Below are 144,179 nucleotides of genomic sequence, written 5' to 3'. Positions count from 1 at the left end.
AATAAAATAATATATATAATTATTATATATATAATATATAAAATTATTTTATATTATTTAGCTATATAATTATCAACATACATGTATTATCATTCTCACTTTGCCTAATTTCATATAATAATCCATGTAATTTACATTTAGCTGAATTTTGCAGTAATGGCTTCCATATGGAATCTTTCATGGGTATAATATTTGCAGCAACTGAAAATATTTCAATGTGCAAGAGAGATTAAAACATATTTATATAAAATATTATATATACATTATATAAATGTTTTATATCTAAAATATTACCTAAATCTCCCATAAATGGAAGTAGTAAAACATCCAAACCATTTAACTCAACATAATTTAACGATCCACCAGTATAATACCAGTTATAAGTCTAAAATAATATTTTATTAATAATAATGTTAATAAATTTAAGTTTTATTAAATATTATTTCAAGTTCATCTCTTATTTAATAATTCAATCGTTATTTATCGAACAACAAATTATTTTCCTAGGCGTTACACTCATTTCGTCAAATAAAGATTTTTAAAAGATATAATTTGTTAAATATACCCCTTCAAAATAAGGATCAGGATCCATGTCAAGCAATTCTGCTACATCTGCAACATATCTGGGTATTTGTGCATTATACCCATTACTTCCTCTGTTCCATTTTATTTTCTTTTTATGTACTATATCAAACTCTATTAAAAACAAATTTTATTTATTTTAAATTAATATCGCAAATATACAAATTATTATCAAAATTTTTTTGTATATGTACCTTTCTTATGCCTTTCATGGTAATTCATTATTCTGTTCATATCATCTTTTAAGTGATTTTTTAGAGTAAGTAATTGTAAAGCTGGATCTTCCTCACTAAGCACTGTAAAAATTTAAAAAGATAAAATACATTTATATATTATACCTAAAACACATATTTAATAAAATTAAAAAAAAATAAATTAAAGTATCATAAAGAATAAAGAGAAGGATATATTACACAAAGGCAATAAATAATTATAAAGTAAAAATAATAATTTTGAAAAAATATTTATAAAATATCTCTGAAAAAAATAGACTAAAATTACAAAAAGATTATATTTCAAGAATATTTTACAAATTGAAAATTCATACATGTCAGTATTATTATTACCTGTTCTTGATAATCTCGCTGGTGGTAATAACGGCTTTGGTAAATCACAATTATATGGAAATTCTTGAAAGAGCCCCATTGCACTTTCCTCATCCCATTCCTCGATACATGATGACTTATTTAAGTTATAACCGGGCATTACATGATGTGGATAATTCTTCAAAAATGTAGTACTGAATTTATTCAGCAAATTGCTTTCAGCGCGCTTAAATCCTTTTGCTTTTAATTCTCGTTTACTCATAATTTAATCAAATCTATTTATCTATTTATATCAGAAATTTTATTTAGATGAGAATTACTAATAGAATGCTACAAAAGGAATTCCTCTTTTTAGAAGAGGAGAATAGAATTCAAAAATAAGGTCCAAAGGATACACGAGTTACATGAACTCTGTACGTCCGCGTACTCGACCAAGACCGCAATGAAAGTGACTTAAAGGCCGTATTACACTATGGCTGCGGTCGCGAAGACGCTAGAAATGCTTCGAAGCGTTTGATTGACCAATCAGGATACAAAGAGTAAAGATTTCTTTATTCTGATTGGTTAATGCAGAAATGCTTCGAAGCATCTCTAGCGTCTTTTCGACCGCAGCCTAGGCTACAGTCTGCTAGATGCTAGATAGAGGAACAAGATTTAGGACAAATTTTTGATTCTTAGTTGTCACTATTATGCGCAACCCTTGTATGTGTTTTAATATAAATTGCTGTTATTTAATTTATTAAATAAAACAGACAATAAAGAAAATATCATTCGCTCTTAGATAATTAAATTCGATACATGTTGCTTAATCTTTTCAATCATCACGAACAGTCATTAGGATTTCTCATTTATCGATTTAACCTCAAATTAGGGAACGTGAGATATTGCCTCCTAATATAGACATATTTGTGCAAGAGAAAACAAGAGTAATCTTACTCTTTGTTTAAAAAAATGATGATTGCAATGACGCTATTTAGAACTACGCGAAACAGTGAATTCGCGACAGCATTTTGCACGTGTTACAGAAAATACTGCACTGTGGAAGATGTATATACACAAAAGAAAAAGGTGGTCCATCCGTATGGCCAAATCCATCCATGGAAGTCGGAGAATGAATTTGCAAATAGCTTGTTGAAAAATATTATTTACAATACAGGTAGATTATCATTCTATGTTTAGAGCTGATTAAATATAATATTTCTCAATAAGATATGTAACTAGAAATTTTTCATCTTTTAGGATTAAATTTTGTCATTTTTGTTTCTCTGTGATATCCTATTTTTTTATTTATATATAGTTTCAAATGCGCTAGTTTTTAAATTTTTTGTAAAAAAATAAACTCAATTTGTTAATATATAATACATAACAATCCAATTTTATTTAATATTATGAAAAATTACAACAAACAATGGTATTTAATGCTGTATTAATTTTTACATGTGATAAATATTTGTTTTATAAATTAGTGGTTTTTATTACAGTAAAAATGATATGTTAATATATTACATCGTATATTTTTGTATTAATCTACATTTTTTTTAGATGGCATAGTTGCAATAAACAAACCATATGGCATATCTATACATAATAAGAACAAAAATGGCAACTTATCTATAAAAAACTGTCACAAAATTGTGGATGCAGTTAATTATTCTGTACATGATGTTTTGCCATATCTTGCAAGGGAATTAGATGTACCAACTTTGATACCATGCATGGGATCGGAAAAGTGCACAAATACTTAGTTTTTCTTTTTTTTTTTTTAAGAATATATTTATAACTTTTATTACAAATTGTTGTTTATTTATAGATATATGACTGGTCTCTACGTTTTTGGAATAAATGACGATGCATGCCAGCATATAGAGAAGGCAAGAAGACGATTTCAAATGGGCAAATATAAAAAATATTGGGCAATCACAACCAGAGTACCAAACGATATCAAAGGAAAATATCATTTGGGAATGATCTTACAAAAATCTTCATTAGGAGCCAAAAAGGTATACTTATCTCTGTGCACACATTCTAATTATATATAAATTAATTAATGCCTATTAAATTAATAATTATTCGTGAATTTCAGCCTGTTATCTTAACAAACTGGTCTAATAATGCAGTAAAAAGGAATGAAGTCAAATTATTAAATATAAATTATAAAATTATATCCAATTCGACACACGATTTGAGTTCCCTAATAGAAATGGAAGCATCTGTAAAAAGATGGCATTCTCTTAGATTATTTGCTTCTACTATGCTATATAGTCCGATTCTTGGAGATAATTATCATGGATCGCGAGTTCAAGAAATCATGGGTACATGGGTAAAAGTCAATCCATTTGCTGAATCTTGTTGGAATATGCCAAAAATAAATCAACAACTGCTGCAGATGCTGGATATAAAGCAAAGTCAGCAAGAAATTATTCCAACTCATATCCATTTGAGAAATATATATTTGACCTCTTTTGGCAAACAGAAAAAGGATATAGTACTAGAAGCACCTTTGATACATCCTTTTGATTGGACTTGCAAACGACTTATGTTCAAGCACATACCCGAATTAAACAACGACGATATAGAAGATGAGGTAAAAATAGCTTCTGCGTAATATATGAAACTGATATATAATGTTAATGAATTTCGTCAAGTATCATAATAAAAAGAATTATAATTTGAATTGATAAGAAGGTATTTATTTCTTTATGTATATTCTCATACATTCAGATAATTGGATGACTATAACGATTAATGACTTAAAACATGTCTGCCTTTTAAAATTCTTCTTTGAAGAATTTTTCTACCAGATGGTGTCGCCATTCTTGCAAACCAGCCATGTTTTTTTATGCGCATACGTTCATTGGGATGGGGAAAGTGATATCTTATTTTGTTTCTAACAAATGTTAAACTCCATGAATTCCATAGCACAGGTGTCACACTCACTGCTGAAGAAAGCTGACTTGAAGCTCCCACGTGTCTGAAAATATGTTAATAACATTTATCGTTAATGTATTATTTTATTATATTTTGTTACTCGAGAATCTACCATTATATCTATGCTATATTAATATATATGAGATTAAATGATATAACCTATATTATAACATAACTAGAAATAAAATGTTACATACGGCAAAGATCGATATATGCCGGAGATTAATTTGCCGATCATGTTTTTGTATCGTAAACGTTCAAAGAATCACAATTTATTGTGAAAATCGTTACTCGATGTATCTCGAACAATTTCAAATGTGAAATTCGAGGTTAATTCTACACATTCTATATGTATATATCACATATAAATATAAGCGCAATTACGCAATGATCACGTGATCAAATGCGTCTGTCGAAAATTGCCGAACATTTCCGAAGATTGAAAAACCCGTTGTTACGTAGTTACTATAGCAACAGGATGTAAATGCGCGGTTCAAATTATCAGTCGAGATATTTCAATTAACCGTTTAATAAACTGAAACATTTTGCAGCATAAAAGTATGTATTAAATTATAACGTTCGTTTCATTACTTTCTCAAAACTGAATATATAGAAATTTGTATTAGAGTTTAATAATAATTATATTGTAATAAGACAACCTAGAATATAAAATTAGAGCTACTTTAAAAGGCAAACTTTAGAACGCTAAAGTAAAGTAAAATATCTCAATGGCGGTCGTACCTTTTTTTAATCATAAGTGTAAAGAAATTATTAGATATCTTTCGAATAAATCATTATATTTGAATTTATATATTGGCATTGTCGTTTCAGATACATCAAATATTTATGGATCATCAAAAGAATTTGTGGTTGCCTGTCCGGCTGGCTTCAATCGGTTTATCAGTGAAGACCGTGTTCACTGATTAACCTATTCTTGGGTTTACAATACTCTAGAGGCTGCCAAAGGCAGTATTTAAGAATACAACCCTTGAGAATGCGACACGGCAACGATGACCTCGGCCAATCGACAACAGAGCATATAATTCTAAAAGGTATGCATTCGACAAATTTCCGAGCAGAAAAGCAAACGAGAAACATTGCTGCATGATAAATAGGTATGTAATACAATACATATTTAGAAAATTGTGTGTCATGTTAAAACTAGAAACATAAAACACCGATGGCTTAAACAAATTCGAAAAGGTAAATCTATTTAAAATTTTGTTTAAAATTTTATTAAATCACGAAGAAATAAATTGATAATTTTATAATACAATATATATAATTGAAGTATACATTTCCGATTATCTTTTTATCAATTGATTAAGTAATCGGTTCACTGAGAAAGAATTCCTCAGAGCTAAGGATATGGAGAAACTGGGAGAGTGGTTTTAATTATTGGTTGAAATTTATTATTGATTTAATTATGGCATCTCTACGTGAGCATTAGACAGCATTTTTAAAATATCTCAAATATAAAAATTGAAAATAACAGCTAAAAGAGATTTAAAGAATCTCTTTTAAATATTTTTTGCTTGTTTTTTTGCTTTTTTTTTTCCTTGAGATTAATAAAGATTCATTAACCTTAAGTCAGTTGAGTAAATCTTTATGACTATCTTGTTTAGAACAACAATGTTTTGGAATATATATTTGTGAAAAAGTAATTTCTTCTATGTAATTAAATTTTTATTTCATTATAAATTTTTATCAAAGTATTGTATGTAACTAAGAAAAATTTATTTTTGAGATTAGTTTTATATATACAAATTACATTCTAGAAATTAAAGTTGATTTTTATCATTTAAAATATTCGAGTTTTTAATTAAAACATACACACATAGCAGCATATAAAATTTCTTCTATCGCTCATATGCATTAATATCTTGTATGCAATATTATGTAATAATATCAAATAACAAGTAAAAAGCATTCATAAAAAAATATTAAAAATTTCTTTATGTCTTTTCATCTTCATGTTTCATCAGTTCATTTGTTTTTTCATCTTTTATATTAGGATATTTTGAAAATACTTTTAGCGCACAAGTAAAAATGCGCGACTAAACTAACAACAATGAGTCTCAATCATGTATAAAGTGTCTCTTTCAATTTCTTTTTGTCGTGTGTATCCTCTGCTTGGGGAGATTTTTTCTTTCATCTAATGCATCCTATGGTGCCAATCTATTCTATGGATCTTGCCTCTATGTCAATAGTAATCGAACTGCTGTGACCCCTTTAACATGTCGCGTGGAACAGACAAACGCATACACATTCGTCAAATGTACGAACATTCATGACATCACCATCCTGTAATGGTTGTCTGATCTTGAGACCACATGGGTCCTTTGTTCCGACGTGATTTTAATGCATTTGATGCACAAATAATGCTAAGGAGAATAATAATATAGAAAAATTATATTGATACTAGCATAAATTAACAGGTATTTTTTTATATATTTTTTAAGTTTATCTAAAATGTCTTTAAAAAACTTACAAAGAACAAATATCACACATACAATTCTAATTTTTATATAAATACTTTAGAATATTGATAATTTTTCATCTTGTAACTTATTATCTAGTATAATTTTTCATCTATTTAACGACAAATATCCCTTTTACTTAAATATATATTGTTTTTAATCTCGATATCATTATGTTAGTACGAAAATACGTCGTATGATTATATCGAGGATAATGTAATGATACTATCTCTCTTATTTATAATCAATTTAATAAGCAAGTTAATGCGATACCATTGAGATTTGGTTACACAGGATAATAGTGTATGTGCTTGCCATTCAAAGGGCGCACTTAGATATTGTTAGAATGAACTTATATCCCGTGAGTGGATAAATTTTTTAATTAAACATCCGTGATAGGGCTGTGACCTATTTGCTATATCACGTGGAACGTGCACTCGGTCGTTCTTCGAACGCGCACATGTATCACCGAATATATATTATCGCATACATCTTATTATCACATCGATTAAGTACGGTGAATCGTGGAATCGATGTCATTTAAAATGAAATTAGCAAACTTGCAGATCTTTTTAATTTAATACATAACAGTACTAGAGCAGATTGGCTTTAAATTATACGCAATTTTTAAATCCGCGTATATAAGATTTTTATATAATCCCTATTTTTCTATTTAAATAGATTCACTAATAATTTCGTAATCTACACAATTGAAATTTTAATATATTGTTAATGATATTTTATATATATTATAGATATATAAAATTTTGACCCTATTAATTATTAAAATTGTGATTAACAGAAAAATTGAAATATGTATCATGAAACATATATTATAATATCATTTTTTATCTTATAATATTGCATTGCGAAATATTGAATTATCACTAACAATGACTCGATTAATATCCGCTTTTATTAGAACGTTGAGAACATCTTCAACAATCTGTGAAAGTGCTGTACAAAAGGTACTAAAGCAAAAGGATTTTTCTTCTTTTTTAATTATTTCTCTCATTAATTATACGAACGTAGATGGAAAAATTGAAGAAAAAGGCGGCTATTATTAATATGGAACAAAAAACATGGCTATGTCTTGTTAATTTTTTATTGGAATAAAAAATAGGCGAATATTTTAATTTTTTACAAAATTAAAAGACGAAACATTTCTATACATATTGTGCGCAGTTATAAATGTTTAATTTAATTATTAGTTACAGATGAAATATAATTTTCCTCTATATAGAACATTCGCTAAGTTGATTATTAATTATCAATAATTAAAGAAATATTTTTGAAGTATTATAACATAAAATTAATTAATTAATTCCATCTGCGTATAATAATTGTTAAATATAATAATTTTCATAACTTTTTCGTGTGCGCACCAATTCATAATTCAAACTATACTTTCTTGTTGTTCTCCAAGAAATGATATCAAAATATCAGAGAAATTACATGCAGAACAAATACCGAAAACAAAAAATAGGGGGCACGTATTTTGTAATGTAATGTTACAAGATAAAAATAATATTATCCCTTGATATTTTCATTTTTCTATTATTAGATATAATAATTATGATAATTTACAGAGTATTAAAACTATAATATAAATATTATATTAAATATTACAATTTTAATTCTTTTGTTTTTTAAATTATTAATATAGAGATTAAATGGGAAAATAAAAATTTTATGTAGAGACCTTATACGCTGATGTAAAAAAATGTACAATTTAAAATCAAAGTATTCTACTATCACTGTATATGTATTAAATTGAATAAAATTCGCGAGTTTGTTAATTTTATTTTAAATGGCGAGGAAAAAGAGAGGGAGAGAGAAAACGTATCAGGTACCCGGTATATTGTCAACTGACAGTTGATGCGCCTTTTCCGTTGTAAAAGTTCCGAAACGGCGCTCCCATCCCATAGAATCGCACTCAATCGTTCATCGATTTAACACGAGCGTGAGCGCCAGCAGACTTATTATTATATATATTATTAAAAATATATTTTTTTATACTGCTGTTATTCCAAATTTTTTAATACAATTTAGCATAATTTGTACAATTTAATATAATTTTAAAAATTTAATAGGAAAATAATTTTTTACGTTTTATTTAGACTGATCGTGAATATAAAACATTACCTTTTTCTCGTCGGCCGAATCTCAAAATAGCCATGATGCGGCTCTCGACCGTGACACGCGCATCTCTCAGCGACAATTTACTTGTCAAATAATTCTTCCTACGACCGCAGGGCTCGCGATTACCGCCAAAGCATACGCAGTAACTTATGTGCATGCTTATGTTACGTCGTCGATATTTCATTGTGCTCGCAGCCGAGCGATAAAAACGTGCGGTACTGAAAAATATTGCTACGACTATAGTTGCTTATGGTCCGACTAAATCTGGAAGATCTTAAAGCGCCAAATAACGTACTAATATTTATGTAATATTAGATTCTTCTTTATATATATATTTTAAAAAATCCGTGAAAAAAACTCATTAAACGTAAAATTTTTTAATGCAAATAGAATATGATAAAAATCTGAGAATTATTCTGAATTTTCTGTGTGTGTGTGTGTGTGTGTGTGTATGTATGTTTAGAGTATGAGTATGAGTACATGTGTGTGCGCGCTTGATGTATGTTTCGTTGCTTTTTATATATTTTTTCTAAAAAATTATGGATAACACAAAATTACGATAATATCGGAATATTGAATGTCATACATACAGCTAAAAAATATGGTTGGGGGATTGTTTATTGTTTGTGACTAGAATATAAAAGATATTTATACAGTTTTCTTTGACTCAGTTTCGTTTCATAAAAGATACATCGACAGATCGATGTATATCTTTCTGAGTCGATTCGGATTGTAAATCATCTCGCATCATCAAGAGCTTTCCATAAAGTAAGATTAAAGTAGGGTTGAATTAAAAAAGAGAAATAATGTTACACGTCTCTTGAATTATCTTATAATTAAATTATGTTACGTAAGTCTTTTTTAAAGATTTCTTTCCACAGTCATTAGCGTTTCGAATAGCGTACACTAACGATGGAATAATATCCTTTTTAATAATAATACCCTTTTTTGAAAAATTTCAGATAACTTAAGACAGATTTTTTTACATATAAATTTATTCTGTAAAAACGTAAATCATTCTTTCTCGTTTATTTTAATATTTTTATTAATAATGAGTTTTTATTAATTTCGTTAAAATAAAAAAGTAACTTTATATTATTTTATTATTTATAAAGGAAGCTTTATATTATTTTATTATTTATAAAGAAATTTAACGGCTACATATACAACTTCTACCTATATCATACAATTTAACCGTGCCGTGAATCGACCAACCTTTCGCACCTCGTTCCATTTTTTCACGAAGCCCTACAAACATTTTAATGCCACGACTTATATATGATGCAACATCCGTCCCCTTGGCGTTTTAAACACAATGTATCGATCTCATTGTGTCGACAGTGTCGCATTGTCAACGTGAAAAGCTCTTTATGCGGAAGTATACCATACATTTCGAAAAGTTTCACGTATACTTCAGCCGAGCACGTTTCTTCAAGTTAGACCATGCAAATGCAAAGAACTTGCTATGGGCTTGTTCTTTGTCGCAGCGAATCATCGAGTTCCTTAGAGATGTGTTGGAAAAATTTGGCCGCGGAAATCTGACTCTAAACCGGCAGCTCACGTTGTAGGAATTGTTGTCAATAGAAAAGCTCTCAAATATGTTACGTTCGCGTTTTGTGACACGCTGAGCCCTATTTCAAGAAAATTGATGAGTTGACAGGTGACGAGTGGAAATTAGATCTCTACGCTTTAGAGACAGTTTTTAACTTTCGCTTTGCTTTTCTTCTTTTCAATGGACGTTTAGAGAAGGTAAAATATATATATGTACGAGCGTGTGTGTTTTCAATCTCAAATATTTCTTCAGATATACATATACATATATATATATATATATATATATATATATATATATATATATATATATATATATATATATAATTAAAGACTGACTTATATAGTTTGTTTTGAACATCAAGATTAATATAAAATTTCGAGACTATCTCTTCTTATATGTATAAAATTTAACAGAACACTTACTTTGCAACTTTTAAATTTTAAACACTGTATTTTTTAATTATGTTTTAAATTATTAATTTTAGTTTATTAAAGAATAATGCCGTATATATTTCCGTTTATATAATAGCCATAACTTGCAGAAATTTATAGCTTTGTTATTATATCGTAAGTATGCGATATATGCAGTCTAGGAAATACCGTATACTTGCAAGGATTGCTCTGCCGATTCGTTGAAGTTAACCGCATCGTCTTATTATAGATGCGCGGGATGTACCACAGTTCCGTGCGTTTCAATCAGCGCACTTTGATGTAGTCATCGGGTAGTTTCATGCTGCCAGAAGCAGGAAGGTAGCAAGTCTTTTAGTAATCATTCGTTGCAACCTGCATAAGCGTGCGCATTCGATGCGGCAATTACGACGCTTTTGAGAGAACCGAAGAGCGCATTCGGCGTGTCTAATTATGTAAATCGCGATCGAGGCAATTAATTAGTTTGGCTGACTAATTGAAGGCACCCATTGCTTGATCGATCCATCGTGGAGTCGGCGAGTTCAGAGATGCATCGATAATAAAAAGTGATCCAGAGCCATTTTTCATCGCGTCGCGATTCATCACTTTCTCGATTTCGATCTTGCGGTACATCGTAGATAGTGGGAGCGCAATTTATTATGTTAATTTATTGTACAAAGATGATTTCATGACTGGTACCATAGGAAAATTATTGCGACAGATTATAAAATCATCGATCACATTCGGATTCGAGTGACAAGCTAAGCGTAATTGTCATATGACGATTAAATTACGCGAAATTAAATTATTACAAAAATTTCATCGTATATAATATATATAGAAGTATTATTGTATTATAAAAGTTTCTAAATTGTGTATTTGTGTATGCACTAGCAAGGCTATAAAAAAAAAAATTGGAAAGAAAAAGATTTTTAACAGAAATATAATTACATACAGTTTTTGAACTTCAATAAATTATATATTATCTTTTTTATTTTAAATTTTTTTATTTGCACACCCTTTTTTTTTCGACACGTGGTAAATGATGAAGGAGAAGACGCGCAGGCGAAAATCGGAGTAATTTTGACCCTCGGTAAAACGATTCCTTGAATCTCCCTTAAATCTACCGACGTAATTGCATGCACGTAGCCGCTTCGTGTAACCCGATGCACCGCGTGGGCGATACAGCCCGATGTACCGGAACATCGGCTGGATCCGTTACTAGGTAGGAGATGCATGGGGGGGGGGGGAGGCGGGAAAACGTATTTCCGATTTTCCAATAAATCTCAATTTGAGTGTATATGCGCGCATAACCACGCATTTCATTTACCAAAGCAATTTCATAATGACGCTTGAAAACAATGATTGCCCGAGGACCGGCTCTCTCTCTCTCTCTCTCTCTCTCTCTCTCTCTCTCTTATTCTCGCTCTCTGTGTATTACTCTTACCAAGAGATAATGCGTATAAGTAGAGCGGCTTTAAGCCGGAGCATTACTGTTCACGATGAAATAACAGTGATTACGTTGCCCGCGGTATAAACTCGCGACGCTTATCACGATCGAATAGCGAGAAGTAAAAAGACACAGTCGAATATGCGAATATCATACATATTTTCAAATATATTCGATTGCAATTATTGCAAAGATATAAAAATCAATGTAAGGTAAATACTTCTCAGAGCTTGTCAATAATTCAGATCCGTCATTTATACACACACATTTCTTAATTATATAGATATATATATATTTAAAAATTAATTCTTTAATACAGTCCAATAAGTATAATTTTATTTTGATTTTTAATTTTTAATTGAATAATCGAGTTGCGTCCATCGCATCTTGGTCGCATTTACGTATAAGTGAATAGCAACCGACATCTACTAAAGGATATTGATTCCTGTACTTTAATACGCATGCATAAAGTAAGAGGAAGCCGTCTGGCACGCAAATCTTAAATGAGCGTAATAAACGTAATGTATCCTGTATGTGTAAACTAATGCAATACAATTTATCAAAATAGTTTCCCCTACAGGAAACATAATACGTCTAATAAATGAATTACAGGTAGAAATTATTCGCTGTTACTAACTCCTCATGTTTTATTTGCTGCATGAATTACAATAAATGCTTGTTCATTTAAAATAAATCATATTTTGTGTGTGCCATTGTAGCTTATATAATATATTTTATGAGACACGCGTACACATTTTTGTTTAATATCTCAATTACATCACAATTATAATTAGAATGAATTGGAATAGCTTTAAAAGATGTCAAAATAGCTGAAATTGTAGTCACATTCTTGCTTTAACAACTTATAAACATATTGATTTATTTTTACAATCTTGATTTATAATTTCTATATTTAACAAACATCTCATGCTGTTAAAGAAATACATTCTTAACCTTCTTTAAATATTTTCGTAAACATATTTTGTAAACAATAAATTTTCAATTGTTCTGATGTTATATAATTATTTTTAAAAGATTCGGTATAGTATTTCATGGCCAAACAAATGCAGATAAGACACGAGTCGTAACGATACTTTTATCTATATAGCGTGTCGGGCTAATTTGTTAATGGGACATCCTGGCTAGCACATACCGAGTGATTTTTTTAATCAATGTTGAGCGCGCTGATATGCGCTATTATTAGAAAAACCTTCAGAGGAAACCGCGTTGCTTGGGTCAGTGTACGATATTATCGAGACGTGCTAAAAAAATTGTTACCAAGAGTGAATGGCTCGTATTTCAAAAAAACACATGTGATCATGGCCGATTGATAAATCCACTTAAGTACATATTCAGTGATAATATAAATATGTATTTAACGTGTAACAAATCCGTATTCGTCAGACGTATTACGGATGTCAATCGTATGCGATTTAATTCTTAAATGCATCATTTTATTTTGACACTGATTATCTATATAATACAGCTTGCAAAGAGTAATATGTCTAATAAAAATGCAAGTGATATTGACAATATAATCAAAGAATAAAAACTAAAAATAGTGATTTGTTTTATGATTTTCTTTCAAAATAAAATTGATTATTATAATTTTTTTTACATTAATATTGTCCAGTATGTTCACGAAGCAATGTATATTGACAATGCGACGCAAACAATTCTATGAAAATGTCTTTATATTAATATTGTAGAAAAGCTTTTTCGAGCTCATTACAACTAGATATAATAAACTTCGTGTACTTAACAAACTAATTAATTCTCTTTTCATGTATACATATATAATCAAGATATTAAAAAGTATAAAATATTTTTAATCTAAAATAATTTAAATTGGTTACTTTTATATAGATAGCTATTTATATAAAATATGTATCTTTTTAAAAATATCTCACTGTTGATGCTCAACAAATTTGGGGTATTAGCTTATTTCATATTATCATGTATCGTTGAAAAGCGTATCTGCAAAACGAGAGAAATGCAGTGATGTAAACATCTCAAATGATAATCTGCAGATGCGAGCGGTCCGATTCAACTGATCATTTACATAAAACAGACACAGTCGAATCTTTCTCATTTAAGGTTCTAACTAAACTTATAGCTAATCTTGACATTGCCAGTGCATGAGCATACTCGTCTCTGCGTCATCGACGTTGAATCCGCCCTATAGGATGCTGCAAATTTTAAATCTTTTTATGCACTATCTGATTTATTCTCATTATCATAAAGATAAAAGAACAGCAACAGTTAAGAAACTTTTACAATTTCGTGTATGTTAACATTTTAGATTTATATTTTTCATATTAATTTTTTTGTTGTTTATTACTGTTTATGATTAAAGAAATGCATAATTTATACCTACATCGTAATATATCGTAATATTTATATATTGTAATACTTATAGATTTCAATAAGAATTTAAATTTGATATAGAATAGTGAAATGATGAAAGTTTTATTTAAATTATGAATTGTTAGATGCTAGACGACCATACTGGATTAAGTAGATCGGATATTTATCGATTAGAAGGGTCGTGCTTTAATTTCTGCACGGTTTTACAACATCCGATACAACATGCAGTAGTACAATATAACTCTTAACGCGAGGAGAGTGCAACGTTTTGCCACAAGGTTTTGATCGGACCGATCGCGTACAACAAGTACCCATCTCAATTGGCTGATTACGGGTCCATAAATTCATTTCAAGACCAAGTTGAATGAACATCGCTGCAAGTTTCCCTCCCGCTTTTTGATCGGCTGCATTATGCCTTAATCCGCGTCCTAACGGCTGCGCGTGCATTTTGCAAGCCATGCGCGACAATATGTGTGTATATACGTTTAATATACATACATATATATATATATATATATATATATATATATATCCGGCTAATGTCGAAATTTCAATATCGATTTATCGTCGCATCTCGGCGCACCTTGTAGGCTCGCGATACAATTAACAAGCGACAATTCGTCGCGCGTCGAATTTCCGGTTGCCCCTTTTACGTGCCTTTTTTTACTTCCTGGTTGATCGATCAGGCAGGATTTGATTTAACAATACGAGGAAGTATTTAACACGAGACACGTGTAAAAATTGTCGTTGTACTAATTGAGTCTATGGTATTTTTACATGAAAGCGACAAGTATCTCTTTTGTATCGTATTGTAAAGATAAAAATAATATAAACAGTATAAAAATCTTTTAAAATATATTTTATATTTTATGAAAAATATAAATATATACATATACAAGGTGTTTAAAAAAATTATTTAGTATTTATATGGTAGATGAGACACACTATACTGAGTAAAAAAACCTTAGTAAACATAGGTCGAAAGCTCAATCGTTTTTGAGATATAAACATTCTTGTATGCTAGCATCATGATTGACTTACTGGCTTCTTCGAAATGTTCTCATTCGATTTCCATACATACTTCATAACAGAAGATTTCACCGGCAATTCGTCAGTTCTCATCAATCGGCGATTGCGGATCTTTGTAATTTGGTGATTACACAGTTACAAAGTATCGTGTTGAAAATGTCATACCTACCATATAAATATTGAATGTTTTTTTTTTTTTTTAATATCCAGTATTAAATAAAAGCAGAGTTTTGTCTATTTAAGACAATATTACAAATTTTCATATTTGTATCATAAGTTGCTTTCGGGATATTTTTGAATATGAATTTGATTATCCTTTTTTTTATGATAAAGCGCGATGCGCGCACTTTTGTCGGCGAGATCCAAGAAACTTGACAAACGCGTTTTACCTTCGACATGTGAGGTCTAATTCTGTCTTGCTCCTTTTTGGAAAGACTTCCTCTTTCCGTGAGCCAATCTGAACGATCAGTACGTTAATCGATGCTTTTCAAATAATCGTTTGCGCAGAAAATTGCCGGTTAATGAAGATTCACGATTTTTTCTTTTGGACTTATGATCTCGATTTGCAGAAGTTGTTGCGAATCGAACTTAATGGTACGTCTTTGTCACAAAAAGATTAAGAATATGCTCAGAATTAATTGAAAAGTATTATGTAGCTAAATAGTCTTTATTTTCGATTAAAACAAAGTACATATTTCGGAAATATTGTATTATATGTTATACATCATAATTCGGAAATATTATATATTTTCTAAAATTTAGAATTTATGATGTCATATTATTAAATTTTAAACTGCAATCTGATTATTGCAGTTTTAATAGACGTAAAGATATCAATATATAAAATCTCTGTTTCTTTAAATATTAACAATGAATGTATATAACCGGAGAAAATATGCTGAAAATTGTTTAGAAGGACAAAATGTAATTAAATGCATATGTTCAATCTTTGTTCCGATTGATTTGCCATTCGAGTGGCCGGATATTTGTTCCTCGAACACATACGACGTACTCTAGAGATTCGTTTCCTCTCGAATAAATCAAATCTCTTGGATGTTATTGCGTTTCTTCCGGTCTCCCGCATTCGAGATCTCACATTTCCTGGACTGTCTCATCCTCCTTCCGAGAATTTACTCAATGACGAATAGACATCTATGTAAGGATATTGAATATATGAATCCACACACACATACAAAAGTGTACAAATACGATTTATATTCTTAAGTATTTCATCACTTTACAATGACATAGAAAATTAAATAATTCCTTATACATACACACTTGAGTGTGTATATGTGTATATATATTCTTCTTTATAATATAATATTTTAAATAAATTGAATCGCGTATAAAATTTTTTTATAAATTCAAATTTTTTGACATGTTAGAGAAAGAGAAAGACAGATTAAACTTAAAAAAAAAAAAAAAAAAGTTGCGATGATCTTTGCACAATCTATGTAAGAATTTCTCAATAATAAAATCAAGAAAGTTTTATAATACCGTCGAATCGAAAGGACGAAAGTATTAAACGTTTAGTATGGTGTATCGATGCATCATAATGCCGTGATCTTCGATCGGATCATATGTGCAGCGTGTATTATAATCTCAAGGAAGGGCTGTTAGCCGATAAATTCTTCATCTAGGTGGAACCACTTACAAAAAGAAACACCTTTTCGTGATTGCATGCTTACGGCATGTGAAATAGTGTTCAAATTACAGGTCATGGTGTATAATTCGACGAAGCGTTGAGCAGAATCGTGCATCGCCGAAAAAAAAAAAAAAAGGAAGAATTGGGCGCTATCCAGGGAGCAAGCGTACCCATTTTTCTTCGTAGATTCGCGAAATCACGGCTTTTTACCGGCTTAAATCTTTCCGGGGATCGCGCCGCTAACAAGATTAAAAAACGGCTATTAATCAATTAATCGCACAATGTTTCTTTTCGGAGTTGTAAACGACGCGCGATAAATAATATGAAAAGTTCACATGTAAAATAACGGAAGTTAGATATTTTAATAAAGAAGGAATCAAATATATATATATCTATATATATATATTCTACCGATTAATATCAATAATTAACACTACAATGCAATAATTCATAATCAAATAGTAATAAGTTTAAATAATTGGAAATACATTGCAGTTCAAAGCAATAATAATGAAATCATATGTGTTTAATATATCGTTCAAAATTTCTATTTAAATTTAATAAATGGTCTTTTAATTTAACAAATTAATTAAATTGTTATTAAATTACTGTTGTTCCGAGTGATTAATTTAATTCTTTCAGTCGATCACGATTTAATCATGTAGATTGACTCGTGTGTAAATTATCATACTGAATTAAAACGCGATAATCAATTAAGGATTAATCAGTGATTGCGTTTTAATCTCATGCGGTATTTTGTCATTACACGGCAACCTAGACGTATGTATCGCTTTCGAAAAATTACAATAACAAACTCGTTTGAAATATTACCGGCATAGCAAATTATCGCGTGGATTTCTCTCAAGAAGGTTAATGAAAGTCATAAGAAGTCAGTTTTTCTCTACGTTCCACTATATTTGCTCGTTTGAACGAGGTGGTTTTATGATGTTGCGGTTTCAATTTTCCGCGTGGCGAAAGGTCTGACACCAGTCGTCGATATGAAAATCGAGAGTTGGTCTTGTCGACGATTTAATGATGAAAGTAAAAGTTTCCTTGCAAATATAGATGTCAATAAATTATTTCACAGACTGCAATAAATACCATCCTATATAATGGACGATTCAAAATCTATAATATCTCTAAATTGCATTTAAATTAAATTATACATCGCTTAGCAAGCGCTTGTTAAAACAAAGATTGAATGAGATAGAAAAAAGTTTTCATTATTTTTAGACTAATTGAATATGTAATAAATTAATCAATCAAAGTTTATAAAATATAAATTATATATATTATAATGCTATAATATAACTAAGAAGAATAATATCGTTTTAATTCAAACTGTATCAAAAATTGATACAGTTTAACTACCTATACTGTCTGTTTTATATAGAGTTATCATGTTATATCATAAGTTATTGTTCGTACAGGCGTTTAGTATGTAAATGTTGACGGAGGTTGGGATGAGAAATGGCCCAAAAGACTATGATATAACCAGTTAAGGGGCTATTAGGCCAAACATACGGGCCGCAATCTGGGCCCAGGAATGAAGCATCGTGGGACGTTTCTTGCTTATTCTGTCACCTAAGATCTTTTGTAGTCTTTTAATGTCATTTTAATTTCAAATCTGATTGTTATCTAGTTTATATTTTCTTCAATTAAGTGTACAATTTGTAGCCCTATAACGAGAACAAAATGTTTCATTCTTTTCTCTTATTCTATTTTATCTAATTATTCTTATGTTTATTTATCGTTATGCAACGATAAATTATATTCACTTATTATTTCAAGTTCATATCTTTCTACTTTGTTAAAGTTTTTATATATAAAAGACTTGGTATTTTTTTATTATATTTTAAATTTTATTATTACATAAAGATATATATTTGCCCCTTTATTTTGCCTTTATTCTATTTCTATCTTGATCCTATTCTATTTTTTTCAATAACTGTTTTAATCTGATATTTGGATTTGAGATTTAAAATTGGAATTTTAATTGACGATATGTGAGTGTGTGTGTGTGTGTGTGGGAGGGAGGAGGGTGATAAAAGAAAGTGTGTTTCGTATTAATCCATCAATTGAAAACCGTTGTGTTAAATAAATCGCGAAGGCGTTTATCGCCGATCAAACGGCAGTCTATTTTCGAGGTAGAAATCTTTAGCGCCGCGTATTGCTTTATCACCGTGAAACCGCAACTATGCGACTTCGCGCGGATCACAATGCTTTATAATTAATAAATCACAGCGTGACTGAACTTTTATCGAAGACCCCCTACCACCTCGAAGGACGGTTATGGATGTCGCATTTTACAATGGCATTCGACGGGTAATCGTGACTAGTTCTTTGTTAGCACAGAGACAGTCGATGGATTGACAAGACGCGTCCACAAATTCGACGATATCTAGTAAAATCGAAAAATAGAAATTTATGATCTTTTTGGAATTGTAGATATGTTAGATCTATTCACATATATATGTATTTTGCTGTAATTTTTAATATAAACATTCATATAAATTTGCACAAAAAATATTTAAATTCAAAGAGATTATACATAATTTTTTTATTTTATACTCTTTATATATATTTTACAGTTTATTTCTTACACATTCAGGAATTTTGTTAAAGATTCCGCATTAATAAGTTGTATTGTTTTATGATCTGTGACTCTAAGAATGCAATAACTGCAGCCCGTTGTGTGGTCAATAAAAAAGCTCAATGCTTCGAGGGTGCAGGCAGACTACTGCCATATCACTGGCTGGATTGTTATGTCCGACAGAAAATAAATAAATGCTGGAAGTGTTCCTCGAATGATCATATATCGCATATTTATTTAACGATGTTGCTCTTAAGTTGGTCAGTGCAACCTGAATTCGATCATTAATGTTAATTGCAGAATCATAATTAAAAATTTCCATTTTTTTTTTTTTTTTTTTTTTTTATTGTGTTCACTTATTTTTGATTGAGACACAATTTTTTTATTCTATCTCAAATTTTAACATTTATATTATTTATATTTGTTATTTATTATTTCGATCATTTTCTCTTTTTTATATCTTAAAAATTTATTGCGTTATTTCTTCACATTGGTGTTGATAGGTTTGTCATTTTTTCAGATTTTAATTTATTAAAGAGAAGAAATTTTCTCTCTTTTATAAACTATTGAAAGACTTTAGGACTGCATTTGAATATCGCAAGTGAAAAAAGACTATGCCTGACATTCACAAAGGACGTTGATTGCTAGAGGGTTAATTACCGGACTTAATTGCTCAACGTAATTGGTTCTGCATTACAACGTATCGCACGTTATAAGACACTTCCAGTTCTCTCGGCTCCATCGCAATTCGTCACAGTATTTTATGCGCGATCCATCGTGCTAGTAAAAAAAAAAAAAAAAAAAAAAAAAATGCAAACGATTAGCGACGCGCAACTGGAAGGAGAAAGCGAAAAAGGGCGAATGAAAAAAAAAAAAAGAAAAAGAAAAAGAGAACGCTGCTCTCAAGCAGTACTCGTTCTTTTGCAACGTTGTACCGGGATGATAAAGGAAAAGCCACAAGTCTAATCTCATAGGTAGAGTTTTACGGTCCCATCCGTACCACAATTACAGTTCGTTGAACTGGGAGCGAAGGGCGCGCGAGAAAGGAAAAGGGGCACGTCGGGATTTCCGTCAGTCTATTTAACGCGCGGATAACGCCATTTTAAACAATGCTCCCGATTATCTAGATGAGATTCACCGGTAAAATGAGCGCGATAATGACTGATAACATAGTCAACGCGCGCCTCTGCTTTGTGTAGAAATCGTTTGCATACACCGTCCTGGTTGCTCGTGAAAAGTTTCATTTTGAATAGTCATCTCTGCTATCTCCTAAGAAAGAGATACGAGAAGTTGTAATATATCTGCAGAATAAAACAATATTACTATTCAATGCTTTTAAGATAATCAAAATATGAGATACGTCCATGAAAAAAAAAAATTTATCTCATTATTTATATTGCATTAATTTCAAACTGAAATTAAAATATTCCATTGCAAGTGAATATTTAAAAACGATGATAATAAGGCATATTTATAGTTATTATTTGATTCAAAAATTTTATTAAAATTTGCTTTTTATAAAGAATGCAAAAAGAAAAGCTTTTTGCAGATTTATTTTAAAAATAAAAAATATTCGAAAATTTTACTCATAAAATGTCATCCTTTTCACAGCAAAGTACAATACATGAATATTCAAAAAATTTTATTTCTGTCTTTAAAATACTTCTCGATAAATCAGAGAAAGGCATCTCTTGTGTCTGTGTGTATTGTGTACGCTTATAAATAATTCAAACATCTAGTAACTATTACATAAACTTGTCTTATCATTTTTAAATGAGACGCGTGCTCGGTAACGCGAATAATTACGGGTTAATCGCCGAATTATTGCTATAAATCCCGCAGGATGTTACGCAGCACACGATGCGCAACCGATGCGCGCACGAAGGGATGCGATGCGTGCGCTTCTCCTCCTCCTCCTCCTCGTCCTCCTCCTCCTTCTTCTTCGCTCACTCGTGTGGTCCACCACCACACCATCCCGCGGACTTATATATTTCACGGAGAGTCTCCCACTTTTGCCACTATCATTTCTGTCGCGGCGGCGTTCGTACGCGCCACACACGCTCAGCAAAGTCCGTCATCCTCATCCTGCCGAGTTCACGTGGAGACCGGAAGCTGCGATCCGTCTACGCGTACACGCGTCCTCGTGTGTCCTTTACGCGTGTCCAACCCTCTACCCCTCCGTACCGTGCTCTCTTATTGAAACCGTACACAGTAATGCGGTTTTTTTTTTTTTTTGACGCTATAAAGGGAGGATAATCGTGCACTTTTGGAATTTCAAATCGAGATCGGCGACGTGTAGATCTTTTCGCACGCGGGGGTGCGCGAGGGTTTTATATGGGACATGTATGCCACGTGGATCGGGCCGGAAGATTCACCTGCTGCTGCCGCTATCGAGTGGGATTAGGCGAGCAGGTACGACGGTGAGTGACGAGCAATAATACAAAGCATTGCTCCGAAATTAAGGAGCACTATTTAGCTTAATCGGGGGATTTATATATGTCTATTTACATTTTGTAAAAAATATTTAATGATATATTTAATTAATTTTTCAAAAATGCATTTCATATAAGAATTGTGAGATTGTAAAATATACGAAAAATTGAAAAGAGTGTACAATTGATTGGAAGGCGTGAAAAAATATCGGTCCTTTATGAGTATACGCCAATCGGGAATAATATTAAAAACACTAAATGTCATTTGTTGGAAAAAATATTTTCCGCATAATTATCTAATATCGAAAAATATAAGCGTCACATTAAAATATAACTCTGTAAATATAACATTTTTATTTTCGCTTTTCTTTCCCGAGCGAGCAATTTTATAATATTCTTTATCAATTATTTTACATATGTCATCATATTATTTTGCTTCTTGATACGGTCCGTATAATGCTCACGCTAATCTTACGTATGTGATCTTCGAACGTGTTCGCGCGTTCAAAGATCGTCCGGCGAACAAAGAGTCGGAGACGCCAAGCATGTCGACGGAAAGGCTCCGAGGACACGAGACATAGGAGGAATACTGGGACGAATTTACCGTGAATTTTTCGTAACGTAATTTATCATAGGGCCGTGTTTCTCTCTCCCTCTCTACGTTCTCGTATATTCTTCGCAGCTGTTCACACAAACGGATCGCACACGCTGTCTCGCGATCAGAAAACCGCCACATAGACACCTCTTTATACCCGCTGGATAGCGACTTAATATATCAGTGCTGTAAATTTGTAAATTATGCCTTTATGACTCCTATCTGTCTGATTTTTCCGTAAGTATTCTCGCGCGTATCGCGAATATAATCGCGTTATTCCCGATAAAAATAGAATCGAGATTACGTATTGGAAAACATTCGAGAGTTATGAAAGTTGTACTTGCATATTTTCGTATATAAAGAAAGTAAACGTGGCGATAATTATATATTCCAAGACTTTGCTGTATTAAGGATTAAGATCAAAGGAACGAATACGAACGAATACAAGTGAATATTAATGAAAACAAAAAACAAAAAAAAACGTTATATAATTAATAATTTTGTAAAAAATTATTTTATAAAAAGATAAAAGAGAAATTAATAATTAATACCTTTTTTTCGCTTGTTTGCTGATATTAGTTTATGATCATTCGTTCGTGATCACATCTTGTCTATTCGATCTGGATAGTTAACAAAAAAAAAAAAATCTCTGATATATTTAATATAAATATTAATGTGTGTTGTACTATATCAATGAATATGTACGAAAGAGAGAGACAGAGAGAGAGAGAAAAGACGCTAAATTCTGTAGCGCGCTGATTCTTTTTTTTACATCGCTTTGTTGTCATTCGCGAAGGTGAGACTCGAGAGGCAGGTAGGCAGCCCGAGACACTCTGTATTGTCACAGTACTTTACGGAACGCGGTCGCGAGAAGTACGTACATCAAGAGACGTGAAAGACAATTTTCTTGACAATTGAAAATTATTAGTTCGTGCAATTAATTAATTTTCACGATTGACAGCTCAAGAGCGTACCGAGGCGACGGCTATCTATCAAAGTATGTAAATACTTGGCGCGATTACATTTCAAGTATAAATTGAAGCGACAAAAGGCATAAAAATTAAAAATTGTTTTATTCGGATCTTTATTTCTATTTCGTATCCTTTTTCCGCGCATTTGATTACCTCTCGTGACAAGCAAAATTATCACGCTTATTTGATTTAAGTAATGAAAAGATATTATATATATATCGATCGTTTATTGATAATATGTGTATATTTTGCGGCATTTTACATTGTAATCTACTATGCTTGGAATGTTAAATCTCAAATTTTCATTTTCCAATAGTCGTTTAATTTATATACCTACTTGATGCTCGGAAGCATGTATTAAGTTATCGGAGTTATTCGAAATATGAAGAGTTGCATTCGTTTGTCTGTTGCAATCTTGAAAGTGATGCAATTTTTATATCAATAAATGTTATCTATTTTTCTAACATTTTTTAATTATAAATAATTATCATGCTTAATTAGCTGCAAAGTTATTGATTTTAATTATCAAATAACTTTGCTAATTAACTTTTAATAAAATAAATAATCGTATTGCATAAAGATAAGAAAATAAATAATAATAAGTAAAAAATAAAAAAAACGCATTGAATATATTTAATATTTTTATTCGTTAACGCATATCTACGTACATTTCCGACATGTGTTGAAATAATTATTGGATCATTCACGTTCTAAGCCATTAATGTTTTCAAGCAAGTCGTAAAGCTTTAAATGGAACTCGAAGCGAATCTAATAAGCGCCAGCTCGGCGACGGATGGCGCATTAAAACTTGGTCACGACGAGAAAAAAAGAAACGGGAAGCTTAATCTTCTGAAAGTTAAGGCGATCGGTCTGCCCAAACGACGCCTCCTCTCTTTCGCGCATTGCCCTTCGCCGCCGTTACAAAACATCGCGATCTGTTGCGTGACGCCCTTCGTACGCTCTCTATATCATTCGTCCGATAATGACCCTTGCCCTTCTTCTTTAATGCAGGATGGCCTCGGAGCAAATCTTCCATGGACCGTCCACGAAAATCTGAGGATGACTCGCTGCTGCCGCGCATTTTTCCAGGGTTCCCGCGTCGACGATGCCACCGGCGATCAGCTGTGATCAGGATGGATCTGGGGTAAGTAGCGTTATTATTCTAGTGTTAGAACACATACATGCATGTTGTAGTAATAGAATGTAACTTTACAAATGTGCGAATAAAAGTCCTATAAGATACATATGTTAAACTTAACGAAAAACAGCAAAGAAAATAGCAAACATATGGAAAATAGAACGATACAATATATGTGTAACGTATTCAACTATCCGAATGTATAATTTGAAGCAGGCATGATTCATGTATGGATTTGAACTTTAAATGGCATGAACTTAGCATGTCAGAATTTATTGTTTTTTAATTCGATTATGTCAGAATTAATAAAAAATACAAGGCAAAATATCAAAAATACGAAAAATATCTTGAACATGTAGTAAGAAATATGTAAGAATTTAAGATTTCGTTTTCCGTTTTAAAATGTCGTTTTATAGTTTTAAACTTTTTGAAAACAAAACTGGATATTTAAATTATTCAAGATATTTGCGTTGAACATATGTTTAAGCCAGACATCTTGTGTGGCATCGAGCTTCACCTTCGAATAACACGCAGGCTTGAAATATAGCTCGAAAACGCGCTTTCTACGTGCAAAATATACGAAGCGCATTCGTGGTAGATACATTGAGAGTAACTCGTTGCACGCGAGTGAGTTACGATATAATTAGGCGTCGGTATGCAAAACGGGAGATACTCGATAAAACACTGATGAATTTATAAGCGCCGTTGAAGGTAGCGATTAAAAGCGAGATATTTATAGCATCTCTCATTTCTTAATCTTTAAATATTTGACAGAATTTCTATGCATACATTGTTAAAATAAATTTATATAACCAACATAAAACAGTAAGATCCTGAAGAAATAATATGAAAAAGGTATGATTTCAAAAATTATAAAAAATAAAAAAAGTGGTATAAAAATTTTTTTTAAATTTATTTTTCGAGAATTTGGAAACAAGCCGTTTATTCTTATATTATAAAAATAATTTTGTAATAATTTTATTTTCCTTGAATTGACAAGTTCTTATGAAATCGTAGAGTTAGAATCACATCTGAAAATATATCGCGTAATATACTTGTAATGATGGCATACAATTCGAGCCGCGGTACATTTTGATCAATATTATACGGGGAGGGAGATAAAACATCGAACAAGCAAGAGAGCATCTATTTCTGCGAAAAATACAATCTTTCGATAACTCGTCATTTTAACGAGAGGAATATCTCTCTTTTCCCTCGTTGCTTTGCGCCGCAGGTGTATAACTGGTGGTTTATTTTAATACGCGGATATCTTATAATAATTCTCTTGATATGTATACATTGCGCGCGCAAGACCGCAAAACGGGACATCAATCGTCGTCCTCGTTACTTTCGATGCTTCGGGCAGACGGTTCCTTGTTATTCGCGGCCGTCTCCCTTTATATCGTGTATATGCCAATGTCGATGAATAATTACCGGTTTTCGATCAGGCAAGTGCATCATCGTGTTTCCGCGTCTCTCGAAAAAACGCACAGCTCTGTTTCTCCCAATCGCGTTTTGTCTCTCGTTCGATTTTTTTCACGAGACGTGCCTCCGCATGAAATCCATTTCTTATAGTCCAATTTTTATTCCGACGTTATCTACGTGAATAGAAAATTTGGCATAAGAGAAATGTCAAATTGTAGAAAATAAAAATTCCAAGTAAAGCTTTGCATTTCTTTTAGAATAATATTGATTTATTTGAAAAAATTACATAATACTTATCACAATTGTTTTTTTTTTTTTTTTTGCATTGCATTCCGTAACTTGGCTTATGTCAAATTTTCACTGTCTATATTAAAGGTAATTTATGTTAAATCTGCAGTTATAGATAAATATGATTAAAACACATGTACACTATATAATTGTAGTCAAAACATGTGATATACAATTTAAAAGTTGATATTTCAATCCTCATTTGAGGAGAAACGTTGTTTAGCACTTTTTCTACCTTTTTTTTTTTTTTTTTTTTTTAAATCAAATCACGGAATTATTTTTTAATTTAGTTTTGTTCTGGAGACGGATTAAACATTTTAGAATTGTTAAAGTTTACTATTTTTTAGCACACGCTATTTTCGTGCATCAGAAACGAAAGAATGCGAATTTCTGAGAAATTCTCGGCTTTTTTATATAGAATTTTTCTGCGATACAAAATGCTAATTATCCTTGTTTTAATTATAGCGGAATAGCTATAGCGCACAAAAATTTCCGCGGCGAGGTTATTAAATTTCAGCTTTAACAGTGAAAACGGACATAAAGCGTAGAAATGCGAAAAATTAACCATGCCATATTGCGGTTATCTGCTATCTCGTGCAAGTATTTCGTTATACTGAGATAAAAGCACTTGCTCTTTCCAGCAACTTGATTTTTCAGAGAATATGTACATAATATTTTATAATACAATTGCACGAATTTAATCGTAAAAATAATATAATTCTCGTTTTCAATTTTTCAAATATTAAATAATAATTTTCACACAATTTTTAGAATTTAACACATCATATAGTTTATGAACATATCCTTATTTTACGAAACATTTCAAATCGATAATTATAATTGAAAATTATATTCTTCGAACTTTTACAAATCACTAAAGTGTACGTGAGTCCGTTATTACGTAACGTCGACAACATTAAAATAAAAAAAAAAGAGAAATGTTTTACATATGGACCCATTTTTCGAGATGATCCGGAATCGCAGGGGGTTAAATCACTCGGCTACCTCGTGAAAGTGCTTTTATAGCGCTACAACGAATAAAATCATTCGGCGCGATTCAAGAGCTCGTACGTCGCTCGTCGACGTTGACGGCCGTGAAAATACAATAACTCGCGCATCACCTTACATTAATTCCGTGGCGATCAGGGGGATGAATCCTCTCGACAAAAAAGAATTGATATGAACAATAAGCAATCTGTAGCAAACCCGTATGGTAATTATGTTAAAATCTGAACGCGCACGCGTATACGATTACTACTATAGTTCTCCTTCCGTGGATTAAATGATATATACATTACATATGTAATCCGGAACGAATATACAGAGCATTTCGAAATCTGCATATTTTCCTCATTTATTTATTTTCGAAAGAAAACTAAAAGATCCATTTTTTATACAGCCAATTGAACAGTATACAGTTTAGCGAATTATATCTTTAACGATATAAATAATTAATAAAAATGTGTTCCTCGGCTGATATCAAATAAATATTAATTTAATAAATTTTTAATTTGAGATTTGATCGTCAAGATATTTAAATTAGGAATGGAGATACCTCTCTCTCTCTCTCTCTCTCTCTCTCTCTCTCTCTCTCTCTCTCTTGGCACTTTGATTGAAAAGAAAAAAAATTAAACCATACACACAAGTTTTTAACAGGTACTATATGATTACATGTATGTGACATAATGTACAATTTATTTGTCATATTATATTTGTATAAAAAAAATTTATAAATAATTTATTTTTATAAATAATTTATTTATTATATAAAAATTTATAAATAAAATTTTTGAATATTTACAAATAAATTTTATTATTTAATCTGTGTGTATATGTTGTGACTCTAAAACAAAATTGTATATTTCAATAAATTGAACCGTGATTTTTTTTCAATATTTTTCCGAATAGTTTGCAAATCGCAACGTGTTTAATTCGTTCGCATAGGTAAATATGAACGTGTGTACAAAAGCGCATGTACAACAATTCCCCGTACATGCGCTTCTGTTTGTATCGCGTATCGGGTCAGACGAGCGATAACCTGAAACGAACGAGGGCGAACGGCTAAGTTGCAAGGTGCGAATTCAAAACCAAGGTGGAGAGAACGCGATGCGATTAATATTGATTATTTACGATGCATTGCGCTCGTATGTAGAAGCGAGAAGGGGCTTAATCGCGCGGCGACGACGACCGGACGAACGGATACGTAAACGTCACGTGTACGCGTTTTACGTCCATTAGCCGCGCCTCGAAAACGAACGTGTCAGAAATCCGAAGGGCAGCCGCCACGCCACGCTGCGACGTGCAAACGTCTTTTGATCTTTGCCGCCGTACGCGCGAAATACGCGTAGACATCCGCATTTCCATGTCGCGTATCCCGCCGAGATGCGCTCATACGCGATCGGATCGCGTTAGCGTTTTGCGCCGTGCATTTCTTAATCCAGTCAGTATCTCTAATCGCAAAAGATTATCATGTCGAGAATCCACGAAGCTGCCACTTTTAATAAATAAACGATCATACGAAATATCATATGCTATAAATGCAAATAAGTTTAAAAAAAATCGATATTAATATGTAAAATGTAAATTGGAGTAGGCGTCCTTGTGCATTTTTGTAAAAGAATTGCAAATACTTATATTTATTTATCTGCAAATACATATTTCATGACTCTCGGAATATAGAAAATATTCTGATAATTTTATAAAACGATAAATTACATAAAACTAAAAAATGTATGAGCATTTTTGCAATATTAAATATTTTTTTTCTTTGAGAATAAAATAATTATATGTAATATATATTAAATTTAATCGTAAAGTAAAAAAGACTTATTTGTTTTTATTAAATTTATTTAATACATAACAAAATATATAAGTGCCATTAGTCAGTTTATCCTGTTTTATCATAATAGCTTTATTCCAATTAATATAGACATGTTGTTTTACAGCGAAAAGAATTAATTAATTTTTTATAATAATAATAGAAACGAATCGCATGAACGCATAACTTGTTCGATCGTCTATCATTAGACTGATTAAACGATGAAGTTGTCGTCATTAAAGTTTTTGTCACAGGCATATGCATACATTTATCAGTGATGGCGTAGATTTGAAACAAAATTACGTGTTTTCAGAGTCGTCCACGCGTGCAATTAATAACTTGCGATGGCGGCCGATTAATATCATTAGACAGCGTAATAGAGCGTTGTATCTTCGCGACTCTTAAAGGATTTAATGATGCTCGAAGCAGACTCGTTGCAAATTGTAAATTGAGCGTTTCTATTTCGCGCGAACGCGTGTCTCGATCAATTTATTTCGAGGCAATATTGAAAAACTCTTGCAAAAGAGGAAGAGAGAATATCCCATGAGAACTAAAAATAGAAACGCCGCAATGAACTCGTCTCACGAGTATATATTAATATAAGAAATATTATTCATAAATCGAACGGGGACCTAAAGACAGTTCATGGTACTTCTCAGCGTGTAATTATGTTGTAATTTTCATCGGAGGTTTCTTTTTTCGCGGCTGTGTATGTACGAACATCGACATTGCACGTACAACGTGCGAGTTCGACGTTTTATCAAGGCTGGGATACACGAAATGAAATTGCGAGTCGAGTTGACGAAAATTATTTATTGTAATCTTCGAAGCAATAAACTGTATACAGTTGGTCCTTTTTAACAATTGTTTCGGAAATTATACGGTTGCAATCTGCATTTAAAAGTGTAATATAAATAAAAAAAATATTCTTTTAAAATAAGAACATGTGTTCTTATTTTATAATTGTATTTTATAAATATTATATTTTATATTTTAAATATGTATTTATGAGAAATGTATTTTTTTTTTTTTTTTTTTTTTTTTTTTTTTTGAAATAATTATCGGATAATAAATTCTCACGCGATTGCATTTTAGCTTTCCTTCGTATAATAAAATGATTATCTTTCTTCGCTCGCGAATAATATTAATCTCCCAAGATTGAAATTCGCGTTGAAGTCATGGGCGGGTTGCAGCTATTGTCAAGTGCATATTTCTCCGTCAGGAGATCGCGCACGCATGCATGAATCGCGGTACGCTTTGTCGGTTCGAGGATGTCGAGACGCCGACTCGGCCCTTTCACGAATTCGTTATCGAGGTCTCGGTAAGTTGATTTTCATGTCGTTATCTGGGTCTATTAAAGACAGTCGTGATTACGTGACACCGACCGTTAATATGCTGCATAATTTTTCTCAATCTCGATGTCCCACATTCACGTTTTTCAAGAAAAAAAAAAAGAAAAAAAAAGCTTTACATATTCTTATTTTCAACTGTAATATTCATGACTTACGCAAACAAAGTGATAGAATTAAAAAAAAAAAAAAAACTACATTTTAATATTAAAGTGAAAGATATGCTTTTTATATTTTAATGTGAAATACATGTTGATTATACAATATATTAGATATATACACTGATGATGAAATACTAATCCAAATATATACTAATAATTCCATACGTTAATCGATGAAAGATTGGTGATAATAACATTATTAAATATCAAATAGCAGAACGTAGAGTTAGATGAAATTTATATATCGTTTTGCTTCTGTTATTACATTCTCACGTTGCGCTCCCGGAAAGGAGTGCAGCGAGTAATGCACATCGTGCGCCGGACCAGGCATCCGTAAACGGGATGCACTCGCGTTGCACTCGTGCTCCTTGTTTCTCGCGACCGACGTGCCGAACAGGTGGTTGCGATGCAAATCGAGAGAATTTGAAATACGGTCGACCCTGTAGCGGCTAGGAAATTGCGCGAGTGCGACTCCCATTCGATTCCATTTCGCCATTACAAGTATTCGTTGCAATTCGTCGTAGAATTCGAGTGAAATGATTCTTGCCGCGAATAAATCATTTGCGAACTGCGGATGCTATGTTAAAGCGCATTTAAATTTCGTTACATTATACATATAATATTTCACTTGTAAGAGATTTAGCACCCGTCAGCTTTATTGATTTCATCTTATTTGCGAATGTTATGGTACTAAAATTACACTATATTATTATTAATCGATCTCTCGCAATATTGACGATTTTTTACACATACTCTCCCTCTCCCTCTCCCTCTCTCTCTCTCTCTTTCTTTCTCTCTCTTTCATCTGAGATTTTATAAAATTTTTCATAAATTGAGTCTAAGATAATAAGATATTATTAGACTTCTTTTTTGTGGATAAAATAAAATTATCAAATAAAATTAAGACAGAATAGGAAAGATGAAAGGACGCTATATATAGAAGATAGAAAAGGATAATAAATGTATAATAGGATTCTACTGAAGACCTGTATTTATTCTGGAAGCGTAAAGCGAACAGATTTATCCGTGTACGGTCGCTTCCGGTGATCGATAATTTTCTAAGCTCCTCTTAAATAATCCGCGCCTACTCGGCTATTTCTCCCGGCTATTTGTGGCTAGAGCGATGCAACGCGTGTTGCCACAAGCGAGTCATTGACTCTCGTTTTACGTCAAGCAGCCCCGCTGACAGAAGCTTTGACAGTTCGCGCGAAGTGCTGATTTCTTTCGAGTAATTGTGCGCAATTTAGGCATTGCTCGTTTAACATTAGTGCACGCGTCAAACTTTTGTGTCTCGAGAATACCCACACCCTATTATCAGCATTGTGCCTGCACATCGGCCAGTCATCATTCAACTGCACTAAATGCAATATCGAGTTGCAACGCTAGCAACGACTCTCGATGACGCTCATTCACGCCATGCATTGCACGCATCTTGACAGAGACGCGTGTATTGTCTACAATTGCATTTGTTATAGAGTGCGTCGAACTCTTGATGCGATCGATTATGTCGAGTCTCCTTTTAGAATTGAAATTATAATTCATGGTCATTATATTTTCAAGGTCTAAATAAAATTCTTTCGAATGATGTTAAAAATATTTATTTTAATCAAGGATAAGGTGATTTTATCAATTATCTCTGCTTTTCAATTTTTTTTAGTATGAATATATTTTAGAAAAAAGAAATATACACGTTTGTGTATGCGTGTGTATATATGTATGTATTATCCTTAATAATGTAAAATATTTTTCAGTTCTAAATATAAAATTATATTTTTGCGCGCATTGTTAATATTGACAAATATAGAATGGACTCTCAAAGAAACATAAACTTTATCGCGTGACACGAAACGGGAACATGTGTATAAATTTCATTAGAGGATACAAACAATGCTTCCAGTGTCAATCGAAAAGCATCGGACGTATAAAGCTCGCTATGAGGTGAATCAATCGAAATGAAACTAAATTCGTTGGAGGAACTTGAAATCGCGAGTTTCCCGTCACGAAATTTCTAGCGGCGCGCGTCGAACGAATCTCAAGGGAATTGCGGTGGCCACTCGGAAATTCCATCTAACGCGGGCAACGAATCGCGGCGTTGGTCGGATTGCATCGCGCCAACCGACTGCATGTTTAATGCCGCGATGCATCTGTGGTGCTCTTCTAGTTCGGTATCAATTCAGATCCCGAACGATCCTCTCGTTGTTTCGCTCTATACGCTTTGTCGGCGTCGATTGCGGTCCTTCTCGTCACATAGGAACGCGCGCTCATTCGGAATACGACTATCAAGATTTGTATTTTACACACGAACGCTGATAGAATACGCATCGCGCGCGTTCTCTCTGTCGAGGTTTCTCAAGAGAAAAGAGTGGAAATCCTCGTTTTCTATGTATTTTATAATTTCGGCAATGATAAGGAGAAGAAAGAATTATCAAAGACAGAGATATGCGAGATTTGGTATTTCTTTTTTAAGATACTAATAAAAATTTTGTAAATCACGGAGAATCTCTTTCTCTTTTTAAACATTTCGCTAAAATGCATATACATTTCTTTACCTGTAATTTTTTTTATTCCACGCATTAATCAAATTACAATTAAAGTAGAGATAAATATAGGATACGTAGAATTTCGAGTATCGAAACATTAGGATTGCCGGCGTAGAAGCGAATAAAAAGCAAGGTTTAAATTTTATGAAAAACAAGAAACAAATTACACCGACGAGAAGTTGCAATGCATGTATCTCGAAATAAACAGAAACTCGCGTCTCTCCGAGAAACGGGAGCTCTAAATTACTCAGTACCGGGCTCGCGGCGCGCGGCGCGCGTGAAAACGAGTTTAGAGACCTCCGTGCATTATCAAACGGGTCAAGAGCATCAATTTACCACTTTGAGCGATGCGTTTACACTGCGTTAACACAACCCGCCCGCCCGCCCGCCCGTCCGTCCGTCCGTCGCGTTAGAGGAGGCGTTAACGGCTTTACTTAAGCGCGGAATCACGAGTAGCAGGCGCAAGTTGCCAGGATACTCCGACTTTCTTTCGACGCTCCATCGGCTGAAACAGATTTGAACGGATCTGCTCGCGTCAGGCTAATCGCATCGGCGACGACAAGACTCCCATCAACCGCCGGATATTGACGGGGAGGCTGCCGTCGCGCCGGTTCTCGCTTTTTGCCATCGTTATTTATAGCGGATTTACATAGCCTCTCCTCAAACTCGTCACGAACTTTTATCGCGTAGCCTGTAATTTACAGCGCGCGCGATCGACGAGCTGGCCCGTTTTAGCTTTAATACCTTCGCGTCCGATATCTTCGATGGGATCCCGATTGAACTCGAGACGATCGGTAGCAGCATGGGAGATCAATTTTAATTTAATTTAAAAATTATTATTAATAGCCTCGTGAACGAGGTGCCGCTTTTCATGGCAAATTTTTGCATTTTGTGAACGACTTTATTATATTTCTAATTTATGGCGATTTTATTAAATTAAGTTAATAACAAGTTAAAAAGAAGAATATTAAGAAGTCAATTGAGAATTGAGTTCAGTTTAAGAATTAGCTTTATTAACTGATCCAGTTAATGTTGCAATTAGACAATAATTTACATGTAGAGAGTAGTGTAAGTTTAAAATATTGTAAATGATTAATGTATTTTTATAATATAAAATATTTATATATTTATTATAGATATTTATAATTTAATTAAATATATACGAAATTATTTATTTAATATATACAATATTTATTTTTTTTTTTTTACAGTAACAAATTTTTAACATGCAAAAGTGTCCAAAAATTTTTCAGTCTAAAGTCTTAAGATGGGCATTTAATTATTCTTATTTAGAGGCTATTTACCAATTTACCAAATATAACACAAGTCTCACATTGGATTTCTTAAAATTTTTCTTATATTCTGCGGACATAACCAGCCAAACATCGACGATATAATTAACATAAAATATCGTATAACAGTATAATCGTGATGAGCAATCACATCGTGTCGCGCACGTGTACTGACGACGTTGCACTCGAACGTGCAGCGATAACGCCGTTCCCTCATCTATTCCGATGTGGCGGCGACAAGTGTAAATCGTGTAAACCTCGCGTAACATTTATAAACTTCTCCCTCGGCTGTACAGGCAACGCATACAACGCGGCTATTGTGCTGCATCGGGCGAGCGGCTCGGGGACGCCGGCGTCGTAAGATAATTTCGAAAAAAATGGGTTACACGGCTCTTATCTGCCCCGACGGGTTTTATGACGGCCCGACGAACTCGACAAACGGCGTCGCCGATTTTCTTGTCACGCCAGAGTGGAATCTAACACGCAAAGTTGTCAGAAAACTTTTGATCCTGACAAACGTTCCTTTAAAGTTAAGTTAAAAAATAAAAGCGTAACACATATTCAACATTTTTATATATTGTAATTTGTTGCAGATGTATCGTTATTAAAAACATATTTGTTTTCTTATAAATTGGGATTTGGAGTTGAAATAGCAGCAACAACCGCATCGATTCAGAATACGAATGCGAATAAGTTATAAATAAAAAAATTAATTTAATATAAAAATACATTATATAAACTATAATCGTAAGATAAATTAAAAATAAATTAAAAAAATTCTTGAATCTTGACTTTAACTATGATAAATATTTTACATCGGAGTCAATCACGCAATGCGCGCACAAAAATAAATATTAATAATAATAAAAAATACACGACGAAGAAAAATGAAATAATTTATAAATATATAAGATATGAGATATCGCATAAAACTCGATGGGAAAACTCGGGGTGCGCGAATAATAGATAACGTTCGGAGAAATCTTGAAATGTCATTCATGATTGGTTACAATAGGGTCACCGTGTCGCTTAATCTCGATAGAAATTGCAAAATGATTTCTCGGATTCGCCAATGCATTAATCGTACTTGACGTCACAATTCGACACGCGATAACTTAGGAATTTTATAATGTTTAAGAATCAATTTCCAAGAATTGTTTCAATTGTTTAAATATGCATTGAAACATGTGAAAGATTACGTATCTTTTATTTTACAATTCTAATCTATTGTACAACTTTTTTATCCATAACAAAGAATAATATAGTGTCAATGAATCTATATATTATATGAATTAATTGAATAATTTGCAAATATATATTATATTTGATATATTTAATTTGCATTTCATTAGCGATAAAAAAGATCATGTAATGATTTCACAAACATTATCTGTTGTTTTACATTTCTTAATTACCAACACGTCAGTGCTATAACGGGGATCATTAAAAGGATATAGGATATCAAACGTGTTTCTATTTCTGTTTCCGATCCTTCATAGCGCATCAGAATAAATGTGGATTTGTTGTTTGACATCTTTTTATTTTTTGTACATAAAAATATGTATTAGCTTTCGTATTTTTTTTTTAAATAATGAATTTTCAAATATCGAAATATAAATTTTTTAAATATATATTTTGCTTATATCATATCATCCGATAACATAATTATCAATTATTTAACAGTTGACTCATTTTATAGATAAAAATAGACATTGATAATAATTTTAAATTAAGAAAGATATATTTATATTGTATTTGCAAAAATACATATATATTCAATATCGATGAGTATAAAAATAAACAATAATATATATTAATTTATATTTTTGTGTCTTATATATATATATATATACTTATGAATTATTTTATTCGTTATAGATTTTTCCTTTTGTATCGATATTAATTTTTTTACGCGATTTGCAAGATTGAATCGAAATTGACTCCAACGTAGAATATCCATCATCCACTAAGACAAATTAAATTTTTTAAACGTTTACTGCGTCCCATCAATTTCATTTATGAATTCACGATTTCAGTATTCATCCGGTTAAAGATATCTTTGCATGCGTGTCCTGAACGGATGTGGTTGTTACCAGTGTTTCAGCAGTTGCAAAATCGCAACGCATTACTATGTTCACCGTGGAATCACACATTACGACGTGACTATAAACCGTCCTGTGCGTGACATACCGCAACTTGACTAGGAAAACCAGCGATTTCCGGCGTAGCGTTATATGCGCGCGTCTATTTTGAGACGTTTGTAATAACAACACGGGAACGACGCGTTAAAATGATCTTCCTGCGATAATATTCGAAGGGAAATCGCGCGAAATTTCGTGCATTTTTGCATCGCACTGTAACTAATTATACAATTTCAAAAAAAAAAAAAATATATATATATATATATATATACTTTAGTCATTTTGCAATTTATTGGAAATATATTGTACATAGGTATGTGTATGTAAAAGTTTTTTTTCAAATTTCATACATCCATATTATCACATATCACGGTATACATATACGCGTGTGTTTGACAAATATGGAAAAAAATATAGAAATAAAAAAATATTAAGAAATTTACTATTTTTTAAACTCGTTATGGCAGAAATAAAATACTGATGCGTGCATTGAAAGCATATGCGGATCGTGGTGTCACGCGGACGAACTTTTCATATATTTACGCTCGTTTACAGCCGTTATTGTCGGTTCACGTGTTAAATTAATCACGGCGGCGAACATTCTTCAGCTTTTCTCGCTAAAGGAAGCTTTAATCCATTCCGCGAATTGGCAGGAATTAATTTGCGCTGCCGCGCGACTCGCCGCCGCATGCGGAAACGGTTTCGTCTCGCTTCAAACGCCTAATTGATGGTTCTGTTTCGACGCTACGCCGTATAATAACCGGCGCCGGGTTACATGTGTGCAACATATCGCTGCAATCTCTGCGACGACGTCGCTCGTGGGAACACAGTGCTTGATACCTTGTCGATAACATACGTCATCATGGGGTGTACGGAGGAAATATTTCCGCTGTACGAAACTGACAAAAGCAGCCCTTGAACACACAAGAGAGAGAGAGAGAGAGAGAGAGAGAGAGAGAGAGAGAGAGTGTGTGTGTGTGTATCACTTCTAATACCAATATATATCGAGAAATTTAGTCGATTCGATAAATTGTGCAGTTATTGAATTTTTTTTCTCAAATATTTCTCTCGATAAAAATTAAATATAAAATTTAATTGTCATTATTCATAAAAAAGTCACGTATTAATAAATTATTGTAACTAATGCAATTGCAATACCTATAACAATAATGTAAATAATGTTTTTTTTTTTCTTTCTTTTTATATTGCACTGCATATATACATATAACAATTTTAAATCACTTACTGCCAGCAAATTGAGTTAAGTGCCCAAGACAAGTGCTGCGTTACTCGAAATGAAATATTGATCGGTTCAACGTAATTTTTCCCAACGCGTTCTAGCGACCATTCTCATACTTGCGGCTTTATTAAATTGTACGATGATCGCCGTAAATCTCGAAAAGCAACGGGATTCATCGCATCAGAAGCTCGGGACGCCCAATCTCTCGGATAGTCTTTGTAATTAGCTGGACTTAACGTTTGTCAACGAATATTATTAAGCACTCGTTTGCGATGTACTTTACGACGCAAGGCGTAGCCTCGTTATTAATCACATTGTTTCGGTCGGTCGTTAAATGGACAGCTTAATGGCTCGGTCCTGGTCATCGGTCAACGGTGCGTGTGACGAAAGTGCAAACGCAATAACCCACGAATGCTTGCTGCCATTGAATGCCGCGCTCGGATTAAAAATAATTCCATTGGATAATTGTAAATATGCGTTCCAAATTTTATCCAATAATTTCAATTTAAACTACGCTTCGATATCAATATTTCTAATTTTATCTTATTTTTTATTCTTTTATTGTATAATATATTATTTAATTAAAATCTTATTTGCATCTTCTTATACCATAGTGATAAAAACTTTAGCTTGTGTGTTACTTTTTCATTTTCACCTTATTGCTGATCCTTATACATACATATATATATATATATATATATATATATATATATATATATCCAGCTTTCGCAAAAAGGTAACGTTACTCGAGTCTCGTTCCCCATATTACAGACGCGATTAAGACTGCGATTAAGACACGGACCTTATGGATCGTTGGTCGTTGCCCGAAATGCCGTAGGTTTATCAGCCATGTAATTGCCGCAAAAGAGAATCGCATACTGCGGCAATGCGCGAAAGAGAGAGAAGGAGAAAGGACAGAGAGTAGCCGCGTCTCGGGGATGGACGCGGACGGATGTATTCGGATAAGGAGATGCACGCGCGTCTTCTCCCGTCGTCGATGCACCGTAAGGTGCACGAAAACGGACGCGGTATTCCATTTTTTTTTCGGTGAGCTCTGTCGGGAGATACGTTGGTTGCCGCTACCGCCGCCGGTGTCATCTCGTCATTTCATCTCTTATCGTGCCTCTCTCTTTCTCTTCCCTTCCCTCTTTCTGCCCCTTTTTTTCTCCCGAAACCTATAATTATTTTTGCGAATTGCAACGTGATCGAAGACGCGAAACTGATGATCCGTCGCGCGGGGATCTTGAGATCGTTAGCGTTTCGAGACCCTCTTCTGGGATGATCTTGACCCGCTGGAGCGCGCGCGTTGCCCTTCGTAATTTATCGCGCTGTAACGTGCGTTACAACGCCACGGCGCACATTTAGCGTTAAATGGGTCTATCTGATTCTGGTGGAATTTACGTTGACGTTGAACGCGATCTTTGTATTAGACGAATAACACTTGGCATCAGACGACCGCACTTAGCGTTAAATGTGCGGTTTCGATACGATCTTATCAATATCATCACGCGCCAATTACATATTGATATTTGTATCATAGATATGTTAAAGCTCTTTCAAGAAGTTTCCAAATTTTTAAACTCGATTTCGCTAATGAGCTTAAAGCAATGTGAAACATAATATTTTCTTATTTTTAAATGAACATCCATATGCTCATTAGAAAATATTTGCGAGGAGAAAATTAATTTTATTACAATATTAAATTATATAATATTGTACAATATTAATATTGTATATAATATTTATTATATTATATTTGTAAACTCTGATGAAGAGAAATTGTACGACTGCGCGATGATGCATCGGTTTGGGAGCGCGCGCAGCTTGAGCGAGACGTGTTATTATTATTTATTTACACATAGCGAGCATGTTTGCGCGGTTTTACGTCGATCGGATGACGATTTTAATAGAGCCGTGCATAATGAGCAAAATACGCGAAGAATGGCCATTAAAAAAAACTTACGCGCGAGAGCGCCTCATAAAAATTACGCAGAGCGCGTATCGCGTTGCTGCTTGCCGTTTATGCCAGCCGTCTATATATTGTACTTGCCGCTTTTTGAAATTTACGATGACCGTGCGGCTGTTTCTCTCTCTTCTGTTTAATAAAACCTCCTTGTGCTAGAATGGAGCGCGTGTTACGCACGATGCGATGAGAAAAAGAGAGAGAGAGAGAGAGAGAGAGAGAAAGAGAGAGAAACAGACAAAGAGAAGAAGCCGCATGGCCTCGCTGCAAATTATATAAGGTCAAAGAGCAGACTCCGAAAGCGCTCTGTTTCCATGTGAAAAATCGCACAAAAACTTTTTAGGTCGAAGAGATTGAACGCTTTACGCGAGATTCATCGCGATATCTCGTAGATTTCGCGTTATTATCACGATTATTATTTTATACATTTATCCGAGCAGAATTGCGCAAGATGATTAATACATTCATCTAAATTCTTGTTGGACAAATATGGGAAGTTGTATCGATGCGTTTGCGATTATAAATAATCCCACGAAATTAAAAAAATAAATATACGATACACATCCTGTATCGTAATTTATTTTAAACATGCGACATTATCTTTCTCCAACTGAAATCTTGAAAGATAAATAAAATTTCCAATTTATTATAGTTATAATTATAATTCTATAGTTATAATCTTATATTTATATATTATATTTTTAGTATATTATTTTGGTATATTTTTTATATATATATTTCTGTTAATTTATATATACATAAATATATTTCCCAACAAATTGCCTCATTTAAGATTCCGATCTTTCGGAAGATGATCCATAGATTCAGGCTGTTCGAAAATGAATTCATACTAATGGTCCTTTCTCCACGCGACATAATAACCGAAATGAAATCCCTCGAAGATTTATCGGCAATCCGATACGTATAGCCAATCGTCTGTATCTTCTTACCACCCGGCAAGATCGCGCCGACTACTTAGCAGTAAATATCGCCGCGCGCCCACGCGCTGCATCATACGGTGCGATAAAATATACCGTACGGCAGAGAATTTGCGAAAGCGTATCGTGCTTGCCATGAACATCCCAATCGAATTAATAGACGATACGAGAAGCCGCTAAATTCACCATTGTTCTTCGAATTATTAAAAAATTCTTCTCTAAAATAGATTTAAACGACGTTAAGAGAAAGATTTTTATAAGCGAAAAAATTATGCATTTAGAATATTATTATCATTATAAAGAGTAGCGAGATCGTTTCACGTACAATTTCATTAACTAGTGAAGTTATTTTTATATATTCTATAAAAACAGGTAAAAGTTTTAAATATGTATTTTTTTAGTGCAATAATGTTTATTTTTTATATCTCTTTTGCCGAGCGAATGCAGCGAAGCCAGTCGCGGCAAATCGTCGCGTTAGTCAGACTCTAACTTGGGCGTCTTTTAGTACGTTACGCGATTCTAGCGATCGTTTTCGTGCATTAGCGTTACATGGAGAACATCACGCGCCTCCTGCCACCATTTACGCATGTGCGTGTACACGCGCAATTGCACAAATAAGCCGAGCGCCGCTCGCGGCTTGTACTTGCGTAGTACATAGTCGTACATTCCCGGTCGTTGTACCGGGATCGCGAGATATCGAGCGAGCGAGCGCACCAGCTATCGTTTAAGATTTGTGCATCTTTGTCTTTTTAAGGTCTTCTCACACAATCGGCAATGTAATAGCTATAATATTATAATTGGGTTTTTTTATTATTTATTATTGATCACACACAAGTAGAATAATAGAGGTAGAGAAATATAATTAGCAGTTATTATCAGTATTTTGAATTAGCATTTATATTATCTGTATTGACTAATCCGTTATATCGCCTGTGATTATGCGAACGCTCCTTTACACCGAGATTTACATCGTACGTTGCACTGAGTTAGTGTAGAGCCGATGTTGCATCGATGCAAGCGATCGTGATGACTAGCAATTTCGCACCTTTCAGGAAAGACAATCGCGATTGCTGCGGAATAAGAATTGAATGTTTAATTTGGACAATCTATGGAAAAAGTTTTTATTAACGCAGAATGTTTACATTACATTTGTGTAAAAAATTCTACGAAATAGATACACAAACCTCAAAATCGGGCACATTTAACGCTAAACGGAATATGAATACGGATTTCTAAATTTTTATGATTCTTCAAACTTTCAACTCGCCAAGTATACGTTAATAATCCTCTTTCCCTGTTGTTAAATTCGCAAATTCTTAAATAATCGAATAATTAGATACTTCGAACATTTATCTTTGAATTTTCAGACTTTCTTGTAACAATAATGTCTCGAGAATCTTTGAACATTTTGACAATTTTGTTGATATCTTGATACTCCCGATTATCACGATTTAGCGCATTTAATTTTATTGACAAATTAATTACGCGCGCGGACACGCGTGCAATCACGAACCGCGTATAATTTTCACGCTGCTCGCGCTTTCCGACGTATTATCTCGCACATCGGCATCTTCATACGTGACATCGCACTCGACGGCGCGTGTAGATCCGGAGTTCATAAAGACGTGAGATGCGGAAATTTACGGCCGTTAAACGCTATGTCCACCACGCGAGCCGAGCTTGTCCATCTTTCTCGATAAAATATTTATTATATTTGAATTGCTATTTATGCGCGAGCGGACGCGTTTGACTTTTCAATCAGACATTCAATCGCGCAATTATATCGAATCTTGCGGCTAAATCCTTTTGAAGTAGCAGAGATATCTTGTGTCGAGAAATTTTCTCAAGGGCCAATGCCCTTCCGATATCTCAAACATCTCACAGTCTCTGGTTTCAAACTACTATTAGTTAAAAATTCAAAAATTTCTCCTATATTTATTATATGCTGTGCCAATTTCGTATTAAATATAGTTCTCTTATATACATTTATAGATATGAAATAATCTGATGTTCACACACACACACACACACACACACACACACACACACACACACACACACACACACACACACACAGAAAGAAAATTTAATTTTTTTGAAAAAAATTTATCTCAAATTTCTGCTTTCTGCTTTATTACGCGCACATTGACGGTGAAAAAATATGTAGCTAACAAATATTTACTTTTTCTGGTTTCAACATAACTGTAAAACGTAACCATAAAAACCGTACCACCGAATAATATCCCATTCTAAATTTATCCTAGACTGAAAAAAAAATATACTAAATACAAAAAATTTTTTTTTTTATTAAAAAAATTGTCTATTTAAATAGTTGCAAAGGAATTAGTTATTTCAATCAAACAGCAAATATATTTGAATTAGTAAAATATAAAATGAAAGCGAAGTAAGCTTTTGTTTGAAATAAAAAAAATTTGTTCTTTCATCTCTATTATACTAAATTACTTCCTTTAAAAAAACGTTTTTTAATTTTTGGCTATTTGTTTTAAAAACACAGGTTTTCTTTATGTTAATGAATAATTTTTTATCTTCAAATATATAAATATTTTTTTTTTTATTTTAAATAATGTTTGGTATGTAATAAAAATTATAATTTTTATTACATACAAAACACTATTTAAAATTTTAATATAAAAAATATTATGTATATTATTTATTTATTTATTTACATATATTATTATAATTTTTATTACATACAAATAATAATTTATTTAATATAACAAAACATTTTTGGAAACAAAGTGTATATTTGTTTAAGTAAAAAAATCAAAATTAACAAAATGTATTTATTTTATTGAAAAAAAGAAAAAAAAAATTATTTTTAGTGTACAATAAGAAATCGCGCGCGTATTTTTCCAATATTGACATTATGGAAGGATCGTGCGTTTATATTAAGGACGATCGACTCGCGAACAGATTTAATTATTATGCAGAAAACAATTAATCGCGGCCGGAAATTATTATAGGTACGCACCAATGCTTACGACGCAAAACGATGGCGATATCTCGGCCCGTCCGTATGCTTGCTATGCCGCTCTCGTATGGAATCCCCCTGTGGTCGGATCGAACACACGACACACGTATCCCTCCATTGTACAAGGCATTGTTTCCGTCGGTGGCAGTCGCGTTTAACGAACCGCGAGGCACGTATATATCGGTAAGCTCACGTGTACCGTTTGTTCCTGTCCGCCGCAACGACGGAAGCGCGGTTCTTATCGCGACACCCTACGATTTCGATCTCGCGACATTTACCGAGAAACTACGCATGCCAGCCTTATTCTCGAATCTATCGTATTTTCAATCACACACGCGATTTTATTATTGTTTATTCTATTTAATAATCTATTACGTTGCCGCATTGTTATCGGATTTGAAAGATCTCAATTGTGCAGAATTTCTCTAAATCAGTTCTTTTATTAGAAAACTTTGCTTCTATTCCCTGGAAATGTTTCCAAAAATTCTTGAAATTACAGAAAATTTGACAAACTGTAAATAACTAAAAAATTTGAATAATATGATCTTGAAGATTTTCTTTTTTTTTTTTATTCTTTCTCTGTTTCTGCTTAGCTTTACGAGCTGGGTAAAATACGAATATAATTGCCGTCTGTTTGTTAAGAAAAAAATTAAATTCCCGATTTATTCTAAAAGGAACAATGAACGGATATTCGAAAAACATGCGCACCAATAAACTGCACATTCAGTACCAACTTTTCTATCTCGTAAATCGTGTTTTTTCTCTTTCGACCAGCATGTCTATTTCACTCGAAGAAAGAGAAGGATATTGTAGATAAAACTCGATTTTTCTTCGAAAAGAATTTTCACGAATTTAACTCGGAGACTTATATCAGTTGGAGTATTTTTCTGAAGAGCATGCGACTTCTATTCCTATCGCTTCCAGGGATCTATGCTTGCTCTCGTTATCTGAAGAACTTACCAACTAATTAGCTATTAGCGAAGTGCCAGCGTAATCTGACTGTGACCACTGTCATCGGCAATTAACTTCTGACTAAACTTGTACGACTATTAATACAGAGTTACGCAACTTCTTCAAGTTTTGTGCTCATAAACCTTGAATTTTATTTTAGATTCATGCAGACTTACTGTATTGATCCATAAAACCCTGTTGATAGGAGATTATAATGCCACAACTTTTTAATCTTGATTATTAATTTTTCGAATTTAATTTTACATTGAATCTAACATTTTCCACATTTAAAAAAAAAAGTTATAAACACAAAATATTATATATCAATATTATTTTATACATATTTAATACGTACCTTATATATTAAATACGTACCTCTCCTCCACCCTCCCATTTTCTCACAAAGCTGATACTGCGAATGAAAAAATACTGCATAGCCATTTTCGTAAATTATTTATATAAGTTAACAATATAAGAAGCATATTGACAAAATTTTTATCCATTAGAATTAGATTTTTTCAAATTCAAATACTTCAATTCTGTTAAACATCGTAAACATCTTTAATATTCATTATGGCATATATAAATCGTCAAAAAATAATTTCTCTCTATCTCTCTCTGATTTTTTTATGCAGATTCATTCTGCATTGTATGCTATTCAAAAGCAGATTTTTTTCCCATCTTGATTTTGTAATGCAGATGTTTCTAAGCCGCATACAGCAGCATTGTAACAGCGTGCTATTGTTAAACTTAGATTCAACGCGAGACGTTGGTTTCTTTGCGAACGCTTGCGGCGGCCGCGTTTCCATTTTCCTCGCGATATTACTCGCGACGAGCTATCGAGCGCGCGTCGAAACGATTTTCCGGCTCGAAACGGCGCCGCGAGCTTAAGGCTTTTGTTCCCGTAAAGAGCGCAAAGAGATCGGCGCCGTAAATCGCGCGGCGGTCCTTCGCTTTAAAACGGCGCGCGTTTGCCGACCAAACGCGCGCGTTTTCTTCTCTCGTCGGCCGTTATTGACACGATGGACAACACCGGCTTTGTACACACTAGGCCGTCCGTGTACCCTGCGGATTTGTTTGCTCGGGGCACATAACCGCGGCCTAATGCAATCTCTTTCGCCTCTTCGACGAGGTGGCTCATCTGCACTCTCGATTCGGGACGTCGACGATTCGCATAGACGAAAAGAGTGCAACGGTCGTCCTGGCGCTTCCTGACCTTTTCTCTTTGATTTTGCATATGCCAGAATAACTTTCGTATATAACAAAATTAATACTTCGGAACAATTAATTTTTCTATATTTTTGTAAAACATTATTTTCCTTTCCTTAATAGATACTGCGAATATGGCGTAGCTGCATGAAATGATAAATCAATACTTTTTTATATAAACATTTAATTATTTTTAGCATCTATAATTTTGATTAACCAACATTTATTAATTTTTGTTCATTCGTATCTATCAAAAAATATGAAAGCATTGAAAGAGAGAGAAAGAGAGAGAGAGAGAGAGAGAAAATTTAAAAGCTTTGGAAAACAGAAAATTGACAAATTTTTGCAATTATTGAGAGATTTTTGTAATCGCCGATCTCTTGATCTGACTCGAAACCGTTATTCTGAAAAAAAAAAAAATCGTTGAATTACACAAATTCGACATCATCGTTTATGAAACTAAATGCAACTGTGCGCCACCCCGATGCACAAGGATGCACATGAGTCGTGCATCATAAGTCGCGCACGCATATATGCACGTTTCACCAACGGAACGGGGAACCTTGAAGGTTACTGCGAGGACATGAACCGGTTCTTAGTAATTAACATATGCAACGTTAATTTTACGGAATTATAATTTCACGTCACTCGGTGCGGATCCGAGCGCAATACGTGGAACGAGTGCAAAGGAGGCAAAGAAGCAAGAGAGGAGAAAAGTTGGGAAGGTCGGTCTCTTTCTCGGCTACTGCGAATCCGCGGAAGGTTGATTTCTCGATCACGGATCATGCTGCGCCTTTCTCGTATCTGCTCTAGGGGAGATTAATCACAATGATTACGCCGATTATCGCAGACTTTAATTGTCATCGTGCAGTGAGTTATAATAACGTAATATTGATCTCCACAAATGTTGAGAAATTTCCGACTAATTTTGAAAATTATTTTATCATTATTTATAGAGACTTTAATGTGTATTAATTTAAAGCTAAAGTTAAATTATAGTGTGTTTTTCAAATAGTAACGGACTGAAAACCTTAAATCATTGGGGCGGATCTCGAAATTTTATAATTTAAAACTTTGAAATTTTATATATTTTTCTCTCCTTTTTTCGTGCTTTAGAAACATGAAAAACTTCCTACTTTTAAAAATCGCAAATATCCAACTGTGCTTAAAAACTTTAAAATTTAATATATAATTATAACAACTTTTTAGGAATTATCATAAATTATGAATTTAATTAAAACTTCAAATTAAAGAATAAATTTCGTAAGTAAATAGCGTAAATATGAAATAATATAAGTAATATTGTACCATATGTCAGAATTGCCAGTAAATGTAGACAGCATGTACTGAACGCTGATATGGCAATAATTCGAAACATGAAAGATTCGTGGGATGAAGCCTCAAATCTTTGTCGACACGACATATGTATGGCGGCATGGATTTAATTATCTTTGGAGAAGCATATATAGTATATCGGCTGTTTTTTTATGACGAAATATCGCGTCGCATATTTCTGAAATTGAAAACAGCGTCACGAGTTTTCCCTTGGGAAATGCCGACCATTTTTTTCATGGCTTTGCCTCTGAAGTATTAACTGGTAGACCAGAGATCCACGCTTTATTACAAGCCGTGTAATAAAAAAGATTCCTGTCACGCATTTCTCTGGAATTTGCATTGGGACAATTTATTATTAGTAATTAATATATATACTAATTAAAATATATTTTATTGCAATTTTAGCTATATATATTACTATATAATAAATTGCATTTTGATATTAAAACTATGATGAATTAAATTGGGAATGGACTGCTCTCATATAAACATTATTTTATACTTTATATAAAACAGACATGTTATATATATATATAGTATATATATATATATATATATACATGCTATTTTATTTTATTTTATTTTGGATGAAAATGCAATGCAAACATTTACCTGTATATTTTTTTTTATTAATAGTTTATAATAATTTATTTATTAATAGTAAAACTTTATTATTTTACAATTTTTTGTAGTAGAACCGTACAATTTATATAGACATTTTAAATATTATTATTCGCGTGTAACGTGAGAATCGCGGATTTGCCAATGAATTGTTTTTCCTGTGTAGTTTTTAATTTTGCCGAAGTAATGAATTTTACGCTCTTTTGTTCGAGAAGATGTGCTAATATTTAATTTATTATATTTTTAATTCAAATTTCCGTTATCTTGCACTAATAATTCATCACGGAAATATAATCGGCGTCGTACGGCAAGTCATTAAATGGAACCCTGCTGCCGTCGATCATTATCGATTCACAACAGTCCCTTTCTTGCTCGCTAATCAGCCACGAGTCTCGTGTCGAGGAATAATAGAATGTAAGACTTGGTCCGTCTCGCTGTTGTCGTGCGCAATCGGATGATCTATGCGTGACTGCCTCCAGCACGGAGGAATCTTAATTTGATGGATCCTAATATTAATAAATCGCCGGAATGACTCCAACGATCCCAAGAGTTCGCGGTGACGATGTCCGTGAATTGCGCGTGAATAGTGCACGATGATGCAATGTATACGGCAATGACCTGTACGACGAGAACGATTTTTAATAATTCAATTCTAGAAGAATAAATAATTCAAGAGCTAGAAAAGAAACACTTTAATATTGTTAATCATTAATGGTCTTAACCATTTTCATAGGACGATATATTGATTACTGATGATGCGCTATGCGATATAATTGTAGTAATATTTTTTTAAATATTTATTGGAGGATGTAATTCTTCTATCAATTTTTATATTTCGTGAGAAAATAATATTTACAAAATATTCCCGATGATAAATTTATTTATACGAAATTTATTTATACGAATTTGATATTAATAATCAAACAATGTAAAAAATATTCAGCACGACTTTCCTATAATGCTAGTACTTTGTATTTAAAAACTAAAAGTTTTATCAAGAGTTTTGTTTGCACCCCAAATAGTTCTATAATTCTTGATAGGTTTTAGAAATATTTCCGATAAAAGATCTAAAAAAATTGCATCTTGAAAATATGAGATGCCAACTTCCGTTACACCGCAAAATGCGAAAAATACCATTTAAACCATTGTATATTATAGTTCTCGAAGAATTTTATAGTTCCTTATACATATTAACGGTAATTCTGACCGCTAATTATTTCTAAAAAATTTTTTGATCTGGAAGCTGGCACCTCATCTTCCGCTAAAAGTGACCAAAACTTTTTTAGTTTTGATTTTACAGTTTCGGGCCTTAATAATATTCGATAAAACTCTTCGAGATGCAAATATAATTTTCCATAGAACTCCACAGAAATTAATTTTAACTACTCTGGAAATTTGAAGAGCGTATATAACTAATAGTGGCCAGAACTTTTTCGTTTTTGATTTTACAGCTTCGAGTTTTAATACATATTTGCTATATATATTACATGATTATAAAAATACGAAAGAGATTCTGGGAAAAAAAATCATTTCATAAATTTATATCATATTATCAGGGTAAAACATAATGTAATGAAATGTATTCGCTTATTAAATACACTTTGATGGACATTTCGAAATGGCCAGCATAACATGTTTCGAGACTCACAATTAATTCCACGCGTAATTGATGTACGAATCCGAAACTTCTCTCACGCAAGGGTATTTTACTTTATTCCTTTACTTCCCGGAAACAGTACATGTGCAACATGTTCGTCGCGCACGGCAAAGCCATTGCCGTGCAAATTTTTATCATATTAATTAATTAATTTATAATAAAATATTTAATATTATAACACGCAACATTTTTGTTATTATAAATTACATAATTACATAATATGGAATAGTATATTGTAATATAACGCAATTTATTTTCTATATTATAAAATTTGTTGGCCAACGTCTTGTTTTGAGGTACGCAATTAATTTTGTACAAATTGTTGTACGAATATATAATTCCCACGCTTTCTTTTATTTTTGTTTAAAATATATACAATATTTCGCATATATGTTTTAAGGGAATTCATTGTGTTTATGGTATCCATAAACGGCAGATATACATGGCGTTCGTGTATACACGTGCGTGGATATTAATAGAAGCGTGGGAGGATGCGAGAAAGCTACACGCGCCGAATAACGAATGATTCGCAACACCTCTTTCTTTTATGCGACAATATACATATACATGAATACATATCGAGTACGGTGACATGTGCAAACTCATTTTATCTATTAAGCTTTACAATTGTTATGTTTACAAACTTTTCAAGAGTGTATCAAAATGTTCGGAATTCGATATTGAAATTAAATGATTCTAAAATACGGAAGAAAAATCACAATTAAAATTACTATTTAATTAGGTTAAATGTAATATAAATGAAATAATGATGATGAATATATTATGAGCGAAATCTTTGCGTGTCGCAATGATTTTAATGTAATCTCATAAAAATTTCTTATTGACGTTTAAATTAATTATCACAAGGCGAATATGTATAAAATAATTATAAAGTATATAACTATAATAGAAAGAAAATATATTAATATGTTCTATGTGGAGCTTTAGGTTCTTTGGATCCTGTTTGTAGATTCTAAGTTCTTGCTAAATCCTGACTGTACAAGAAATCATGAGTCACTCGAATGACTAGGAAGGATCTGTGCTGACTATTTCGCGATCCTTTCGATCCTTTCAATCCTTTCGACCTCTTGACATCCGCGCGCGCGTTCCGCAGCGAGCAGCTTAACATTTTTTTTATTTTATCAACAAGCATCTTGGCCTTCTCTGACATTTGCGATCGAACCTTCGATAGGATCATATAACCTCTTGGCGTGTAAAAATCGAATATTGCGTTTGTGTGAAACGATTGACTTCTGTAGATCGTAATAACTTCACATGTCAATATTATTTTGAATAAATAAATTATTTGCTGCAAACACATCGATGTGTTAGACGGTTTTGGAATTTTATTATATATTTATGTTTTATATTTTGTTATTTTTTTTTTAATATGTATATTTATTTATAATTATTTCGTTCGTACAAGGAAAAATAATTATTGCAACATATAGATTTGTATTAACTATTTTATTTGCAAATGTATCTAATAATTATATACAATTTTTTGTTAATTTTTTTCTCATAAATATACATAGATTGCCTAATGTTTTTTTTTTTATAAATTAATATTCTTTTTCTTGTTTTTCAATGATTATGGCTTTTATAATTTCTTAATACTCTACGGTCCTACAAAAAAACATGTATTAAGCTTAAATTTTTCATCTATTATTTTATTAAATTTGATGATTAAGTGGCAATTAATTGATGATCGCGGCTATACTCTGTTCATGTGGTAATCGAGTAATTTACGGAGAAATTTTAATCGGATCAGTCCGCGACGACATGGGACGTTTTTCTCTATTATCACTGATTCTGTCCACGCTTGCGCATATCCGGCCCCAAAAAACTGACCCAGATCACGCGTGTGGTCACACGTCGATCCTAAGTAAGCTTGGGTATATCCTTTCCGTCCCCCTCGCTCCGACCGTCGTCAGATGGACATCCCACCTCCCATTTCCACCTTGATCTCCCCGTCCATCTCCTGATCCACCTAACCGTCCGTCCCGACTTGACTTCGATGTATTGAGTTTCATGCGGAGATACACGTAGGCGCAGTCGTGCGTGCAGCTAACAAGATCCTCTTCGATGGACCGTCTTCGTGTAGGGAGGTATACCGCCCGCGGGTGATTCGCGCTAATTTTACTTCCCGCCAAGCCCCGTCACCGCAACCGGCCGGCCGGTTTTCCGCATGTTTCTGCCACCATGTACACACTACACTGGTCTCCTTATCTATTTTCGCGAACTATATGTACGTTCGTGCTCATAACTAGAAAGTCGTACGATTCCCCGCGAAAGTAGTAGATAGATCCACGGGGATGTTCGCTCACGACGAGGAAACCGATTCAACGAATCGCTTCATCTTTGATAAGCGAAGTTGGAATGTCAAATTTTGTTATAAATTTGATCGACGTTTTTACAAACAAATATGTCTGATTTTAATTCTTTCTATTTCTCTCTAATATTTTTCGAAATCTAAATTTATCAGGATTATGGAATCGTTTATACGCAATTTTTTGCACAATATTCTTTTAATTAATCTTTACCTAATTACTAATAAACTTTATCGTCATGCTGCAAGCTTAATCGACAATTATCCTTTTATCTCAGTATATCCGCCTTCTCCGAATATCTGAATAATAGCGGACCTACTCAATGATGTCGGTCGATTGTTGGTCGAACGAGGCCGTTACATCATTTAAGTGGCTGCCGTTGTTAGTGTAACACTTCGCGTGGTGAATTGATCTGAAAAGAACAATGTGCTCGCCTAGATAAATGATTGCCTTGAAACGGTTAACGCAGATAACAAATGTTAAAACGGGGTCACTAAACACCTTTGGCAGACGCCACGAATTGCGTCGATCGGCGCATTCGATAATGAATAAAGTAACGACCGGTTAGCGACTGTGTTACACTGATTGCGATATCACATTACAGCGTGGCGGCGTAAATTTAAACAGATGTGCCGCAATAAATGTAGAACTAGCGATAGTATCTTTTATTGTGCGATTGAAAGTCTTTGAATGGTTTATATTAACGCTCCATCACGATTGCTTCTAACAGAGTGCTCTCTTTGCATATCTGACCACTCCAAAGTTATAATATCTCATTAATTCTCAATAATAAAGGATTCATTTTACAGCGAATGCACGCAAATTCGTAAGCCATTTTCAGTTTAATTATCGCATCAGCTATTTATTTTTCTATTTCGTTGAGAATATGCAGGTAGGAAAAAAACGACACAAGATATTGTATGTAAACATAAAACTTTATAATAAATTATTTAATATAATATATTATTATCTGTATGTATTTCTTAAATATATATATATAGATATTAATACAATAATAATATAATATCATATAACAAAAAAACTTTATAATAAATATTTTCTCGGTAATGAAAGCGGGTAGTATCAATATTTTGATCGTATCGAGATATATATAAGCATTTCGCATAGGCGCCGTCCGCATGCGGAAGGCACCTTCGGGCGAGGTTCTCGAACGGTATAACGAGGTTCCAGAGGCCGACGATCGGTGGCCCTTCGAAAATAAAAGATAAATACCGAAGTAAAGGAAGATTACTGCAACGACGACAATAACAACAGCAGCGGCAATACGGAGCCGTTTCGGTTATCGGAAATTGGCGCTGACCGCCTCTTGGCAACTGCACCGGTAAAGCACGTATCTCGCATCAAATGCACCTGCGCGAAATACCTGTAATGCATGTACGCACGCGTAAAGTTTGATTTATAGTTTGACGATATTTCATGATTTCACTGACTTTAGAGAAATATCCCATGTTAGGCTGATGGCTCTCTAATCTCTTATGTTTTTTTTTGGAAATTTGTCACAAACGCTGACAACGTTTGTTAGAATTTTATTAACATTAGTGCAATTTTTTCATAATTTTTTGCAAATTACATATATTACAAAACTAAATTGATATATATATATATATATATATATTGGAATTTTTCATATTGTATATTGTAGTTTCGCAATTTGGACTTTTGCAGGATATAAATAAACAATTTCTCTGTTAATAGTTGAAAAAAAACTTTCTCCGATCAATTCATAAATTCACATAAGAAATATCAACGAAAAATGTTGAATTAAACAATTATTTAGTCGCTTATTTTGTCCGAATCGGAATGTATTTCCTCGAAGAAGCTTTTCGAGAGGAACTAATTGCTTCTACTCTCTGGTGGCTGTTTATTTTTCATTAGATTACAGTAAAATATAGCGACATTTAACGACAGGTAGCTCCGTTTAAACGGGAGCTTTAACGGATCTGGAGGAGGATTAAGCGCGGGGGTTTGGGATAGGGCCCGAACTGTCGTCGTAGGCCAGTAGTAGAAATCCTCTTTAAGCCGATCCAAGTGCTCCGGTATCATTAGAGAGACTATTCGAGACTCGTACATCTCTTCCCTCCTCTCTGTCCGATCCCTTGGCGACTTCTCTTCGAGAAAGGATACGGTGGTCCTCGCGCCGAAGACAATGCCGTGCCGCGTATCGTGCATCATATTTCACGGTCATTTCTTTTTGTGCATCGCTCCAATCCGGGCCCCGATGGCGACGAAAATTCTTCTCGAAGGACCACCGTGATACCGAATTTGCGGGCCTCCCGTGCCGTCGTCGGTCGGATGCCAACGATGCATCCCTTCCTTTTATTTTCGCGTCTTCTCATTTTGCCGCGTCAGAGACTTTAAAGACTTTGAAGAACATAAATACTTGAAATTTGCTACATATAAATTTTGAGACAGAGACAGACAGAAAGAGAGAGAGAGAGAGAGAGAGAGAGAAGAAAAAACGATGATTTTTCTATTCTAGATTTGGTAAAAGTACGCTTGCGCCAATTAAAAATTGAGAAGAGAGAATTAATTTATCATATAATATACCGAAATGTTTTGAAATTAAATATGAGGGATTTATATGAGGGAATATTTTTGAAAAAATTCTCTGTTTGAAAGAATATAAAACGGCAAGGCTAGAAATAGCATATTAAACATGGTCGTTCGATTTTATTTTGATTTAACGTTGTGTTGCCTTATAATGATTTCAAATTGTGAGCCGTAACTCTAACTTTGAAAGATTCTACACAGTGTTAAGACGGTGTATATAATTTTTATTCGACGGACGCGCAGAATCCCGGCGCATAATTTTTACGAACCGTCGCAATTGCGGGGCAAGTGCCGTTTATTTATAATACCGTCGTAAAAGTTACAATGTGCAGCCGTACTCGGAGACACTGCGAAAACTTGTATTAATATATGACGCCATTAAACTCGTCGCGCGACCGGCAATTGTTCCCCGTCTGAGCACATATCATTAGAAGAGAATATTTTTTCATTGGCCACGTAATACAGTAATTTAATGATGCTATTTCTATAACAGCGTTGAATAATAATTCTCGGAGAATGACTCGCGCTGATTTTATCGGATTGCAGCGCGTGCAGTAGCGGAAAAAATTTTTTTGTTGAATATAAAAGTAAATATATTATTCAGTATCGTTTCGATACATTTTTATAGACGAATCGTTTACAGATTATTAAATATTTCATTGAACTTCTTCTTAATTTAATAATATATATATATATATATGTTTCCACATTTTATATACAGGGTATTCCCAATTTAAATATCAAAACTTCAAGAGCGTGTAGGGGGCCGAAAAACTAAGACAAGAAGTCCTCTAGAGGTTTACACGTTTTTGCTTCATTTTCGAGAAAATCGCAAAAATTCAATCTCTCATTGTCAGTTGCTCTCTTGAGTTGATTGGCACCGAATAAACTTCCTCCTTCAAGGTTCCTTACGTATGTAAACACTTGATGTTATCCTTTAGGGTGCCAATCAATTCAAGAAAGCAATTAAGAGACCGAATCGTAGATGCAGTGCACCAAATATGACTAGAACAATGTCTAGCTGCGATTAATGAGGTCAGTTCTAGATGTAATGCTTGCATTGCTGCAAGAGGGCAACATTTTGAACAATATCTGTATTAAATAGATGATAACATAAATAAAATGTAAATAAATAAATAAAAAAACGAAAACTCGTTTTGCTTCTTTTTTTGTGATTTTCTCCAAAATGGAGCAAAACCGAGCAAACCTCTAAAGAACTTTCTGTCTTAGCTTTTCGGTCCCCTACACGCTCCTGAAGTTTTACCATTTAAATTTGGGACACCCTGTATATTCTATTTAATTATATTTTAGTATGCTTACATAAAAAGAAATGTTAAAAATAGACTTACGGAAGTGGCGAATTGCATCGAATACAGCGTTAGTAATTTCCCTCTAACGGCAAAAAGCGAGCTCGGTATTCTTCTTAATGGGATCCATTGAGACCCCCTTGACTTTATGGTGGCGTATCTGGTTGCCATTGACGCGCTGTTCTCGCTTTCAATAGAAAGATTCTAGCCGGAATTTATAAAGCCAGCCGAGGCATGCTGCTGTTTCTTACTGATCGATTTTTCGCATTCCTATGCTATTGAGTACAAGACTGGCATTGTTTGTTGTAAGTGCGAGATGCGCCGCGACGGACGAGCCGTGATACGGGAAGTCGTAACGGGTCGCGGATATACGGTTCATAGCTATCCGTAGCTTCGTAAGCTCTTGTTGCTGAGATCGATCGGCGCTACTTTGGTAAGAACGTATTTGCATTATGACTTGTACCGCGAAGCGCGATTCGCGATCGTATTGTCGCTGATAAGCGCGGAATCTCTATTGAAGTACTTTGAACAGTGCGGAGTGAAGAAGGATACGCGGAAGTAAATGCGATACGAAAGGTTCAGGATTCAATGTCAAGTAAATCGAAAGGAATTATATAATATTGTTATTTTGCAGCTCTGTGTAAAAGAATGTATATGAATACAAATGTCATTTATCGGTATCCTTTGGATTGAAATATACTCTTATAAAAAATTTTATATCTACAGAATTAAATTATAATTATATAAACTAGTATATATATATATATATTTATTAGCTATTTTTGTATTTGATTTAATTTTTATTTTATGTTAGTCAAAAAGAGCCTGAAGATTTTTATTTATAACAGACGACGTAATGCATATTTTTTATTTATATTTAATATCTTTTCCACAACTATCGATTTTATCAAGATATTTTATATTTTATATTTCGATAAAGATGAGATTTTTTCAAAGAGATCAAGAACTTTGTTGTATTCGCTACGAGAGGATTCTTTGGATTCGCACAAAAAGTTAAGATCCACTTACAAAGAATAACTAAAAATTGTTACAAGCTTCCTGTCTTATTTTTCGAATAAACTCGGAATCTCTTGACATATACAATATTAATCTCGAAAACAATTCAATTGATTGTTAATTTTTCGGACTTTTTATATAATCGCATGTTGAAATCGCAGTACCAGAGGTCTGATATTTTTTGATTTTTTATTCAAAATATTAGATGAGTATTTCAGCGTATACATAATATAAGAGCGCGTGCAAGTTACGACAACTTTCTAATTCGAATTCCCCCTCTTTGATGAGCGCATGTTACAGCGATTTTAGGATCAACGTGCGGCAAATCGCGCTGCGATGGATAGGCGAATGAACGACGACGCGATTCTCTCGCACGATCGGATCGTAGATAAAAAGAGAGAATTTCTCGTTTCCGATCTCGCGAAATCTTGTTGCAGCCTCGCGAGACCTCTCGGCATTGCCGAGAAGAGTCCCGCGCGCGTTGCTGGCCGTTGCCAACTAACGCGCTGCATCGCAATGCGAGATCCGTGCCGCCCTTCGGATGCACCACTTACGAGCACGTCGCGTGGAAAGTCGAGATATCGCGTTTTTCTGCGATTACACACGCACGCATTCGCGTACGCAATGACGCTGCGGTAACGACGGGCGGTCTGCGTATCTCGCCCTTCCCATCCCGCGGCACGGCTGCACCGCGGCTCGTTCGCGGCGAGTTCCGCTTCCCCTTTCCCCGTCCCGTGTGCGGCATGGCCTAATGATTAATTAAGCTTTCCGAGAAAACGCAACAAGTGAAACGTTATTAGCGCTTAGTGGCACAGTTTATTCGGATCAGCGGCAGTCGGGGTCTCTCCCCTTCGCCCTCTTGTGTGTAATCTATCGGTTCGTACGCGCTTCCTGCTCGCCCGAGTACCTTGTCGGCTTTTAATAACTCCATTGATCGACATAAATCAAAATTTATGTGTAGTAAGAATAATTTCCACTTGTAGACTATTTCTATTTAGTTAATAAAGGATACGCGTTTACACATCAAATTTTATTCCTTATCAAAGTGTTAAATATAATCAAACATCATATGACACATATTAAATTTTTTTTTTTTTTTAATTGTCTATTTAAAATAATTAAAGTATGAAGCTTATGTTATGAAGATAGTATAGCATTACAGTTTGATCGACGAAAAATTCTAATTATTATCTACGCTCCCCTATCAAACAAGATTTACGTTATTATTCATTTTCCTTTCCTCTTTTATGTATAATATTTTTTACTTCGCTATTAAATCCTAGATTATATCAATTTATATTCTACAAGTTTTAAAGAAAAATCGAGAAATCGAAGAATTTATTCAGAGATACTTTTTGATATTGAATACAATATTATTGAATAGTTATACATATGTCTGCAATTAATTGTTTATTAATATTAATTTAATTTAATTTTAATTTTAATATTTCTTTGTGTAATCTGACGTAAGCGTACGTGGGTGCAAAATTTCGCTCTAATCTCAATTTTTGATCGCAAAAGATGAGCGCGTAAATAATACGAACGCATTGCCAAAACGTGTCAAAATCTATCACCATTTGCATTTTGCATCGCTTTATTTCCAATTCGTATCAGTATGTTTGAAGCTTGCACGCTTTTGAGTAATTCCCGCGGATAAATGATACGGCGCATCAGCAACCTATCATCGCCCTATGCGTTTTCTATTTGTTCGTAGACGTTTCCCAACTCGCAGACGGTATTTAAACTAACGCTCATGAATAATTATTGTGGAGAAGCGACAAGACAATTGCGCTTCTTGCGTGCATGAAGGCGCATCGCTTATGCTCGCACTTCTGACTTTACTTCTCCTTTTTCTTAATCTAAGAGGAAGGAATTCGGAACACTGAGAAAACATTTTAAAAGTTAAATAATGTTTTTTTTTTTTGTCCGGGAATCTAAGGTTTTAATGTAAAAATTTCTGATACTAGAAATCTACAATATATAAAAATCTTACCATAAAATTCTTATAATATGTGTGATTATAGAAATTTCTTTTTCTATAAAAAATATTATTTATTAATTTTATCAATTGTTTAAATGGAATTACTATGATCAAATTTTGAGTTTATTTAAAAAATATCTGGAGTATCCCTATTTTTATTAAAGACATTATCATAACGCCTTATCTAGCGCCTTAAATTAGCGTGACGAATTGAGCTGACGTTGGTCTGTAGTTTACGCAGCCACCTAAGCGGTAAAAGTAAAGATCGTATGGCGCACCATTATCGTTATCCCGTGGAGCAACGGATGCTGAGATTGCGTGTCGACCTCGATCTCGGGATGCACGTGGAAAGATAGAGAGGGAAGAAAGAGCGACTATATACGGCGAGAAAAATTGGGACGTACATGTGGTGTTGTTCGATCGAGCCGGGATAAGGCAACGCGAATCGATTATATCGATCGCAAAGATCTATGTATGTGTGTGTCTAGTCAATATACTGATGATTACGCCAACGGAAGCAGCATGTGTTCGAGGCTTGTCAAATATATTTTCTAGCCGCATGATACTCTGAAATAGCGTAACAATATATTATAGGAATCATGTTTTTAACCTAAATATAGTGCTCTGTATTTAAAATTATAGATATTTTGATATTTTATTTTCATAATCGTTGGCTTTTAATAGAAAAATAAGCTAACTACATATTTATTTAATTATGTTATATAATATAAATATCTATATATATATATATATTTTTTTTTTCCTATTATACGTTTTTGTTATAAATTGCTTGTATTAATTGAAAAATATATTACAGCACTAAGGGGTAAACAAGTTTATCTCGGGCATTACCGACTTTAATTCGCCAGTGTTATTGCACATTCGCGGATGTGCGCGTTAGTCATTCAATAAAGATTAAGATCGCATTCTTGAAATTTCTAACTCAATGAAAGCGGACGAAAGAGGATAGGATGAAAGAATAATTGTTTCGTTTCGACGCAAATAGTTATTGTTCGTAAAAGTGTAAATTGCGTTCATCGATCTTCATACAATGGGTCGATTTATATATATATCTCCTTTTATCTCTGTTGCAGATCGATTCTAGCTCTGATGATGCTGAGCGCAGCCGGTGTCTCGTCCTCCCACATGCCCGATAAGTATCCCATAGAAGTAAGTCTCCATAAAAAGACTATGTTCTCCATTTTACGAATTAGCAGTTAGCAAATGTTTCTAAACGATAGAAAAATATTTTCGTGTTAAATTAAACTATAAAAATATTATCCATGACAATTTTTCTCTTCTAAATTCTTTGAAAATTGAATAATTTATGCTTATGTGAATTTCAAATTTAAACTCTTTTTCGAAACATTATTATAATATACTTATATTAATATATACATTTAAATATGGTGTTTTAATTTAAAACGAAATCTGACAGACCTGGATATTTTCATTAATAAATAATAAGTCACGGAAGAAATATTAATTATATCGATCTATCGCAATTCTATGACAAACTAGTTTTCATTGAGAACCAATGTTAATGATGAAAAAACACCAAGTAATAATAATGTTCATGATTTGTTTTCGCGATCGGTTATCACGGCGATCGCGCGCCTGCTTCGTCAACGAAAACCTTCACCGTACGCGCATATTAATTCAATTCACTTGCGATAATTAATGCTCAATTACGTGGCCGCTATACGGGATGGCATTACGCCGAGAGGCGAATTAATTGACGCCGAGAAGGGGTCCCTAAATTACACTAGCGCGGACCACAAGGCCACGGCAGCGTACGAGAACGAATGCAAATACGATCCGCTGCTCTGCGTACTGCCGATGCCGGCGTCGTTTCCTCGGTATCATGTTATAATTACGCTTAAAGAGTCTGTTTATTCTGGAAAACGTTGTGGCATTACGAGCGACACGAAAATAGACGGCGCGCGGCCTAGAAAACGCGGCGCATTCTTGCCACTTGAAGTCACACCTGTGTGACCCTTATCGCGAGAGCTTACGTCAAGGTCGCTTCTCCGAAGTATTTGATATGCATACACGTGTTTCAGAATGGCAATAAATAGAATTTGATAAAATATGAGAAATAATTATTATAATGTACTTCGTACATTACGAATTCCTTGATAAATTTGAATATCTGACAAATTTTTTTAACAAATGTTTTTTCCATCGTTAATCAATTTTTTTGAAACTTTTTTTCTTTTTTTTTCTTTCTTAAATATTTATAATTATAATTATAATCTATTATTTTTTAAATGCACATATTACTTTCCCATAATTTCCATCGATTTTATATTACAGTTGAAACTAACAATAAGCAAGATATTGAATAGATTCTGATTAAACTCCATTAAATCGTATAATTAGTTTTATTATTGTTTAATACGAAAAGTATTATATTTGCATACGAATTTATTCTCGATCAACTTCTATTACTCTATACTACGCTATAAAAATTTATTTCTTTATATATATCCAACGTGAAGTAGACATTTCCCTCTTTATGCACGGCTGTGTTGTATAAGTGCTGTGATTAACGTTCCGGAGTTAATGCCGGGGCATTAAGGAAGTATTAGTCTGTTGCTCTCGGGGTTAACGACTTACAAAAAAAGCGACTAAAAGTTCTCGTTCGAATCCCAAATTCGCCGTTAACAGAGACGCACGAAGGACGAAAAATTTAATGGCGCGTGATATATTTTCTCTCCTATGAAATCTGAATCATTATCGGCCCGTTAAAAATAGAAGTGATCTAGCAACGGTCGACGAACGTGGGTGGAACAAAAGTCGCCGTTTAAGAAGCCGTTTAAGATTTAACGGTTGTTATTCGTCTCGCGCTAGGTTCGGCGAAAACAGAGACAATTTGTATTCTAAACTCGAAATATTACGCGTATAGTTGGCGTGCGAGCGTGAAATATGCGACTCGTCCGTTTGATTAATTAGACGAGCGTGATTGGAGGGAGGATCGGATATGAAGCATGAAGCGCGGGAAATCTTGGCGATGAGAATCGAGCCTTTCTTATACCGTAGAGCGATGCTACATTAGCGAACTTCCGGCAGAAGTTAATACAACCGACAGCCCGTGATGCGCACAGATAGATCGAAACAGCGTAAATTCAGCTCCGTGTGTGTGCAATACGGTAATCGATCCTTCGTTTAATTAATCACGACAAGAGTCCGCGATACCGAAGCGCGCATGGTCTAATTGGAATCTCGTTCGCGGTAGCGATATTAATTATCGAACAAACAGTTTGCGCTCTATGATGCCGGCGTGTGATTAACGGGAAATACTAGACGCATACTACCTTATTCCATCTATCTCCATCGTTTAATTACCACCTGGGTACGTGCTTCGGTACTTTTTTTTTTCTATAAATCTATCATCGCCCGCGTGAGGAGATGTTTCTTATAGAGAGATAGACGAAGGCGATGATAACTGAAAATTTAGGAATAAGATCTCTGAGGATAAATTTATATAAAAATACGTTCGTTGTATAAAATTGCGATCGAATATATACGAGTTGTTATTACAGAGATTATCGTAAACTTGATTTTGAAAGATAATTGAATAATTGAAATAAAATACGCAGATATAAAAGAAATACACTTTTAACAGATTAAAATTTGCATTATGTTATTGCTAATGTGAAAATATATATAATAAGTTTATGTTTATTTGAAAAAACTATTGTTTTCTTTACGATTTTAAAGTAACTTTTAATTTTAAATTTTCATTGCAGGTTTAAGTTATCGTTCGCTAAAAAAAAAACTGATTAATGCAACAATGCTGATTTTCTTTTTCTCAGGTGTACCATATGCTGCAAGAAAGAACGCAATTTGGAATGGGACGTGATAATAGGGTGAGAGGAACTTGGGGCACATGGAGCTCGTGGAACGAATGTTCCAGATCATGCGGCACTGGTGTCCAGTCTCAATCTCGAGAATGCATTCCTTTACGGTGAGTGCGGCGTGTTCATTAGTATAATGAATTCTAATAAAGATATCAAAGTATACGCGAGCACGTATATAATAATGGATATAATATAAAATGCGCTAAATGACAAATTAAGCGATCGTTTTATCAATTTATTAAAGTTGACAATTTAGTAAGCAAAAAACACACGATGCTACATACATAAATTATAGCTGCTGCGCAATTTTCTTCGCGTCTCATTCACTTGTATTTTTAAATAAAATAAAAACGCCACGAGCGCTTGTTAAGTACGCTCGAGCGCCATCCAAATATCTTTACGCTCGATTAATGATTTCCACACCTCGCTTCATTCTTGTCCTCGCGGGACGGGGGTGGCCACGGGAGGGGGAGGGGGGGGCCATCTTTCGCAGGAGGTCACAGCGCAAGACCATGGTAATCGCACGGCATCACGGTTCGAATGCAAAGCACCTTCCGATAATACGCCCGGTCGATTCTAACGAATAATCACACGCCTCGCGATGTACCGTTAGGGTCTCGCGCAATTTAGATCATAAGCACTCGCCGGGCGAGTCGCAGCATAATAGCGCGGAACTTTGAACTCGCGTGCGCGAGTACGCTATTCCTACGAGACGCTTCTCAATTGATCGATCACCATCGATCTTCTTCGATTTCTTCGTATCCATAATCCATGCAGCGCATACAGGGTGCCTCGGATTCGTCGGGCATCTCGCGTCTTGTTACTCATTGTCAGATTGTTTAATTCTTTTTCTTCTATGAGGCAACGTGCTATGCAGCAGTACAATAAGTATATTATATTCGAAGAAAAATCTTTTTTAATAAAAATTTTCTTGACGATATTTATAAAGAAAATGTAGAGAGAGAGAGAGTGTAAGAAGAGAAAATTTAAAGATGCATTTTTTTTTTATCCCTTTAAGAAAAATTATTTGCAATGTATATAAATTATTTGCACGTTGGAAAACGTGATTTTTTTTTCTATCTTTCAATAAACGGACACAGTTGTTCCTTTTCAGAATTTATACGATATTTTCATATATATAAACATATTACATATATTTTTATTTACATCACAAACGTGAGAGCTCCGATATAAAACTTCTTATCTTAAATAAACATTTTTGAAGTTCATACTTAAGATCGGATATACCGTCATATTCGTACAAATGTTTACTACACACTCGATGCACGAGTACGAACGTTACTTACTTATTTAAGTAAATACGATGCTTTTTCCTTGAATATCCAGCTATCCTTTTTAACGAAGTTTGCCATTGATAAAGTCTGATTTCAAGATTATATATATCTGTATTAAAATAAAAAGTAATCTTATTTTAGAGAATAAGAAAAATAAAAAGTTAAAGAAAAATATATGTGCGAGTAATTTAAATTATGCTTTAGATTAGAGGATACAAGTTTAGCATACAAATTCCGTACACCCTATATGTCCTGTCCGGCTAGCTATAAAGCAGCGTGCAAATTACGGATCAGTAGCGTAAGAAGATTATACACCGGCAGGCCGACGACTCTCGCGAGCATCTCTCGGGGGCAGAAACGTGTTGTTATCGCCGACTGACATTTACACCTTCGTAACGCTACTGTGAGCCGTTACGTGACTTGCAGTATGACTCGCGACGAGTTTGCCATACAAGTAAATAAGGAGGGAGTGAAAATTGAGTTTTTTTTTTTTTTTTTTTTTTTTTTTTTTTTTTTTTTTTTATATGATAATTTCACGGATGTTCAAGAGTTCGCAAATCACTTAAGATTATAAAAAGAACGAAGGAATTTGATCAATGTGTTAACATTTTTAGATAAAGCAAAAATACAAAAGTTTATGGGACAAAAATATAAATTTGAATACTCAGATTATCGTGTTCAATTTTATGTGAAGTATAAAAAAATACAATATATCGAGCAATTATCCTTTCATGCAATTACGAACGTAATCGTCTCTTTCGCAGCACAGCGACATTATTAGATGAGATGCGCAGATAATCGATTCGTTCATTTTTATCGCATATAATCTCTCTCCTTTGATCTCGAGATTAACACGATGCCCTGCACATCCTGTAAAAATGTATTTATACACGGCATTAAAAATCGAGATACATCGCGCACTACTCGCTCGTGCGAGTCGATGTATAAGCTAATGCGAGCGATTCATTTCAGGAGACTTTTGAGGAGGCGAAGTATTATCTCGGAGAATGGTACGAGTAGCGCCAGACCTATTTGTATCGGCACATATAAGCGCTACCATACGTGCAATACGCAGGTAAGCCATCGCATGCGAATGATCCTCAACGAGTTTGTTGAGAGAAATAAAAAGTACTCTCAAGGTTATTAAGATTTTAAATTTTATAAAAAGAGATGGCAGAATCTAAAGAATCGTTTTCCTATCTTTCTTATATGCGTGTAAAGAATTATTTCAAAGATTTTTTTTTTTTTTTTTAAAGACCACGATAAGATTTATTCGTATAAATAAATTATAAATTTTCTCTAAAAAAAATATTTGCAACGCAAGAAGGAAATAGTCACATTCTTTTTATGAAATAAGCATCCCTTTCGAATGTATAAACACTCGCTCCATTTTCTCATGTCGAATGATGGCCTTGTTTCTTAGGCTGTTATTAGAGCCCTGAACCAACAATTAACTATGTAAACTTGCTCGTCTATAAAATCCATATACATACTCACGCGTGTCACTATACTTTTACGATGCCGTATATATATATATATATATATATATATATATATATATATATATATATATATATATATATATATATATATCATGAGTCTAGTATATCCACACAGACTTATGCGTGTGCAGGGCACGCACCTTAGGATTTTCCTCTCGACGGTGCGTCACGAGTCGCGAACAAATCATTGCGCAGGCCAATTAAGGATGCGCACGACGACGATTTATATACCATGGGCCGGCATGTACGCGCGTATGTGTGTAAAATCCATAAGAATAATCACCATCCGCAGGACTAAAGATCTCCGCGTAATGGATGGCTTTGCCTAGTATTGAGCAGAGGAAAGAAGGGAGAAGAACGGCTTTCGCTGCTGTCGATTAGTCCCTTGGTAGTAATAAAAATCGCGCGATAAGGTCTGTTTACTTCTCGACGTATTCCGATCAGACTCACTGATGTTTAGGATATCTGATCAACGAAACGTACCAATGTTTTGCCAATGTTCTCGTTAAAAACACAGAGGGAACACAAGTCGAATAACAATTTTCGTTGATGTAAGCTTTAAATTAAAATTGCTCCAAATTGTGTCTGAAATTAGAAAGTAGCGATATACAATAGTAAGTTGGCTTGAAAAGTTAACCGAACCATACGGCTTCGTTATCCATTATTACCTGGGAAAAAAAAAAGCGACGGCGCCTCGTGCGGTAATATTTATCTTCGAGCTCGATACCCGGGACTAAATTTCCGAGCTGCATTCGCGATTCGCAAACATGCCCCCGGGCAAAGTAACCACCGTTTCGTTCGCCGGCAATTAATAGTCTACCCGGAAATTGCAATGCGGCCGCGCACGTAGCGCACCACACGTGCCGGCATTCGCATGTTTGCGCGAATATACCAACTTCCTCTCGGCGGAACATACACGGCAACTCGGAATGCGAGTTCCTCTTTTTTTTATTTTTTTTTTTTTTTCCACCAGGCCGCAAATAATTTTGCCTTTATTTACCCTCGGCGCTTTGGGAAAAGCGCGATGTGCCGTAAAAAGCGACCGCGCTAGGGGTTTCTCTTTTTTCTCCCAGAAACCGGACAGTCCCTTTCTCGACGTATAGTCGCCCCCGTCCCTCCTCCCCTCTCCCTCGATCGATCCTTAATTACCGCAAGTTTAATTAATCCAATATACGTTTGTGCAGGAATGCCCAAACTTCCCGGAAGACCTGCGGGCGGAACAATGCGCCAAGTACAACGGGAGGAACTACAAGGGCCGCAGTTACGTCTGGATACCTTTCATAGACGGTGAGTCTGAAAACCGATTTGATAATTTTCGATTCTAGATAGGAAGAGATCGGTCTCTGTCTCTCTAAGAAATATATTCTTCGATTAATAATATAATCGAATGATTACAATCAATGGAGGAGGAAGCATTTGTTCTTTCTTTTTATACAGACGGATATAACAAGTGAGCTTTTTTTAATATATTTTATTTTTATATACAACAACATTATGGGAGAAAACCACAATTGAAAATTTCTAAATTAAAAATTGCAAATAAAATTTTTTAGAGATGTTCGCTGATATCGATTTAATTCAATTCATTCTTTATTATTATATGACAAAAATTTTCAAGTAATCGGCTCATCATAACGATACGCCGATTATCAATTTTAATATCCAATGATATTTGAATTTATATGGTGTATACACATATATGTAGAATATCCCCTATATTCCCTTGTCTCTCGACAATTTTATAAAAAAAATAAAAAGAAGGCATGTTTGCGCGATATTAAAATGAGCCGATGACGTCGATGTTCGACCAATACGACGATGACGCGTAGCTAACGGCCAGGCCCGGTGACCTAACTTCCGCCTAGTCTAATCGCGATCACTGTTCTTCTCCAGCGCCGAACTCCTGCGCGCTCAATTGCCGTGCAGTCGGCGAGCGTTTTTACGCAACGCTTGAACCGGCAGTAATGGACGGCACGCCCTGCGATGCTCCGAATCTTCGCGGACGCGGCAGCAGTGGGATTTCGACGGAACGCAACGGTGGCGAACGATGGCTTTGCGTCGCCGGACAATGCAAGGTACGAATAACGCGAGCGATATGCGAGAGGAACGATGCCGGAAATTAATGATCGACCGGGGTGCGATACGATACGAGATACGATACGATCGACGAGATCGCTATTGACCCCCGTACGTTCAATCGCGCTTTCGGCCCTTCGTCGCGTACAATGACCTTCCCTCCCTCCCCATTCCCCCTTCGTTTCTTTTTCCTGTCGGCAATGGGGTTCATTGTACGCCCGATATACCGGGCGTTTATCAACCAATAACGCTCGGAACTAGGCTTCTCCGATTTTAACGAGCTTCCGATGTTTTCCAGTTATTCTCCATCGTTCCGACTCGAAACAATCGATTTTCCCCTCATAGACATCTCGAGCATTTTTAGAAAATTATTTTCTTAAAAAACATATAAAAGAAATATTATATTTTCATACGTTGGAGAAAATAAGTTTATTTAATATCTCTATCTATACACGAAAAATATCGTGAAATGTAGTCTTGGAATATAACGGGAATAGAGCTCGAGAATTGAGCTTGACAAAATTGAAAAAAAAGATCGCATCTGTGTTTCCTAAGTGAGTTAGACGCAACAGCACTGGAAACTTGTATATGTGTTTGCCATTCAGTCTGTAGGATGCGACGGGGTGGTGGGTTCCGGCGCGACAATGGATGCCTGCGGCGTGTGCGGTGGCCAAGGTAGGGGATGCAGATTGTTCGAAGGCATCTTCATGGAACCGATCTTGCCTAAGGGTCATCAGCAGGTGACCACGATTCCAAAGGGCGCCATGTCACTCAACATATCCGAGTTACGGTTCAGCAGCAATTTTTTAGGTAGCATATACATCGACAAATATCGATGATATTTATCAAAGTAAAATAACTTTATCAATTAATGTGAATTACTATTTTTTTAATTAAAAAATTTTTTTTTTATTTAGCAAAATCATTAACGATTTATCGTTTAATCGGCAAAACCGATCGATAATGTATTATATTTGTTTGGTTTAATAAATTTTTTTCAAGAAATTAAAACAACAATTCGTATATATAATGGCATTGTAAAAGTATTATCTTAATATCTTCTTTCGTTTCTTTTAAATTTCTCATTTAAAAAGATTATGTTATATTAGGAAACTGATAAATAATTACTGTCAATTATCATGAACGTTTTTACTTCTGGAATAAAATGCTAGTAGTATTGCAAAAGCAGAGGCAAATAATATTAAGCGGCGATTTTTGCTCGCGATACTATAATAGCGGTATGCTGGTTAACAAACGATCGATCTACTCGCAGCGTTGAGGGACAGTAACGGCAGTTACATCCTAAACGGACCGTGGTCTTACAGTCCCAGTGGTACTTATAAAGCGGCTGGTACGACATTAACATACCAGAGGGGCGATAGAAACCGTATGGAGTGTATCTTAGCGACTGGACCGTTGAACGACTCTTTACATTTAGAGGTATTGCTCATGTTATCATCCCCTCGTTGATCGTTACAAAAACAGATTAATTATTTGTTTAATTACGTAGATAATTTATGTTACTGTTTACGAATAATCTTACTCAAAAAATTTTATTACGTAGCTATCAATTTTATTTTTGCATCATTTGAAGATAAAATAATTCTTGTAAATATTTGAGTTATTTATTATTATTTGCATTTATTTACATTTATTCTTATTTGCATATTTTATATTTATATTGCAATTTTCAATCGCATGTGTGTAACATATTTTTGAATGCATTCTGCTCTACGATTCACAATTGAATCTTTATATACATATTATTATTAATATTATTGTTTACACATTGTATCTTATAGATCTTATCCATGGAGGTAAATCCAGGTGTCTTGTACAAATATATGCTACCTATGAAGGAAGTACCGGAAAGTAAAGCGGTGATTGCACCGCCGCTGCTTGTCGCAGGTAATCGCTTCCTCGCCAATTAATTATATACAATTAAAAACAAAATCGCCGATTATAGTCCATAAACTTATGTCTTTTTTTTTCTGCAGGATCGAATGATCGGGGCAACGAGATACCTAGTCCAGACACTCGTGTGACCGTGCGGGTACCAGTTACAAGAATGTAAATACATACACACTCTTTTATTTTAAAATCTTCAAAGCGATATATTTTACGAGTTGTTAAAAGTATTAAGATTCTCAAAGATGTTCTCTTAACATAAAACATCAGAATTACAAATTGCGTATCTATAGTATATCAATTTATTAGATATATTTCCATAATTTAAACTCCCAATTATCTTGAACTTTTTTACTTGAGCCTTTTTCCTTTTTCATGCGTTTCTTCCCATCTTTAACATTCACAATTTTTGCTTTTTGTCTCTATTTTTTTAATCATAACATCTTTATAATACATCAAGTCTTCCATGCGGCGCTCGCTCGGCTTGGATTCCGCCGATGCTCCCTTGTACGACACAGAAATCTATGCGAGAACCTCTCGCGAATCAAGCCGCGCGATTTGTCTTTCTTCGTACAGCACGTTACTCTCTCTCTCTCTCTCTCTACCTTCCAGATCAGATCGGCGGAGCGATTTATCTCCAACGCTTCGCGATCGCGATCCGCATGACGGCGGACGGAAGAAAGAGATGAAGCATCCACCGACGGTGATGGCGGGCGATCAGCCAAAGTCAAAGACGACGAGGAAGAAGAGAAAAAGGAAATTTGCCTGGAAAATAATCGGCTACGCTCCCTGCTCAAAGGAATGCGGGGGAGGTAAGAATGCAATAATTAGTAGCATATAATATCAATATTTATGCTAGAATATTGCGTGTCATAACTGGAAAAGTTTTATTAACGATATCATATTATTTAGTAAACGGCACCAATGATTTAGAAGCGGAATAATTAAAATATTGATTTAGTAAGTACAGTGCAGAGCAAATAATGAGTTATACGGTTAGGAAAAATAATATTTTTAGCAAAATATTAAAATTTATTTCGCGATTTTCATAGAATTTTAGCATGGAAACGCGATTTAATCATATTTAGATTGAGCTATATTATAAATATTTCAATACGTGTAATATTTGAGACATGACGCGCAATATTATTATTTCAATATTGAGATATCGGCGGGTTTGTATTAACTTCCAATATCATTGATAATACATTTTCGCGTATCTCTCATATATTCCAGGAAATATAATAATATGATGTTGCAGCCTTCGAGAAATAAACGAATTTAATGAATAAGCACTATTAATGTATACGGAATATATTTTAAATTGCACGCGATTAAATATTTATGATTGCATAAGACAAATGTTTAATTGATCGTTATAATATAAAACTTGTTGATAAAATTAACAGCCACCGCCAATGTGTATCGCATAAGCATTTCTCTAATATTGTATATGGAACGTGTTTTCAATTCACAATTATTTATTTATAACATTTATAATTATTTCTTGCAATTATCCTTTCTATAATTGATAAAAGCACTTTTGAGATCCCAATAATTCATCACGGCTAATAAAAGAAAAATATTGCGAAATATATAATTTAAAAGTATGTGATAGCTATATAATATTTGAGCATAAAATTCATCGACAATATAAAGTGTCATCGATATAAAAAGGCCATGTAATTTTGAATCATCATTTTGGATCTGTCGTAAGAAGTCGATTAAACGGACAATTAAGCAAAAAGCGCCTGGATAATTAAGGTCATTACGAAAACGACTTTGTCTAGACATCACCGAGGCATTGCGTGGGAAGTGACCCGAGATATGTTCGTTTCGGTACAATTGTACACATTTTAGCGTGCGACAACTAAAAATTTTGAGTGAGATATTTCTAATTTACTTTATACTAATAATGAAAAAAGGCTATCCGTTTGAAAAACCGTTTTTATATAAATCGAATTAGATAAATAAAATGAAATAATTGAAATAAAAAGAAAAATAAAGATAAATGAAGCAGACGTAAACGTTTGCAAAGATATACGAGAGCACACTTTATTTTTGAAATGCTAGCCGGAAATCATAATTGATATTTGCTTCATACATATTCGCTCACTTATTTGACATCTAGACATTGCAGATGACAGCATCTGTTAGTCGAGGCTGTGATTCAAATAAATGTCGTAATTCAAATTGACACGATACGGGCGAAAAGCAATGGATAAGAAAAAGAACGCGATGACCATGTCAATCATAATACAAGATATTCCTGTCGCATTTTACTTTATTCACGATCTTTTTGACCAGTAAGAAATTAAATTTTTTTAAATCAAGAATTATAGAATATCTCAAGAACAAGAAGCATTAATGATTTTTAAATTAACCGATTGAAAATGAAAAGCCTTTTGCAATTTACGCAGATCTAATCTTATTAGAAAAATCTATTATTCTAATCTTAACATTTTCGTCCACTAATTTTGAGTAGAATTTATTTTAATAGGATTCCAACTAAAACAATATTTTTTATCCTACATATCAACAATTTTTCAACAAGGCTAATATCAACTTTTTGCCAAGAAAAATTTGGCTTTTAATTTAATCGATCGAGGATAAAATAAGGCGCGAAACTTGGCTCATCTCGTATCGTTTGGGCAACTCGCTATATCTTTACTTACAGGCATACGCACGATAATTCTAAAGTGCATTCGTGAGAATAGTCAGACGCCTGTCAACGATAAACGTTGTCGCAATGTGGAAAAACCGAATCATCCTCCCCCGCTGCGATGTAACGATCATCCTTGCGCCGCCAGGTATCTACATCGATATATTTTCCTTGTGTAATGATTCTTCGATAGATCGTTTGATCATTATCGTGTCTTCTTTCAGTTTTCTAAATTTTATAATACATTCAAGATCGATTCCTTTATAATATCTAAATGTTAAAAAATCGAAAACCTTGCGACGCTTATTAATCATATTTTTGCTAACAATAAGAAAAGATTAACTCTAAATATATCAAGGAATTCTTGATCGAACGAAAATGCGATAATCCTATATATTTAGAATTTAATTTATTCAAACAAGTTTGATTCTCGTACTCGACGAAGCGGAAATGTTATCAGATGGCGAGCCGAGCAATGGAGCGAATGTTCGGTCACTTGCGGAGTCGGCATCAGAACGCGAAAACTCGAATGCGTTCAGGAGTTGAACGCAAGATTGACAATGCGCGTTGCTGCCGGTGCGTGCATTCAACCGCCAAATCTGAGCACCACAGAACCTTGCAGTCTGCCCGCCTGTCCCAATGCAGGCCCAGAATTGAGGCATATGCCCTCACAGCACGACGCACCCAGGTGGGATGTGGGCGTTTGGAGTCCGGTGAGTCATTAATCTGTTGAATGCTTTTATTATGGAACGACTACTTTTAGTGATTTAGAAAGTAAGTGAAAAAATTATTAGGGATTAAAAGTTTTAAATCTCTCCAAATGCCATAAGATATAAGAGATAGTCTTAATAATTGCTATTATTCTTATATCTTTTGCGCATTAAAAGTCAGAAATAATTTATGCGGATTCTGTATTGTAATATGATGTTTATACAATATATATATATATATATATATATATATATATATAATTATATGATACGTAATCCTTAATATTTATTATGTGTGTAACACGCGACACATAAGATTATTAGTTAGACACATATTAAAAATTATCAATTTAAACAAATAATAGCGCAATAATAAAATTCATTATAAATTCATTATATTGTTATAAAATTAATTTTTTATGAATACAAATTTTTTATTATTAACTTTATGCCAATGTCTTTTTTGTTTTTTTACAATTTTCTAACGTTTAATATAAATGACATTGATGGGACTCTTCGCTTTACATGGTCGTAATTGATTTCAATTCAGCGATATCTTCCACCAATCGAATCTCCTATTTGTCACATAATTGCACTTTTTAGTGCTCGACGACATGCGGTCGTGGAATCCGAAATCGAACAGTGACTTGCATAACGTCCGGAGAATCGTGCTCGTTAGCCAATAAGCCGGAATCCCAAAAAGCGTGCGAGATTACGGCTTGTAACGTAGCAACGGATACGGGACATCATGCACCCTGGCTGTACTCAGAATGGTCTTCTAAAGTATAAAATGCATACATTAATTAATGAATTAATTTTTCTTAATTTTTCATAAGCAAATAAATATTAAATTAAAAAGAGAATACTTTCGTTCAAGAATTATGGATTCTTTATGCATTGATTTTTAAGAACATTTCATATATTCACATTCAATATATATTTTAAATACATAATCTAGTATCTTGATAAAATCTGGGATAAAATCTGGAATAAAAATATATATATATTTCAAACATTATTGGATTTTATTTAATATTTCTTGATTTTAAAATAAAAATAAAATATATACATATACACTTATTCGGGGTATGCAGCCTATTATTTGTCGCTGTTATAGTGCTCCTCGGAATGTGGAAATGGTCTAAAAATCAGACGAGTGGCATGCGCTGACGTTAGCGAATTATTTTGCAATCCCAAAGAGAGACCGGACACGGAGATGCATTGTTTCGAACGGGGAACGAACTGCGATCGAGCCAAGTGGTTCACCGGTCCATGGACTTCCGTTAGTACAAGATGACTCAGAAAATAAAACGCTCGCTCCGTGGCAACACGTAATGCTAAAGTGATCACCGTAGATGACATTAATTTTTTTAATAAATCAAATTTTACTACCGAAATGCACGTTTTTAATTATATAAATAGACAAAGTTGCACAATTTTTACATTATAATCTTAATTCTTCTAGATGATTTAACATAAGAATAGAATTACAATAATTTTTTTTCTTTCCTTAATAAAAAGTTCTTCTTTATCCTTTCTCTGATCATACAATATAATTTTATAAACACTTGCAATGTAATCTCTTACATTAATTTCTTATGCCTTTAGTGTTCTGTCTCGTGCGGTGTCGGTATGCAACATCGAGATATCGCTTGCATAGCTAGAACGAATGATGAGTTTGTCGTACTATCCGCAAAAAATTGCAGTGATCCGAAGCCAGTGACTAAACAAGTCTGCAGAATGTCGGCATGTTCGCCGGAATGGTTCACCTCGGATTGGTCGACGGTAAAATGCATATTAATTATATCGAGAGAATCTTTTATCATAATTTTTTTTTTTTTAATTCTGTCAGTTTACATTTAAAAAGCATGTTTGATGCAATCCTTTTGTCTTCTCTTTAGTGTTCTGCAACATGCGGAATCGGAGTGCAAACACGGCTTGTACGATGCATTGTCGACGGCATCAGTAGCACCAATTGTTCAGAGATCACGAAACCAACGATGGAGCAACGATGTAACACGGAGCCATGTAAGAAGGATGTGCCAGTAGTAAGCAAACCACCGAAAAGTAAGAAAATTTACGTTATATCTTTCTAACTTCGATTCTTCCTAATTTTAGCAAATAAATTCGAGCAATTTTTGATTTAATAATAAATAAATAATAATAGAGCGATTTATTATTACATAAATAACAAATTTAAAATGTTCTTGATAGATATATTTTAATATTACATTTCAGAAGTGCACGAATCGTCCGAGTGCGTTGACAAGTATCCAAATTGCGCTTTAGTAGTAAAGAACGGTTTGTGCCGAATCAAATATTACAAACACTCGTGTTGCCAATGCCGCCAGTAGCTGAGGCAGCAATTTTGCGTTCATTCATAATTTTATGAATGCAAAATTAGGGTTCATTGATTAAAATATAGATATCTTGTCACACAGGCAATTCCTGCCAAGCGTAAGACTGCTACAGAAAGATGATCACATATGTATAATTTTATTTATATTAAACGAATAACATAATTCTTATAGAACGGTAGAATTTTCTTTTCTTTTTTTTTTCGAAGAATGTCTCGACGAATTAGAAGGAATCGACGAATTCAGAATGCAGACTTTATTTCTTTGTCTTAATGTTGCATTTTAATTCTACGAATTTTCGAGTCAATTTTTGGAGAAATATTGAAACTGTGTTCTGAATAAAAGACAAATAAATAAAATAATAATGAGATAAAATATATGTAAATATCAGGAAAAAAAAAACAAAAATATCCTACGTTAAAAACGATGAGCTTCTATCTATTCGGATTAAAAATAGATTTTTTTATGATAGAAGTCCTCGAAAAACTAATCTTAATATTTCCGAGAATCTCAAACATAGTGAGAAAATTGAAATTTTATATTGTTTGATATTGTCAGGTTTTTGTGTGTGATAATATATTGCGATATGTGATATGATGCGTGCGTCCACCTGCAGGTACGTGTATAGATCGTTTATATCACGTCGCGTGCATGTATGAGTTCTGTGTTATCATCGCCGGGAACAGGGGATGCGGGGCCGTAATTTTATCGATTCGCATACGATATGCATACACAATGTTGACTCTGGTGCTTTTATATACAGTATCGCAAGCTTAATTTTTATGTGCTTTTTATCAAGCGATTCGTTTGCTGTATCCAAAGTGAAAGAATATGTGACAATCATTCTTGAAGACTCCAGGTATCTTAAAGATTTTTATATATTGTAGAAAAACAAGAAGTCTCATATCTTCATCTCTATTTTAATGTCATAATATTTAACGGTAAATATATAGTTATTTCTACATTTTATTTATTAAATATTAAAAAATTTATATATAGTGTATAAATCAAATAGATTTTATTACACCTGTATTAAACATTGCGCCATAATTGTGGCTAGAAATTTCAATTCAATAAAAAATTTAATTTAATTTATTACTTAAATTTAAATTTAATTTATTATCTAAGAAAAAAAGAAATTTCTTCCAAATTTAATTAAAATATGTATGCATTTGCCATATACTGCTTCATTTTAAAAATAACATTATATATATAAAGTAAAAGATATACAAAAATTATAGAACATACATATACATATAAAGAAAAGGGTAAGTATACATGCTAAAAAATGTTACTTTCCCTTAAATATATCATTATTTTAATTTAATTTATCATGGCATCAGCACCAAAGAAAGTGTATACGATGCTTCTAATGCGTTTTTAATTTAAATCTGATGTGTGCTTTGAGCGGTGTAGACTACGAAAACAGTCCGATTAAAAAGTAATAACATTTTTGAGGATGAACACGAAGTCTCGAATATATCCAATTACGTCCCTGGATAACGAGCTTCTCTTTGCATGCACGTTTGCGCAAAACCTGTATGCTCATGGAAATCTCCGAAGCTGCTATATCCGCCTCTGCATCGATCGTAAAACGAGAAACGAGTTTTCAGTGAGTCCGTATTCCGGAATCGAACGTGAAACGATGTAAAAGCCGTTGTGTCGATTGTGTCGTTCGAGCGTACAGGTTTGTGTTATACAAGGAAAATACGTCGCGATAAAAAATCGGCGTTACTTGTTTCCGAAGAGAAACATTTTGTCAGAGAAATATAATGGTCTTCTATGTTGAAATATAAAAAATCATCAGACTACAATTTAATGTGGCAACACTACTGTGCCACGCTCGATATTTAAACAAACGAGCTTAATCCAGACGGAAAGAAATGTTCTTTTTTGTAAATAAGTTTTGAAGATACGTAGCTTATTGTACATACGAATTGCGAAATAATGTAATGAAATACTAATATCGCGATAAAATTACGAAAGCATTTCTTCTAACAAAGCGTAAATATTTGTTAATGTTTTTCTGCATTCGTTGTAGCTTCGTGATTCAAACATTCATGTCTTTAAGAATGTCTATTAAGAATTAATATAATTTCTTTTTAGACATGTTTTATGTTAATAACTGCTTTTATGTACAAGTTCAAAAAGTATTGCAAAAATTTCTAATTGATATTTGATTTACGAAAACTGCATGGTAAGATATTCATTTTTCGAATTAAAAAATTTTGCACGAAGCAAATTTTCTTTAATTGATACTTGATGTGTTTCTAAGGTTTGATCTCGAAGGAATTACGAATGTTAAAATTCTCGTTCTGCATACATCATTAGGTATCGAATAAATTCATTCGAGTAAGTTGACTGCATGATAATATATACAGTAATAGAAATATATGCTTGTATGTGCAGATTACATAAACTCGTTGATATATATATCAATTTCGCAATGTCGAAATGAAAATTAGAATGATCCACTATGTATATCGTTAGCAAATTAATTCGATATTAAACTCGTTTCTAATGCACCATTAGAAACAAGCTGTTAACACTATTAGTATGAAGCAGTTTGGATTAATTAATTCAAATTGTATCGATTGAATCTTTTTACCATTTCTAAAAAATTATTCGAACGAATTCTGTATTGAATTGTATTCCTCATATCTTTTGTCTCGCCAAGATTGTCTATTTTTACAGCAATTACAAATTATTTACACAAAACTTTCATCTATTCCTTTTTAATTATTAATTTCACATCGATTTCTTTACTTTAGTTACATCAGGTAAGTACTTTTCACAATTTTTATCTTCTTTTTCTGATGGTTTGTTTAATATATTTATTAATATTTTTCAAATTACGTACGTTAACATTTACGTTAACTTGTTATAGAATTTATATAATAAATATGTTGGATTTATGTTTATATATATATATATATATTCTATTTGAATTAATATATCTATAAATTTAGAAAAATATAAACATTTTTATTGAGTTTTAAATTAAAACATTCGTTTCAGATATAATTGGTTTCCTTATTCATGTTTCATTAATTTGTTATTATTTACATTTCATTAATTTTAAGATAGTATATTTTTATTGTTTCAAAAAAGTTATATATACTTTAACTCATTGTTACAATTTCCATCTTCTATATTTATACGCAGATGTTCTTAAGATTCTATATAAAATTCCTATATTTGATTGTTATTATTATATTTGAAATTTAAAGTTTACCTCTTTCTCTTTCTCTCTCTCTCTCTCTCTCTCTCTCTCTCTCTCTCTCTCTCTCTGAGGTTTCAATTTTAAAGATGAAAACTTGCTCAATTAAATATTAATTACAAGCGTCTGCGTTTTTATCAAATAATCGGAATAAATAATATCTCACTTGCGATATAACGATATTATGATATAAATATTTACAGTTTCTTATCATCAAATAATGCAATTTTACATGTAAAACGGTAAATCATGGGAGATGCTTTGGAGAAATGCTTTAATGCTTATGTAAGCTAAACGCAGTGACGGTCTGTTAATCAATTGTTTGACAGTAATTGTTTGAATGTTAAATGTCAATGGCTGTGATATAATCTTATATATATATTTGACTAAATCGCTATTATATATTAACTTTACTTTGATTGAAGAATATAGAACTCGAATTGCAACTCGAATTAATTGCATCTATTTCTCAGAAGTAAAAAAAATATCGCAAATATCTTTTCAAATATCCTATAGATATTTGATATTTTAAATGTGTTCTCTCCAGAAAAATAAGCAAAATACATTTGTAAAATACATTTTATTAAGCTAGATTTATATCCAATAGACAAATATTTTATAAGAATTATATAGAAAAATAACTTTTGGAAGAATATTTTATTTATTATATGCAATTTATTAATTGATTGATTAATATAAATAATAATTATATTTGATTGCAGCAAACATTTTTTTAGCTGTATATATAAGTTTTAATGTGAATTTATAGAAGTCATTTTCAGTAAAAAACTAAGTTATTTTTAAGACAGGACACTGTACAATATAATTAACGTTAAGAAGTACGAAGATGAATATAAATCACTATCGTGCTCCTTTATCGAGGCAAAACGTCCACTAATGTCCGTAAATATATGTTCTGTGTCATCGCAAGCACATATATGTCTCAATCGCATAGCTCGACTATCGCGAGTGTGATCTCTCGTCAAGAACTGTGATACAATGTAGTCTGCAGGAATAAAGTACAACGAACGATAACGAAAATTAATGATCAATACAATAAATCTGCTCTTCGAGAAATAAAAATCATCTGGCGCTTTGTAAAATTGCTTTCGTGTCATTCGTAGTGCACTAAAAATCTTAATCGAAAACAGTATCATACGACAATCGTATTGCAATCGATATATAATTAATCGTGACGAAATTATACACTATTAAGAATATAATTGTTATAATTACAAACGAAAATGAGGGTTTAAAAATAGAGAATTAAAAATTTGACTACTTCATAATCTGCAAGTGTATTATGTCAAGAATCTTTTTGCCCGTATACATATAGTAACATCGCAATGTCTCTTTGTATAAAAAGATCCATCTTTATATGCAGAAAATCGGAACTATTTGACATATTTAATTTGCATGGATAGAACACATACGACTAACAAGAATAAAACAATCTTTTTATTTTCTAAACAATTTAAATCGATGCTTTATAATTATGTAAGTTTCTCTATTAATTATCGTACATTTTATAATGTAGTATTCTTGCAGTATAAAGAATCGTTTAATCCGATTTTCCGCAGTTTTCTCTTGCTGTCTCACTGAGATGATGTATATGAGCGATTTTACTTGAGATTGTTAGTCTGCGCATTAATCTTATACGTGTTAATCTTATGTGATATCCTCTGGATAGTATGGATCATGTTTCTACTTAAGATACATGGGCGACGCGAAACGAATCATAAGAGAATCAGACTGATAAGAATAGACATGCGTTACTTATGTATTACAGATTGTAACTACATGTTTGATGTTCGAGCGCTCTTGGATATTAGATATTAATAAAACGAAAGTTAACAAACACCTGTTTTTGCTCAAGAAAATTTGAAGCAACAAATTAGATGGGTTTAACAGATTAGATGGTATTAACAGATAATGGGTATTAACAGATTGGAAATATAAAATATCCTCTTTTTTCATGTCATTTATATTTGAAGAAAACTATACAGAATATATAATGGATAGTATCGAATAAAAATATGTTATTATATGCTTTTTTCGCGTAAAATAATATTTCCTCCAATACTATCTTTAATAGTTCATTTATTCTTTTTAATATATTTTCAATTTATTCTATATCAAATGAAATAATAATTTACTTTTCAATATGTTTATCAACACACAAATGATCAAGTGATTAATTAATTGACATAATTATATCCCCGAATTAAAATTAATTGCTCTTGAATTATATAATGTCTAACATAGAACGAATTTTTGCATATTTGTGCCGATTAAAGTTATATGAATGCGTGAAAAGTGGACTAAGGGGAAAAAAAGGAAATAGTCTTCCGTGAAGATGAATCGATCGAATTATGTTTAACAATTTATGTATAATTAAAAATTTATTTTTATTTTTATAGCAATACGTTACAGGTATGTAAAATTTTTCACTACATTTATATAAAATAATTTGTAAAAAAACAATCGCGATATATACATATATACCACTATATTTTATTCGTATTAATTTATGTTTTTTTCAGTTTGGCAATGTTCACGTTCACATTATTTAGGTACATGATTGTACCAACAACCTTGATTACTAACTTTAGCAAAATGTCCTGTCTGTTTATCTCAAAATTCTAATTATAATATAAATTGAGGAAAAAATTTAGTCATTTACCCCTTTAATGACTATGATAAAGCTATATATATGGAAATAATTTAGTAGTTCACTGTTTAGAATCTAGTCTTATAGAGTTATCTATATATATTAAAACTGAATGAAAACGATTGTACAAAGTACAGATAACACAATTAGTTAAATAAAAATATGTAATATATAAATTCTGGCAGTGTATTAGAGAAGTATATTATATAAATTTTAGGCACTATACATGAAATCCCTAAATATTCTGTATAATGAATGACAACTTGTCACGAAGAACAAATGACATTAGATATTGTTACAATTTAATTTTGCTCTGGTAACGTTTCAATAAAAAATATAATTCTAATCAACAAAAACAATATATATAAATTAACATGCCGACTTTTATGAAATATCGCTTAGAAAATCGCGACTATTTTACAAAATTTTTATTTTTTGAGCACAAGAATATCTTACTTATTACATTAATTAAGACTATTATCAAATATTACATAGCATTGCGAGGTGAGATAAAGCAAGGTACAAAATTCAAATTATCCATGTATTTGTATAGTAAATATAGTTTTAATATTAGATTTTACCCATAATATTTTATGTTGACAATTATTAATAACGCTCATTACTCATGCTGACACCTTTCCCTGTCCATCTTTCTTTTAGGTCTACCTTCAGTTCTAGGTCTCTCAATGCGGCTTTGATGTTGTCCTCCAATTTGGGACCGTGCAAACGTAACGCATCACGTAACACTTCTTCAACGCCATATGCTAAAAACTCCTTGGACTCGGATCTGTTTCGCACTGACATGTTCCTAATCGCCCAAGAGGCTTGTTTTAGGACATTTACATTATTAGGATAAGCCTTCATAGCATCTACGATCACTTGGGCTGCGCCGCAATCGTAAAACACACCAGAATTTGAAGTGCTTCGTAAAGATAATGCGGATATGCAACCTAATCCGGCAGTCACGATATTCTCCGATCTCTGCGAGATATAATACGTTTCAATAAAAACTCGTCTTAAAAACTATTTATTTGATTGTGTATGTTTTAAAGAAATATTTTCTGAAAAAAATTTATTCTACAAAAAAAGATTGTTTCGTTTGTTTATCACAGATAAATTTACCTTCATTCGACTGATAACGGATACGATTAAAGGCGCGCATCCGGAAGTCACAATGTGAGATTTTACATTGTCATTGCCAGCGAGCGCTTTGAGCAACTTTAAGGCCTGCCAATTTAATTTTTCCGAGTCTGGATACTCGGTCATTATATCCAGAATAAATTTCAAACCTCCAGCATCCTCTACTTCTTGGCAGAATTCATTTCGGACGATTAATGCGGCCAAGGTGATCATCAAATCACCTACAACCTTCATATCCCTCTTAAATCCTGTCCGCGTGACAAATGCATATATTATCATAATGTTTTATTTTATTATAAAATAAATAATAATATAAATAATAATATATGAAAGAGAGAATAATCGTCAAAAATAATTCAGATTAATATTGTAAAGCTATCTAAAAATATAATCTACTTGTCAACAGCTCTGTGAGAACATCGAGAGCGCCCTTCGCCATGATAGTTGCATGCTCGTGAGCTTTTCCATACTCGTGCCTAATATCATCGTCCAAGACCAATGCTCTGATCACCGAACACGCGTCCTTGATCTCGTACGCGCCTACGTCCTCACGCACCAATATTTTCTTGAGTTTTTCGAAGATATTAGTATCAAAGATCTTTTGCCTGTTCAGTTCATGCTTTATGCAGCATTCTCGTATCCAATATAACAGACACTGCAATGTCGCGGTATCGTAATGCCTCTCTAAAATCCTGACGATGAATAAAATTCCGTGAAAAACGTTCAGAGACAAAAAAAAAAGAGACGAATATTTATAAAATATAACTATTTTTCGTAATTTTTATATTTTCAATCATGATTCTTTTCTATGCTGGCGCATCTTACGTTAATTTTTTTGTTAAGTTATTACAAATTTGAAAAATAGAAAAAAAAACAAAGTTTATAAAATAATTTTCAATATTTAATTTAAATGAGAGGGTGAATATTCTTTTGAAAAAATATTAGATATTCTGATATTCTAATAATCTTATAAATGATATCAACAAGTAACATAGATTTTCCTATCCTTCGATTAAAAAACTTTTTTTTTTTTCATTATCTTGTTCTTTTCGGTTTTAAGTTATCTTTTCCTCTTATAATATTTATATTACAATTATAATATTTATATTACTATTTTTTACAGTTTTGAAAGATATTTATTAATATCTGTTCGCTTTTTCTTAGAATCAATCTTGTAAAGAATAATTCTTACTCTGCCTGCAATGCAATCCCGTTGTCATCCAACAAATCCGGATAACCGGACATTAATGAGGCAATCGTTTCCAGCGCGGATTTAAATATAACGTGATTCTTCTCGCAATCCTTCAGGAGATCGATCAAGACGTTGTAACATTTGCGTTTACCCGCGAACACTCTATATCGAATGTCCTTATCCAATTCAGTTCGCAATTCTTGCAACGTCTCGGGCACACGTTCGTAACTTTTGTCATTCATAGCGCGCGTTAATTGCTCCAGACATATTATTATTTGTTTGTATTTGTCCTCAAGAACTAAATCTGTGATAATGTTGCTCAAATCTATCCCCTGCGCGAAATAAACGCTCCATGTTAATTATATCGCAGCAGCAATATTATGATCAGGCCCTGTGATCAAAGTATACGAGATTTTCTCTAATAGTCGTAAATAAAATTTTCATTAATTTATTTCATAAATATTTTTATAAAGACTTATATTTATGCTACAGTTAATCATTTTCTTTAATAATAATTTATTTGTGACGAAGCGGGTAATATAGCGCGATAATATTTTTCGTAATTTAAAGTAAACTTTTTCTTCGCCCTTTTTTATACAAATTTATCTTTTCTTTTTGCAGTTTCAAAGATGGATGCGTTCAGATAGATACAGTACAATAAAGAATAGGTCGATGTCTTAAGATAGCAATCGTGACGCGAGTGCTACAAAACTAAGACCGTGAAGAAATGCGGAAGGACCGCGTAACAAATTTTATTTTTATGCTACAGAACACTTTTGTAAGTACTCTATTAGTAAAAGTACTAAAGTTTTGCCCTTTTAATAGCAATAATAATAAAAATCAGTAAAATATATTATCATAAAACTTCCAAAATTTTTATGAAAATATTATTGAAGTTTAAACCGGAATTCTTTCTTTCCAATTAATAAAATAAAATTTTATGTTTATTAACTTTTCTTATCTCCTCTATATCTTTATTAATTTTTATAAGTTAACCGTAAAGTTTTTCGCTTTGATTTAATATTTTGTAATAATAACAATAGTCTCAGACTACCATCACTTAATTGTTAATATTCTATATTCATTTTTAATGATATCGATGAAAATTTTTGATGATTTATTCGCTAGTAACTTATGTAAATGCATATATGAGAGACAAAACACTTTTGATCAAATGCAAATATACAATGGAAATTTTCAAATAAATTCTCGCTTAAGTTTTGATGGCAAAATTTCAAATAACTTGGAATTTTATTATTTTTCTTTACAGTGATAAAAAGAAAGAAAAATCTTGGCGCAGATCACGCCTGTAAAAAGAACGAAACAAAAAGAAAAGATACTTTCTTTTTATTCATATTCATTATACAATTTATTCATCGAAACTAGTTCGAGAAAGATATTTTAAAAAGTTTCTCAAAATTTGGAAAATTTCATTCTTTTCTTTATTTCCAATGTACGTGAAAGTGAGGATTCTCGACGACCTAACGCATGACTCACATAATCGCGCGCAAGGATCAGGATATTTTTCACTGATCATCGAGCGATATAAACAAAGGATGCGGCATTACCTTCATCTCAAAGCACTTGATAGCGTCCTCGACCGCCTCCTCTTCGGTCATACCGAGACCATCCATCAATTCCCTGATCTCCTCGTCGTAAGCTTCCTGGGTAATCTTGCTCATGATAAAGAGATTTCTCTCAGACGGTGTTCCAATTTGCTATATAAGGAGATGAACGGCGTACGTGAGTCGCTCGAGCGAGACAAGCGTACACTGGCCACTAGCTTGTCCACGTGGTGACAAAAAGAGTAGACCTGTCAACGCGACTGCGCTCGTAAACTCATCTCGACTCTACCGCCGGAGTAATATAAATTGACGCCGTCAGAGGGAGCGCTATTCGTCGAGATTACAATCGAGACGATGATCTCGATGAAGCAGTCGATTTATGTTCGATAACCGGTAGCGACCTCAGCTGCCTAAGCTGGCCTAACCGTGTTCGTTCGTGTCTCACGACACAACCGATGATATTATTATTGTGCGCAACCTTTGTGCGTCGTTGATAACCGACGCGACGGTTGATAACCAACGTGTTTGATAACTCCGTGGTTAATAGCCAATTTGCCCGTAAATTTTCGGTATATACGGTCATCGCGAGTACGGAGTTAATTCGAGAAGAAGAGTTCCACGTCGTCGAGCGTTGTCACCGTAGCTGCCGCTCACGCGCGGCGAACCAAGTATCCGCGTCGCGAGTTTCACGTCTCCTCGAAGATTCTCGTTGGCGAGGTGGTGAAGCGCATCCACTTCGCTCTTGCCGCTCTCTTCGCCTTCCGCTTGGCAAGAGCAACGTTAAGTGAGGTAAGCGTTTTTGTCGGAACGCTATGATCTTTTTTTCTTTTTTTCTCTCTCTATCTCTTTTTCTCGTACACGTATTTGACACGTAAACTTTCGTTTACGGCTTCGTCGAGGCACGCGGTTTACGCGTACACGTCGTGCATGTGTTTCTCAAGTTGATGACAGTTACCTGGCGAATCGGCAAATGGTAGCGATGTTGATTTAAGCTAAGGATATTGGTAGAATATTGTAGTATTATTGAATCTTGAATTTATAAACATTGAATATTAATTTTTTATGTAAAATAACCTTCTCTTGTATTCTCTTTTTTTTCTGAACCTCTCTAAAGAGAGGTAAAAGAGATTAGTTTTTTTCTAAGTAATAGAAATTATAAATATTATAAGACACAAAGATACTTTTTAAGATATATCTTTAGAATCAAATAAATTATAAAAGAAAAGAATATTTAATTGTTATTATAATTAGTTACAATAGAAAATGACAATTGTTTGATCCAATTGTAATATTATGATATTTATGTGTTGTATAGACCACCGTCGTAGGCTCATCACGACATCTTGGATATGAAACGTAGAAATAGTGAAGAGCAAGAAGAGATACACTTGAAGAGTGAATGTTCACGGAAGAAATGCAAAGGAGAATGATAAACATTATGACAATGCGTTGCATTGTCACGCATGAATAATTATCATAGTTCATATCACATTGCTATTGGGCAAGGAGCAGCTCGAAGATATTTGGCAAACCAACATCTTTGGGGCAACGTTGCAACATTACATATTTTATGTATAGCGATAGAGATAATTTTTAAAAGGATAGCAGTGTATAAGGATATACAAAAATAATTTTTTTAACAAAGAGTAAATTTCATTATTTTTAATAATTACAAATCAAGTGAGAATTCTATGTGCCCAATAAGAAGATAAACTGTATCGTCGATTACAGAAAGATCGGTTTTCCTAAATAATGCTCAAATAGCTGCGAGTAATCTGAGATCGCACATAAAATAAATGCTTTCCTTGATTGCTATGAAGCGATAAAAGAAAAAGTGCTTTGAGTTTCCAAAGAGAATGCATAAAGATCAAAAGAGATTATGTTTCGTGGTTGTAGTGTTGCACAAAGTCGATCACGTTTGCTACCTACAATGTATGACTAACAACCAAATGAACTTGCATACGTTTTTCTATGAAGACGACGATCTGTTGATGTGATTATTCCTTCACAAACATCCACTGATACATCTTTAAAGATCGGAAACAGCACATTGGTGTCGTCTTATGCGACTTCAGAATTCAGCGGAAGACTTTGTGCCTGGTATGGAATTTCATTTTATAAATTACATTTAACGCAATTTTGTTTTTGAGCGCTTATTTATTTTTACAATTTCTGTAACTTATATTCCCATAATTTTATGTTTAGATACAAAAGATACGATTGACGAAGCCCTAATGCTGAAAGGAAGCTTGTCACCGTACCTTGACACTCACAATGAAGAAGAGTCGTCTTATGTAACACTCAGCAATGGACCGTATGGTAAGCATTAACACCATTGAACATGTATATCACCATAATAATCGCGAGCATTAATTTAGAATTGAATCTGTGTTTAATTTGAATCTGTTCATTAACTTCTCAATTCCTTGTTTCAGCATATGCAGCTGATTCGACGAGCGCAGAACACAACTCCTACAATCACATCCTTGTAGATGTGTATTTTATAACACCTATCCTCTGCAAGCACTGTAAGTAATATACTAATTCAAATGGATTAAATTTCAATTTGTATGATTCATTGCATGAATTATAATATAGTATATTAAAAGATATTACATTATTAAAATAATTTTTCTCTATCATATTCTTTCGTTCTTGAATTTTGATAAGATTTATGTCAGGAAAATGTATAGTTTAATTATTTACTTTAACTTTATATTAAATAATTCTGTTGTGATCGAAAAAGTTTTATATTTTGATAGAAAAATACAAATACACATATTTATTTATAATCTTTTTATTACAGGTGAAGATTATATCTGGGGAACTGGGAAAGTGGGAACCAAATGCAAAGGTAAGACGTTCTATTACAATCATTAGATATAATAATTAAAATTTTGTGTGTTTTTCATTTGTATCAGACATATTTTTGTATATGATGCAAAGTGCATCTTTTTGACCTGCTCAGCGGTATTATCAGCATAATAAGTTCAAAGATTCTTTCCGAAAATAGTCTCCTCAGAAAATATAAGATATGCTCCCGATTTTTTTTCTCTTTTAATTAAAAAGGAATCTTAATTTTACTATCTTACGTTCACATATAGATTTGTATAGGCAATTAAAAAGTTACATTATAAACAAATGCATATGACATTCAACCTATATTGCTTGATTTTAGAAAAATTAAATGCAGAATATTTTCATATCAATCTTCTTCGGGGAATAATATTTATTATGGAGAAATGCGAATGTGTCGCGCTCAATAATAGAAAAAATATTTCCCATTATATATTGCGATGATGTTGTTCCGAGTGTCCGCTAGATCGCAGCAATATCCTCGTCGCGGAATCCGCACGTGTAGATCACGTGTGGATTTCGCGTGGATCCGCCATCGAGGGCGGCACCGTAGCATAGTAACACGCCGGACGACGGCGAGTCGCGCCGATCTTCAAGAGCGGTATCGCGTCCCCCTTCACCTTCGCTATCGCGTGTTCTCGCCGCGCCGATTTCTTTCCCGAAACTCCGCGGCGCTCTCCGGTCCCTCCGTTCCTCCTCCTCTCGACATCGTACGAGCTCAGGGCCGTGCCTAATCAAAGTGCAAGTTTCCTATTTAATCGCTATTAATTATATTTCAATCATAATCGAAACATGTATAATAAAATGATGACATGATTTAACGTGGCCCAACTGTAATATATAAAGTTGATTATATATCATGATATACAAAAAAAAAAAGACAATTAACAACAACAACAAAAAATACGTGAGAAATATACATTAATAAGAAAAATCAATATATATATATAAATTTTTTTTTGACAATATGATGAAAAATACTATAGAGCTACATATTTTTTGAACATTTTCAATTACAATCATTTTCCAATTCTATTTTAGCAATAATATGCCTTAAAAAGATGCTTTAGTTACAATCTATGTATAATTTTATATTTATTTGATTATTTTGTTTCAATTGTAACTAATAAACAAGACATTTTCGAAAAAAGAGAAAGAGAGAGGAGAAAAAAAGAGAAAACTATTGTACAAATATTAAACAATTCTTTCTTAAAAAATCGATAGAAAAACACAATTTTTTACAGCCCATACTTTATAATATTTTACGTTGCAATATTTCTTATTGATATTATTGAATTATAGAAATTGGAATATGGAAACAAAAACAAAAAAAATGTTTTAATTTATAGATATAGATGCATTCGGTGAATGCATAAATGGGCATTTTATTTTTATACTTTATACATAATTGACATAATTTAGCATATTTTATATTTGGCTTTGTTTATTATTGATTAGATGAACTAAATGAAGTAAATATTTTTTTTTTTTTTTTTTTACCTTTTTGTTTATATGGCTAAGTTTTATTGATATTTGTCATGACAACGATGACAAAAGTACACGCTATAAAATACGAAGCACAAATACTTTGCGATAAAATGCTAAACATTATTCATACGCAGCACGTGGAGTATATCTTCGCTTTAAGCTTAAGCAATAAAACAAGTATTTTTCCTTTAATTTTTGTCGTTTTTACATGACAGACTTATTCGACATGTCTTTCATGTAAGTAGAGGCTGTAATTAAATCAATAACAAGTTTAATTCGCCATGTGAACACTATACTTCACGCTCACTATCGATTACGCGATCGGATTATACTATTCAATATCGTTAGCAAATCTAACAATGATTTTCTATCTATAATTCAAATCTAATTGGTTATACACTATCGTCATTATATTTTTTCTCTCTTTCTCTCTGCCATATAGTTTTATATAAGTGTGTGTAAAATAATTCCGCGACTTTTCTCTATTATCATTACGTATAATTTTAATGATAAATTTTGTAGTTAGTAGAATTTTTATCATAGAAAATATGGAAGGAAATCGTACCGGTGAATATTTTCCGATCTTACGTAACTAACAATAAGATTCAAATAAAGATATTATATCGGAGAGATATAGCCGATTTGAACTGGAATTTAAAAAAAAGCATTAGGAATTTAAAAAAAAAACGCATCAATGCAAATTTGCAGTATATATTATTCTTCATAGATTTTTTTTTTTTTTTTTTTTAATCCAGTATATTCTAACGATATCTAATAAATAATTTGACTCTCAGTTACAAATACTGCGCATGAGACGCAGAAGTCTTATCGTATTAACTTTTCTTCGATATTTATGTAATGACAAGTCTACCTACAGTTAAAAATACTATGAAAACCAGCGCGATCCGGTTTTGGGAGCGCGAAGGGTTAATTGCGCTTTCAGCTTTGCCGTTCTGGTTGCAAAAAAAAAAAAATTATCGCACACGCTCCACGTAACTTTGCTCGCGCGTGTGCGACAACACGCACAACGGCAGTTTTATACGGTCGAGGTGTTTCGCTCTCTCTGGGAGTAATGACGCTCGAGTGTGGCCGTTTTGCTCACGAAGGAATAGCGCTGGCACGTGGTAATCCTTGAAAATCGACGCGTTCGATTATGAAGTCGCGAACGAACGGGCGAGCGAGCGAGCGAGCGAGCAGACGCATTTTATACACCCACGCGGCGCTGCTTTTGCATCGAACGATGAATTGCGGAGCTGTTTGTCAAACGCTGCCAATTTTTTTTTTTTTTTTTTTTTTTTTTTTCGAAATAATAATTATCATAGGTTTGACCTGAATTCGCTATACTTCGATTACAGTTTTACTTTGACTTGCAGAAAGATGTTATTTGGAATATTATTGATGAGATTCTTCTTTTTAGTTCCACGGAAAGTACACTTTTTCTTACGCTCTATATTTGCAAGAAACATTGTTTAAAATTGTCATTCTTATAAGATAATAATTTTATCATGTATATATATATATAATAACGTGTATTCAATGTATATTATTTATATATTGACAACCGTATATATGTGAAATATCTTCATTATTATTAGAATCTCTTGAAAGTATCGATATGTATATAAATTGTGTTCAAAAATAATCATTTTTCTATTTTGGCAAAGTGCTCTCTTTAATTATTCCATAATATATAATATGTCTAATTGATCGTACGATAGTTGTAATAATAAATACATAAGGTGAAATATTAATTAATTAAATAATACAACTAATTGCATAGCGTTTGCATGACATTCCGAGTCCGCGAAACTTCTAAGAGAATTTAATTGACCGTGTTCACTTTCGTGCACATTCCGGTAAATTTTCCCGGTACTTTAACATAAAGCGCGCGAGTGTTCGTGAGACACGCTTTATACCAAATTGCGATCAGTTGCTTCGGTATAAGATCACCGAACGATATCAACGGAATATCTCCGCAAAATAAATACGCGCGATAAGAATGAGAGAGAGAGAGAGGAAGAGAAAAATTTACTGTGCATTCTCAGGTAAATCCCATAAGTGCACTAAAACGTAGGACGAGTCCAGAAGTGCATAAATTATGGCTAGAGATAAAACTACACGTATGCATTATAATTTATATTGCTATACATGAGTTATATTTGTTGGAGAGATTAATTTTTTCATATATAAACATAAATTTTCCTAATGTACATTTTTGACGCGATCAAAAAGTATAAATCTTTATAAGATATCTTATAAAAATTTGTATTTTTTTATAGTTCTTTAATTTCAACGACAAGTGAAAGGGTAACTATATTAATATAATTAATCAATATTAATTTTTTTTTTGAACTAATGCAAATTTGTGGAATTAACTAAAAAACTAATCTTCCATATCATCTATATTTATTTAAATAAAAATTAAAATAAATTAATATGCATTATATTTTATTCTTATTAGAAACATACTTTATAACAAACAAAAATTATTGCCGCCCTTTAGTAATTATTTTTTTGAGATTTCTAAAATAATCAATTTCATTAAGACAAATATGTAATAAAGATAGCGATAAAAGATGTTTCTTTTCCATGAAGCTTGTTATCGTACGGGTTCGCGGTTTGTGCAGCCAAGGGCACATCGCGATGCATCGACAACTTTGTCAGTAAGGCAATAAGACTAAAAAAAAAAAAAAAAAAAAAAAAAAAAAAAAAAAAAAAAAAAAAAAACCGTGGATTCGCGATGCGCTTCGCTTCCTCGGCGCACGAAGCTGTTTCGAAGGACAATCGAACGGGGTCAAAAGTCCTCGCGTTGCTACGCGAAACGTTACGAAGCCATGGAAACGAGCTGGTCGCGCAAGCGCCTTGCATTTTCCTCTCCGAATTCTTCTATTGCCCTTCTTTTTTTATTTTTCTCGATTTTTATTTTCGTCGGCCAAGCAAGTTTGCGAGTTTTCCCGCTTCTCGACTTTCAACATCGAAATCTAACTACTTCTTCTAGAGTCGATGCATAACGCGCTTATTCGACATCCTGCGCATATAACGAATGTAAATTTTCATACCACATTATGATAATGTTGGTGAATCATTGCACTTTGTTCGTCACATTTTTCGTTCCTAAAATTTTTATTCTTATTATAAGCGTTTTTGAATCAGTAACCAAAATTATATTTTTACAAAAATATAAAAAAGGTAACATATATATTAAAAGTATATCAAATTGAATTCTTTTTTTAGAAGTCTTTACAAAAATTATTAAAAGACGGATTAAACATTCTCTCTTGACGAATAAAAATTGATAATCTATGAAATAAAAAGAATCTATTTGTTTACTGTTGTTTTTAACACATTTTTTACATGAATCTTATAAGTTTATTCCAATTGTGTATTTAGCGCTAAATGTGGCTGTTTAATTTACAATCTTCATATTTAATACTTGAAATTCACAATTGCATGGTCATTTTTAGCGCCGAATGCGCTAAATGGAAGTAAAAGTCAATAGTGGAAAATCGTGTCGGCGGATGATGCATCGTTATATTGAGTCTCTCAAGGGTGCATGTGCAGCAGCGCAGGTGAAAATGGCGATGTCGCAACAGTTACGGCTGTTGACCGCTATGAAAGAACGAAAGTCGTGTTCTTCTTAACTTGTTGCAAGACTTTCTTATTGTTCGTTCTAATAATAATCTTTTAGTCAATTTGAGTTAGTTATTGATTACTCTTGATTATAATTAATTTACCAATCGCGATCTTTCTCTCTTCTAACTTTTGAAACAATTAAAATTCTTATTTTTCTTTTGTCTATATAATTTTTATATTAAAAATAATCAATTATAAATTTTGTTAAATCTTTGAAGATTGAAACAACAAACTTTCTGATTTTTCTTTTAAAACGTAAAAAAAAATTTTTCACCGATTATTGTTTAAATCGATCAATAAATATTTGGGTTTGAGGAACTCGGAGAAATAAAATTTTAAAAATGGAGAATTTCGGAAATATTTGCTATTGAATTTCGCGAAATATTTACTATTAAGTTTTGATATTAATATAATTGTTTTTTTTTTTTTTTTTTTTTTTTTTCCAAGATAAGGAACTTTGAAATTTTTCAGATTTTTTAAATGAGTCAGCGAAAAGAAATATTAGAATATCGCGACGTTATAATTTTCTGTATAATTTTTGTACAAAATTGAAATCACATCGTGCGGAATGATGTTTGCGAACATGTGTGCAAGCGTGTGCGCGATAGCGATCAATTGATCAACGGAAAACACTACGCGACGAATATTAGGTCAAATAGCGCGATCTAAATTCACTACTCGACGGCTAAAAATGGTACCACTGTTCATTGACTTCAAGGATGACTTCAATCAATTATTTGCAACTAGGCGTAGTGGCGTAGTCGTTTTTCCCGATCACGTTGCAAAGCCGGTACCTGCACTCTTAATCTTTTATATTGTCTCTAATGTATCGGTCACGCTACGTCTCGCCGTTTGCATGCATAGTTTGGCATCGCGAATATCGGATTGCGTTCTTTAATCATTATTCATTACCCGCGGTGACAGTGAAAATCCATCACTTTTTTTATCGAACGAATATGTTATTCATATTTTATTTTCTTAAATATCGTCAAATTTTTGCTTTATTTATGGAAAAACGCATGCGCGCTGTATTTTAATTTTAGTTAATGAAGATATATTTTTTTTCTATGATCTATTATGTGAAATTTATTTTTACACGCGTAGAATTTTATGCATTTTATATCCTTCTCATTATTTAATGAAGAGGAAACTATCTTATAAAGATGCAAGAATAATAAAAACTACAGTAAAAATATTTTATTATATATCTAAACTACATCTCATACTTTATGATTATAGATATAAATTATCTATGAAGCATAAAAAAGTTTTTTTGATGATAATGTAATTTAAACTATAATAAGACAATTTTTTTTTTATTCTTTATATTTCTCAAGATTTCCTTATATTTTTTCGAAACTTTATATATATTTAATATCATGTATTATCTATTAATTTCTGCGCTATACGTTACATCTATCTTTGTATCTATATATGTTGTTAAGAAAATGATACCTGGATAGTTAGTAATAATTCACAGCAAGACTAGATAATATCAATTTTATCTTTCTGAGTAACTTCCGCGTCGGTTTGTCGCATCCGCGACACATCACCGCACTTCATTTCACACGCTCGATAGCTTTTTGATAGTTGATTGGCACCGCCTGCAGTCTATGGCCTTAATCGAGCGATTTCCGACGACAAAACCTTTCTCTTCTGCACCATTTGTACGATTTACTGTTGCGCTTCGGGCGGCGCAATTATCGCCAGCCATCCCTGAAAATCGTTTCGTCCCATCCACATACACGATCCACATGTAATAGTTGAAGACTCCATTTCTCTGACAAATTGGCGGCCGCGAGAAATAAAAACTGGCGTTGCCAGTTATCAATTGTTTAATTAAAATTTACGTGCATATTTTATTCACGTATACGTTACATTTAAATTTAAAACAAATTAATTTGCGTTTTAAAATTTTTTATATCATCTTTTTACATTTATGATATTTAATCATTCAGTTCTTCGATATTAACTATCAAATTTTTCTCTTACGCGCACGGTGCATCGTTTCATTTCACTTCACTCGATAGCCTTTTGAGTGCCTCTGACATTGCCTGCAAACTAATCGATCTGCTTGATACAAATTTTTCCCTTCTGCAAGATTCGTTTAATTTGCTGTTAATTCTTATATGCGAAGAAAAGAATAAATATTTTTTTGATATTTTATGACGGTAATTTTTGTTTACTTTATAATCATATCTTTATCTTGCAAGTCTCCGTATAACCGAAACTTACGCGAGTAATATAAAAATGATGGCAAGATTTTTGCAGACTCCAATATGAACTTTTCTGCGGACTTGGCGAAAATTCGTCGATCATTCGAGCTTCCTACCGATCTTGGGCGGATACATACTTTCCGTGCCGGTAATCTTGATGCATCGCTGCATTTCACTGCACATATCTCGTGCGATAGTCTTTTGATAGCGGGCCCTGCAGTCTATGGCCTTAATCGAGCAATTCCAAACGACCGACCTCAAAGCCCTCCTTCCTCTCTTCCCTTTCTCCGTTTATGCACCCAGCACATGTTGCACTTTAGTCGGCTCCGTTGCAAATCAAGATGCAACGCGATTGTATTTGGCTTCTCCGTTCGAGACAAATCTTGTTCATAACGGATGTAATTTTATCTCTGAGATTTCAAGAATGTTAAAATCCGAGTGATAAAATCTCAAAGTTTTATTTGCAAAAAAAGTAGACAAAATTCAAAGGAAAGGATGCACAAGTATCTCAGAGAAAATTAAAGGATTTAAATTTTAAACTTTAAAAATTCTTACAATTTTGGATTGCAAAAATTTTTGATTTTATAGATCTGAAAGAATTAACTACTTATTTGAAAATTGAATTGCAAAATATTCTTTTATGTGTTTTTTATACAAATTAAATACAAAGTTAAATAATTTATAAATTTAAATATAAATAAATTAAATATATTGTTTATATAATATGAACATAGCTTAGACTTACTTAAACAACATTTTTGGATCGATTAGTCATTGATGCATCCAAAATTGCGTTTTTCTCGCGATGCGATATTACCTTCGCGCCAGTCATTATAGTGTTTGTGCCGAAAAGAGAGCAGTGTGCCGAGATCTGTCAACGGATTCGCAAGTCACGCGGCTTAATGTCTCGCAGAGATATCCCAACGTCATCTCATCGGCCGCGCGAATAAAAGCGACGGAAAAAATGCACGAGTCTGACGTAATTCATTGTATAGACTACCGTATTCTAGAGAAGCGGACTAATTAGATGATGCTGATTATAATGACAAGTCCTCTGCCGCCCGCGAAAATCGCTCTTACGTGACCACCGCGTACGCAAATCGCCGCGAATTAACGGAGGAAGATTATCCCTATGTCAGCTGATGTTGTTATGAAAGCGCATCGAGTCTAGAATCCGTATTGCGAAAGAGCGCGAGAAATATTCTGTTCATCATTAGAATTTTTTATAAAAACGGCGCAGCGCAAAATTTTTATTTCGGGAATATATATTAAATTTATTGGAAATTTGAAATTTTGTGTTACGATTATTTTTTATAATTAGGCTGATGGACAATTAATGTTTTTTTTAAGTTTGATATCAAGAGCGTAATGTGTTCCATAAAATGACTAGCATATTTCAGATTTCTAGAAAGATATACAAAAATATATATAAAAATGATATCTCTCGTAACCTTATCCATATCGAGGGAGATATAATATTTTTCTTTCTCTCTTTTTTTTTTTCTTAATCTTGTCCTCTTTTAGATACATTATCTATCTTAATCAATCTTGAGTGTCTTCATTTTAATAATTTCTAAACCCGGAAAAATATAGACTCTTCCACGAATTTTTATTCATGAACGAACGATAAATATCGCGATCTAGATCTTAGATCATCTTTTCATTTTTTACGATAATTAAATTATCGACATTTATATATATATATATATATATATATCACATATGGAAGAGTACTTCTCCGCATCTTATCCATATACAGATAGACTATCCTCTTCAATCTTATTCATGCAATGCCTTAACAACATCGGCGTCTACGATGATCTATGATGGAGCCATGAGATAGAATTATTTCAGGAAAGATCGAAGATCGTACGACGCTTTTTCATTTTTATCGTGACAAGGGGGGAGGTCTGCATTGCGACACTGCCTCTCCTGCTTTTTTTGGAGCCCGGCCGGCCGTTTATCTGATTTCAACACGATGATCTATATGCCATAACTCCGGCTACTTCGCTCCCTCGGGGGGCTGATGTGCATATGGATCATCCGTAGGAGAGAGTGGGGCCGGAGCGAGAGGTTGTGCGGATCGAAATCGAGCGATCTAGATCTAGCGGGCGTGTAAATCACTGTCTGAAAAACGATCGATCTTGTAAATGTGTAAAAAAAGGGATATATCCAAAATGGATAGAGATTGTCTTTTTTCGAGAAATAAGATCAATCTTTGTTTAGTTTCGAAAGGAGAATGAAGAAGAATCCTCTGATCGAAGGAAATATTTTTGAATATTTTCTTCAAAAAGAAAAATGACATATAACAGAAAGATTTATGTTAATTTTTTGATGATTCATAATTTTTCGAACAGTTTTTCAAAAATATTAGGAATTGATGAGAAAGAACGACAATTTGATAAAGAGAAATTATAAATATCTATCACATCAATTTTAATATTGATTCTACTCTTTGTTTTGCCACTTAATATATTATTATCGCATATGTGAAGCAAATTTATAGCGATATTTGCTTTTTAGATATTACAAAGATAAGTAAAAGAAATGTTTTTTGAAATATAATATTTTAATCATAATTTATCGTGTTATTTTATAATTTAATTCAGAATTAATTCGATACTTATATCAAGTTTTGAATTAAATTATAAAATAAAAATTTAATTAAGTTGATAGCATCTTTTTTTTTTTAGGAATTACTTATTATTAATTTATTAAAGCTTTTCCTAGAGAAATTAGTTAGTCGTTTAATCAAAATTTGATCAATCAGTAATCTCGAAATCGTGATAAAGCTATCAAGAAATTTTTCCACACAAATATCTCAACTTATATATTTATAGTTATGCCAAGGTTTTCTGGTCGATATTAGAGAACCAAAGCCATTAAATTCTCTCAACGCACTGGCGCGCTCGACGCAGCAAAATGAAATGTCGGCCTTGGCTAGCTGTACTTATCAAGGATTTCGTATCCTAGACGTCGATGACGTTGCTTGTTGTCCAAGGGTCGAAAAACTTGGAAATGTACTCCGCAGTGGGAGAAAACGAGGCTCGTGGCAATATGCACGTAATCTATTGCGATGTATATACATATTTGGTAGTTATCGCATTATACAATTCGTCTTCGACAACCGCGTGTATCTTTTGACATATCGATGAAATCTTTCTTTACCTAATATACTTTCTTTACATTTTTTACCCAACACATATTTTAAAATTATTATCGATATATCATGACCCTTCCTCTTTCTCTCTATTAACTAGCCATATTTTTGTTTTATATAAACGACATTTAAAAATTCAATATACTAATTGCTATATTGTAAATTTATTATTAATACTCGCGCGTTTACATATTTATAAGTTTATAATACATATTATAATACATTTATCTCTCTTCTCTATGTTAATCAATATTTTTTCAAATGTGGTTTCTGTTAATTGCTCGCGCGGTATTTGTCATCAGAAACGTATTTTGTCTTCGGGAAGCGTTCGTTTGATGACACTTTGTTTAATTCACCGTCGTGTGCACGCTCATACGTGCATCGCCGCTCGTACACTCAGCTCTCCGTATCAGGTCGGTCGATTAAACTAAAATTAACTCGTTTGCGCGAGCGAGTTCCCTCTTTCGGAGCACATTCGAGCATTGCGTTCACGTTGACGTGTCCTTAAGCTCTTCCATAAGATCTCTATTTTGCCCTTTCCGGAAATGCATAAAATATACATTTATTCTTTAATTAATTGTATTTTTAATAACATTGTAAGTTAATTAAAATTTAATCTTTAGGAATTATATACAATATATATAAGAATCTTAAATGTTGATATTTTTTTATAACTCCCAAATTTATGATATATGTTTAATCTCTTTTCAACTTAAAAAAATTTTGATGTTAGTATTTTAATGCTGGTATTATTTTTTTTTCTTTTTTTGACCTCTTCTTTACAACATTAATTTTGACATCGTATTTTGTTTTTGATGATCTACTAGTCTAATTGACTCAACAGAATGATTCTGATCCAAAATGATTAGTATATCCGCAAATTTACTAATCAAATTTGTTGATCTTGTTATTTTTCTGATCTTAAATGCATAATTTTATAATTACCTCAAGGCGTGTGTCTCGATATCCAACATCCAGTCCTTATTCAAGAATGCATTCTTATCGGATTAATATTGAGAGATCGAGATTAGCGATCAAGTCTGGACTTAATTTTGACCTTCGATATCTTCTATCGATAACTGCGTATCTTTATAATACTCGAAGTATTCTTTACGAATCTGTATTGCTCCCGTGTTGATTTGAGTATTCCTGTCTTGAAGGGGATTAATGACTACTAATTTTGATTTAATACATTTTCTTGTACTTTGCGAATGCGCATTCTATTAGAATAATTATACTTTGCATTTTATTTTTATTGTCTATTCATAAGTTTTTTCTTTCACCGAATACACGTTGCATTATCATTAATTTTTTTATTTCCTTGTATAATTTCTTATATAACTGTCAACTGAATGACTTTGTTTGACTTTAATAAAATGATGCTTAAATGATATTTAAATGATATTTGAATGATTACGTTACGATATGATATGATTACATGAAAACAATATATTTAAACAACTACGTGCGCGACGTATTAAAAATATCGCTCTATATAATACATTTTAAATGACTTTTTAATCAAATAAAATTTTTTATACAATAACTGCTGAATGAGAAAAGCTTTTTTTCATAGCAAGCAATTTAAATAGAAATTGGAAATTTTTATCAAAAATACGTTTTGCATATACTAGATTTCCTAGACGAAACCTCGCATATTTATACAATCATTTAATATTTCAAATTTTCATATTTCAAAAACCGTGCTCATTAACCAGATAATTCGTTATATATAAACTTTGTTTCCCATTATTCACGTGGCAGTGAGAAAGCGAATGATTTTCAGTCGTCGTATATATGAAAGAAACATATCATTTCATCTGTCGCAATTTTAAATATTATGCAATAAAAAGATTAATCGAGAAATTCATAAAACAACAGTAACAATACAATTTTATTTTAATAATATTTAATAATTTTTTTATTAAGAATTTCTTAGATTTATCAATTATATCGATTAGCAACAAGATTCGTATAGTTTATTATATCATGAGTAAGTTAATAAATTCCGATCGGCTCACATGACGTGAATTAAATTATTTTAAATACAAATGCGATCGTTTTGTGCTCGACCGTGTTACATTCGTCGATGTACTTCACTTTAGACTGTATATACTTTATTTAGCTCTCATAATGATTTATCGCTAGCTACGCGAATTTTTTAACACCAGATTAAGATTGAAAGAAATTGGAAAAATATTTAGCGCTTAGAATACCGAAAATAAGAGCTGGCGTTTATTCTCTGTACACATTCTACCGCAACGCTAGATTCATCTATTTAATTTCAAATTTTGTGCATCTAACAAAACTAATTTTATTACGATACATCATCAAACAATAACATTTAGCGCGTGATAAGAATAAGAGTCAATAACGTTTACTCTATTTGAAGCTAAATGCGGACAAATCTTATGATTTTTTTTTTTTTTTTAATTTAAAACTCGCGTTCAAGTTTTAAGTACGGGAACATTTGTATATCATATATATAAACGCATATTAAAAATGCAGGCTTTCGTTAGGTTTTTTGACGACGAATATCGGCAAACGAACTTTGCGGAAACTGCGAGGCACCAAGTACGTGGACGCGCGCACGATTTTCTTCATCGTAATTTCCGTTGCAATTAGCCTACGGGCGCGTTTCGGGGAATGCCGGGATGCACGCGACGGAGCTGCATTGATTCGCAGGTACAGGGGCAGCGCAGCGGAGGTGCGCTCGGGGCACGGAGGTCATGGGTAATGGAGTGCACCGCGTCACGTTGCTATGGGAAATTCGGGATTCCCCGGGTAAGGGTCGAGGTAGCGAGAGGATAGCTGGTCGCGATATTGAAAGGCTGCTGCCTCGGACGATCGCTATTTATGTGCTTTATGCTCCATTGTTTCGCCCGACCGTCCGATGGCTATGACAGATTAATTAGAGTCGAGCCAAACCGCTCGTGAATAAATTAAAAATGAATTGAATAAAAATTATATAAAACAAGTGTGTGAGAAAAATTATGTATTTTATAATTTTTGTAATTTAAACCAAAAAAAAAAAAAAAAAGGATGAGCAGTCTTCATTTATCTTTTTAATTAGAAATGGAGATGAGAAACTTAATTAATTGTTAAATAAGCTGGAAATGTGACAATTTATTCGGCATTTAATTATTTAAATGACTTTTATATATTGTATGTATAGCAGATTTAATGAATTGAATTTATTGATATAATCTTGATTTATTTATTTAGATAAATTAATTTTTTCATCTCTCGTTCAATAAAGTGCAAATAATCAAGCTTGCAACGAAGAATAAATCGCTGAGCAAAATTTAAAAAATGTTACAAAAACATGAATCGCCACTGTGAGTCGGTAGATTCGTCATCAACGGCGATTACATGCCTAATTATCGATATTCAAAGCGTCCGCAGTTCGGTGAGTTATGTAACGTCGCGTCATTGTAATACAACGCGTTAACAACTCTTCGCTCGACTTCTCTTGCGCGCGATTTTGCAAATTGCGACATGATAATCCATTGGAGTACGATCATCTTGCGACGTTAACCATCCCTAAAGACCTTAGCGATCGATTCTCAGAAGGTGTAACATTCGCGCGATTAAGATAAAAGATAATATGAATTTCAACACTTTTTGAATGGCAAAGCGAGTTCTTCCATGATTAAACCGGGTATTTTTCCCATATCAGAGGACAAAGATCCTAAACGTTTTATAGATATGTTTGTTTATTAATTAGATACAATAAATTATACGAAAGTTGTTTCTTAATTATTCCTTTCTTTATTTTAAATTTATTGTTAGTACAATTAAAAGAAAAAAGTTTCATTTGTATTTAACTGTTCAGGCAGACCATATAAGAAAATAAAAATTTTGAATTTTTATCGCACTTGTTTTATCGCACATTATAATTCCTTTACATTAATCATCTCCTTAATTTTGCTTAAGAGAGGCGATTGATAGAGATAGAAATCTGAGTTATAATATAACATTAGCTGAGTGATTTTTGTAATGTAATGACAGACATTTCTCGGTACAGATAAATTAATGCTAAGCTAGCATGAGCGAATGCATAATTGAGTTTCACTCGCGAAGCGAAACTGCAAAGTAGTATTCATAAACATATATCGTTTCGTCTAATTTGCGAGTTTTTTTTATAAACGCGTAGACTTGAGTAATAGTATGTATTCAAAAGAGTGCGATCATGAAAATGGATTTATCCTGCATATTTTATTTTCAATCCAATTTAATAAATTTATAAAAAAAAGTTTATCTTGCGTCAGCTCTTTTTGAAGAATCGTCGACCGTCAATGCTCCCTTCTCCAACTATATCGATACTCATTGTATCGATTCGATCTATCGGGTTTCATACCATCTTTACACGTCTGCTCAACGCAACGATTAATAATCGCGATATTGAGGATGCGTGATGGCACTGATGATTAGTATGACACATTGAAAGAAAATCATATTCAAATAGCTAGAATAGAATCGATTAAGATTTAAAACCGGTTATTCGTATTTATTGTACATATCCTGACAAGGAAGTGCACTCCCCATGAATTATTGTCATAAATTTCGTAACGCAAAATATTTTTTATAACTGACATCTTTGCGTGAATATATATATATATAATTGTGTGAAGAGATATGATTATTATCTAATTTTTTGATATGTAAAAATTTATTAACGTCCATTTTAGCAGTATAAAAAATTGAGAATTTTTTGGGGAAATATTAGAAATTGATCTTTCCAGCATTTTAAATATGTTTTTATTGATGTATAAATATCAGTATTGTTTGTACGTTAGTATTTTTAAATCTTGGCTGTTAAGCTTTTCTGATTCAATACGAGCTTCTGCGTGTAATGTGTTCAAAAATATATGGTTCGACGAATATATATGGTGTGACATTCTCGTGTAATTGTATGAAATGAAAAAACTCGGTCTAGTTTTATTCCGCAGAATATATTTTTGAGACTCTGAATCTAATTTTACTAGAAAAAATTATAAAATAACACAAAATAGTATTACTATAAAATTATATATTTCTATTATAGTTTTGCTGAAATTTTATTTCTCGAAGATCAGAAAAATATTAATTTTTTGAGTTCTAATTAGATTTTGTATATTGAAAATATATATATATATATACCCTACGGAATAAAACTAGACCGAGCTTTTTCATTTCAAATAATAACATGAGGAGCAGCATGTCACACCATCGTTTTTGAACACGCTATGCGCAAATACTCATATTGAACAAAAAAAGCTAAATATTGAAGACGTAAAAATATTGACGTACTCTTTAAACATCAATAAAAATATAAAACGCCGAAAAGAGATCAATGCTTTATATCCATAAAAAAAAAATTGTAAATATCACCAATTTATATAATAACAATTTCTAAATATCATCTATATATATATATATATAATATAAAATATGGAATATATGAAATTATATATATATATATATATATATATATATATTCCATATTTCACATTTTAAATAAAGTAGCGGTTACATTCGCATAAGACGGACACGATGCGATGCGGCTTCCGTCGATCAAATGCAACAAAACGTAGGACTGACGCGGCCGGCCGCGCCCATATAATACGGAGCGAACGGCTCCTTTTTGCTCCATTTTATCCGCTTGATACTTTCGTACCGCACGCATCACGTGCACGTGCAACCAGCGCTGCAACCTCGCCACGAAAACAAGTGCTCTCCCTTGTTATTTATCTCAGTCAGGACAGCGAAGTATCTCTAACCCTTTAGGGGGCCTTTTGGATATTTTAAGTTCAATAAACAAGTACATGAGAGAAAAATAATGTTTTTTCTTGTTATTTTCTCTATCGATAGCTCGAAATGAATACAATTGAGATTATGATCGCTATTCTGTACACGGCTACCGATAGCTGTAGATACTGTATTTTGACATATCAAAAAAATGCGCAACGACGCTAAGCGCTCTAAGTTATATTTTGAGATTTTTGATGACGAAATCATCTGCTACGCGAAAGTATTACATAATAATTTTTTTTTAATTTATTGTGAATTTTGAAATTAGTCTAATTGTTCTTATCGATAAAGAAAGGAAATTATTTATTAACTCTTTCGACTCTTTAATTCCAAATCGGTATACATCTCCTCTTATCTCGGGTGAAAATTTAACGGAACGGAGTGCAATATGCTCGGCTGATCGTTCTTGGATTATGGCGAACACGCGATCGATGGCCCGATCTCGCGGCTCGAGAATTTGCATCAAGATCGATGGAATCTGCGATCGGCTGCGAATCAGCGCCGTAAATTCGCGAGTAAACACCCGCCGCAGGCATCCGGGACCTCCAGTTTTTGTCGCGTGTTTTTTCAGCTGCCTGTTCGGACTTTATATAGTTGGACATTATGGAGTGCGATTCGCGAATGCGTCTGTTAGAGATATCTAGTGGCCCGCGAAAACGTCACGGAACGTGTCTGGCAGCGCGTTCTGCGATCCGCATCCGCTGAGAGTATGGAACAACGCGAACGGTGCAACGAACTCGGTAATGGTTAGTACAAAGAAAAATGATAAGAGAAAGCGTTAACTGCGTTTATATTTTATTTAGCGGTTCAGCGAATATCGTAAAAAAATTGTTTGCTCATCGATGTGCGTATATGTTTGAATAATCCATGGTCAATCAAGTTAAATATCTTAAAGATACACATTGAATTGTTTTCTTGAAATATACAAAAATACAGTATTTATAATTGGGATAATATTAAAGGAGTTAAATGATTCAGGATATTTATTTTATTAATTTTCATTAAAATGCTTAATTTTTAAAAAGACGTTGGTTGATAATAAATATAGTATTTATAAAAATTTTATAATCTTTACATCTAAGAGACTCTATAGACAAACACTTTGTATTCTGTGAAATTATATTGGAGAGATTTTAAATAATCTGAAAATATATATCAGTTAAAAAGTATTCACATATATATATACATCTCTATATATAAGTATTCTTTATATTCATTTTTCACGTTGGTTGTTTGACATTCCGTCATTATGATAATTTTTTTTTGCAAACGAATTTTATTATAAAGATTTGAATGATCTCAAAATAGAAACGTTCCGATAACTCTGAGCAATCGCGTTTAAATATGTTCTCGCGATCGTCGAGAAGGCGGGTTGTCGAGAGGGTTCCTCGCACAATCGCGACAATCGATCCGCCGAATTTCAATAAAGGGCACCGGGTCTTCGCTGGGCGAAGGGACGGTTCGGCTGTGCGGCGTGGGCGGCCATGTGACCTTGAACAGGACGTGCTTGTCGCAGTGCGCAGGCGCGTTCGTCCGCAGGGTTCGATCATTCTTCGTCGCCGGGGACCCTTCGCCGCACCGGCTGGCTCGGAAAGTCGCTTTTCACTTTCGCGTCCCTTTCCCTGTCCCTTCCTTCGTTCGCTCGCTTGCGTCGTCCCACGCAGCGCACTTTTACGATAAGAGCGAATATCAGGCCCGCTCGTAAAAGAATCTTGTGTGACAGGCCGAGGGAGCGCAATTGACAATATATGCTCAGCCTGAAAAAAGCAAGCGAAAAAAGAATGCACACGCCTCGCGCAAATGATCGCGGACGAAAGGTATCGACGTTAACGCTCGATCGAGTATGCAGGCCTGATCAAAGGCCCTTTTGGGTTTCCCTTTGAGGGCATCCTTGAAATTCGGGCTTAAATTGCCTCGTTAGTTGGTCTTCGTTTTCTTCCACTCAACTGGCCGGAAAATCAAAGCTTTCGGATCATTCGAAATTATTTATTAGACATTTTATCGATGTTTTTACAAGTGATAGAACATAGTTTTACAAGTGCTAAGACGCTGAATTCTATTTTTTTATATTTGATGTATATAATATTATATTTTTTATTTATAAATAAATTCATTTTATTACAATATGCATATACATATACTATAATATAGATATCCTGGAATAAAATAATTTTGAATGCCAATGAGAATGAGAGAAAGAGAGCAGAATAATAAATATCTCTTGCACATACCTACATACCTTATACATTGCATCTATTTCGATTATGAATAACTCTATAAATTATTATTTTTTTTTTATTATTCATGAAATGGATTTAACAAAGATCATATTATCTACAGATAAAGCTCGAAGCTAAGTAAACTAATTAATCAAAACCATTGTGATGAAAACTGAAATTTTGTCTGACACAAATGAATTTCACGTAAAGTTTTGAACAGAGAGCAGCGAATCGATATACGTAATAGAATTAAGTAACGTATAATTATCTCGTTACGCGCGATGATCGTATTGTCTATTTATTAGTGATCTTTGTATATGCGAGCTGGTAGTCGCGACAGATGCTCCCGATAAGTGTTCGATCCTTTATCGCAGCTGGTCTTATTGTTAGATAAGAGTGAGCTCCAATTGACAGACTACGATTCGACTAATTCTTCATTAATCGTTCGAATCGTATTATACATTAGGCAATCGATTGAAGTATCAGGCCAGATAAAGACGGATAATATGTGCCTTCTAAAAAGAGAGAGTTCTCGTAGGTTTTATAAAACATTAAAATTACAATATTTCACATACACACATATATATGTGTATTATTCATATTTTAATAAAATAAGATTTGCAAGACAGTTTTTTTCATAATTTCTCTTATACTACTATTATAAATGTTGCTTTTTCGATATAAACATTGTAGTTTGAAGAGATTCTTAACAATGACAAAATTTTAATTGTAAAATTAATTGAAACAATTTTTGTATCTCACTCTGTATGTGCGAAATATAACGTATTTAGACATTGACGTATTAGATATGAAAATATTTTTTTCGCGCGATAGAGATGTCTATTGGGGGGTTTTTTTTTTTGTAAATAAATTTTGAAGTACAACTTATCCGCTTTTGTTTCTAGGATTTATTTATTTTTATGTTTATTATTAATGACGCCTGGATGTGATTGAGCATTATCAAGCTCCGCCAGGCATGCATGCCATGTTAACTATAAAATTCATGTCAACGCTCGCTCTCGTTGCCCGATCAATATCCGTTGCGGAGCGGTTTTCTCATGCGCGCCCGCCGCTGTTTCGTTAAATAATTGGAGAAAAAAATTGAAGCTACGAGTTTAAAATTTGCATGAAAATGAACAAGGAATAGAATTTGCATCGTCGAAGCTGTCGTATACGAAATCATCGCGAAGAAGCGCTTAATCTCATTGTCGTGAAAAAGAGACATAAAATTAAATCCAATTTTGAAAATGGATAATTGACAGTTTTGTCGAAAAATCGATAAGGAAATATAATGAGAACGCCGAATATTTCAAACCTAATCATTGAAGATCCGAATGTCAAAACGAGAGAGATTCCTCACGTAACATGATTTCATTTGCGATCGAATCTATGTACAAGAAAGAAATAGTCACCGTCGAGGAACATGGAAAGGACGTTAATTTGTTTATTCTTCGTCTTCTTTATAAGAATATTGCGTTAAAAAAGAAGTTATCGTCTTCCCGAAAAACTGAGCGCAAAGATAAAGAAGCCGAAACACCACACCACGTCAGCTTATTATCTTTATTGACATCCCAGCTGAATCTGCGACAAGACAAATTCAACCTCGAAACTGCTCCAGTTTTTCCAGGACAGTATCTTCGACTCTGATTTTTCTAGAGAAACTGGCCACAGAGACAAAGACCTTCGAAGCATGTCGGCAAATTCGCAGTGGACTTCTGTTTAAAGGACGTCTGTGCATGCATCTCAAGCACAACGAGCTCGTATAATCAAGCGTCTTATTTCCAACATTTCAGATTCCGATTTTACTGATTTCTTACCGTAGTTTAAAGGGATACGATGGCAAAAATATAATTGTGATTTAAAAAAAATTATATTTTTAAAATTGTCGTTATCAGGAAGTAAGGAGAGAATCTTCTAGTATCTCGAAAAGCTACATGTAACGACCAAGTTGCATCAAACAGATTACTTTCATCCGTCTCATTTTGATTGTTTCAAGGATTAATCGATTAATTTGATCTTTCGTCTTCAAGTTATTTAATCGGATACATACGCTAAGTAACAAGAATTTCTTGATAAACTAAGCGCTGGACCAGCAAATTTGTGCCATCCACGCAATTGTTATCGTCGCAGAAGTTAATTTGCCATTTCCTAATACTGGAATCGTTTAAAAGACCGCGACGATCCGATACAAAAGGATTACGGAAGCTCCCGGAAATTATCATAGATTTTGAAGTGGATAATTTCCGAGTGTATTCTCGGTGGTTGAACTCAGTCGATTCGCTCGTTGCCTAGGAATGTTCGGCGGGAAATTTCCATTCCAGCGATTCGATCGGGCTGCAAAGTTCGGGTCGGGGCCCTGGCGTCATCCTGATACGAGTCTGCCATCGTAAAGGCCACGGGAAGAGCCGACAAGTATCGGAGATGGCCGAGGTGTGGTTACGTCGAGCCACGAGCTACCCTCGGCAGCAGCTCACGACTGGCTATGGCTATTGACCGAGCTTGGCAGACCGGCCGGTCAGCTGTGCGCCTCGCCGGCAGTGTGGTATTCTCCTACGCGGTCAGGAAGAAGCCGTCCACGTAAACGAGACGGTGTGTCGCCGGCGCCGACGAGAATCAGCGACGAAGAACCGGAAACGAGCGAACGTCTGTCCGTCCAGTCAGATCGAGGTGGAGTCAGCCAGAGAAGAATCCTTCAGGAGAAGAGTAGCCGAACGGTGGTACTTGAAGATCACTCTTACTTTGAATGATAGACAATCGCGTCGACGATCTCCAAGCGTAGCTGCGCGTCCTCGTTATACATCGGCAAGTAGAATCAGAAGTAGAGAGAGAAAGACTGCCTGGTTCCATCATCGTCGTCGTCGGTGGATCAGTCCGAGTGAAAGCCCAAAATGATCCGCTCGTTACATATCGCCGCGAAAGATATAAAGACAGTCGGAGTAGGAGAGTGAACCAGACGAAGCGCACACATAGAAAGAAAAAAAAGAGAGAAGAACATATCGAGGAAAGAAAAAGAGAGAAGGAGGTTCTTGGCTCACGGGCAACACTCGACATGTAAAGACCGACCGACTGTGCGCGGCCAGAGCGTGAAGACGGTCCCGCGAGAGAACGAGAGAGCGGCAACGAGCGATCCGGAGAGACAAAAAGAGAGAGAGAGAGAGAGAGAGACGGTGGAAGCGGAAGGGATGGTGGAAGAGAGACAGATAAAAAGAGAAAGATCGAGTGTGGGAGAGACGCAAAGTGAAACAGAGAGAGAGGAATAAGCAGATAGATAGGTGTCCCTATGTACGACGAGTGACGTGTGCGCCGCTGCGAGTGTAGGTGTGTGTACGTGATACAGGCAGATCGCCGGTTGCAAAAAAGTGCAATGCTCCTGCAGTAGACTTTTCCATATCGAAGAACTGCGTGCGTGCGTGCGTGCGTGCGTACGTACGTACGTGAGAGTGACGTGCGTGCGTGCGTGCGTGCGTACGTGCCGTCCATCCGTGCCGTCCGTGCGTGTATACGTGCCTCTCTCTTTCTCTCTCTATCTGTCCGTCTCTCTCTCTCTCTCTCTCTCTCTCTCTCTCTCTTTTTTGTATATATGTGTGCGCGAGAGTGCGTCCGCCGCCTTCGCGATCGCAAAGAGACGAACACACCGACGAGTTTTCGACCGTGCATCTGCGAACGAGGACGGACGAGAATCGCGACCGATCGACCGATCGACTTGATCGATTCTTCTTTCTTTTCATGATTTACATGGTGAATTCGCTACGAGAGGAGGAACGGACGAAAGCGGACAGAACACTCGGAAGGGAAGCTAACTTGATTTCGTAGAGTACGCGCGTCAAGCGCGAGAAAAGAAAAAGACAGAAAAAAGAAAGAGATAGTAGAATATCCTCGATAGAGGGATCAGAAGGTGGATGTCGCGGCGCCGACGTCGAGAGGATACGTGGACGGTTTTACCAGGTGGAAACAACCGTGATTCGTCGACAGAGAGAAGAGGAGGTAATAGGATCGTCCGCCACCAAGGTCTACCTTGCCGGCTGAGAGAGAAAGAGAAAGAGAGAGAGAGAGAGAGAGAGGAAACGAGAAAGAGAGAGAGAGAGCAAGAGTGAGTGAGCGAACGAACCTGGTACACACGTACTCCGACTTCGCCATTGACTCGCGGTCGGTAAAGCATCGGGACGATAGTGGCGGTGATCCAGCGAGACACTAGCGTTTGCGAACGAGCGCGGCGGTTGGCAGTCGCAGCTTTCTGGTGGATGTGATAAGGACGAACGGTGCGATCCGGCGAGCAAAGCGGTCGACTGTGCGATTACGGGTTGCGGGAGAAAGAAAGAAAGAAGGAAAGAAATGAAGAACCGATCAGCGATATCCAGCTAAGAGGACAGTAGTATTTGTGAAGAATTTCGTATTACATCCGATGCTACATTGTGCTACGATCTTGCTATAGGATCTAGAGAACCAAAAGAAGTTTAAAAGAGAAAACAAGAGAGGAGGTGAAGAATAAAGAAGAACCGAAATCCGTGCGACGAAGAAAACCACGAGGGAGAGGACGACTTCTTGATGAGCAACTTGAGCAGTGGATTTAATCGTGGTCGATAGCGCGGGGAAAGCAAAGAGGAAGCCAAAAGGAGGAAAGGAAATAACCGAGTGTCCTTGATGGGTCATCCGGCACTACACGATCGAGCTGTATCGCGACCGACATTAGCTCACCATCGTCACATCGGGGGAGATTAGAGGCGACCCCACGTTTTACTCGCTCCGTTCGGACAACGCGACGAAGCAGCGAGACGAAGCGAAGAGAGGATCTACTTGCTGATCAGCGCGAACCCGGGCGATAAGCAGAGCTCGGCCGTCTCGAGTCGAGTTGAACCGCTGACTCGGCGGACACGGGAGCTGGCTGTTTTAACGCTATCAATTATCCGCGAATAATTTTCACGTTTGCGCGCAACGGTTGTGTACGATCGCCGTTTGACCCGGTCGCTACCCTCGCACTACCTGGTGATTTTCTTAACGGAAACGAGGACGAGACTCGCCGATTTTCACGTGTACACTCTCGACGATTCTCTGAGAAGATAACCAAAATCCTGGATCCTAACGAGCGAACGGTAATGAACTAGGATTCTTTGAAAGTCGATGAGATCGAGCGCGCCATAGATTCGCTTGGAATCTCGATGTCTCGATCCACCAATATTAATCACTACGAGGATAATGCGGTCATATCGTTTCGATTAATTCGTCTAGGAAGATTTGCAAGATAATCCCGGACGATATCGACTATCTTCCTCCGGTATCATCCGGAATCAAACACCCGATCGCGCTCTCGACAAGCCACGAAGATCATCGCCTGTACGCTCGCACTCGCGCGGGGCTACGCTTGAAAATCGCTCTCGGTGTCGTTGCTTGACAAAACCGGTTTCGTTCGGCTCGGCGAGTCTCGGCGTTTATACAAAGGTCGTGTGTGAGAGCGCGCTGAGCGCGCGACCACTAGAGAGTGGTAGGAGTGAGATTTATGGAAAACGAATTTACACGAGGTCACACCTACGGGAGCGGCTGTCTATCTCTCTCTCTCTTCTTTTTTGTATCTTTGTCTTTCTTATTCGTCCGTCTCCTTGTAACTCGTTCTCTTTCTCTTTCTCTCTCTCTCTCTCTCTCTCTCTCTCTCTCTTCTCTTCCCCGTTTTCCTTTGTTCATCTATCATTTTATCCACTCTGTTACGGAATTTGTGCGAATAGCGAAGATCGCCGCTCAAACGTCGACCACGTTGAAGAATCTTTGAAGAATCGAAATTAAGGTCGATGAGAGAATGATATTGCTCCGATATCGATCGGCCGGATAAATATGCCATATTTGCAATGGCCTTGAAGAATTTCTTCGCGTCGTCGAAGAATTAAAGGCGAACAGGGATAATGAAGTGTTCGATGACAAAGTCCAGAAGATTTAGTAAAAGGATGAGCCAACAAAAGTGAAGATACTCAGGTCTTTAGAATACCTAAGATCAGAATTAATTTATCAGGAAATTTATGATAAGAAGAATTTTATGCCGTCAAATCATATTCTACAATTAATACGAGAATTAGCTAGTAAAATAAATTTTTCATCGCACGCACTTACGTGAAATGAGTTGAGTAATTATAACGGAATAAACTCAAACATTTTTTAGAAAGAGAGAAAAAGTAAGGCATATTTGAATATTTATGTGATCAATGCATTATATTTCATCATATTAAAACGTGTGTTGAAGATTCAAGCGTTTCCTTTTTCAAGTGTCGCGATCGATCGAGTGCGCGATCACTGAATAGAGAATCTCGAAAACTTGGAAAAATGTTAGGGGACCTAAGTAGCCTGCGGAAGGAGCAGGACTCCTGGTCTCCTGGGTCAAGTAGCAACGCGTTAATTGCGAGAACATCGACATTGTCGAGAAAAACTTAGCCGTCTTGATCGCTCGCTTGATGATTGGCTACGGTGACGATGAAGCGTGTGACGAGCGCATCCGTTGCGGCCGCTACGGCCGCCGCGACACAGGTGCATCATCAGACCAGGGTCCAGGAATTGTTCGCTCCCGGCCCGGCGACGACGACGACGACGACAAGTATGAATACGGCGATGTACGTCGGCGATTCCTACGCTGACGAGCAGGATAAGCAACTTACGGTGGTACCATCCTGGCTCGAGCCGAAGGGCTCGCCGAAGATCAGCCCCGGAACGAACGACGACAGCAAGGCTAAGTCTACGGCGATGTCGCGACTATTAGCCGTCGATTCCGATAACTACATGCTGCGCAAGGGCGCCGCGGCGGCGACAACATCGGTGAGCCACGGCGCCGCGGCGCCGTCGTCCACCGTCGTCTCCTCGTCGTCGCAGTCATCGTCGTCATTGAACGGTTCGACGAGCGTGCAACTGCAACGGCAGATGCAGAGTCTCGCCATCGGATCGGCCACCGCGCCGTCGATCCTGGCGACGTATGGCAACAACGGCGACCACGTCAATATCAACGTCGGTCAGCTGTACGATGTCACGCGTACGACATCGAGATCGACGGCGCCGTACACGTCGCCTAGATGGTACGCCGCTGGTAATAGTAACCAGGTGACGAGGCAGCATCGAGAGGGAACGGTGGTGGCAGCGCAGCTCGAGGAACAATCTCTGCAGCAACAGCAGTCGCAGCTGCAATCGCGTACGACGACGACGCGCGACGACGCGTCGACGCCCGCGACCTCGGCGGAGGGTGTCGAGAGCGAGCTCGGTTTTACAAAGTTGGTGTGCGCGAGACTGGTGTCCTTTCATCGGTACATGTGTTGGTGTGGCGCGCAGCCCGCCGTGGCGGAGGCCGCCGATGCGAACTCGGTCGGCGATCGCGCAAAGGGCGGCAAGAGCGCGGCTACTCCGTACGAAGGGTCAGCCGCGAAACGAACGGTGCGCGACGATAGTTGTAGTAATAGTAGTCTATGCTGCTGCATGTGCGGTTCTCTATGTCCCGCAGAGTGCCACGCGTGCTTCCACATCGTGTGTTCGGACTACAGCGGCCAGCACCTGTGCCAATGGACTACCAAGGGTCACGCGCTACCCGGCCAGGTTCACGACAAGGACAAGGTCAGTAAACGCTCAATGCCTTCTCGTTACATTGCGAACGACGTATGCATTTGAATTAATCGTACTCGAGTCGAGTCTCCGTCTTAAGTATTTCCTACAGGAATCTTCGATTGATGTGATTTTTTTTTTATCGCTCAGTTTTTTTATCAAACCAATATCATTATGATACGTTGCGGTTTGAATCGTTACTCGAGAAACATTTTTTCTTCGCATTTTTAAAAATGCAGATTTGTGAAAATTCTTACCGCGAAGAATCTACATTATATTAGTAGCAGATATTTTTACTAGTATATCCAGCATCTTTTACAATATAAATCGACTTGTTTTCCTTGCAACTCACATTTTTTCTATACAAGAATTTGACATGACCGAATTATCTTTTGCGCATGTACTATCACAGTTTGGCGAAACAAAAGCGTGCAGAGATCTCGCACAATGCTCAAGGCAAAATCACAATATTCAACGTTAAAACTTCAGGCATCGAAACAAAAAGTTCTTTACCCATATCGAGACGATCGCGCGCGCAAAAAAAGTAATAATTCCGGTATATGTGTGTGTGTGATGAAGATTTATTTATTTTTTATTATATTTCATAGTGATTATAAAGCATTAGCGAACGCAGAAAATTTTCATGCGCTATCAAGTGTGTCGAATTTGTAACGCACGAAATATTTTTTTATTGTAACAAAATTTTATATTTTCTTGAGATTTTCTTTCCTCTTTTTTTCGCGCGATCAATGCTTCATTCTTTAATATTTCTTCAAACAATTATATTATTTTCAATTTTATTATTTTCATGGCATTTTCAAATTTTTTTTTTTTTATTTATTTATTTAAATAATTGATAGTTTACACAATCTGCTAAGCGTTAAACTAAATTAACGAAATTTTTTTATCTATTCTATATCGTCTCGATATAGAAGAGAAGTTAACTGTTCCAATTTCGAATGAGTCTGTTCAGGTATGAGATTTACATAGCGTTGTTATTTACTACGAAAGTCTATCCCGAGGCGCGAATTTTACATAAACATGCGAGCGGCGTTTCGTTATCAGGGCGAGACTTGCCCAAGGCTCGATGGAGTAACGATCGAATTTCGACGGCGCTCGGCATAAAATTGAAGCGAAAAAAAGAGCAAAAAATCCAACACTATCCCTTTTTTTTTTTTTTTTATGAAAGGTGCAAATAAGCTGAAGCTAAAGTGAACGAAATATCAAGCTAAAATCATTCTAATGTGTTCGAGTTAAAATTATTTTTATGAGCTAAAATAAAGATGATTTATTATTAATGCAATAGAAGAAAATGAATAAAATTTAAGATTTAATAATATTATGGCGTATTAATTTGAGAAACGATAATATTGAAAAAAATATATGATATTATATAAATTTGATTTTTTGCAAAAATATCAATTGGACAAAGTTATAAAATAATGCACGTTTAATAATTTTTTTTATATAAATCATATGGTATAAATAATTGCGTCTTATTATTCTATTGTAAAATGAAAATCGATAAGTAAAAATTGTAACGAAAAATCAATCGTTTGAACATTATAAACGTCACATACACACACATATAGATGAATCATCTTTTTTAAATTTTTTAATTACCACAATTTAAGAAAATTAAAATAATCTTTCGCAGCAATATAGAACACATATATGTTATGCGTATATGTGTGTCACAGATGACTGAACAGATTAAATGAAATTAATCTGGTGCATTTACATTTATAATCGTAACATAAAAATAGACGATGCTAGGAGCAGAGCATATATATTCGCGCAGATTTCAGATATTGTCAAGTTTAATGAGTATAAAATGAAAATCATTTTTCATGATTATCTAAACTTATTATCATAGCGCGATTTTAGATAGATAGCGGAAATACCATTGATTATAACGAATTTTTTTTCAAAGAAAGGCTCTGATATAATCATTCTTATTTGCATTCATTATTTTATCGGTAGGATTTCCGTCTCAGAGATGACAATTTCCGCGAAATAAGTTCCCCATAGCAGGCGTCACCCAGACCGATGACGGATCGGGTCGCAAAAATTCGCAACGTCTGCGATCCGTGGGATATAGCGCGAGAAAGAAATGATCTCGGCGCGGATTAACCGAGCGTGTCGATGAAGCGGACGTGCAAACGTACACGCGTTGCTGATCGGCGTGAATTATTCGGACGAGAACGACGAACGAGTCCTTATCTCGCGGCTGTCGTCACGATCGCGGGCTTGGGGTTACGACTTGGGGAGGTTACATTTTTCTCTTTCCCTTTTTTTTTTTTTTATGTTTCTGCTTTATCGGATCCGCGTTGCTCGATAAAGGCAGCCGGTGACACATGGAGACGTCTCTTCTCTTCGTATCGCAACGCGCGCTCCCCGTTCGTCTCGTCGCGCCCTCGCGATCACAATCCGTCGATTTATCTAATCGCGAACTTGGCCGGTCATGTGGTGCGTTAGATCGTATGTTCGAAACTCCGTATCTTGAGGATCGAGAAAATCGGGAGATGCCCCTCGTGTGCGCGCGAGCGCCTTTGGCTCTTGCATAATCTTCGGCGATCGACACCAGATAACAATCGCATTTATCTAGAAAGAGAATAGAGTCGTTCGGAAAAGAAAAAAAATAACAAGAAACGTTTAGTTTCTTTTATCACTTTTTTTTTACAAATCTACGTAATATTAAACGTCAAACACGTGTAAGTACTATATAGCGTAAACATTAAATAATCATTAAGTGGAAATCATAATTATCCATCATAAGAGATTAGTGTGACGATGGAAATAACGTTATAATTGTAACAATATATAATAATATTATACGTGTGTCTGGCTTTTATTACCGTTGAGGGCTTAATTACTTATTAAATAAAGATTATTAATGGTATTTGAATTTTCTATTCGATTCAAAAATTGACAGAGATTTTAGATTAATCAATTGATATATCTTTTTATTTATTTTTAATTTATTCTTAATTTGATTGAACAAAGTGAATAAGGAATGAGAGAATAAAGTAATTTTTTTTTTTAACCTATTATGTTTATAGAATAAAAAGCTCTCTGATTGAGAATAATTAAATTTGGAAAACTCTCAGAAGAAATTGCAACGCGATATTGTGATTGAAGCAATTTAGTTTCCACTTAAATGATCATATAATGATGAGGAGAAATATGATTATACTTGTGTTCTTTCTGGCGTGCCATAATAGAGATAGTTTGTCATAATCAAATCGTATAAGTACATATAATAACTAAAGCAAATATAAGTGATTCAATTCATATTTAAAAAAAAAATGACATGTTTATTGCAGAGATAATTGCAAGAATTGTAAAATTTGTTAAAATTCCTTATACATAGAAAGCATCTTAATCGAATCGAGATTTTATTTTAATTATGATAATATACATGTTGCTAAAATAACAAGATTATTTGACAGTTGTATCGTAATTGTGAAGCATTATTTAAGTTAGATTACTCTAAAATATATTTCAGCTGTTGTTTATCAAAAATGCAATGCTGATAATCTTAAAAATAACAATTCCAAATATTAAATTCATCTGATACATCACTTTTTATTACTGAGAAAAAAAATTAGGTATCTGAAATTAGATATCTGAAGAGATCTAAATTATTCCAACTTTCACTCTTCTAATTCGACCAATTAGCGATTACTTCAATTTGCTACATGAATCGTTCTGTAAAACGGTTCTGGTATCATGGATTTAGAAAGGAATGATTATCACGATTGTCAGAATAAAAACACACAAGTTTCGATGGATCGTGGCGAAGCCGGAAAATTGCCACACGTCCTCATTTGAAAATCTCGAGGATAATAAACGCGTGCATATATGCTGGCTCTCCGGCTCATTATCCGTTTCCGCTTGCAAAGAATCGATTAATCATATGCGTTAAAGACAACTTTACACGATTTCACCGTTGATGTTATTCTCGAATAATTTTTTATCCATTATCAAAAATGGAGGGATTTTAATGTATGTTTGTAAATTTATTTTATAATAATTATTTTAAAGAGAAACAAATAAACAATGACATTTCGATCACAACATAATTTCAGATAACTTTTATCTTTATATATTATATACAACACATATGAATCTGAGCAATAATTACGAAGATATTTAATGTTGAAAATTGAACAATCGTGAGAAGTTATGATTTTTCTCGGTAGAAAAAAATTGATTTATGCAAGACTCTGGAATAAGGTAGCTTATATACACTTTTTTATGTAACCATAATTTTTCCTCTCATTAGAGGAAATTATTGCGTTATCATATTTGTCTAAAAATCATCTCCGATTGCGCTACTTTATTTTGATTTGTCTTTTTATAATTCGCGCAATTTAGCCGGGATGATGGCCAGTAGCACAAGCTATGTAAATTCGCTGCACGTGTGTGTGCGCGCGCGCGCGCGCATCCTCCTCATACGCAAGTGGACTTGGCTCGATTAGTTGTCGCTGATTCTCGTGCCATCGATGTCCACCTACAATCTACGTCTCGTTTCTCTGTTCACAGCCCGTTAGTGAGTGGACGTCATTAAACGTAGTTGAATGGATGTCAGCCCTAAATCTGTACCGCTATGCGGACGTGTTCAAGTCGAAAGACATCAAAGGCAGCGATCTGCTTCATCTGGATCGGGAGAAGCTCATGGTAAGCCGATCATTTTAATTATGTATTAACATATCGGTCGTCCGTACATCTTGGGATTAAAGTAACCGATGCCATTCCAGCGGCTTGAAAAAGTCGCTTCGAAAGAAAGAACTTTGAATGTGGGACATTCGTGAGATCGCTGTCGATATTAGATTATTATAATCGAGATAAATTTTATTCTAGTAGCATGCCACTTTACTTTCTGTTTTTACTTTAATATAGTCATTCTAATAATGGCAAGTAGATTACAATAATTTAATTTAATGAATAGTCAGATACTTAAATAGAGTAGGGCATATACGTATAGTAGAGTCATTATAATGTACTCTATGCTATTTTACTCCGGTTACAAAATTAATGCACCGATATAGAAGCGGCATATAATGGTAGCAAAAGATGCGATATAGAAAGCAACTAAAAATAAATTACAATTAGAAATCATCAATTAAATAATTAGCAACTTATAAAGCTGGTATTACAATTCCAGTGCGAAGAAATTCTGAAATTTCAGGTTTTTTTTTTTTCCCCTAACGCATTTGTTACTTGTATTCCTCTAATTGCAAAAGAACGGTGACAGGGTAACCGATTCCGGCGTAGTTTTATATTAATCCCGAAACAAACAGTTTCTTACTTAATGAACGATAGTGCAATGTCCTCGTTTGCGCGTATGTTCGCCGTTGCCAGCAATTAATTACACTATTATGGAATTTTTCTCGAATTCACCGGCAATTGTAAGAGTGCACCGGCCGACGGTTTCGCTAATGATAGCCGACCATTTTCTTCTCGATCGACTAATTAATCCCGTCCCATTAATCGGCCGCGGTTTAGAGAAATGTAACTGTTAGACGCTTATTAAAACTAATTGAGAGTAAGAATTAATGCGCCGTATCGAACCGATTGCTGCGCGAAGAAAGATCGCAGGGAAGATTGTTTAATTTTGTTTATTTAACTTATAACCGGAGAAGAGATACAATATCTGTTGGACGAAATTGTTCGGCGAATCGAATGCATTTTAAAGAGTCCGGAGTGGATCACCGACGCGTGTGATGATGATGCTGTCGACCGGCTTGCACGGACTCTACTCGGGTTTGGTGAGTCGTTCCTCAGTATCATTTATCATTTATCGATTTTAATTTTGAATTTAGATTGTAGCAATGAGTATTGCGCGGGTTGAAGTTCTTAATGCGAAATTGATTGTTATATTTTATTATCAATGCTGAAGATAGATTAAAAAACTATTCGAAACATACATTTTTAATGCATATTTATCACTGAAATTTAAGAATAAAAAATTTGCGCATTAACAATTGCGCATCTTGGCTCTAATTATTTGCCAACTTAGAATGCACTCTAGTCGGGGAGCTCGGTCCGATTTTTTACGATGCATACTAATGATGCATGAAATGCACACTCTCACGGAATAGACTGACCAAAACGTACAAATTAAGGTTCTTTATGTTCCTGGATCCCGCTTGATTGAAATTTAATTCTGCGACAAATAATCGTCAGCAGTTCGCTATGTGATGTATCTCTAATTTTAGAAAATACGCAAATTCGATATATTGCTGACGCGTTTTCTCAAACTTTAACGTTGTATATTTTGACCGGCTATCTTCCTCATGACTGATAAAGTCCTATTTATTTTTTTCTGTATCAAACTCGTTAATTATTAAAAGAAAGAAAAGTACCTCAAAATACACGCGTTTCATTCTAACGTTTCACATTCCAGAATTAAATAAATCATTTCTTTCATCTGTTTAAAGATAAATATTTAAATATAATATATTTTTTCCAACTTTTATATTATTCAGATACCTATGAATATATTAAAAAATATTTTCACGTTTACGCTATACTCGCTATAAAAATATTTTATAACACGTAACTTGGAATTTCAAAATAAGATAATATAGACTTAAGAAACAAAACAAATTTTATTATATACTGTGAGTGAAAATTTCTAGATATTTCTTCCTCTGAATCATTAGTCCCTTGCTTTTCGCTCGTTTCGAGTCGTGTCGAAATCGAAGTCGGAATCGCACGATCGAAAATTCTTCGGCTAGTGCTCGGGAGAGATGATGACCTCGAGAGAGCTGAGAGTATCTTGACGACGTTTTCCTTGGCCTGTTGACCTTGTAATTGCCCTATAGCGTCTGCTACAGTGCGAGTCTTTATCGAATCTCCCTCCCTCTATAGATCTCCCTCTTTCATTCGTTCAGCGCTGATTTTTCTTTATCGTCGAGCTTTCGGCTCGGCGATTATCTTCTTGTTGCCTCGCGAAAAGCTTCGTATTTGATTTTTTATCTTTGCAGAGTTACATACTTATTGTAAAGTCTAACACGTAAAATCGACAAGAGACATAAGACGGGAGGGAGCTGGATTTAATGAGATCATTTTTTATCGGCGCTCCCTATGTCACTCCCTACGATCGCATTTCTTTCTTTTTTCTTTTTAATGTCTTCTTCTTAATAGCCGCGATTCGTGGAGAGGTTTTTATTGAGACGCACAGGATTGATGGCCGATACAATTTTTAAACATATGTCGCGATCCTATTACCACACGTCTACTTTAATCCAATGCAATCGCGGCGCTTTCTGTATCGCTATCAGTACGAAATATTGCGGTAGAATTACTGCGTAGTGCATGAAAATGTAAAATGTATAATTTACCGCGCTGCGGAATATCGCGATAATATTCTTTATAACTCCACGCGGTTTCGGCGCGTTTCAACATAGGTAACGATACATTTATTATCATGTAGGCTATTATTATTCTGTACGCATCGGAAAATTTAACGACGTTTAAAAATGAAGATTCTCGAATCCTCCGAGTTAAAAAATGCCTATATAGAAATAATCAAAGGAAAGTTTCTCTCTCTCTCTCTCTCTCAACAAATTCGTAAGATATTTGTTATATAAAATATATATTGAGCATATGCAAAGAATTAAAAAAGAAATATTTTTAACCTTTAGAGGATAAGATACGAAATATACATCTCGCGATTGATAACGTTGAAACAATATTAGATAAATGCTGCGGTCTTGAAAGCGTAGACGGAGATCACTAGCGCGCGAATGTAAAACGAAATACTACAAAATATATCGTAAAAACGGTTTCATCGTATGCACAAGACGTAACTTTTTTATATCCGCTGACTAAGTTTTTTCTTTTTTGTTCTTTTTTTTTTTCTTAATGATCCTGCCATGTGCATGCTAAAAAATGCTAAATAAACGCTGTCGCAATGAAAACGCACACACCGAGATATAGATATAAAATGCAACGCACATCACCGAGATATAGATATAAAATGCAACGCTACAAAACACAGAGTGAAGATGATTTTTCTCGCATTGCGAGACACGATATTTTATATCCAATGACCAGAGAATTCGTTTATATTAAACTGATGCAATAGCGTAGATAAAACTATTGCGTCCGTATGCAAATATCAAATGTTTCTTTTATTAAATTTTCTTCTCTCGTAGATATTATATTATTATTATAATATAAATATCTTAGATAAATCTGCAAAACTTTTCCTTCGAATACATATCTACGTCAACAAAATGAACAAAGTTGCTAATTTAACTTAAATATTTATTTTAATATACATACTATACCATACACACACACACACATGATTAAAAAAATATATTATATATTATAATAATATATTAATATATTATAGCAAAATACAATATAAAAATTTTAACTTTTGACATTTTTTTAACATTTTATAGTACTAGAAAAAAAAAAGAGAGAATAGCTCGATACATATATATATATGGTACATGTATATGTATAGACATGTGTTTCTACACTTTTCTTACTCTCGGCAGTTACGTTGCGCGTAATGATCGTATCGTGCATATATTTTCCTTATGCGTTACCACGCGTCGCATTATCATAATTATGCAAGAAGCCCGTGCGCGAAGTAACGGGTCGAGATGGACAATCGAATTACACCGGTCGGTGTTGGCTTAAGTATTCTCGCATCGATATACTCCGTGGGAAAACGGGCGTTCCTTTGGACCGTAATTACATCGGCATATTCCACGACGTCGGTAATTGTCGCTTGTTGGCGCGCGAACGGATAATTAAAAAAATTTTTGAATTGCAAAGATCCGCGACAGATTCATAATCGGGTTAAGAACAAACGAGAAAAAAGGTTCGAGTTTCTCGTCTGACTAATTAAAAATCATGCAGAAATATTATCGAATTATCGTAAAACTAACGTCCGCACTCGGGATTATTATTTTTTCACATATGTATATAGATCACCAATAACTTTTCCGATTAAATTCTTTAGATTTTTTGCAAGAATTCACGTATTCAGCCTCGACGCAGAACAAAAATACGCGCCAAGGAAACTATATCCTCAAATCCCGTATTACCATGCTAATCGACTCATAAATCTATCCTTTTAGTGCGAGAAATTGTTTGATCTTTCGATTCGGCGTGTCCTTCGACGGAATTGTCCTGTTCTGAACGCACGACGAGATATACTGAAAGAATTCCATTAAATTTTTTTCGCCAGTTTTAGATGTCTCGAAATTGTTACTTTATTGTGGGATATTATTCGCATTTTATTAAGAATTTATTTCATTTGAAAAATCACGCTAGTTTTATTATCAAGAGGTTACTTTTATAAAGCCATCAATGTAATAGAGATTTCTTTAAAATAAAATTTGTTTCTTTAAAAATATATCTTTATATACACTTTTTTAATATTGTATTTTTATGGGGGGGGGGAAAAAAATGCGGGGAATGCGAAATGCGTCTGTACTGTGTCTGTACTCGGAGCGGATTTTTTCCTTGTCGCAAAACAGCGAATTCTCTCAAACATTTCTTGGCACTTGGAATAAAATAACGAGCCCGTCAAATTTTATCGCCGCGCTCTCGCACGGCCGCGTAATATATCGATCACTTTACTTTTGCTGGCTTGTCGCCGCTAATAATAGAGTTTGGCCCACTACGCGCCATGGCGCCGGTCGAAATAGCGCGGCATCGTACGAGAACGTGCGCCCACAACCGAATACCATAATGTGAAAAAGAAGCCAGCTGCCGGAAGCGCACCCTCTCTTTCTCTCTGTCGCTCTCTGGAACTGGATTAATTTTGTTCTGTTTCTATAATAAAGACAATGTACGCATAAAACGAAATTATGATTACGGGTGCTCTCTGGCCGTTTCTCTATTTAATACTTTTATAAAAATTTTTACATAGCTTCTTCTTTCTTATCGGAAATAAGTTACATACGAATGTACTATAATAATAAATACTAAATGAATTAGTAAAAAAAGGAGCCAGATTCAGAGTTTAATATTTAAGAGATCTTTGCTCAAACCATTCGCCATTTGAAACTTGACAGAACTTGCAGTGTGACATATAGTATTTGTTATGTATATATTTTCTTACATTTATAAGAATTTATATTTAAAAAGAATATATATACATTACATACTCTCATTTATATTCATATCATTAATATATCTGTAAATGAAAATGTTCTTCAAATTTATATTTAATAAGATACGTGCTCTTTTTACGTTTGAATTTTAATGAATACTTTTTTTTTAATGAAATGTCACTTCAAGATTGAATCGTGTTAAATTGCTGCAAAAATGTAAAAAAAAAAAACAAGCAATTTTCTCAGTCAGTCGCGGCGACAGGACAAAAACAATGCAGTTCAGGTCAAGCTTGCGACACGCTTATAAATGTAGCAACGCGAATGTGGGAAATTTAAATTGGACGCGAGAAAAGAAAGCTACGGTCAGGTGACTCATCGAGACAAAATTAATAGGGGAACTAAACTACTCGCATGACATTGAATCAGCCGATATGGTTCGATTAAAATAATGTGATTATAATGCGCGATTAATCGTATGACAGTTATCTCATCGAGCGCACCCAGTAGCAAATGTGCAACTCATTGACGCATATAATATCTATTACTTTGCATCGTATCAAGGACTCGAACATTATTCTTACTTATAATCAATTGACAATTTTTCAATACATGAATGAATATATACGCATATTAATATATATTTTTGAGATCTTTCATTGATTTTTTTTTTTTTTTTTATAGATTTTATTAATTCCTTTTTTATCTCTCATCGATTTTTTATCGCACTTCTATTTCACAATTTTAAATTAAGAAGCTACACGCCTCGAAGACTATGAAATTTATACCAACTATATCTCTTTTCCTCGATATTCATATATTTATCCACGTTGGTATAGTTTTTATTTAATTTGTAATTAACGAATCTGTATTTCTCTCTCTCTCTCTCTCTCTCTCTCTCTCTCTCTCTCTCTCTCTCTCCGTCTCCTTATTATATTTAAAATACTGCGCTATCGATCAATTATATTGTCCTTTGCATAAGCTATCTTCTTCGATAATTAAAGATATCAATTTGAAGTATTAACATTTACAATATCTCCATTACGCGAACGCGATTCGCATCGCTAACTCGCGAATCGCGGGGTGCATTGTATCTCTTCGCGAGTGCAGTGCAGGTATTGTGCAACGGCGTTTACCCAACACCTGTTGCCTCGGCCGTGCTCTAGAGAAAATGAGATACTTGCCGGGAGAGAGAGAGAACAAATAGAGAGAGAGAGAGAGAGAGAGAGAGAGAGAGAGAGAGAGAGAGAGAGAGAGAGAGAGAGAGAGAGAGAGACAGGGAGAGGGTCGTAACGACGCATATAAATTACGATCGTCCGCGTGTTCACCCCTTTTACGAGCGCGGTGCTCCCGACTCTTCAAAGTCCCTCTTGACTGATTTACCGTTACGGTACCCGCGAATTATCTCTCTCTCCCCCCCTTTTTTTTTTTTTTTTTTTTACGATATCGCTATTCTTAAAGAGTAGATATTTTCCGCGGTTTTGTTTGTGGAAAAGGAAGGTGGCACGCTATAATTTACAACGCGAACAATCGCGATCAATCGTGGAATTTAGAACCTGTGACTGTAGTAAATTTATTGAACTGATAGTGAATTATATATATGTACAAATACACTAGACGCTAATTGAAACATGTAAACAATAAGTAGAATATGTAAAATATATTTTGCAGTACATGATATTGATTTTTGACAATTAACAAAAGAACACACTGTATCAATCTGAATGTCTGAGGATTCTTTGAAAGTAGAAACCCGACTTTATCAAGCCAATCATATCGCAAAAAGAAAATTATTAACAAAAGCGACGTTTCAAGCTTCTACGTGAAATAATAGATCGCAATTAATTTAATTTTTATAAAACTACGCGATGTGATTGCGCAAAATTGGACGAGAGTGTTGTCGGAGATTAGAGACTATAATGTATACTGTTCGTCAATGATGAAAAGATAATTGTCGGCAAAAAAGTGGGCCGACAGATCTCTTAATCAATCCGCTATTTCTGAAACTCTAGTTGAACTCTAGTTAGCGTCCGCGGGCTATTTGTGACGAGTATATTATTTTTTCTCATTAGTCACTATGTAACTGTCTTCACGCTCGACTTTGACACGCGTTATGCGTCCGCTCTTTATAGTCGTTCTCTTGGCTCGTGTTATACGTTTACGGATTTACAACCGTCATCGGGATACGCGCGCATTTTTACCAGTAATGCGACGGAAAAGTCTCCCCGACTCGGTGACTCTGTGGAATTGGCCCCGAAGAATTCTGTCGTCTTCTGTTGCACCCGTGGCAAATTAAGTCGGTCGAAGGTTACGAAAGTGCGAGATAAATATTTGAAACAAGTGATCATAATAATTAATGATAACGATTTTCAAATTATTTAAAACGAAATATTTCATTTCACATCGTTTACGTAAAATGGTGTGCTTGTTATATATTATATATTTTCTCGAGGAATAATATGAGTAGACAAATAAACAAATCTAAAATAAAACTTGAATGGTTAGAATTAAAAATATTTAATAATAAAATATTTTTTTATATTTTCTCTATTAGAATAGCTTTGATACCGCATGTTTATATACTAATTTTAAAAATTTGTGCCAAGTAGGATGAGCTATTAATTCGTCATTCAATCACCAAACATATGTTTCAGCAATATCTTAATTTACAATAATTTATTCATTTATTTATTTAGATTAGCCGATAAAATTATGTATTTTGACTCTACATCTTGAATAGTATAATTATACTGATTCCGGCAAATCAGCATGATCTCTTCCAAAGAAGCATCCAAAACTTCGCACGCTGAGCACGCAATAACACATGGAAATTTAGAAAAAAAAAAAATCAAAATAGGGACGAACAGTTAAATCGTTCTTAAAATACATATTTTTCTGTGTCGTAGTAGGGCTTTTTTATTCGAGATCTTATTGTCTCACCGCGAGAAGATTAAATCTGAAACGTCACGTTTGTCTTAAAAGATAAACTAGCGTCAATATGTCTTTTTCATTTGAACATATGCGAAATTTCGCCGTGTGATTGTGTTGCAGAATATGGGCATAAAAGATGAATTCCATCAAAGGAATATTTTGGTCTGCATCGAGGAACTCTGCCAATCGTCGCCGCCATCCTCGGTGGCGACGGAGACGACTGGCTCCCCGGCTCTCAGCACCACGATGCCGACGTCCGGTGTCGCCGTGGAATCGGGTTGCTCGCTCGGAGTCAACTATCCGGGCAACAACGTGGTCAATAACGCGCACAATCTCAGGCCGCACAGCTTCAGCGTCTTGGAGAAGTGCGGCAAATGCCATAAATACCTTAGGGGCCTTTTACATCAAGGCTTTCTCTGCCAAGGTACATCCGTTTTTCTTCTTTATCAAGTCGTAATTCGTCAAGTACTTTGAATAGAAACTGAATTTTATAATCGACGCGAAGGAGCTTCATTGAGAGTCATTTTGTGCGATTATTTAATCTATTATATTTTTTTACATTCGGATTCCCCTATTCTTTTCGTGATGATTACAAATTATAATTGTGTTTACGTTTTTAATTAATTCCTCGAATAAAGCCGCGTTATTTTTCTTTGATTTTATTTGATATTCATAAAATAATTATGACTTTTAACGATTTTATAAGGATTGTGAAATTTATCATTGAAAATTTCATGTTTATATTCCTGCATGACAGTTATTAATTCTGAAACTAGAACCAATAAGCCAGAAAAAGAACTATGCGTTTCGCGCTGTTGATCTTGCGAATTTTCTGCATTGCGCAGATTGCGGGTTGGTCGCTCACAGGACGTGTTCAGTGACGGGTTTCCCTTCCAATTGCATATCGCTCGACACGGACAATCGTATCAGCAGGTTTACTTCAGGTAAGTCACGTCGTTTGAGTCGCCGGCTCGGCGCCGCCTTCGTCATTGCAAATTTTATAGCGCGGCACAGCCGTAGATATGAGTGTGAGATGCAGGACGCTCATTAATTCTCCGTCGCGTCCCCTAATTGATAGAACATGGAAAGAGAGGCTGAAAAATTTAGTTGTCCTCCAAAATGGAAAGTTGCGTCAGAAACGTGCTCGGTGGCATCGTAACCGGCCACCGGCCGGTCCGGCGATCGTATGGCGAGTTATCGAAGTTAACGAGGCAAGGATGCCTGTTCTGGCGCCTGGCTGCGCGCACCTCGCTCTATGATAACCTGGATCACTTCACGGAGACTTGCATTTCACGGCTGACGACTTTCTTCCATTGAAATCCCTCCGCGTCGCAGTCGCGTGGGAGTCGCCTCACTTGCTGGCATTTAATGATTCTTAACCGAGCGTGCGAGTTTCAACAGAGTTTTGCCTCGCTCTACGATGCATTCTCTGTATAACGAGGAAAAGTAATATCCACGCTACGAGAAAAAGACGGTCTACAAAATCTCAGCATTGCATGTGGAATTTATTTCGATACGATATTTTTATAATTATCTTTCGATAAAAAGTAGAGAGAGAGAAAGGATTTTTTTGTCAATTTTCAATTTAAGTATCGCTGAAAGAGTGACTCTATGGCGATGCGATAAAAAGTCAAGCTTATTGAATTCGTGAAATGATGAAATAATTTTCGAGAAAATCGAAATTAAGAGATTTTGTTTCCTCCAATCCATAATCATATTTTTTTCTAAATTTTTACAACGAAACTTTATGTCTTTATATCTTGCGATTTAGATTCGAACAAATTTCGTCTATTGGACATCTTTTTAACACATGGATAATTAATTATATTGTAATAACTATCGACTCTTTAGATCGTCGGTATTTTCCTAAATCGCGCCAGTCACCAGCTGGCTTGTGATGTGTGCCTTTGACAGCGTGATAGTTAAACGGCGCGAATGTCTCTCAGACAACGATAATCGGCAGAGACAACGCAGGCGAGGCTCAACGCTCGTGCCGTCAACGCGCGTCTCCAATGATGCATTTAATTAACGCTGCACACGCCGCAGCACGAATGACGGAATCGAATATTTGTGCATAGCAAAACCGCGAACACGGCGCCAATCTTCAGGGCCGTGTCACCCCGTCGCCTCGCTGCCCCCGATCCTTCATTCATTTATTCCAGGTTCCGTCATCAATTGCATTTATACATATCGCGCGACGGTGCATCGATCGCTAGAAATTATCATCTAACTGATAATGTTTATTCACTGCGAGGACAATTTATGACTAATGATCATAATAACAATTTTGAGATTCAATTCGATAATATTATTGGAATAGATATTCTGTGAGTAACGAATAGATTATTGATGCGATGAAGAGAGTTTCGGGACATCCTGTTCACAGGATGTTAATTACGCTTTGATTTAGTTATCCATTTTATCCGGAAATTCACCAAGGGAAATCGGGTCTAACGAAATCCCGTTTTAAGACGAGAGACCTCAGAAATGTGGCCATCCCCCATTGGGATCGCGGACAATCTAATCTCGCGTTTTACGAAGGAGAAGGCTTGGTATATCGCGTCGTACGCGTGACCAACAAACAATCGTCGGTACGGTTTTCATACCGTGCGGTTTCACACGTACGTGTACGCGATTGTTGCATCGGCTTGATTTATAGTAATTGGTAGCGTTTAATCGCTTATACGCGAGTCATCGGCGTCTTTCGAGCGAGCTACATACGTGGAGGTGTAACGACGGCAATTACGCTCCTCTCCTGCGAGAGCAAAAATTCGAGTCACGTGCGACCGCACGCTGGCGACTTCGACATTGACAGTCTCGCAGATTGCATCTGTCCGTTTGAAAAGTTGATTGAAAATGACGCAGCAATCAATTTAAATCTTTAATTGTATTTGCTAAGGCTTGACATCTTATTCTCGTAGCTTTCAATGCATAACGCAATGAATTTGCGCAATGTAATGTTTACTTATCACGTATTATTCAATTATATTGTAATACGATAATGTAGCGATAAATGCAATTTTTAAGATATGTAATTTTGTAATTTCTATTATTCAATTATTTCGATCTCATGTGATTCGTTGACAGAGTTTTAGAATTCTAAATCGCTGCAGTTTCGCACGATTCGAACGCGAAATCGACGCCATAAAACTAAGCTTCGAAAGCCGCGAATCATTCCCCAAATTTCGAGTATTCGTGTCTTCATGTATTTACACGCGTATTGATTTATTCGAGTCCGACGAAGCGGCGGATTCGTGACGAATATCGAATGGCCCCGGCTATCCTCCGCCGTGCATCCGCGCATAAAATTCGTGTGCCGACGTTCACGCCCGTAGATCGCGTTTTAATTCTGACTTTTTGCGTCCCTCCCTCTTATTCTCTCGGTCACTCGTCCTTCCTAAGAGAATAAGAAGAAGATACGGTCATGAAGAAACAAGACGTCGCCGTTGCGGTCGTAAAAATAAATTTCTCTCCTCCTCCTCCTCTACCACCGCCTCTCCTTCCCCCCTCCCCCTCCCCTCTTCTACGCAATGTTCTCTGCTCCGGTCCGATTCGCTCGCCGCACTCTCTCGTTCTCTCTCTTGTCATAATACTTGCGTACGCGTCTTTGATTGTACAAATGGCGCGTGTGCGCGGTATTCGCGAAAGAAAGAGAGAGAAGGAGCGAAAAAGAGATCGACGGCCTGAAAATATGATCGCGCGTATATCCTCGCGCAGAAAATAAAGTCGAAGGTTCGTCAGCCGTTCGAAATGGGAAAAAAGTGAAAAAAAAAGGAAAATCGGAAAGATCGAAGAGAAAGACGAAGGCGAGAAGTTCACTGGCGCGAAAATCTACGAGAAACCGCGCGAGGAAACCTTCGAGAATTCCTCGGGCGGCTGCGCGGCGTTACGCAATTTCGCCGTCGTCGCTTTGTCCTCGCCGAATTTCGCGTTCGAACGGGACGTCTCGAGAAATGAAGAGAGAAGCGGGAAGGCTGCATTATGGTTTGATCCCGCGAATTTATATTGTCCCATGATTGATTGCGCTTTGCATGACATACTTTGACCTTAACATTTTGACAAACTTGACAAGGATTAAGGCTGGATGATTTAAGTCTTAATTAAATGGGCAAGTACTGGAGCATGTTACGATATAATTATATGTAATTATAAAAACAATGAGATACATAAACAGGTTTTATAATTCGATATAATTGATTATTTGGTAAAAAGAAGACTAGAAGAACAAAACATGACACATACATACCATGCGTGCTTCGAAACGATGATATGAAACATTTAAATTGATGGAATATGTTTATTACATTTTATCTTGAATTTTATACATAGTTCAATGATTTAACATATTTTATATTGTTATAAAACATTAAAATTACTTGCTTTCTTAAAAAAAAGGATAAAATCAAGATATGATCAGATTAGATGCGATCATATTGATCTTAACAGATAAGATCCTTGATTTTGTACTCTAACAATATAATGAGCACATATCTCTCTACGCTCTTTCTCTATATTTTCCTCTAATTAAATATATTTGATAAAGGATTATTGAAAAACATACAATTATAAAATGTATTCGTTCTCTCATTATTTGTCTGGCTAAAATTTACATTCCACAATAACATTACATTTTACAATGCTGTGACAAAAAAATGATAAATGTTTTAATGTTGTGTACGTATACCTTTTCTTTTTTTTTTTTTTTTTAAGTTTCAAGTATCAATTATATAACTGCTATATTTTCGCGTTTGGGAAGAAACGTGCAGCGCTGTGCGAATAGAATGCGTCTCATGATTCGAAAATTTGCCCACAATTCTACAAATTCATGCGAGGAATTGTGGGTTGGGTCTACAGTCACGTCGATGTTTGTCGCACCAAACAGTACGCGGTATTTGTCGCACTTTACAGTGTTCGGTCTCGCGCTGTGCTCGCAATTCGACACCGCTAGCCATGCGGCGCCGATCCTGGTGGAACGATGCACCCACGTCCTCGAGCAGCAGGCGTTCGCCGACACAACGCTGGACCTCTACAAAGTTTATCACAGCAGTCCGCCTAATGAGCAGACCCTCGAGCTGCGACAAAAGTTGAACGAAGGTAAGACGCGCGAACCGTGGCGGGCCGGATCGAGTTATAAATAGCCGGTGGCAGTCATTCCACAATGTTCGGCCCGCGTGTTGCAAAAATTTCGAGGCGCGCAAAACCAGATGCACTCGCGTGTGCGTTGCGGAGGCCTTGCCGATACAAAAAAAAAAAAAAAAAAAAAAAAAAAAAAAAAAAAAAAAACTGCAAATGTGCGCTTATTTTGCACGACGGATCGTGCAACAAACGAACGCGATAGAATTCGGGATCCCTTCTGGGCTTTTAAGAGACAAAAATCCGGCCGCGTGTTTGCGCGGAAAATATTTTACTCGTGCGTATTGTCGTGTAAACGTATTTTAAGTTCTCGCAAAGTGCACGATATACGAATCATTTGTTTTCAAAGTGGCGTTAAGTAAGTTTCCTGCTATTTATATCTGCATGATATAATTTGTATACATTGATCTTAGATCTAGATTTGACTTAGCACTTGATGCTTTATCACGTTTTGCACGCGCAATTATTTGTCTAACATTGGGAAAGCGTTTTCTACAAATTCAGAATTTATCAATTCGTTTTCTTTTGCGCGCGCGCGCGCGCTATGATTATTTAAATATATTTCACATAAACATTTCTTTTTTTTATACACGTCTGTTTAGATAATCAAGCTTCTTAACATGTATAATACAATCTTGTTGCGCGATAAATTGCTAAAAAATTTATAAAGCAAAAGGTATCGTGCGAATATCTCGAGGAAATGAATGAAACTTTTATAATCAGAAGTATATCTTGCTCAAAATTGTCGCGCAAGTTATAATTAATCATTAGCATATAATATTGTTATGATTAGAAATATGTACCACAATAATCTCGACGATAAAACCAAACGCACGTGACATAATATTTTTAGATGTCTACAATGCGGATTTAAATCCGTACACCCCGCAATGTATTGCGAGTGTCCTGAAAAAGTTCCTGCGGGAATTGCCGGATCCGGTGATCCCTGTACAATGGTACGACAGATTCCTAGAGGCGTCAAGTGAGTATATACGTATATATATATGTATATATTCTGCAATAAAAAATTTTTAAATATTTTTCTTAACTAATCATTACGATATAATTCTAATAATATTGATCGCGAATGCCTTGAATTGGTTTTTATTGCTTAGGTATGAGAAGTGACGAGCAATGCGCGACGCGCCTCAATCAATTAGTATCCGAGCTACCGGAACATCATCGTAGCACATTGTGCCATTTGATGGCGCACTTTTGTCGCATCTGTCAGTTGCAGCACGGAAGGGGCTACACGGAACCACCAACCATTCTCGTGCAAGTGCTCTGCCACATATTTCTCAGGCCGCCCTGGGAGCGAATCATGTGAGTGCCACGTGAATTTCTTCGATTGCAGTGGAAGGGTTGGGAGTAGAATATACACTTCACACGATGGTTTTTTTGCTGGCGACGATTAAAAAAAGAATCAAGGATGCTGGCAATTAGTTTTTCCGCCTTGTTGAGACTAATTAAGTTAAAAGAATTGAACTTTCTAATTCGCTAGCATCGTATGTTGTGTTTAAACTCTCTTGTAAAAAAAGTCATGTATAGATTGTATAACTGGTTATTTTCAAATATATGATACTATTATATAATGATTATAATGTACTACTACATTACGAAAAAAGATTGACTGGTTTGGCACGACCGTATTGCTATTAATAGATAAAATTGCTCAATAAGACCACTTGTAATACTTAATTACAAAAAATGTAAACGTTGCGCATTGCGTATATTTTATTACAGCCAAGTTGTCCACAACACGGAGGCACATATACGCATAATGGAATTGCTGTTGTTGCATGGCGATTGGAACGAGAAGCTACCAGAGTTTGCCAGTCCCCCTCAATTGCCCCCGCGTAAAGTTTCGAGACCGCAGTTTCCAATTTTGGATCAACTCTCGATTCTAGAAGGCGATACCGTAGACAGAACGGCATCTGCCGCAGATACTGGCAAGGACCAACAACCACACAGGTGATTCTCAAGTTGGATTTTGATTTTGATCCAAATCTTAATCTAGGTTGCAAATTTTTGTTTGTAGTTCCAATTCTACATTGAATTTTAATTTGAATCTTTCTGTCAATTTTTAATGCTATATTTGTAATTTCTATCACTTTAATGTTATATTTGTAATTTTAGTTCTATTCTTTTTACAAATTGTTTTTTAAGATTTATATAATTACATGGTACAGTTAAATAACGAATAATTATAATTAATACTGAAAAAATTCCAGACCGCGCACGCTTCAAGAGGCCGAATGGTATTGGGGTGACATCACGAGGGATGATGTGAACGAGATGATGATTGATTCACCAGACGGCACCTTTCTAGTACGCAATGCGTCTTCCAAGTGCGGCGAGTATACTCTGACACTACGTAAGGGCGGGACCAACAAACTTATCAAGATCAGTCATCGAAATGGAAAATATGGATTCTCGGATCCTTATAATTTTCATTCGGTCATCGAGCTAGTCGACTATTATAGGAACTGCTCGCTCGCACAGTACAATTCCGTGCTGGATATTAAGCTACTCTACCCTGTATCGCGATTTCAGCAGGTAATTTTCACGAACTTTCCGACTTAATGGTAGCTTTACTGTAATCATATTTGAACTAATTTTCTGTTGTTTGTCGGGAAACAGGAAGATGAAATCGCGAATACGACCGACATGGCGAAGGTCCTGCAAAAATTTCTTGAATTGGAGAAAGAAGTAAATGATGGTATCCGACAATACCACCATTGTTGGGACTTATACACTAGAACAGCCAATGAAGTTGGGCTAAAGATTCAGGCGTTAGAAGCCTTTGAGGAAGCCATCAAGATGTTTGAAGAACAGGTAAAGTTACAAGAGAGGTTCCAGAAGGAGGCTCAGCCCCACGAGATCTCCACGTAAGTATTCTATTCTTTTATCACTTTGCAAGATATAAATATATATTTTATCCTAAGGCATTACATATTATATTGAGAATATATTGACCAAAATAATATACAACATATTATACAGTATATAAAAAACATGATGATATTCATAAGATTCCGATTCCGCGCATGACAGAAACAATAGAATCCGCATTATTAATTAACATTGCGCTAAATGATTGCAGTTTAATGGATAATTCGGAATTGCTGAAACGAAGACTGAAGGCCTTAAAAGACAGCAGAGATCAATTGCAGGAGAGCACGAACCAACAAGTTGCCTACAACAGAACCCTTGAAAGAGAAACGTGTAGGTTAAAGTCGGAAACTGGACAACTTGCGCGGCAAAGGGATCGCTATGCTTTGTACGTATCCTGTTTTAAGGATTTCAAATATTTCCTTTCTTTATTCATTGGAAAATTATCTAACTTGTTCGCATTTTGTTTCAAATGCAGATGGTTAAAAAAAAACGGGATGAAACAGAACAAGATGGACTTTGCTGTCCATTCTGATGAAAAAACGTGGCTCTATCTACAGGGTTCTCGTCCCGATGCTGATCACATTCTGAAGGGCCGACCCGACGGTACTTTCCTTGTTCGCCGATCAAGAACGGGCCAGTACGCGCTCTCCATAGTGTAAGTCTTTTTTTTTAACATAAATGACGATCATGCTCCGAATTTAATAAATTAGAATAAACATTTATAAATGCCGCGATTATAATACACGAATAACAATAGAACAGTTTAAAACAAAGATTAATTTATCATCAATATATTAGATACTTTGCTATCTCGCGCGATAGACAAAACAATGCGATTTTTTTTATGATTCGAAATTCAATATTAAAGAGTGTATTTTGTTATTAAATTGACTTCGTAATTTGTACGATGACTTACTCGAGAATCACAATGTTACAGGTGCAATGGCACGGTGCAACACTGCATAATATACGGCACTGAGCGTGGCTATGGTTTTGCCGAGCCTTATAACATTCACGAGAGCCTGAAACATCTGGTGCTGCACTATGCCCAGAACTCCTTAGAGGAGCACAACGAGTGCCTAACCACCACCTTGGCCTATCCGGCGTTCGCGCCACCCGCGGCGCTCGCGCAACTACAATCCCAACAGAAGCAATTGCAAATCTACACCCAAAACCAAACGCCGTTTGCGCGACTAACCCATGAGAATCAGCTTCTCATGCCGCATACGTAATATTTGCATGCTGATTAGCATCGCGATCAGGATCCGATCGAGTTCGAGTATGTTCACGCAGATATAAACTCTGCTACTACAAGCATCATTCGCCGACACGATCGGCGAATCCGATCGAATCACGCAAGCCTTTCTTGACGAATTTGAACATGTTCCACTACGAAACAGAATGTTCCTTCGTTCGAGAACATTTTTCAAAACCGCATACAATAATTATGCACATAGTCAGAGGAAACAATATCTCGCGCGAATCGACATCATAAAAGCGCGCAATCGAAAGCGTGCAACCGGATGCTTGATCATCATCGAACGATAGGTAGATAAGTCACGAGATCTATGAAAACACCTTCGACAAAACATATTTAATAGCCGCAACAGTAATAATCATAAGAACTACTAGCGATAGAATTAGGTATACACGTGTTATCGTGGTAACGATCTTTGACTAATGCAGAGGTTTCCAAACGGTACGTCACGACATCCTTGAAAAGATACGATTTTTATCCGAAAAGACGTAAAAATAAGAGATAAGCAAGTCTTCTTCCATATCCGAAATGTTTTACAATGAATTAAAAAACTTGAAAAGTAATTCCGGAAAATTGTATCGTGTCTATATATCAGCAGCGGTTTTTTAAGTATGATTAAATATTCGAACATTTTTTTCAATTAGGATTTAGAGATGATACGAGAATGTTAAGTTAAAAGTAGTTGACTGCTTGAGTTTTATAAATAACGATGAACAAACGTAGAAGAGAGAGAGAGATTAATAATTTGATTTTATTTCTGGAATATTTGACAAATAACAATTAGATGTTTCGTATATCCATGCTTTCTTATTTTAACATACAGAGCAAACGCGAAAAAATATCAGTTTGTAAGAATCGTAAACTAAAAAAGTTTGGGAACCTCTGAGACTTAACAGGACCAACAACATCAACGACAGATATCATCAACGCTCCCTCAGGATTTGCATAACGCGGATAGCTCTGTCGAAGGTTTACGCGGAGATTACAGCGGTATGATGATATTATGATGATATTACCGCCATCGATTTTATTCTCCGGCATTTTTAATCTTGACGCTCATCACCGCGCAGTATTGATCCGCTCGGAAGCATCGGAATTACAAGGACGCATCGTCGTTTCAACGACCGGGATAACGAGACTCGTTTCATTTGCATAGATTTTACTGTTCAGATAATCAGGGTAGTTATATCCGTATGACCGTCTAGCCCTTAATAGCCTGAATTATTTTCAGAAGCTAATTAGCTCTTATCAAGCAGCAATATAGTTTTAAATTTAGTTTTGAATTAGTAATTCATTATCACTCGATTTTATATAGGATTGATTGTATCAATTCTACATGGTTTAAATCACACCATTAAATAAAAGATAATTAAAGATAGAGAAAAGATAATATAAAAGAACCGAACGAATTATTTATGAAAGTCTAACATTTTTGCTATTATAGCTTCATTATATAATAAGTCGAAGCTATTATAGTACTCATTTACGTTATTACAATATTTATACTATTATAAATAGCGTTTAATACGCTAATGCACTTTTGATAAAAGATTCACAATGGTAAATCACATAATTTTTTGTGCAAAATAAATTATTTTAGTTCATGTGTTACTATCCAATGTTGTTAAATACTATTTGTTTCTTCTACAAAATATGCAATGCATTAATTTCGATTGACCGCCGTATAAATCAAGGTCTACATATTTTCAACTCTCATAATAGGTATTATGTTAGGTTTTTAAGGGTTAAATGTGATCAATAAAACTAGATGGTTGCTTTCTTGTTGCTCGCAATCCCTAAACGCTCCATACGCAAATATTCGCGATTTCGATGAAGGGCACGTGCTATAATCAGCATTGACGGCGGTGATGTCTTTTTATGCAATTTGCTGAATTGCAATAGTGATATTAGAATATAATCAAGCGAAATTCACGAATATTTAAGGCGTCTTTATACCGTTTTGATAATAACTGAAAAGCTGATCGCGGAGAGAACTGAGTAGAGATCCATTTTTTAAATGGAAAATTTAAAGAATTATTTTTTGGGGTCCAATATTACACATAATATATATATATATATATATATATATATATATATATATATATATTGTTGTGTAATATTGGAAAAATTACATATAAAATTATTATTATCTGTTACAATGCACAATATCTGGTTGTAATGTCTGTTTTCAATTTTTTTCAAGCCATTAAGACAATGGATTCACTCTATTTTTGCGATCAGGTCTTTGTATTTAAAACGCGCGATGATGAACCGAACATCTCGTTGTCTTTTCCCGATCATATTCCGCAGCGGATCTCGACAAAGTTTCGTCAGTGAGAACTTTTTTTTATACATTAGATTTCAAACGCTGCGCCACAAGCAGATTAATGAATGAAGAAGAATATATAAATATTATCTGTGATTTCAGATTGTCTGTGAGCGGGGAAAAGAGTTATCACGTTTGTCGTTTCCGATTACTTTTGTCCCTAGTTTCTTATCGTTGTCTTTGTTTCCTTCTTTTTCTACACTCTTTCTCTTTCTTCGAATGTACATGAGCTTTTTATTTGCCAAAAATTCAATGTTTCTCGCCCATGCGATTAACGCATCGAATCGATCTTTCTCGCTGTTCTCGTAGATTCGTTGAGGTCCTAAAGGTAGCGGCGATGAGAGAGAAGATCAGGACGCAACAAGAATTAAGAATAAAGAATAAAAAATTAAAAGTAAAATTATTAATGTATGAGAAATTCATTTGTTGAAACACAATTGAATGATGCTAATCTTTTCTCTGTTTATTTCTATGCTTTATCATTCTATTATGTGCATCAATAGAATATTTATTTTTATTGTCGTTAATTTCTTACATTTATTTTTACTCTTTTGCAATTATTTCTCTATTGTGTCTTGATACGAACTACCACGAAACAAAATAAATGTACGAATGTGTACCTGAGAAATCTCACATTTACAGAGCGGTCGGTAAATGTCGAGAATATATCGGGAATGCTTCCATACATTCAGTAAGATCTATAATTCCTTGAATTCCTCTCACGTTACCGTAATCGATAGAAAGCTAATGTAAATGCAAGTCGACACAGATTTGATCTGAATAGATGAATTGCATTGAAAGTATCGAAGGCAATCGAAATGAATGGAAATCAGAGCGATTTCCCATTCAGTGTTTGATTCATCCTTTTATTGCTTGTCATTGCTGTTTTTAAATGTATCAGATAAAAGCGGTGCAAATTGAGTTTAGAAAGTTTTATCAATATATTACATCATTGCATATAAGCTGTATTTTCATCAGGTATTTTTGGAGTGAAATGCGGTTGTCCGATTGTCATCACACATCAAAAATTGGATAACTAACTTTAGCTCCAGATACATTGTTAAATAAAGCTGTTAAAATGTGGAGTATCTTGTCTCAAAACGTGATTTATACTACATATAATAATAATAATTTATAATATATTAATATAATATATTATTATATGTACATATATAATATATATACATATATATATATATATATATATATATATATATACACACGCGCGCGCGCGTGTGTTTGTGTATGAATACGTATATATCTTTTTTATATTTGTGTATGAATACGTTTTGTATACTTGTTCTTTCTGCAATAATTATTATATTTTACGCATTATGCGAGTGAGCGAGAAAGATCGATGAGATGTCTTTTTCCAACCTGAAGAAAACGTCGAATGGTAAAAGCCATGCGAAATGAATAAATAAAAAAAGATGAGATCGCAATCGGAAGTTTCATAGGAAAAAGCGGTGAACGAAAAGCTCGTTGCTCATTTCGAATGCTTCGGATTACGTAGGCTTAGCAGTAATATTTAAGACTTTTTATACAAACGAAATATAGAAGGAGAGGAGCGGGAGAAGCAAGCAGTCTGGCTTGCGTGATTGTCTGATTCGTTGTCCGTCGTCGTCCGTTCGTTTTCTTTCATCTTCTTTAATGTTTTCGCGTTTCCTCTTGAAAGCCTTGTTCACTTTTTGTTATTTTATATTGTTTCGTATACTTGCGCTTTCCAAAGAGTAGGATAGCGATGACGTTAATTTCTTTTGTTCTAAAAGATGGGTTTACCATCGTGTTCGATTTTTTAGAATTTGAGTCCTATGATTATCGGATTAATTTTAATAAATCTTTATAAAAATTTACGCAGAAATTACATTGATTTTGAACGTATACTGTAGAAGTTTCATTCCTGAATAACATACGCTTGGACTTAGATGGCACTCTCTTATAATTCCCTTCATCTAACACGTTATCGATTGAATGTTTTTGACTTTCGAACTGAAATTTATTTATTTATTTATTGTCTCCCATTTCTTCGATTATTCTATATATCAATCATGCATGTTACTCAAGGAAATTATTGTTACCCAAGACTCTTTACAACATATATCAAGATCAAAATAATCCGTAGTGTGTTAGTTTTTATAAAGAATTATCTTAATTTTTGTTGTAAGGCAAATGGATGTCTCTCTCAGTGATGAAGCCTTACGCATGACGGACAATAGTAAGACAGTAATGAGAAAAGTGAGAAACTTATCGAGTCGTTTTGTGGAGCGAGTTGAGACAGTTCTTTATGGTCTTTCTAACGAAAATAATTAATCTTCTAATGCAAAAGTGCAGAGAAAACGATTCAACGACGATGGGCAACTTATACATATATAGTATTAAGGGCAAGTTACATAAAAAATATTATGACCGACGAGTACGACTCGCGATATAATCCTTGGTGATGCGATTCAATGCAACATCCGCGCTATTGTGTTATAATAAAAAATAATTATAATTAATAATAATACAATTAATATTAAATAATAAACAATCAGATGTAATATATGAATATTTTATGTGTTATATTATAGTGTATTATACATTTGTATAGTTTCACGAAATTCTTAATGTGAAAAATGAGCATAATGAAAAAAAATAATTGCTCCGTTTGTATAAATCTTATAGAAAAAAATTAAAATGCAACCATATATTTATATATAAAGTTTAATATTATATAATCTTAAATATGCATTTTTCAGTTTAAAATTTTTACGGAAATGAGTGTTTTAAACTCTATAAATTTGTTAAAATTTTCATTAAAATAACAAAATAATTTCCTATTTTTATATTTATCGCTTTCAAAGTTTTAAACTGAACAACTTTATTAATTCCTTTCTTAATCTATTAAATTTTTCCTTAATTTATAAAAATATTTTGCGAGCATACGTATTTCTTATGGCATATAAAACAAAACAAAAAAAAACTTGAATTAAATAAAAAAAATAATGTATCATCATTTGTCTCGAAATCTATCATGAGTCGCACTCGTTGTTACTTTCTCCCAGTGGGAAAAGATCATATTTATACAGATATGTGCATGGTGCAACATATAAATTCACACATACATACATACATACACACATATACACAAAGTAAATATGTATGTACGAGATATAAAAAAGCTATATATATAAATATTATATAGATGCGATAAATATTTCGTCGAGAAATATATATGGTGCAGATATGAGACAAAGAGAAAAGAGAAGAAAACGAAAAAAATATATATATATACGAGTATATATCTATATATATTTTTACTTACTTTCAAAGCAAACCTTTAATTGATTATTTATAATATATACGTACGCATATATATAGACATATTACACACACACACACACACACACACACATATATATATACATTGATGAAGTGTTATATTATATATATTAATCATACATTTTTGCGCGAGCCTCGTCGATTGCGAGTTTCTTCGAGGAGGTTCGCGCAAACGTGTCAAGCAGCCACACACAAGTGCGATCCTGATCCCACGGGATTCGAAGAGTCGATCGATTGAGTCGAGTCGCTGGATTAAAGCGCAAGATCAAAAAGATTCGTTTGATCGATGAACAACATCGAATTATACTTCCGGAGATAGATCGGATGATAGTTGCGATTCGGAATACGACCGTCTCGAAAATGTAAATGTAAATTGGTTCTTAATATTTTTGATAGACGCGTCGATTATGCGCCTAATAATTTTTATTCTAAATTTGCGAAAACGCGATCGAGCTTCGTATATCTTTTTAAATTTACACGCACGTTGCTACGTGCGCTTCGCCTTATATATAGTAATATTCATGGTAGTAGAATGCGTGATATATTTTCTTCGTCAAATTTTTACCGCGCGCGCACGTTCTTTCTCTGGTACGTAGGAAAATTTTACCAAAATTTATTTCGTCTTTTCTAAGGGACTATTACGAAGTAATACGATGCGCTATTTCTCATCGATATCAAAAACCATTTTTTCGTACAAATTCGCCTAACAAAGTAATCTCGTGCGATATTTTTTCATTCAACTTTTACGATATTTCTTCATCGCTAACAGTTTTCACGCGTGCGTGAAGAAAACTTACTATCAATTATTTTTTATTTAAGTCACAACGAAGTTTTTTTAACACATTTGTTTATTAGCGTTAATAATTTACTAATAACGCTTTGTAAATTAATCAAAATATGCTTTGAGGAAATCACATAGTGTCGACCGAAAGTCTGCATAATATAACGAAAAGTATAAAAAAATAAAAGACATGGTTTTATCTGATAAAAAATTTGTAAATGAAAAGATCATTTATATCATGATATTCACATGATTTGTTATCCAAAGATATGATAAAAATTCTATTCCTAACATTTGTGAATCGTATAATGAAATTTTTGTAAAATAAAAGTTTTTCCCGATATTTTATCGTTGAATCATGAATGAATCAGAATTTTGATCGACACTACATCCCATCGTTTAAATTCGTCGAATTAAAAATATTGGGACAAGAATGCTTTCGAGCGATCCTGAAAGCGATCTCAAATATTTCTGAAATGAAAGTGACGACGAAACATCTTGAGAGAATCTTATTATCATATTAACGAAAATCGCAGATGCATGCCTATTCATGATCATAAAAAAGCGATGGGCGAATCATAATCACACCAGCGTTAATAAGTTGAGATTGAAACCGATAAAATTCCAATAAACTCTAAGTATATTTTGACTCTGCGGATTCATTTCCATAATGTTATCTCCAAAGAAAAAAGAAATTTAATTAATTCGACAAAATATTTGCACTCTATTATTTAATCTTTTACACATAAATATAAAGAATAATGCATAGCTTTTCCCATTCTACAAGTCATATCCAGCATTAGTCTAAATTCTTTGAGATTTTAGGAATTTTAATGAATTTCAATTCACACGTCAATAACCATCTAACACTTAGAAAAAAAGCTGGCCAAGTCGAGGGGCTAACAGGAGGGACATACATTTCGACAGAGTCAATATTGTGACTATCGGGACTTGGCTCTAGTGTGTGTGTGTGTGTGTGTTTCCTTTTTTCTTTTTTTCCTCGAGGATCTAAAACAAAATACAGCGTGTCGTTTTATGATATCCGATCCAATTGCTCTTTTGTGTAGAAAAAACGAAAGAAGGAGGAGATGAGAATGATACTTTTTAGTGACGCGAATGTTTTCGGCAGGACCGGTCTATGAAGAATATTAAATATTAAAGTAGAACGATATTGAGCTGTATGCTCGTTGGGCATGATGCAATAATAGTTAAGAGAAAATGAGGATTGTTCGACGGGCGAAAAATTTCGAATAAACGAATAAAATTTTAAAGACGGATAACATTTCGGAGGATTGCAGAGTCCTTTGATAAGTAAAGCGCTAAAGCGCTGTATTTCTTGATTATACTTAACTATTATTGCATATACACA

The 144,179-nt window shown here is 34.3% G+C and overlaps 7 protein-coding genes across 14 annotated transcripts in view; 4 read left to right on the top strand and 3 right to left on the bottom strand.

The window, feature by feature from the left end:
• The window catches only part of Taf1c-like (TATA box-binding protein-associated factor RNA polymerase I subunit C-like), a 3,629-nt gene extending 2,037 nt beyond the window's left edge, over positions 1–1,592 (bottom strand). The window contains exons 1-5 of the mRNA XM_070308008.1: positions 1,149–1,592; positions 777–878; positions 566–696; positions 295–385; positions 82–201 (exon numbers count right to left, since the gene is read on the bottom strand). Of these exons, the coding sequence (XP_070164109.1) occupies positions 82–201; positions 295–385; positions 566–696; positions 777–878; positions 1,149–1,389 (685 nt within the window). The 5' untranslated portion in view covers positions 1,390–1,592. The remainder of the gene's footprint in view (positions 1–81; positions 202–294; positions 386–565; positions 697–776; positions 879–1,148) is intronic.
• A 247-nt stretch (positions 1,593–1,839) lies between these two features.
• LOC138939734 (pseudouridylate synthase RPUSD4, mitochondrial) lies at positions 1,840–4,190 on the top strand. The gene is made up of 4 exons (XM_070307834.1): positions 1,840–2,283; positions 2,670–2,856; positions 2,938–3,127; positions 3,211–4,190. The coding sequence occupies exons 1-4, from the start codon at positions 2,079–2,081 to the stop codon at positions 3,730–3,732; spliced, it is 1,104 nt and encodes a 367-aa protein (XP_070163935.1). The 5' UTR covers positions 1,840–2,078; the 3' UTR covers positions 3,733–4,190.
• Mrpl34 (mitochondrial ribosomal protein L34) lies at positions 3,798–4,405 on the bottom strand. Its single transcript, XM_070307835.1, has 2 exons — positions 4,253–4,405; positions 3,798–4,098 (listed from the first exon to the last, which is right to left on the bottom strand). The coding sequence occupies exons 1-2, from the start codon at positions 4,291–4,293 to the stop codon at positions 3,870–3,872; spliced, it is 270 nt and encodes an 89-aa protein (XP_070163936.1). The 5' UTR covers positions 4,294–4,405; the 3' UTR covers positions 3,798–3,869.
• A 528-nt stretch (positions 4,406–4,933) lies between these two features.
• Positions 4,934–76,393, top strand: LOC138939885 (thrombospondin type-1 domain-containing protein 4). Of its 8 annotated transcripts, none has more exons than XM_070308171.1 (19): positions 4,934–5,107; positions 24,736–24,868; positions 60,083–60,158; positions 62,807–62,958; positions 65,119–65,221; positions 66,833–66,935; positions 67,542–67,723; positions 68,330–68,534; positions 68,998–69,164; positions 69,527–69,632; positions 69,722–69,794; positions 70,245–70,444; positions 72,310–72,442; positions 72,740–73,007; positions 73,608–73,787; positions 74,122–74,286; positions 74,613–74,789; positions 74,906–75,071; positions 75,243–76,393. In XM_070308171.1, exons 1-19 carry the CDS (start codon positions 5,050–5,052, stop codon positions 75,356–75,358), a joined length of 2,763 nt encoding a protein of 920 aa, XP_070164272.1. In that variant the 5' UTR covers positions 4,934–5,049; the 3' UTR covers positions 75,359–76,393. The 8 variants fall into 8 exon arrangements, with proteins under 8 accessions (XP_070164272.1, XP_070164275.1, XP_070164271.1 ...); XM_070308174.1 differs by having other exon boundaries at positions 5,042–5,170; positions 75,243–76,392; XM_070308170.1 differs by lacking the exon at positions 4,934–5,107 and adding an exon at positions 21,769–22,138.
• A 5,211-nt stretch (positions 76,394–81,604) lies between these two features.
• LOC138940005 (armadillo repeat-containing protein 6 homolog) lies at positions 81,605–85,591 on the bottom strand. The gene is made up of 5 exons (XM_070308454.1): positions 85,153–85,591; positions 83,585–83,916; positions 82,789–83,084; positions 82,375–82,640; positions 81,605–82,233 (listed from the first exon to the last, which is right to left on the bottom strand). The coding sequence occupies exons 1-5, from the start codon at positions 85,264–85,266 to the stop codon at positions 81,859–81,861; spliced, it is 1,383 nt and encodes a 460-aa protein (XP_070164555.1). The 5' UTR covers positions 85,267–85,591; the 3' UTR covers positions 81,605–81,858.
• Positions 85,560–108,548, top strand: LOC138940006 (uncharacterized). The gene is made up of 6 exons (XM_070308455.1): positions 85,560–85,938; positions 86,465–87,249; positions 87,355–87,468; positions 87,585–87,677; positions 87,956–88,003; positions 107,982–108,548. The coding sequence occupies exons 2-6, from the start codon at positions 87,213–87,215 to the stop codon at positions 108,023–108,025; spliced, it is 336 nt and encodes a 111-aa protein (XP_070164556.1). The 5' UTR covers positions 85,560–85,938; positions 86,465–87,212; the 3' UTR covers positions 108,026–108,548.
• An 11-nt stretch (positions 108,549–108,559) lies between these two features.
• On the top strand, positions 108,560–139,820 carry Pi3k21b (uncharacterized). The gene is made up of 13 exons (XM_070308453.1): positions 108,560–114,089; positions 118,626–118,760; positions 127,217–127,520; positions 127,942–128,040; positions 132,005–132,190; positions 133,083–133,211; positions 133,345–133,552; positions 133,973–134,200; positions 134,461–134,785; positions 134,870–135,117; positions 135,333–135,509; positions 135,600–135,779; positions 136,062–139,820. Exons 1-13 carry the CDS (start codon positions 112,968–112,970, stop codon positions 136,354–136,356), a joined length of 3,636 nt encoding a protein of 1,211 aa, XP_070164554.1. The 5' UTR covers positions 108,560–112,967; the 3' UTR covers positions 136,357–139,820.
• The last annotated feature ends 4,359 nt before the right edge of the window (positions 139,821–144,179 follow it).

This window comes from Polyergus mexicanus, unplaced genomic scaffold, assembly GCF_030449975.1.
Source record: "Polyergus mexicanus isolate NDT 795.1 unplaced genomic scaffold, iyPolMexi1.0 SCAF_15, whole genome shotgun sequence".
NCBI lineage: Eukaryota > Metazoa > Arthropoda > Insecta > Hymenoptera > Formicidae > Polyergus > Polyergus mexicanus.
This window is presented reverse-complemented; position numbering and strand designations above follow the sequence as displayed.

Coding starts and splice junctions, on each gene's coding strand:
- LOC138940005 (XM_070308454.1), bottom strand. CDS start 85,266: ATGAGCAAGATTACCCAGGAAGCTTACGACGAGGAGATCAGGGAATTG. Junction 83,085..83,584: donor GGGATTGCATTGCAGGCAGA/GTAAGAATTATT, acceptor ATTCATCGTCAG/GATTTTAGAGAGGCATTACG. Junction 82,234..82,374: donor CCGTTATCAGTCGAATGAAG/GTAAATTTATCT, acceptor TATATCTCGCAG/AGATCGGAGAATATCGTGAC.
- Pi3k21b (XM_070308453.1), top strand. CDS start 112,968: ATGAAGCGTGTGACGAGCGCATCCGTTGCGGCCGCTACGGCCGCCGCG. Junction 134,201..134,460: donor AAGGACCAACAACCACACAG/GTGATTCTCAAG, acceptor AAAAAATTCCAG/ACCGCGCACGCTTCAAGAGG. Junction 135,118..135,332: donor CAGCCCCACGAGATCTCCAC/GTAAGTATTCTA, acceptor AAATGATTGCAG/TTTAATGGATAATTCGGAAT.
- Mrpl34 (XM_070307835.1), bottom strand. CDS start 4,293: ATGATCGGCAAATTAATCTCCGGCATATATCGATCTTTGCC. Junction 4,099..4,252: donor GGCATATATCGATCTTTGCC/GTATGTAACATT, acceptor ACATATTTTCAG/ACACGTGGGAGCTTCAAGTC.
- LOC138939734 (XM_070307834.1), top strand. CDS start 2,079: ATGATGATTGCAATGACGCTATTTAGAACTACGCGAAACAGTGAATTC. Junction 2,284..2,669: donor AAATATTATTTACAATACAG/GTAGATTATCAT, acceptor CATTTTTTTTAG/ATGGCATAGTTGCAATAAAC. Junction 3,128..3,210: donor CTTCATTAGGAGCCAAAAAG/GTATACTTATCT, acceptor CGTGAATTTCAG/CCTGTTATCTTAACAAACTG.
- LOC138940006 (XM_070308455.1), top strand. CDS start 87,213: ATGCGACTTCAGAATTCAGCGGAAGACTTTGTGCCTG. Junction 87,469..87,584: donor ACTCAGCAATGGACCGTATG/GTAAGCATTAAC, acceptor TCCTTGTTTCAG/CATATGCAGCTGATTCGACG. Junction 87,678..87,955: donor ACCTATCCTCTGCAAGCACT/GTAAGTAATATA, acceptor TTTTTATTACAG/GTGAAGATTATATCTGGGGA.
- LOC138939885 (XM_070308170.1), top strand. CDS start 22,072: ATGCCACGTGGATCGGGCCGGAAGATTCACCTGCTGCTGCCGCTATCG. Junction 22,139..24,735: donor GAGTGGGATTAGGCGAGCAG/GTACGACGGTGA, acceptor TCTTTAATGCAG/GATGGCCTCGGAGCAAATCT. Junction 69,165..69,526: donor ACGACTCTTTACATTTAGAG/GTATTGCTCATG, acceptor TGTATCTTATAG/ATCTTATCCATGGAGGTAAA.